The following is a 143,748-nucleotide window of genomic DNA, read 5'->3' on the forward strand; positions in this document are numbered from 1 at the left end:
TGTGTTAAGGTGTATTGAGAACTAGGCTCTGTCTTACTCTGTCTGTGGTTCTTCTTGCGGCAGCTCTGCTTTAACAACCAGCTTTGGTTGGGGAATACCTTAAGCCCAGGTAGTGCTCTAAGAGAAGGGGATCACTGCTTTACTGGAAACACTTGCAGTCTGTCTCTAAAGGGTGTGAGGAAAGAGAGGCAGAACAGAGAAGCGATAGGATATGAACTCACAGGCAAAACAAATTTCTTTCAAGGGCAGTAAGTTCACAGAGGTGATCAACTGCTGGCATGCACACAGAGCGAGCGCAAGGCAGGCTGGATCTTATATAGATCCGGTAGACTAAGGTAGACTAAGGGTCCAGAGGGGAGGACGGTGGGTGGAGCTGAGCTAGTTGGTACAGGTTTTTCTCAAAACTCTATGGGCCTTCCTCTCTGCCCAGACCAGTTGGCTGGAAAAGAATGCAGAGGGTGGGGTAGGGGACAATGCAGGGTGTGGGATTGAGCTGCTTTGAGAAAGAATGCAGGGGCAAAGGAGTCCTGGGAGTGAGGTGGGATGGGTTGTATCTGCTTTCAGACAAGCAGCTAGAATGGCTGAGGCCTATGTCCTTTCTCTGTCAAAGTGGACAAAATAAAGCATTAGCATGGTGCTTCAGTCGCAATGAGCTTCCTGGCGCATTTAGGATAAGCCCTATTGTGCATGGTGTTAGGCTTTAAGATACAGTCCATGACTTCAAAAATCTCTCCACTGGAGTAAAAGAGCAATGTTGAGGTGAGGAAGAAGGAAAGGAAAGAAAAATGTAGGCCAACATACACGCAAAACTGTAATAAGACTTTGTAGTGTAGGTATGCCTCTATATGAAATGTAAGTAAATCTAACTACAGTTAAATGAAATGGTATGGGACCCAAAAGAAGAAATATTTGAAAGTCAATCAAGTGGTAGCAACAGCAAATATATTTTCTTGTTCCAAGGAACAGCACTTGGACCAGTGGCTAGAAGGTACAGTAAAGCAGATTTGTTCCCAGTACACAGGGATTGTTTGCTAACAGCTACAGTTGCCCAAAAATGGATTAAATTAGCTGTTTGGGAAAAGCACCACACTCTGAATCACAGATGTTTATACAGGGATTGTGTAAGGTGATCTGTCAGGAGTCTAATAATGAAAATATGAAAAAACGATGACTTTAAAGGTCCCTTCCCTGTTAAAACTTTACTCTGTACTTCACCTGGCTACTGCTGTGGAGCGAGGTCTGATATGCATAGAAGCCAATACTGCAGCACCAGCTTTTGAACAAAGAATGGCTTTTTAGTGGGGTCAGCTAGCAAAGAAGCTGGAATTGGGCTCAAATCAGTCTCCCCTTTCTCATGTCTGGGCGGGTGGTATGGGGAAGACAAGCAGGTATGCGGAAGCACTGGCTAGGCAATCTTTAATTGGGGGTGGAGGGTTTTGAACCAGGCCATTTATGGTAAGGCATAAGTGAGATGGAGCTCTGCACAGTATCTTCCAGGTCAAATGAGCCCTTAATCCCGAAAGGTTTCTGGCGTTCAGGTTCCGGTCATGCTCCCTTCTTATGTGGGAAGGAAATACTGGTTCCAAGATGTTCCTTAAGACTAAAGGCTTCCTCCCCTGCGCATACCCAGGTTACCTGCCCTGCGATTTGGGCTCTGTTGTATTTGAAAGGTGGCTTGGTATCCTGTTATTGATGGTTTAAACTGGTTCTGCTGTTACGGTGCCACTCAGTTACAGTTTTGGACTTTCTCTCTAGGCTTCCATACCCTGGACAGAAACAAAATCTATCATCTACTCTTTAAAGAGTGACTCACAGCCTCATCAAATCTAGCCTATTCCTGGAGGTTTGTGGAATGTGGAGCAGACTTCTATTGTGGTATTAAGCAAGGTGGCTGAGAGAGAAAAAAAGATGAAGCTGTTATGGGTCAGTTTAATTTTTGGAACTGGCTTTGAAGAGAGAAATTTAGGTAAACATAATGTTTACAATTGTATTTTTGACTACTCTGACTTTCATGGTCCTTGCTTACAGTATTGTTATTAAGGTGAGTGAATCAAGATTTGCTTGGGGGAGGGGAAGCATTGTTCGGCTAATGACACTTGCCTCCCAGATCAGAGTGCTGGCTGCTTCCAATCCAGGTTCCTGCTAATGCTTCCTAGAGGCAGCAGATTATGGCTCAAGTGCTTGGCCCCCTGCCACCTACAGGGAAGATCCCATGGAGTTCCAGGCTCCTGTCTTTGGCTTGGCCCCACCCTAGTTGTGTGGGTGTGAACCAGTGGATGGAAAATATCTCATCTCTTTCTCTCTCTGTCTCTCTCTGTCACTCTGCTTTTCAAGTAGTTGAAAACAAGTAACAGGCTAATCCTCTGCCTAGCGGCGCCGGCACACCGGCTTCTAGTCCAGGTCGGGGCGCTGGATTCTGTCCCGGTTGCCCCTCTTCCAGGCCAGCTCTCTGCTGTGGCCCGGGAGTGCAGTGGAGGATGGCCCAAGTGCTTGGGCCCTGCACCCCATGGGAGACCAGGAGAAGCACCTGGCTCCTGCCTTCAGATCAGCACAGTGCACCTGCCGCAGCGCGCCAGCTGTGGCGGCCATTGGAGGGTGAACCAATGGCAAAGGAAGACCTTTCTCTCTGTCTCTCTCTCTCTCACTGTCCACTCTGCCTGTCAAAAAATAAATAAATAAATAAAATAAAAAAGAAAATAAGTAAGTTAACATTCGAAAAAAGGTTTGCTTTACAGAGGCCAAGATGATAAACATAGAATAATAGTTATGTTAACTGAGTAATTTACATGTACTATCTCTTTCCAGTATTTCCATTATAGGTTAAGGCAGCAAGATTCCACAGCTTCTAAATGATTAAGTCACAATTCAAATCCAGGCAATTTGTACTTGCCACTCATGTTCTTAATTATGTTAAAGAAAGAGCTGGACAGTAAAATGGTAAAAACAGATTTTATTCAGGAGCTATTGCAATAGGGGAAGGAGACCTTAAGGAGATTGTCTTTGCCAAAGCTTCCGGACTGAATGGAAATTGCTAATCTATGCCCTCTTCTCTGAGCTGAAGGTCATTTTGCAATTCACATGAATTATTTTTCCAACATGAACAAAAGGATAGATTATTACTAGCTGGTGCATCTCTGGGGAAAATGGTTTCAATCCAATATCAAGTATCTTCATGCCTTTTACAGAAGCTCCACCTTAGAGCAGTGGTGAATAAGTATATTTTAACTGTAAATATTAAGGTGAAAAATTTTATGGCGACGTGGCAAGCCTACAACATGCCAAAGTTTAAAAGGGAAAAATTTAATGTGACCATAATTTTCCCTATAAGTTAAAGACGAAATGAAAGTGAATATTTTCTCTTCAGTGAGGGGATTTGGCATGTAGCTTTGTTCAGAGTGTTTGTAGGGAACCTAAACTCTACATACATTTTAAAAATATTATATTTTTGTATCATCTTTGATTCTGGTGATAAATATAAGTTCACATACTTTTTCTTTTCTATATTTTTACTTATTTGAGAGGCAGAGAGAGCTCTTATCCACTGCTTCACTCTTCAAAGGCCTGCAACAGTGTGGGAAGTGGAGAGGGCTAGGTCAGGCTGAAGCTGGGAACTCAATCTAGGTCTCCCAAGTGAGTGGCAGGAACACAACTATTTGAGCCACTGCCTTCCAGGGTTAGAATTAGCAAGAAGTTGGAATGGGGACTGCAACTCAGGTACTACAGTAGGGGACACAGACAGTTTAACTTTTGGGTAAAACACTCACCCCTATGTAAACTTTGTTTTTTTTTCAGATAATATTATATAAATGTTTTAGAGAGGGTCTGTTGCAGTAGCACAGCTGATTAAAGCCATCTCCTGTAGCGCCAGCATCCCATTTGGGCACCAGTTTGCCACTTTGCCAGTTCAAGTCCTGGCTGTTCCACTTTCCATCCAGCTCTCTGCTATGGCCTGGGGAAGCAGCAGAAGATGGCCCAAGTGCTTGGGCCCCTGAACCCAAGTGGGAGAGCTGGATGAAGCTCCTTGCTCCTGACTTTTGCCTGGCCCAGCCCCAATCATTGCTGCCTTTTAGGGAATGCACCTCTTATCAGTGGATAAAAGAATACTCATTTTAAAACTGGGCAGCGGTTTTTGTTTTGAAACGTGTCTCCAAATCAAATCTGAAGGTCTTCTCCTTTCACCCACCTGTCCCCTGCTGAATTCTTCTGTGGTTCTTGGGGTGTAGATGTGAGGAGACTGTGGTCAACCTGGCATAGATCTTCCTGGTGCTCATCTCCTGTCTTATGAGCAGGCAGAAGGCAACACAGGGCAAGCATCTTTTCACCTGAGTTAGCCACAGCATGCAAGGTTTTCCTAGTTGTGTTGTTGAATTATGGGATCTGAGACCTTTCCCAATTAACCCACAAAAGACAGTCACAGATGCAAGGGCAAGAGGATTTATTGTTTTATTGCCAGGAGCTGGGGCTCCCACCACACATACAACATAGGCAGTGGGGGGTGAGAAGCCCCGCCTCTCTCCTTCTCAGCGTTTTTATACGCTTGAGTAAACAAGTACATCCGTCATCACACAAGTATATTAGTTTCTTATTCTTCATATGTTAATTACCTAAATTTGAGTATTTTATTGGTGCATCTCAGCAGTCCAGGACTATATGTCTCAGAAGGAAGTGGTCACACAAGGAAGTAGGAGACCATTAATTTCAGGAAGTATTTACTAAGTTTTGTTTTCTAAGAATTGGGCCTTCCCGTCTTCCTGGAGTTTGTGAAGCCTGTCATGGTGGTACAATTATCACCCCCCCCCCACCCCGCTTTTCTTACTCTGGACATCCGGCACTAAGTCATTGAGCAAGCAGCACAGTACAGAAGCAAAAAGCAATTGATATTCAGCATCCGCTAGTTCTAGATATATATATATATTTTTTTTTCTTCATTTCAACAGTGTGTCACTAACAGTGACCAAACTTTGATATCCTCTGTGTCCACGTGGGTGAGATGTGTTTGGAGGGCTCAATGGCTGACTCTGACATGAGGTGTCAGTCTAATTGGAACTTGTTCCTTGAGGATAACTCTTTGTTCTAGCCCCATTTGCTGAATAGACAATGATCCTTTCCCACTGATGGGTATTACTGCCTCCCACCAACCCAATGGAAATTCCCCGTGGAAATTTAGATTGCTGCCTCTCTTGTCTAGTTATTTTTTAAAAATTAATTTATTTGAAAGGCAGAGTTAGAGAGAGACAGAGATCTTCCATCAGCTTGTTCACTTCCCAGATGGCCACGATGTCTGGGGCTGAGACTTGGGCAAACTGAAGCTGGGAGCCCGGAGCTTCATCTGAGTCTCCCATGTGGGTAGCAGGGGCCCAAGTACCTGGGCCACCCTCCCCTGCCTTTCCCAGGCCGTTAGCAGGGAGCTGGATTGGAAGTGAAGCAGCTGGGACTCCAAGTGGCACCCATATGGGATGCCGGTGTCACAGGCAGCAGCTTAACCCGCTATGCCACAGTGCCAGCTCCTCTTGTTTCTTTTTTCTCCCTGATTTAACGGCCAGGAGGAAGCCAGAAAGGCTGCCAGAGTAGACACTCAATTGAGTACAGCATGCAGGGCTTCCTTTCTTTCAGATACTCTCATCTTTTATGAGTGACCACCTTAGATTCTCTTATTCTTTTCTTTACCAGGATGGAGAGCAAAGGGAGGGAATTGTTCCTCTTCCTGTAAGGCCCAGGATCCCTTCCATTCTCAGTCCTTTTCCTTGTGGGGGTGGGGAGGAAGTGGGTGGTCAGCTCAGTTCTGGTCTGATGATCTCAGTAAACCCTGAGGGGAAGTGGCCATTCCCAGCTGCTAATGGCAACTTGATCTTATTCCATAGGTAAGTAGCATGCTTTGTCATTGGGTTAGGGCTTATCAGAAATCCCAGAAGGATTGGAAAAATCCCTGTTAGATTTCCATCACTGTAAAGAACTACTAGAGGCAGGGTACTTTCTAAAGGAAAGAAGCTTATTGTAGCTCACATTTCTGGAGGTGCCAGGTTTGGGAGCCTCGTCTGGCAGTGGCCTTCTTGTTAAGAGTCTTGAGGCAGTGCAAAACAAATCACATGGCAAGAGACAGGGAGGTGAGTGCATCTGTCTGTCTTGTATTCTCTCTCTCACTCCCCCTCTCTCCTTATAAAGCCACCAAGAGTCAATTCTGATCTAATCTAAGTCAAATTTCCACCCTCTTGGTCTCATTAACTTTAGACTTTGGGGACTAAACTCCTGAGTTTGGGGGAGGGACAGATATTAAAACCATAGCAATTTCTCTTACATTAGGTTACATTTCATTGCTATCCTTTATTGTATTAAAGTTTAAAAATTACTTGAATATAGATTTTATCAGTCTCCTCATGGCTTGTCCTTTTACATATTCAATATTGGCCTTTTTCTTTAAAATTATTTAATCCAATTGGCTCTCTTTTTTGGTACATGGTGTGAGGTTGACATCTAATTTTAACTTTCCCATAAGGTTAGCCCATTGTTCGAGCTTTATTTGTTGAATAGCTTCTCCCCCCCACCCCTGATTTATATTACTAACTTTCAAACTGGTTTAACTACTATGCATAGCTTTGTATTTTCTTTCTAAAGGAATCTGTCTTCACTGTCCCCTTTATTTGATGAGATCTCTGCTGTGTTTACCCATCATAATGAATTGTCTGTGCAGATAAGAAATTTCACTGATCTAGGGACTGCATTCAGTGCTGTGTCCCTGGCAGCTAATACAGTCCCTGACATGGGATTGGCTCTCAGTAAATATTTGCTGAATGAGTGAATGAGTCCAGTTTAAGAGCCACCCATCTGTGAATCTGTCTTGAGGTCCAGATTCCACACAACTCAACAGGTTTTATGGTTTAACTAGTAAAATGCACTTTTCCTACTCAATAGGGGTCTCTCCTGTTGTTATTTTCTAAAACAGATTTTGAATCATCCTATATTCTTCTATTTCACTTGTCCTTGGCATCTAGTGGGACAACTAAGGTTATAATTTCTACTTCCTTAAAACTAAGGTGTATATTCTGTTCTTACTGTACTTGATTTCTCATTCTGGCCCTTTCTCCCTTTCCTTTATTATATTTTAAATGTGATATTTGATACATGCACAAGAATGTATGGTACACGTAATAAACTATGAAGCATGAGCAGATGCACACCTATGAAACCACCACTTTACCTGACAAAGATAACATTGCTCATTGCTGTTTTCTACTTACATGTTATGCTCTGTCCCATCCTTGTGCCTTCACTGAAGAGGAAATCACTGTCCTGAAGTGGGGATTTCTTATCTTCTTGTTACGGCATTCTTTTCAAATATGTTTATTTTATAAGTAGATAATCCTAAAAATGTATCACACAGATGTATTTGTCGTTGAGCTTCATAAGAATAGTGTCATACTCCATGCAGTCTTCTGCAACTGGAATTTTTCAATCAGCATGGTGCTTCTAAGGCTCATCCACACTGTGTCTGTGGCTGTGGTTCATTAATTTTGTTAATGAACAAATGACATTACACTGTGTGCTCTACTACAATTTTTGGTCTATTCTTGTGTTGGTGTGTGTTTAGATTGCTTCCAGTTTTTGCTCTTTGGAATAGGGTTGCTGTAAGTATCACTGTTATGTTTCTGGGTTTATGTGTGCAAAGCTTCTCTAGGTTCTATACCAAAGGATGGGCTTTTTGAAGAAAGGGTTTGCATATGTTCAACTTGAAAAGATAATAACAAATTATATTCAAAGTGATCGGTCTACTTATACTCATGCCAGTGAAATATGAACATTCTCATTGATTCATATACTCTCCAACACTTGGCATTATCAAATTTATTTTCCCTTTATGAGAGGCAAATTTTTATCTGCTTTTAGTCATAATTTGTATTTCCACAAGCAAAAAGCTTCCTAAACTTATTGAGCATTCACATTTTTGCTTCAGGGAAATGACTCTTTTGTCCATTTTAAAATTTGGTTCAGGTCTTGTCATTCAAGTAAAGTTCTTTATATATTTGGATCCAAATTATTTGTCAGTTATAATTATTTACAGCATTTTCTTACAGTTTGTAGCTTGCCTTGTTACTTCCTTTATGGTATTTTAAAAATTTGATTGAAATTGAATTTATTAGTATTTTCTATTATGATTAAAATTTATTTATTTATTTTTTAAATCTAGCTTTACCTTGAAATATATTCCCTTATATTTCCTTTTAAAGGATTCAGAAACTTTGTCTTACATACTTAAAAGGCATGAGGAACTAATTTTTTATTCATGGTATATGAGATAGGGTTCCAGTTTAATTTTTTCCATATGTATAAATAATTTTCTGTAGGATAATTCTCCTGTCAGAGCATTTATTTAGATTGAAAAATAGTCACTCTCTATATAAGGCTGTGAGAGATAAGCATGCAATATAACAGAACATATAATACTCTAAAAACATATCATATTGGTATTTATGCAGAACTTAAAGATACTAGAAAGATATACACACAAAAAAGTTAATATCTTTAGATAGATATTGTAGTTATCAATGACTATTCCTTTTGTTCTCTATATCTCCAAATTCTCTGTATTCGTATATGCTTTTAAATAGAAAACAATAAGGCAGGTTGTGTGCATAGGTCATAATGTAGGATCAGTGTGCCTTAAAGAGAAACCATTAGTTGAAAGAGAAACTGTAAGTTGAAATTTTCCAGCTTAACTTTGTTTTGAAAGCTTCTATTCCTGGGGTGGGGAGAAGAGGCTGTTTGTGGATTATGCAATGTCTCAGCAGGTGAAAAAGATTAAGTTTTAAATCCTGGGTAATTCTCCTGTAAATAGTGACATACAATTGTTCTCCCCTAAGTTGTTTGCTTTACAGGTATTTAAGGTTCTTTGGAGAATGAGATTCAGGGTCCTTATGTGTATCATTGGTGATATGACCATCTCTTTTTGCCCAACAGCAGATAATGAAAAGACTTTTAAAACGATATGTTTTGAAAGCACAAGTAGACAAAGAAAATGATGAAGTTAATGAAGGTAAGCATCTCCAAGATGAGAAATGTCCTTTAGTAATGAACTTAATGATCTTGGAAAACATCATATTGAAGCATACTTTAAAAACTCAATCTTTTGGTTGGAGCCAGCATTGTGGCCTACCAGGTTAGGCTGCCACCCGCAATACCGGCATTCCATATGGGTGCTGGTTCAAATCCCTTCTGCTCCATTTCCAATCCAGCTCCCTGCTTTTGGCCTGGTAAAAGCAGCAGAAGATGGCCCAAGTACTTGGGCCCCTGCCACCTACTTGGGGAGACCTGGATGTAGCTCCTAGCTCCTGGCCCAGACCTGACCATTGTGGCCATTTGCGGAATGAATCAGAGGATGGAAGATCTCTCTCTCTCTCTCCCTCTCTCTGTGTAACTCTGCTTTTCAAATAAATAAATAAGTTTTTTTTTTGACAGGCAGAGTGGATAGTGAGAGAGAGACAGAGAGAAAGGTCTTCCTTTTGCCGTTGGTTCACTGTCCAATGGCTGCTGCGGCCAGCGCGCTGTGGCCGGCACGCCGCGCTGATCCGAAGGCAGGAGCCAGGTGCTTCTCCTGGTCTCCCATGGGGTGCAGGGCCCAAGTACTTGGGCCATCCTCCACTGCCTTCCTGGGCCATAGCAGAGAGCTGGCCTGGAAGAGGGGCAACCAGGACAGAATCTGGTGCCCTGACCGGGACTAGAACCCGGTGTGCCGGCGCCGCTAGCCTATTGAGGATTAGCCTATTGAGCTGTGGCGCCAGCCAATAAATAAGTTCTTAAAAAAAAAAAAAAAAACACCCAATCTCAGTTTGCCATTAGGGTTCCTAAGATTGACAGCAGAATATTATGGTACATTTTGAAAATTCCATCTTTCTAAAGAAACAGTTATTAAAAATGTTGATCAGAGGAAATTTATCTTAGAGTTCTCCAACTGATGCTTAGAATATAAAGGCTGCCATGTTTTTAGGGTTTTTAAATCCTTACATAGGTAGTCAGTAGTAATCAGTTTTTTTAGTGACTTTGTGTTAGTGTGAACATCTTTCCAGTGACATAGGTAAAAGAGCACTTGATTCAGAATTCACAGTCTCCAGAAGACCCTCTGCTTGGTGTCCAGATACAAATACTCAACCTGTTTTTGAATGTGACTCTTCTCCATGGCTCGTCATCCAAGCATGCCTATTATTCAAGGCAGATCCGAGGCAGGGCATCTATGTGGACTACAAAAGTTTTTTCATCGAAGACTGAAGGGTAGAGCCAAAGTTCAGTCCCAGAGTTGGAAAGAAATCAACTTGGGAGCAATACGTTGTCCTAAAAATGGAAACTGTTCTAATGAGATGCCATCAGATCTGTCTGACTGGCGAGAGAAGGGCTAAATTTTTGCGGTAAAATTGTTGATGAGCTTTTTTTCTTTTTAAGATTTATTTATTTATTTGACAGCCAGAGTGACTGAGAGAGAGACTGAGACAGAGAGAAAGAAACCTTCCATTTGCTGGTTCACTCCCCAAATAGCAACCATGGCCCAGCCTGCCCCAGGCTGGGCCAGGCTGAAGGCAGGAGCTTGGAACTCCATCTGGGTCTCTCACATGTGTGGCAGGAGTCCAAGCACTTAAGCCATCTTCCACTGTTTTCCCAGGCTCATTAACAGGGAGCTGGATCAGAAGTGGAGCACCCCCCCCAAAAAAAAAAAAAAAAAGTGAAGCAGCTAGGACTTGAACCAGCACTCCTACAGGATGCTGGCATTGCAGGTGGTGGCCTAACCTGCTGCACCACAATGCTGGCCCTTATGTGTATTCTTGAGGAATACTTAAAATTACTTAAAATTGAAAGGTTCTGCTTTCTATATAGTAGAACAAAGAAATTATACTTTAATGCATCATAAAGATACAGGAAATATCCTCAAAGATGCCTTTTGCATTCTATTATACTATGAAAAGCTAAGTCAAAGTACCAATGAGTTAAAGAATAATTTCTGAGATTTAAGATAATTTCCTGCCCAACTTTATTTTCAAGGTCATTAGCTTATCTGCATTACAGTCCCTCACAAGAGAATCCAGTTTTAATTGCAATCTAACTATGCTCAAAATACTGCCAGACTGAATTATGGGTGCATTTGTGTTTCAATAGGCAAAGCTCCCCTGTTCTCTCCAGAGAGTATGGAGTGTGTGCATGGCCAGAAGGTTCACATACACACCCCCTAGTGTCACTGTTGTGTGTTATTTCCTTATGCACCGATTCTCTGTGTCACACAAACCATGTGTTCCTTGACCCCATATTCATTATTATTGCCTTCTTAATAAACACCCCTAATCTTTCTCCTTTCCTTTCCTCTCTTCAATATTTACTTCCTCTGTGTGGGTAGTGCCTGTAAAATAGACTGATTTGATTTTTGATGTAGTTTAGTTTTGCTGGGATTCCCTTTGAGCCTAGTAACAGGGGGAGCTCAATGAAGGTGTCAAACCCTATGCTTGAAGGAGACAAGGGTACTCCTTATAGACAGAAAGGAGATATCTTGGTTGTAGAGCAGTTATCAGAGACTCATGCTGTGTGAACAGTTGAGTGAGCCAAACGATACTACTTAGTGCTGAATTTTACTATTAAAAATATAGTTGGACTATATCTAAAACATTTTAAAGGAAAGAAATTGAAAATGTTAACTTGGAGACTTTATGAAATAAATGTATTCATATATATGAATTTCACTGTTTTCTAAGTCCAAAGAGCAAATTATCAACTAAATATGTTTATTTTTAATACAAATACTCTAGGTGAATTGAAAGAAATCAAGCAAGATATCTCCAGCCTGCGTTATGAACTTTTGGAAGACAAGAGTCAAGCAACTGAGGAATTAGCCATTCTCATTCATAAACTCAGTGAGAAACTGAATCCCAGCATGCTGAGATATGAATGATACACTCACCTGGAATCATGGCTTTGACTATAGCACAAATGTTGGCAATAATATTTCTAAGTATGAAATACTTGAAAAACGATGGTGTAAAGTTTTAGCGTTAACTACCTTTATCATGTGAATCTTTAAAAGTTAGGTCTTAATGATTTTCTTGTTTTATCACATGAAAATGCATTTAATTGTCTGCCTTGACATTGCAAACAATGCCATACCATTGTATTTAAAAGCCCAATATTGCCTACATCTCTGATGTTTTTGTTCATTTTAGATATCATGTAATTCTTTGCACTATCTGTTTGCCTCCAAGAGACTATAAAGTCCTTGGGACAGGGACCATGTCTTATTCATCTTTGTGTCTCCAGCATCTAGGACAGTGCCTGGTACATAGTAGGTGCTCAATAAATGTTGTTGAAACCAACTGAACTGCCAATAAAATATAAATAAAAATAAAGAGTCATCACTATGTAGCCTATCTTCCCTTGTCCAAGTGCTGAAAGATTTTTTTTTAATATAGAAACTGAAGAAATTTTACAACCAGCCACAACTAGGTGAGATTTTCTTGGAATTTTAGCATCAATGATAATCCTAGAACCAATGAGCCAAGTGAAGAATTTAACAAGAAATGAATTAGAAAATATAATGACATATTTAAGTTTCATAGAATTATTCAAAACAACACATTAAAATTTTTTCTAAAATATATACTGTTTGCTTTCTGTGTTAGACTTCCATTTGTTGTTTTTGAGTAATGTAAATTTTGTCAGTGGGTGGTGAGGTTTTGTTTTTTGTTTTTGTTTTTGTTTTGACAGGCAGGAGTGGACAGTAAGAGAGAGAGACAGAGAGAAAGGTCTTCCTTTGCCGTTGGTTCACCCTCCAATGGCCACCGCGGCCAGCGCGCTGCAACCAGCGCACCGCGCCGATCCGATGGCAGGAGCCAGGTACTTCTCCTAGTCTCCCATGGGGTGCTGGGCCCAAGTACTTGGGCCATCCTCCACTGCACTCCCTGGCCACAGCAGAGAGGTGGCCTGGAAGAAGGGCAACCAGGACAGAATCCGGCGCCCCGACCAGGACTAGAACCCGGTGTGCCAGCGCCGCAAGGTGGAGGATTAGCCTAGTGAGCCGCGGCGCCGGCCCGGTGAGGTTTTTTTTTAAGTTGGGTGTTATGCAAAGTTGTGTTCTGTAATAACCTCCTAACATCTGCCTCTGATATTTCAATAAACAAAATAAGAGAAAAGATTGACTTCATATCTTGCCCATTAGTTTTGGGCAAGAGTTTTGAGGATTTGCTCATGGGAAGAAGTAGAAAAGAGCAGTGACTGTCTAGAAAGACATGGCCAGGCAACACCAGGTCTGTTCTGCTTCCTTTTGAGGCCTCTCTCGCCATCATCAAAGATAATTACTGACATCTTTTTTCTAATAAAAGGGTTCCAATTCTACTTTCTGCACAGAGTGGTCTGTACTGTGTCTGAATTTGACTGACTACATGACTGAACTGAATACTGGTAATCTACAACACCTCATGATGTTAATAAGAAAGGACTTTAACACTGTAAAGAGCTTTAGCAGTCTTAAAAACCATGATACTTCAAAATAGTTAGGTTCACACCAGGAAGGCTTTCCAGATATTTCAAAGGTAAAATTGAATGTTAAATGGAACTACATAAAATTCTTTAAAAATTACTTCTGAATCTCTAATTTTTTGAGAGTCAAAACAAATTTAAAACTTTATACATCTTGTTCTACCATTATAAAATATTTCATTAGCTTTTGTGCTATGCTAATACTATTTGAAACACTTTTCAAATTTTATGTATTTCATGTTATGCCTCTGAACTGAATAAAATATTGAATTTTTCCATTGTTATGTTACTATACTTTCTATTAAAATGGTGAAGATATGAAGTTTCTGTAATAGATGATACTTTGAGTTTTGTAGTATAGTTTAGGATTCCATGTGTGGGAGTTTTTGCTTGTAGCTAGGGAACAGAATAAGTAATTTTCATATTTGAGGTTGGAAAAAATGCTCAGTGAAAAAGTGGCAGATTTGAGTGGGGACAATTAGCCAGAGATCCTTGGAATTTGGAGATCAGAGAGGTATGAAGATGAAATTTATGGCATCCACACCATGGGTGTACATAGGTGGCTTTTTTTTTTTTTGGTCCATGCCTCCCACAACTGTAGCACTGTTAACACAGGGGTTTTATTTACTAAACTATATGCAGCTGATATATTTGAGATATTTCACCTTTCTTCTTCTCCATGGTTTCCAGATAATAGGAAGAAAGATATAACAAAGTGTAGTAGGTGCCGTTGATGATACTGATGGTCTGCCCAGCTCCCTTCTACTGGGCCAATGCACCTGTTGTCTCCCAGCTACTCCTCAACAGTTCCCAGCTAATCACTTCCCCAGGGAGTTGCCCTCAACTGAAAGGAAAAGAAGCAAACTTGTCTTGGGTTCTACACCTCCTGCTCCCCAGAACCAGTCAGACTGGGGTAGGGCATAAAAAACTGCCATCCTCCCCCTTCTTTTTTAAGATTATTTATTTGAAAGACAGAGTTAGAGAGAGGGAGGAAGAGAGAGACTTTCCAGCTGCTGGTCCAGCCCCATGTGGCAACAATGGTGAGGGCTGGGCCAAGCTGAAGCCAGGAGCTTCTTCCAGATCTCCCACGTGGTTGCCAGGGCCCACACACTTGGGCCATCCTCCACTGCTTTCCCAGATACATTAGCAGGGAACTGGATAGGAAGTATAGCAGGTGGGGCTCGAACCTGCACTCCTATGGAATGCTGACATCACTGGTGGTGGCTTAACACTCCGTGCTGCAATCCCAGCCCAAAGCTGGTTCCCTTGACTCAAGGTTGAGCCAACCTTTCCATGTAATTCCTGCTTTAGAGCCCATGAAAGCATTAGGCTGAAGCCAGATTCAAGCTGAAATGGTATCTCTGTTGCTTCATTCCCCACCTTTTCCTGCTCTCCTCTTTTTCCTGAGGGCATTCCTTCAATGAATCACTGCATTCAAATCTCCTTAGTTGTTGTTAAGTGGTAAGGCATTAATGTGGCACCATAGGGCAAGGTGAGGCTTAATACTTTTAAGATTAAAGATAGCTCAGGGTCAGCAAGTCCTTGCTTTACTCATTGTAACAGGTCTGTCAGGAAAGCAGAGCTCAGAGAAGGTGGGACAGCATGGAGAAGGGAGCATTTTAACAGGACCAAAGCACCTTACCTAGAAAAGGATGTCAAGGTGCTTCCAGTTAATTAGAAGATTGTCAAAGCCCTGTGATTTTTCTTGTACAGAGATGTACTTTTTGGCTGTTTGCTATTCTCACTTCTTTTCTCTGTTACAGATAAGGTAAAGGAACAAGTTTGGCACTTTATAAAGTGCCTGCTGCATTACACTTACTGAGTACTCTTGCTTTTATGTAATTCATGGTTTGTTGAAAAGCTTGGATTCATAGACTCGAAGTAAAAGTGGGTACTGTGAAAAGTGGTATCCAGTGTCTTCAAAGAGTTCTGTGCACTCTAAGAACTTAGAAATGGCCTAAGTATGTTGTGGTTATTACAAGAAAACTAGTCCAATTTAGGATAACTGAATTGTCCAACCATCGCCAATATTTTTATATTCCAAATGTGTCAGTCAAATAAAAGCAGTTTTTATAAACAGGAAGGTAAATTGCCTGATGGACAATTGCTACAGAGAACTGAAGCTATAGTAATGAATTGTGGCCTGGGACAATTCTCTTCACTTCTCCTGTCTTCCTAACTAGTTAAGTCCAACACGTTGGGAACCCTACATGCAGAGTTCCTGGTTTCTGGGTCAGGGGTGGGAGGTCATAGAGGTGGTTCAGGGAGTTGATACCATCATCCAAGATGGTAATGATCGGCATTACTGTCTATTTAAAAAAAACAAAAACAAAAACAAAACAGATCAACCAGCTGGCGCCACGGCTCAATAGGCTAATCCTCCGCCTGCGGCACCAGCACCCTGGGTTCTAGTTCCGGTCTGGGCACCGGTTGCTCCTCTTCCAGTCCAGCTCTCTGCTGTGGCCCGGGAGTGCAGTGGAGGATGCCCCAAGTCCTTGGGGCCTGCACCCACATGGTAGACCAGGAGAAGCACCTGGTTCCTGGCTTCGGATCAGTGTGGTGCAGTGGCCACAGTGGCCATTGGGGGGTGGGTGAACCAGCGGAAAAAAGGAAGACCTTTCTCTCTGTCTCTCTCTCTCACTGTGCACTCTGCCTATCAAAAAAAAAAAAAAAAAAAAAAAAAAAAGATTCACCTTATATGGGCTTCTATAAATTATTTCCTTTAAAACAAGAGTTTCAGAGTTTCCAAATTTGTTCTATGTGTTAATGAAAACTAGTGTGTATGCTTATGACTCAGACACTCAGCAGATCACCACTAACTGTGTTGATAGTTTTGACTTAAATACAATTTAAATTGCTTTTTTTTTTAAGAGATATTTTGTTTTTATTTATTTGAAAGGCAGAGTTACAGAGAGAGGTAGAGAAAGAGAGAGAGAGAGAGAGAGAGAGAGAGGTCTTCCATCCATTGGTTCATTTCCCAAATGGCTTCAGTGACTGGCACTGAGTCAGGTCAAAGCCAGGAGCCAGGAGTTTCCTCTGTCTCCTACGTGGGTGCAGAGGACAAAGCGCTTAGGCTGTCCTCCACTGCTTTCCAAGGCCATTAGTAGGGAAGTGGAACAGGTGGGACTCAAATCGGCGCCCATATGGGATGCTGGCACTGCAAGGGTTTAACCCGTTGTACCACAGTGCTAGCCCCTTAAATTGCTTGTATTTTTAATCATTTTAATTTTTTACTCATATTCATGGCTTTAATACCACAACACAAGGCTATAGATTAATGAGGTGCATACCAAATTCTGCAACTTTATCTCAAGGTGATCTTTATCATGGCCAAGAAGAAATCATCTGTTGGTTTTCAGGTAAAACACCAAGTTGTCTCTAGGACCTTAAAGTATGTTTACTAAGAAAAAATACAGTGGCCATTTTGTATAACTTGGCATTCCTGTATTATGAATGAAAACTTCCCACCTGCTGATTTTTTGAGACATGCTTAACATTAGTAGTTTGAAACCTTTGCTGATCTTTTAGAACCAAAACAGAACATACAGAATAAAGTACTTGCTTTTTTATATGAAAAATGACAAAATTTCAAATATCATTTTGCAAACTCTTTTCATCTATTTTTGAGGCAATGTCATGGCCTTATTTTAGTGTTTCAAAATAATGTGATTTCAAAATAAATTCTTTTGCACAATTAATTTAAACAGTGGGCATCACTTGTTAAATAGAAACTAAGAATTGCCAATATTTGTCTTTATTACAAACATTGTAAAGATCACATAAAGATGAATTTTATAATACTATCTTAAATACTATAGCAATTTAAAGTAAAACAGCTTTTCTTTAAAAATTACCTTTCAATCATATAAAATGAAAAATGAGACAATTATTAAAATCCCTAAGGACTTCTAAAGATTATATAGTACTTGGAAATATTATACAGTGGCATGAAGGGCTGTTGTTGTGGCATAGTGGGTAAGGCTGTCACCTTTGACTCTGGAGTCACATATGGGCACCAGTTTGTGTTCTGGCTCTCCACTTTTGATCCAGCTCCCTGTGAATGCACCCGGGAAAATGCCGAAGATGGCCCACGTGCTTGAGCCACAGCACCTATGTGAAAGACCTGGATGAAGTTCCTGGCCCAGCCCTGGCCATGGCAGCTATCTGGGGAGTGAACCAGTGGATGGAAGATCCCTCTCTCTGTCTCTCCCTCTCTCTTTGTGACTTACAAATAAATAAGTAAATCTTAAAAAAGAAAAAATAAAGTGCCATGAAAGGGGTTTGTGAATCCAAGTGGGAAAACATTGACGGTTCCTAAAAATCTGATCCAGCCGTAGAATACGCTTCATATTCCCCTCAAAAGGTTGTTTTCTAAAAAATAATTTCCACTTAATCCAGCTTTTATTATTTTGATTGTTTGTTAAAATGAAAATAAAAAAGTAGTAAAAATGATATCCATAGCACTTTCCCTAAGTTGTTAGCATGCATTGTCAGGGCCTGAGAAGGGACACAGAAAAATCATCCATGGGAGGAGCTGGTGCCCGCTGACTTAGCCCAGCCTTTATCAGTACCTTGCAATCCGAAGCCAGGAGCCAGGAGCCAGGAGCCTCTTCCAGGTCTCCCACGAAAGGGCAGGGACCCAAGGATTCAGCCATCTTCTACTGCTTTCCCAGGCCATAGCAGAGAGCTGGATTGGAAGTGGAACAGCCGGGTCTCGAACCAGCACCCATATGGGATGCTGGTGCTTCAGGCCAGGGCATTAACCCACTGAGCCACAACACCGGCCCCAAACAATTTTTGATGCATTTCTTAATACCCCTTTCACATAATTGTAATCATGTAATCCCCTGCTTTGTGTCCTCTTTTGCTATTTTCTGAATGCTTTCTAAATTGTTATATAGCCTTCATTATATTCCCTTTCAATGGCTATGTAATAGTCCACAAAGTGGATGGATCCACCATTTCCTATTTTTGGACAGTTAGGTCCCTATTTTAAATAATGCTTCAAATGACCTCTTACCTACTTTATCTTGTTTCCATAGACTGAGTATTCCCATCGGGACTACAGGGTGAAAATATAGCCACACATTCATAGGTATGGATACATATGGCTAAGCTGCTTTTGAAAAGCATCTTATGGTTTAAAATATCACAGCTGAGCACAAGTTTCCTTTACACAATATTGTGTCATCATTTACATTTTTTCTAATTTGAAAGGCAAAATGAAAAGTATTACGCTTTAATATTACTGATTACAAGGTAATAGATTTCAATGATTATTCAATATCTATTTTCTTTATGAATTATGTATGTTTTGTATTTGTTGTTGGAATTACTGTATTTCTTTTAATCATTAATTTCTATAAAATTTTCAAAGGTTAATTCTTTGCACATATTTTTCCCCTTTTGGCTTATCTTTAGATATCTTTGTGACACATCAGAATGTGTAATCTTCCTTTTTATGTCTCTTCTTTCCTCTTTAATTTCTTCTGACCTTTTGAGATCAGATGGTTCCTTTCTGCTGTGGGCTGAACTGTGTGACCCAGCACAGATGCTGAAGTTCTAACCTGGAGTATCTCAGATGTAGCTGGAGACAGTCTCTAAAGAGGTAAAGGATTTAAAATGAAGTCATTAGATTGGGCCCCAATCCAATATGACTGATGTCCACATAAAAAGAGGAGGAGATGAGACACAGATACAGGCAGAAGACCATGTGAGGATGCAGGGAGAATTTGACAACTTTCCACAACTAAGATTTTTCTGAAGAGATCTATTAACAAATGGGATTGTGTGTGTGTGTGTGTGTGTGTGTCTGTGTTTATGTTATACAGGGAAGTTACATTCTGATTTGCAATTAACTATTCAAAAAGTACCACTTGTTGAGTTCAGAAGAAATTTTATTCATGCACTTAATCGAAAACAACACATCTGAATAGATTGAATATGGAAGCAGATCTGAGACTCCTGCTGTCTACTACCAAGTTGCAAGGATTTGCACCCAAAACTGGTGCGTTTATTTATTTATTTTTTTAGCTTCTCATATAGGAAAAGCAACTAATTCTACATTACTCGTTTATTTTTTTTATTTGGAAAATATAGTTATGAAAACACTTATGTAATGGCTTTTTTATAAAATGTTTTCAGTTCTAATGTCTAAACCAGTGAATAGCGATAGATTATTCACATAACCAAAAGGTCTCTGAGGTCCTCAATAGATTTTTTTTTAAAGATTTACTTATGGGGTCGGCGCCGCGGCTCACTAGTCTAATCCTCTGCCTAGCGGCGCCGGCACACGGGGTTCTAGTCCCGGTTGGGGCGCCGGATTCTGTCCCGGTTGCCCCTCTTCCAGGCCAGGTCTCTGCTGTGGCCAGGGAGTGCAGTGGAGGATGGCCCAGGTGCTTGGGCCCTGCACCCCATGGGAGACCAGGAAAAGCACCTGGCTCCTGGCTCCTGCCATCAGATCAGCGCGGTGCGCCGGCCGCGGCGGCCATTGGAGGGTGAACCAACGGCAAAGAAAGACCTTTCTCTCTGTCTCTCTCTCTCTCACTGTCCACTCTGCCTGTCAAAAAATAAAAAAAAATAAAAAAAATAAAAAAAGATTTACTTATGTATTTGAAAGTCAGAGTTACAGATAGGCAGAGGTAGAGAGAGGTCTTCCCTCCTGGTTCACTCCCCAAACGGCCTCAACAGCTGGAGCTGCGCTGATCCGAAGCCAGGAGTCAGGAGTTTCCTCCAGGTCTTCCCATGAAAGTGCAGTGGTCCTAGGACTTGAGCCATCTTGTTCCGCTTTCCCAGGCCAGAGAGCTGGATCAGAAATGGAGCAGCCGGTTTCGAACCGCCGCGTGTAAGGGATGCTGGCACTGCAGGCGGGGGCTTTACTCGCTACCCCACAGCGCTGGACTCCTGAAAAGATTTTTTTTAAGCATTTGTAGAACTGCAGATGTCAGCTAACGCTTCATACGGTACAATCTAACTCCTGCGGGACGCCTTGCAGCGTCAAAGTGAACTAGGTCGCTAAAGCGAACTAGGTCAGCATCTGCCCGGGTTCCACATTAATGCTTCTCCTCAGACGGCTTAGCTCGGCGCAGCGGTGAGGGCGGAGCCAAGACTGCATCTCCGGTCTCTCTGGAAACCGCCCTTCCCCATCCACTGCATCTTGGTCTCCATTCCTTTCCGCCTCTGATTGGAGCGGGCTGTAAGTGGGCGGCCCTTCGGGTGAGGGGCGGGACTTCATTTTGTCTCGGGGCCAATCGCGTGAGCGTGCTTACGTCATGCCAGGCGCCGCTGCCCAGCCTCCCGGCCGGAGCTTTGTCTACAGAGGCCGTAGTAGCTGTTGTTGTCCTTTGGGCGGGACAAGGGCGGGTGCCTGGTTGCTGGCAGCCGGTGTCCCTCCTGTTTCTGTGTGGCGCTGTCCCATGAGTCCGTGTCACCGTCATGGATCTGGTTTTAAATCGTGCGGATTACGTACAGGTATAGACGAGCCCGCTCCCACAGGATTTTGTTCCTTTCACTGACGTCGTGGAGGGGTTGCCGGGAGCGGGTGCTGCCCACCGCCGTTCATATTCACAGGCAGCTCGGAGTGGTCTGGGAGGGTCTGCCGGGGCGTGGGAAGGGGCGGCATACCTCCCCGCGGGGCTGTCGCCTGCCTGGCCCTGACGCGATCGCATCCCAGTTTTCTTCCCGTGGCTCTTCTGCTCCCCGGCTGCCGCTGCCCGCGGTCCCCGAGTCTGCTGTCTCCCATCTCTACGCAGTCTCCTTTCCCAGGCTCCAGAGACTTGTTTCTTACTGTGAGCTGACCGCATCAGCCAGATCGTAATAAAAACCACAACCATTTTATTGAGCATCTGATCAATAGCTTAGCATATATAAATATTTAATCATCATAGTACATGCCAACATATGTAATATTATATATATATTTATATAAAGTCAACGTCAATTTATTGTTAAAGTCATGCCAAAAATGCTTAGCGGGTGCCGATGGTCACCTGCCACACTCGCACCAGGTTGTCTGTGTAGCCAGCAAACAGGGTCTGGCCATCAGCAGACCAGGCCAAAGAGGTACACTGGGGTGGCTCTGCCTTGCTGCTGGTACTAACTTACTGTTTCAGTTCATGTACGATGATCTTGTCTGCTAAGTCCTAGATCTTGATGCTAGGGCCTGTGGCAGCACATAGGTAATATTGTAAATGCCTACCCAGGGGCTCAGAGAAGGGAAATAATTCTTAACATTTATGGAGTTGCTGTTTGAATCAAAGGCTTGGAGTGCAGAACTGGTGGCTTTTCTGTTATCCACAGTGCCTTTTACGATTTCTTTCGGCCTTAGAACTGTCTATCCCAATTCCCTATCTCCTCCATTTTCAGCCATCCTATTTTAGCTAATGGTGGAAAAGTTTACCCAGTCTCCCTGGGAGTTATGCTAGGTACTTCTCACCTTAATATCTCCTATATCCAACCAGTCACTACACTGTGTTGCTTTCATCTCTCTAAGGTCTCTTCAGTCTTTCCTATTTTTCCCCATCTCTGTTACCCTCAGTTTGGTCTCTGGTCTTCTCTTACTTGGATAATTGATATAGCTTCCCAATTGAGTTCAAGGCTTCCAGCTTCACCTCCATCTTTCATGTCATTTGATAAATTGATATTTTAAAATACAAGTCTAAGCAGATTAAACTTTAATACTGGCTGAAGTACAGAGTAAAATCATATTCACATTTTTTCACACTGTGTTGTTTTCTCCATCTTCTCTCCCTTTAGTCTCATCCTCCTCCTCTAACTGTAGACCACTAAGTGACTTTTTTGTGCTGAACAAAGCATGCTGTTTCCATCCTGTGATTCTTTTGTAAAAATGTTCATTGTCAGTTAGATTAGATGTCATTGCCAAGAGCATGCTTGATACTTTGGCCCAAGTTTCTTTGTTACATTTTCAGTAAGTATAATTTGTTTCTAAAGATTTTAATCACTTTACAAAAAAATCGTCAACAACTGTGTGAAGTTGGAAAAGAAGGCTTCTAAAAATATTTTTTTCATGAAGCACTTTACCAATGTGTCATAAATTATTTTTGGCTTGAAACATTATGGTATAAACTTTACTATTTTGGGTGGTTCCATATGTTCTGTCTTGTGACATATTTTATTAAAAAGTCACTTCAATAAAAAAAAAGGCTCCCTATTATCTGAATCTAGGGTTCACCCATTCTCTTCTATGGTAGTTTCAAATTATAGTTTATCAGAAGACTTTCACTAGCTGACTGGTGTGTTTCTTTAGGTGGGAGTGACCTCTCAGAAGACTATGAAACTACTTCCTGCCTCAAGACATAGAGCAACACAAAAGGTACAGTGTAGATACTGCTTTCTTCACTTCTCCCTATCTCCCATAAAAGAGGGGCTCCTATTCTTTACTGGTAAATTATTCTTTTAAAAATGTTAGTGTTGGCTGGCGCCACGGCTTACTTGGCTAATCCTCTGCCTGCGGCACTGGCACCCTGAGTTCTAGTCCTGGTTAGGGTGCCGGATTCTGTCCTGGTTGTTCCTCTTCCAGTCCAGCTCTCTGCTGTGGCCCGGGAGGGCAGTGGAGGATGGCCCAAGTGCTTGGGTCCTGCACCCACATGGGAGACCAGGAAGAAACACCTGGCTCGTGGCTTCTGATCAGCACAGTGCGCCGGTTGTAGCGGCCATTTGGGGAGTGAACCAATGGAAGGAAGACCTTTGTCTGTCTTTCTATCACCGTCTATAACTCTGTCAAATAAAATTAAAAAAAAAATAATTAAAAGAGTAATTTGAACAGAAGACCAACTACCAAGGGACTTTTATAGACTGTCCTTTTCTTGGATATTAAAAATTATTATGTATGATTAGTAAATAATGTAAGTGACCTTGTTAAAAAATATTTACCAGAGAAGGAACATTAGACTAGTATTTAAGACACCCCACATTGGACTGTCTGGGTATGATTTCCAGCTCTGATTCCTGATTACAGCTTCTTGCTGATGAAGATCCAGCGAGGCAAAGTTGATGGTTTAAGTAATTGGGTTCCTGCCACCCAGGTGGAAAACATGTATTGTGTTCCTGAAACGTGTATTGTGTTCCTTGCTCCTGGCTGTGGTTCAGCTCAGCCATTGTTGCATCTTGGGAGTGAATAATAAATAGGAACTCCGTCTGTCTCTTTCTCTCTACCTCCCAAATAAATAAATAAAAACTGAAAAATAAAATCCTTACATCATTTTTATTCTTTTGTGTGTACCAGATTGTGTATTTGGAGAAAGAAATATAAAATAGGAATAGAGAAAATGCTTACTTTAAACTTTGTAATACTTTTTAAGAGTCATTAATTATTTTGATACCAAACTTTGTATTTAACAGTATTGATTATTTTTATTGAACTATTGGTCCCATGATTTCCATAAAACAATTATAATTTCTTGGTAGATTAGTTGGATATTTTAATAACTGTAAGATAAATACATTATCCTGATATATTAATATTTTATCATGATAAATTACAGATTTCTGATCATCACAGTCTACTCAAGCAATACTTTTCAAACTGTTTGGTCTTAAGACCCCTTTATACACTTAAATTATTGAGGACACCAAAGAATTTTTGTTTGTAGAGGTTACATCAACATTTGCTGTTTTAAAATTACAACTCTTAAATGTGTAAGATTTTCTTTTGGGGCTGTGTTGTGGTGGAATGGGTAAAGCTGCCACCTGCAATGCCGGCATCCTATGTGGGCTCTTGTGGAATCCTGGCTGCTCCACTTCCACTCCAACTCCCTGCTAATGTGTTTGCAAAAGCAGTGAAGGATGGCCCAAGTACTTGGACCCTTGCACTTATATGAGACACCCAGAAGAAGCTTCTGGCTGCTGCCTTCAGACTGTCCTAGCTCTGGCTGTTGCGACCATTTCGGGGGTGAACCAGTGGATGGAAGATCTCTCTGTCTCTCCCTCTCTATCTGTAACTCTGCCTTTCAAATAAATAAATAAATCTTAAAAAAAAAAAAAGATTGAGGCTAGCACTGTGGCTCAGGGGTTAACGCCCTGGCCTGCAGTGCCAGCATGCCACATGGGCGCCGGTTTGAGTCCTGGCTGCTCCACTTCCGATCCAGCTCTGCTGTGGCCTGGGAAAGCAGTAGAGGATGGCCCAAGACCTTGAACCCCTGCACCTGTGTGGGAGACCCGGAAGAAGCTCCTGGCTCCTGGCTTCGGATTGGCACAGCTCCAGCCATTGCAGCCAACTGGGGAGTGAACCATTGGATGGAAGACCTCTCTCTCTCTCTGCCTCTCCTCTCTCTGTGTAACTCTGTCAAATAAATAAATCAATCTTTAAAAAAAAAGATTTTATTTTGAAGATAATAATCCTATTTCATGTTGCATTTTTATGAAAAACAGCTATTTTTTAAAGCGAAGATTTTGATGTTTTATTTTTGAGAATTTTTTAATGTGTGGCATATACAAAGAAAGGTAGATGGTCATATCTGATTTCTGCATTCAATCTGTCAGGATATGTTGTTTTGGTTATAGTATATGAAGAAAATCCAACCTCAACAGATACATAGTTGAAAATAGGCATATTTAAATAGCTTTTCTAGTTAATTATGACTCTTCCTATTTGATATTACATGTAAACTTGATATATAGTAGTTGCACCATGGACTCTAAACCATATTGGTGAACTTTTCATACTTTGATACATTAAAATCATTGATTTTTTTCATGCATAATTTTATAGCATCTAGTAATACTTAAGATTGTTGGTTCATTGTTACATGTATCTTCTAATGTTGATATATTTTAGGATACAATTATAGAATATCAAATTTGTTAATATCCCTACTGATATCGTCAGAAAAGTTAAGAATTTTGAAGCTGTCAAATTCATAGTAGCAATACAAGTCTTCATTTTAAAGCTCATTTTTTGTTGTTGTTAAGATTTCTTTGTTTTATTTGAAAAGCAGAACTAGAAAGGGAGAGACAGAAATCCTCTATTGGCTGGTTCACTCCCCAGATGGCTGCAACGGCCGGTGCTGGGCCAGGCTAAAGCCGTAAGCCAGGAACTTCATCCAGTTCTCCCACTTGAGTGCAAAGGCCCAAGCACTTGGGACATCTTCCGCTGCTTTCCCAGGCACATTAGCAGATAGCTGGATCAGAAGTGGAACAACTGGGATTCAAACTTGCACCCATGTGGGAATGCCAGCATTGCAGGTGACAGCTTAAATGGCTGTGCCACAATGCTGGTCCCATAAAGTTCAAATTTTATCGTTGATGACAAATAATGTCAGCTGTTTTCCTTTGAAATGACAGACTTACTTTGGGTTTTAAAAAAATGTCTACCAAATACCAGATGTTAATAACAATAGTTTTTAGTCATTCTTTATTTCTCAAAAATTTGTTTCTTGAAAAATGCAGATAGTTTATCTCATTACTGAAACAATTAAAAAAAAACATAATTACACAATTGCTTTTCCTTAAAACTGCTTCAGTATTTAGAAGTGCTTTATATAACCAACGGCAAAAGGAAGACCTTTCTCTCTGTCTCTCTCTCTCTCTCACTGTCCACTCTGCCTGTCAAAATAAAATAAAATAAAATAAAACAATAAAAAAAAGAAGTGCTTTATGCATATTTCCTATTTTGTTACACTGAGTATTAAAAGGATATATAATCAGGCTGGCACCGCGGCTCAGTAGGCTAATCCTCCGCCTTGCAGCGCCAGCACACCCGGTTCTAGTCCCGGTTGCCCCTCTTCCAGGCCAGCTCTCTGCTATGGCCCGGGAGTGCAGTGGAGGATGGCCCAGGTCCTTGGCTCCTCCTGGCTTTGGATCAGTGCGATGCGCCGGCCACGGCAGCCATTGGAGTGTGAACCAATGGCAAAAAGGAAGACCTTTCTCTCTGTCTCTCTCTCTCTCACTATCCACTCTGCCTGTCCAAAAAAAAAAAAAAAAAAAAAAAAAAAAAGGATATATAATCAAGGGTTAAGATTTAATAAAATTAATAATTTTTATTGTTTCATTAAGGACATTCTTATGAGAAGCTGTATTTTTTTTCTGCTATCAAATAATAATGATGATTATTAGTGACCACTTTATACTCTGATGTTATTGCTGATTCTTGTCAGACACTGCCATTTTTACCCATTGTTTTTGCACCTTCATCACAAATATCAACCAAAAGGAAAAGGAAAATGAAGATTTATTATTATTTTTTAAAATAGTTTTTTTAAAATAGTTTTAACCTGTGACACCGTAGATTAAAGCCACGGCCTGCAGCGCCAGCATCCCCTACGGGCATCGGTTCGAGTCCTGACTGCTTCACTTCCCATCCAGCTCTCTACTTTGGCCTGGGAAAGCAGTGGAAGATGGTCCAAGACCTTGGGTCCCTGCACCCACATGGGAGACCTGTAAGAAGCTCATGGTCCTGGCTTCGGATCAGCTCAGCTCTGGCCATTGCAGTCATTTGGGGAGTGAACCAGCAGATGGAAGACCTCTCTCTCTCTCTGGCTCTACCTCTCTCTGTAACTCTGTCTTTCAAATAAATAAAATAAATCTTTAAAAAAAATAATTTTGACTTGTTAGCTCTCCTAAAACATTCTCATTTACCCCCAGAATTCCAGGGATCACACTTTGAGGATTCCTATTAATCAGCTACAATTTTATAAGTTCTTGGGATAGTATATTGTCAAAAAATTCAAATCTTAACTAGTCTTACTTATTTTTGTCTGAAAATAAATCTCTGACAATAACAAATATCTGTAAATCCCCTGAAAATGTGTGTCTAATTTTTTTATGAATGTTCCTTGTTCTTGGGAGATAGTACACAGCTGGTATCACACCAAGGGGTTTTTGTTCCCCAAGAAAGTTAAGAATTAGTGGCCCAAGAACATGTTCTGTGTATTGCCAGCCTTTTGATTTTTGAAATTGATTTTATACCCTAACATATATCAATTTTCTAATATTTTGTATGATTGAAAAGAATATGAATATTCTGATTCTTGAAATGAGTGATTTATTTATATAGGAACACAGTTCCCATTAAATACATGAGGAGACTTCAAAAAGTTAAAGGAGGGGCTGGTGCTGTGGCATAGTGAGTAAGGCTGCAGCCTATGGCACCCAGCTCCCCTGTTGCAGCCATTTGGGGAGTGAACCAGTGAATGGAAGATATCTCTGTCTGCCTCTTCATCTCTCTAACTCTGCCTTTCAAATAAATTAAAAAAATCTTAAAAAACAGTTAACAGGGGCTGGCGCTGTGGTGTAGCAGGTAAAGCTGCCGCCTGCCATGCCTTATATGGCATCCCATATGGATGCCAGTTCAAATTCCTGCTGCTCCACTTCTGATCCAGGTCTCTGCTTGTGGCCTGGGAAAGCAGTGGAAGATGGCCCAAGTGCTTGGGCCCCTGCACCAGCATGGGAGACCCGGAAGAAGTTCCTGGCTCCTGGCTTCGAAATGGTACAGCTCCGGTCATTGTGGCCAATTGGGGAGTGAACCAGCAGATGGAAGACCTCTCTCTCTCTCTGCCTCTCCTTCTCTCTGTGTGTAACTCGGACTTTCAAATTAAATAAATAAATCTTAAAAAAAAAAAAAACAGTTAACAGAAAACAGAATTAAAAGGTAAAAATATAACCTGTAGTTCTCAACATAAGCTCCATCAAGTTCAAGCTACTTTTGTAAGCAATATTACAGCCATTTAGTTCAACCTGAAAGAATGGAGGGTCCTGGAAATTTAATCATGTCAAAGCAGTCTTTTTTATTACTATTATTAACTGAAGGAAATGGGTACCCTTTAAAGATTTATTTTAAAGATATATTTTAAAGATTTATTTACTTATTTGAAAGAGTTACATAGAATGTGAGGCGGAGGCAGAGGCAGAGAGAGAAAAAAAAGAGAAAGGGAGAGAGAGCTTCCATCCACTGGTTTACTCTCCAAATGGCCACAGTGGCTGGGGCTGGATCAGGCTGAAGCCAGAAGCCAGGAGCTTCATCCAGGTCTTCTGTGTGTGTGCAGGAGCCTAAGGATTTGGGCCATCTTCTGCTTTCCCAGATACATTAGCAGGGAGCTGGATCAGAAGTGGAGCAGCTGGGACCTGAACTGGCACCCATATGGGATGCTGGTCCTGCAGGTAGCAACTTTACTGGCTACACCATAGTGCCAGTATCTCTCTCTCTCTCTCTTTCTCTCTCTCTCTCTCTCTCTCTCTCTCTCTCTATATATATATATATTTGTATATGTATATATATTTAGATTAGGAAATAAAAAGAAGTCAAAAGGATCCAAGTCAAGAATGTGAGGTTGATTCCTAATTATTTCCCATTAACAACTCAGAAAAATTGTTTGATGAAAGGAATAAGTAGGAGCATTGTTCTGGTAGATTTCTCTGGTGAAGCTTTTCTGAGCTAAACAAAAAAAAGTTTATGCTAACCTTTGGTTAGCTTTATCAGAACACTCTGTTAATAAGTATTCATTTTTTGGTCTTCCAAGAAGCCAACAAACAAAATTCCTTGAGCTTCCCAACAAATTGTTCCCATGATTTTGCTCATCACCAGTCCACTTTTGCTGTTATTGGACTACTTTCACCTCATCCTGGTAGCCATTGCTTTGATTTTGCTTTGTCTTCAGGATTGTACTGGTAAAACAATGTTTCAATTCTTGGTCTAGTTCTTTGAATAAATCTTTTATTTTAAAAGTTCTGCTCTTGACTGCAGCTGATCTAGATATAACAGTTTGGCCACTTGTTCACCAGAATGTTTGCTGCAGTTTAATTTTTAGCCAGGACTCAATAAGCTGAACCAGTTGAGGATCTATTATGTTGGCTATAATTTCTGATGTTAATTGTTAATCTTCAATTTGGGCACCAACAAGATTAATTTTTTGTCCCATATTGAATGGTCTGCTAGGTGCTTCATATTCAGTGTTATCTGGTCCCTTCTTAAATTATCCATTTGCAGATTGTTGATTTCTTTGTGGCATTGTTCCCATACATTTTTGTAAAACAACAACGATTTCACCATTCTTCCACATGAGCGTCATCATAAATTTGATGTTTTTGCTTTAGTTTAGCAGAATTCATTTTTCTGTGATAGAGGATCCTTTTTTTTTTTTTTAATTTGACAGAGTTAGACAGTGAGAGAGAGACAGAGAGAAAGGTCTTCCTTCCATTGGTTCACTCCCCAAATTCACTCCCTAAATGGCCTCCGTGGCCGGCACTGTGCTGAAGAGGATCCTTTCTAACTGGATCCTGTTCAGACAATTTATAAAAGGTTTATTTTGAAGCAAAATGTGAAATCCATGCATAATGTTTTTGTAACATGCATTTTCCATGAACTTTTTGAGGGTTCCTCAACTGTACATGCACACATAGAAACAGACACATGTATATTAGGTAAAAGGTAATTGTTTCTGTAATATCTTTTGTCTGCTTGATTATCTGTCTCTGAGAAAAAAGTGCTAAAATTTCGCTCTATGTTTATTTCAAAATAATCCACTGGCCATGTGTTAGTAATTGTTGAATGATGTTTTGTGTACTTATTCATTTGCTCAACATTTCCCATTAAAAAGGTTTTAGAGATTATTAAGCAGTTTGATCACAACCTTATTTGATAGTCTGCTATGAAAGTTAATTTAACTTTTGCTTTAGTTAAGAAAAAATTATTTTTGCCATTTTGGGCCATATGTTCTTAAATTAACCTTCTAAGAACAAAATAGGAGGGTAAGTTCATGGAAAAATGGAAATTAAAAGTTAATTTTGGAGGCCGGCGCCGTGGCTCACTTGGCTAATCCTCCTCCTGTGGCGCCGGCATCCAATATGGGCACCAGGTTCTAGTCCCAGTTGCTCCTCTTGCAGTCCAGCTCTCTGCCGTGGCCCGGGAAGGCAGTGGAGGAATGGCCCAGGTCCTTGGGCCCTGCACCCACATGGGAGACCAGGAGGAAGCACCTAGCTCCTGGCTTTGGATCGGCGTAGCGCCGGCCATAGTGGCCATTTGGGGGGTAAACCAATGGAAGGAAGACCTTTCTATCTCTCTCTCTCACTGTCTATAACTCTACCTGTCAAATAATAAATAAATACATTTAAGAAAAGTTAATTTTGGTGCAGAAGTTTTGAAATCCATGCATAATTTTCTCATAATATACATTTTTCATGAACTTTTTGGATACCTCTCATATGCATAAATTTCAAAAAAAATTTGCACTGAAATAAACGTTATTTTCTAATTCTATTTTCCGTGAATTTGAAGTTGCCAATAACTTTCATATTGATTCTTCATAGTTTCTCTTTTAGCCCTTTCTTACTCTTCAGAGGAATAAAGACTTTTTTTAAATTATTTTTATTTGAGAGGTAGAGTTACAGACAGAGAGGGAGAGACAGAGAGGTCTTTCACCTGCTGGTTCACTCCCCACATGGCTGCGATGGCTGTAGTTGAGCTGATCTGAAGCCAGGAGCCAGGAACTTCATTCTGGATCTTCCATGTGGGTGCAGGGCCCAAGCACTTGAGCCGTCTTCCACTGCTTTGCCAGGACACAAGCAGAGAGCTGGATCATAAAGAAGAGCATCTGGGACATGAAGCAGTGCCCATATGGGATGCTGGTGCTGCAGACAGAGGCTTAACCTACTATGCCACAGCTCTGGCTCCACGGAGGATTAGTTTTTGTGGGAGTTGTTTTCATAGATATTCTTACCTCTCTACTTTTTTTTTTTTTTTAAGATTTATTTATTTATTTGAAAGGCAAAGTTACAGAGAGGCAGAGGCAGAGAGACAGGTCTTCCATCCGCTAGGGCCCAAGGACTCGGACCCTCTTCCACCACTTTTCCAGGCCATGGCAGAGAGCTAGATGGAAAGTAGAGTAGCCAAGGGACTGGTGCTGTGGTGTAGTGGGTAAGGTTGCTGTTTACAGTGCCAGCATCCCATATGGGTGCCAGTTCAAGTCCTGGCTACTCTACATCCGATACAGCTCTCTGCTATGGCCTGGGAAAGCAGTAGAAGATGGCCCAAATCCTTGGGCCCCTGCACCCATGTGGGAGACCCGGAAGAAGCTCCTGGCTCCTGGTTTTGGATTGGTGCAGCTCCGGCCATTGCAGCCAAATGGGGAGTGAACCAGTGGATGGAAGACCTCTCTCTCTCTCTCTCTCTCTCTCTCTCTCTCTCTGCCTCTCCTTCTCTCTCTGTTTAACTCTGACTTTCAAATAGATAAATAAATCTATAAAAAAAAATAAAAAAAGGAAGTCAAGCAGCCGAGACTCAAACTGATAGTGCCCATATGGGATGCTGGCATTGCAGGTAGCGGCTTTACCCACTATAACAGAGCACCAGCTTCTGATCTATTTTTAAAGTCATAATTTATTTATTGAGAATCTTGCTTTTCTCATAAAGGACATAGTTATAATAATTTTGGATTCTCTTCAATCTATTACAGGTGGTTATTGGAGACAATGATGGGGTAGTTATGTGCTTTGGCATGAAGAAAGGAGAAACAGTGGTAAGTATAGCTTCAATGCAAGTGAGAAAAGCTTTTCTTTCTCTTCTTTTTACATTTATTTTACTGGGGGCCAGTGCTGTGGCATAGCGGGTAAAGCATCCGTTATGGGCACTGGTTCAAGTCCCAACTGCTCTATATTTGATCCAGCTCTCTGCTATGGCCTGGGAAAGCAGTAGAAGACTTGGGCCCCTGGATCCACATTGGTGGCCTGGAAGAAGCTCCTGGCTCCTGGCTTCAGATTGGCGCAGCTCTGGCCGTTGCAACCATCTGGGGAGTGGACCAGCGTGTGAAAGTCCTCTCTCTACCTCTCTGTAACTCTGCCTTTCAAATAAATAAATAAATCTTTAAAAATATTTACTTATTGAAAGGCAGTTATAGAGAGAGGGAGAGATATCTTCCATCTGTTGATTTACTCGCCAAGTGGCTGCAATGGCTCTGGATGGGCCAGCCTGAAGCCAGGAGCCAGAAGCTTCATCTGGTTTTCCTACATGGGTTCAGGGACCCAGGGACTTGGGCTGTCTTCTGCTGCTTTCCCAGGTGCATAATCAGGGTGCTGGGTCAGAAGTAGAGGGACTGGCACTCAAACTGGTGCCCTCAGGAAACATTGGTGTTCCAGGAGGCAACTTAACCTGCTACGCCATAAGACTAGCCCCCAACAAACTTTTCTAAATGAAATGTACTACTTGTTGAATACTCCTAGGTTAAAAATTTTTCTAAAATACAGACAAGGGAGAAGGGGTTGTGAAGGCCCACATGGGTGCAAGGGCCCAAGGACTTAGGCCATCTTCTACTGCTTTCTCAGGCCATAGCACAGAGCAGGATTGGAAGTGGAGCAGCTGGGACTCAAACCGGTACCCATGTGGGATGCTGGCACTGCAGGGGCAGTTTTACCTGTTTCACCACAGCACCTGCCCCAAGAGATTAATTTCAAAGAGATGATTAGGGACCAGCCTTGTGGTGTAGCAGGTAAAGCTGCCCCCTGTGATGTTGGCATCTCATAATGGTGCCTGTTTGAGTCCCAGCTGCTCTACTTCTGCTATCCAGCTCCCTGCTAATGTGCCTGGGAAAGCAGCAGAAGATGGCCCACCCATATGGGAGACCCAGAAGAAGCTCCTGGTTCCTGCCATCTGTCTGGTCCAGCCCTGGCTGTTGTGGCCATCTGGGGAGTGAACCAGTGGATGAAAGATTTCTCTCTGTGTCTTTCCCCTCTCTTTCCCTGTGACTGTGCCTTTCAAATAAGGAAAAATCTTTTTTTAAATAAAGATGATTAGGCCGGTGCTGTGGCTCAATAGTCTAATCCTCTGCCTTGCGGCACCGGCACACCGGGTTCTAGTCCCAGTCGGGGCACCGGATTCTGTCCCGGTTGCCCCTCTTCCAGGCCAGCTCTCTGCTGTGGCCCGGGAGTGCAGTGGAGGATGGCCCAGGTGCTTGGGCCCTGCATCCCATGGGAGACCAGGGGAAGCACCTGGCTCCTGCCTTCAGATCAGCGTGGTGCGCCGGCCGCAGCGGCCATTGGAGGGTGAACCAATGGCAAAAAGGAAGATCTTTCTCTCTGTCTCTCTCTCACTGTTCACCCTGTCTGTCAAAAATGAAAAAAAAAAAAAATGATTAAAATGTGAAAATGGTATCTGGTGGACCTAATTAAAGATTTTGATACTTAGGCTTTCCTGTGGATAAGAATATTGCTTAAAACAGTGCTTCTCAAACTTTAATGTGTATAGGACCCAGCTGGGAAATCTTGTTAAAATGCTGATTCCCATTTGGTAGATCTGGTGTTGGACCTGAGATTCTGTATTTTCATAAATTTAGTGATGTTGGGGCTGGTGCTGTGGTGCAGCAGGTTGAAGCCCTGGACTGCAGCGCCAGCATCCCATGTGGACATGGGTTCAAATCCCAGCTGTTTTACCTCCAATCCACCACTCTGCTGTGGCCTGGGAAAGCAATAGAAGATGGCCCAAGTCCTTGGGCCCCTGCACCCACATGGGAGACCCAGAAGAAACTCCTGGCTCCTGGCTTCAGATCAGCTAAGCTCTGGCTGTTGCAGTTATTTGGGGAGTGAACGGGTAATGGAGGACTTTCTCCCTCTCTCTGGCTCTACCCCTCTCTGTAACTCTGTCTTTCAAAGAATAAAATAAATCTTAAAAAATTTAGTGCTGTTAACAGTGATGATTAGTGAACCCTACTTAGAAATATAAGAGTATAGACTTCAATTAGGTCATTATTATGTATGTAGAAATATTTTCCAAAACAACCCCCTGAAGACCTGAATAGATTTTTACTTTTTTCTTTTTTTAAAAGATTTTATTTATTTATTTGAGGGGTAGAGTTACAGACAGTGAGAGGGAGAGACAGAAAGGTTTTCCATCTGCTGGTTCACCCCCCAAAATGTCCGCAACATTCAGAGCGGAGCTGATCCAAAGCCAGGAGCCAGGAGCTTCTTCTGGATCTCCACATGGGGGCAGGGCCCAAGCACTTGGGCCATCTTCTACTGCTTTCCCAGGCCAAAGCAAAGAGCTAGATCGGAAGTGGTGCAGCTGGGACTCAAACCAGCACCCATATGGGATGCTGGCACTGCAGGCAGAGGATTAACATGCACCACAGCATTGGCCCCCTGAATAGGTTCTTATCTGTGGTTGTTTCTATGTATTAGAACTCTAATATTTTATAAATTTAAAATCATAGTGTATTTTATGGTAAAGGAAAATGCTTACAATAAAGAAACTTGTGTCTTACCATTTGTTCCATGAATGATGTTTGCAGACTGTGTTCAAGACTTTACCAGGCCTGAAGATCGAGAGGCTGGAACTAGGAGGGGTTCTGAACACACCTCAGGAGAAGATTTTTGTTGCTGCTGGATCTGAGATTAGAGGCTTCACAAAGAGAGGAAAGCAGTTCCTCTCTTTTGAAACAAACCTCACTGAAAGCATTAAAGCCATGTATGTTTATTATTCTCTTTTTTATTTTTACCTATGTATTGATAATATTTTAGATGTAGAGCAACTTATTAACTAACATATCTTAAGTTTTCTGGAAAATAAAATTGACTAAAGTATTTTATTAATCAGAAACTAAGTTTAACCTAGACTCAACACAGAATTGATTGGCTGCTAAAGTGTTGTTTTCTTTTAAAACTTTATAGTATTTATAACTTGCTTCAGTTGTGATTCTTGATCAGGCAATAGAGAAAACATCCTCAGGATATTTAGGTTCATATTCTTTAATTGTCTTTGGTAGCTCTGGGTTTTAGGGAGCAACATTATATTAAAAGGCTGACCTTCAAAGTTTGTGACTACCAGAAGGGTATAATTTCAGGTAAATCTTGTAAGACTCACAGAAAAATAACTCCTTTAGTGGTCTCCTGATATGTGAAATTTTTTTTTTTTTGAAAAATTTTAGCTTTTGAATCATTTGATGGGGGACAGGGCAGTTAGAAAGGGCTTTAAATTTAGTTAATCTGATTTGCAGTTTCTTACACATGCTACTTAGGAGAATCCCTTGGGAAGCTTGGGATTACTTTTCCTATCTCATACTTGCTGAATCAGAATAATCAAGATTGGTTTTTTTTTTTTTTTTTAGAAAACAGTGCGTTATTTGAATCTGATACAACTAATTTGTACAAACAACCAGACTCCTAGATTTGGAAACTGAAATTTGTATAATTCCATATAATGCACAGCATATCTCCTGATATTTGGGCTACAAAACTGTGTCTTGAAAAGATTAGATCAAAATTTAACGACAGATGGAAGTAATTTCAAGTGTTTTAACAATGTAACACTTTTGATACACTCTTGTACACAGACATGGCCAAAAATAATGGTGAAACAGTGAAATCAAAGTAATTTATTAACTAGAATATCCCTATGTTCAGAGAGGTTATATATACAGGTAAGAGGAAAATAAGGAGTTTCCCATTAATACTCATATTTTCTTTACTTTCTTAAATATTTTTGCTGGAATGGCAGAGGTGGAATTTTAAGGTATTTTATTTAGGTTTTGAAAATTTATTATTTATTATCTTTTTCTTTAAAAGATTTATTTATTTATTTGAAAGGCAGAGTTACAGAGAGGTAAAAGCAGAGAGAGAGAGAGAGGGGGAGGGAGAGAGAGAGGTTCATACCCCAAATTGCTGCAGCGGGCATCACCGAGCACTTCCTAAGCCAGGAGCCAGGAGTTTCCTCAAGGTCTCCCTTGTGGGCACAGGGGCCAAGCACTTGGGCCATCTTCCACTGCTTTTCCAGGTCATTAACAGGGAGCTGGATCAGAAGAGGAACAGCTGGGACTTGAACTAGTGCCCATATGGGATGCTGGCGCTGCAGGTGGCAGCTTTACCTGCCATGCCACAACGCTGGCCCCCAAAATGTATTATCTTAATCTGAACATTTATAATGTTTCATAGGAAAATAAAAGTTAAAACTTCAAAATATTTGGTAAGGAAACTGATCACTTAAAAAATGTTTATCTCATACATCCTTCCCTGCTCAATGCTTTCATCTATTCCTCACTCTTGTCAACAACAGTGATTGCTAAATAGTGCTTTGGCTATTATAATGCATATTGACTTCAAAATGGACTTGCAGAGCTTGAAAAAGATATAGAATTTTATAAAGTTGATAAGAATGATATTAAATGTGTGTGTATATAGGGTGTGTGCAGTGAGGTGAGGAGCAGGCATTTGGCACAGAAGTTAAGACACTGGTTGAGATACCTGTGTACTGTATTGGAGTGTCTGGTTTGAGCCCCAGTTCCTTTGTTTCTAATTCAGCTTTCTGGTCATGTTCAACCTGGAAGGCAGCAGATGATGGCTTCTGCCAACCACACGGGAGACCTGGATTGAGCTGCTCTGTGTTCCTGTCTTTGGTCTCACCCAGTCTTTTTGTTGTAGCATTTTGGGAGTGGATCAGCAGATGGGAGATTTCTCTCTGTTTCTCTGCCTTTCAAATAAAATGAAAATAAATAAAAATTTTAAAAGTAGCCCAACTGTGGCGTAGTAGGTTAATCTTCCACCTGAAGCACTGGCATCCCATATGGGCACCAGTTCTAGTCCTGGCTGCTCCTTTCAATCCAGCTCTCTGCTATGGCCTAGGAAGGCAGTGGAGGATGGCCCAAGTGCTTGGGCCCCTGTACCCACGTGGGAGACTGGAAAGAAGCTCCTGGCTCCTGGCTCCTGGCTTCGTATTGGCACAGCTCTGACCCTTGTGGCCATTTGGCGAGTGATCCAACAGAAGGAACACCTTTCTCTCTATCTCTCTCTCTCTCACTGTCTGTAATTTTGTCATATAAATAAATAAAATCTAAAAAAAGAAAAATTGTTTTTTGATATAGTAATTATCTTCAGATAATCACATTTTCATTATTTTTATTTTTGGATTTTCTGAGCTCAGTCTATTGAATGGCCCAAGGATTTAAGATCCTCATTTTCAGTTTTCAGTCTTATGCCCAAAAGCCAGAAAATTGAGTGGGGGAAATGAAAGAAAATCATGTTCAATATGGTAAAATTGTAGTGAACTGTTTATTTTTTTGTTTTCATTCTTTCTTCTTTTTTTTGAAGACTTATTTATTTATTTGAAAGGTAGAGTTAGAGGGGAAGGTGGGATAGGGAGAGAGATTGATTTTTCCATCTTCTGGTTCACTCCAAAAATGGCTGCAGCAGCCAAGGCTGAGCAAAGCTGATGTTACGAGCCAAGAAATCCATCCAGATCTCCCATATTTGCTGCTTTCCCAGGTGCATTAGCATGGAGCTGTATCATAACTGGTGCTCATTTGAGATGCTGGTGTTAACAAGTGGTGGCTTAACCTGCTGCTGCTGCGTCACAACACTGGCACCTAGTTTTATTTTCCTCTGAAAAAAAGTCAGGAGTGACCTATGCTTATTTTTTAAATGTGGCTGTGTTAAATTGTTATTTTAATGTTCTCAGGCACATATCTGGCTCAGACCTCTTTCTCAGTGCAAATTACATCTATAACCATTATTGTGACTGCAAAGACCAACATTACTACCTTTCTGGGGACAAAATCAATGATGTCATCTGCCTTCCAGTGGAAAGAGTACCACGTATTACACCAGTATTGGCCTGCCAGGACCGAGTGCTCAGAGTTTTACAGGTTACCATTATTAGTATTTTTTTAACTTTGTGTAATTTACATAAGTGAATATTGATGAATGTTGTGCACTTGAGATAAACTGTTTCAGTGATTACTATTTAAGTGTTCTATATAAAATTTTTCTGGAAAAACATTTTAATAATTGGTAAATTGATTTATTTTTACTTGAGGCAAGTGTGTTGAGATTTTTTACAAGTTTTTAGGAGCAATATGTGGAAGAAAAACGTTGCTTTTCCCATCTCCAAACACAATTTCTGAATTAGTACAATCAGAATTGGATATTCCTAATACAGAGAACCCTCCTGAGCTTTTTGGCTTTACAATTCGTTAGCTTCTTATTTCACCCTCACTTCCCTCCAAAAAATCAAATTACAGGAAAAAATTGGATTGGGGAGCCGGTGCCGTGGCTCAATAGGCTAATCCTCCACCTAGCGGTGCCAGCACTCCGGGTTCTAGTCCCGGTTGGGGCGCCGGATTCTGTCCCGGTTGCCCCTCTTCCAGGCCAGCTCTCTACTGTGGCCCAGGAGTGCAGTGGAGGATGGCCCAAGTCCTTGGGCCCTGCACCCGCATGGGAGACCAGGAGAAGCGCGTGGCTCCTGGCTTCGGATCAGAGTAGTGCTCCGGCTGCAGCGGCCATTGGAGGGTGAACCAACGGAAAAAGGAAGACATTTTTCTCTGTCTCTCTCTCACTGTCCACTCTGCCTGTTGAAAAAAAAAAAAAGGAGAATGTTTTAGTATTTTCTCCTTGATTTTTACATTTTATACATATATTATTTTCAAAAATGTTAATATATATAAAATTACTAACAAATACAAGTTGATATTTATGACCTAATTTTTTCAGCAGTTTTATTCTAGGTGTTAATAAGAGTACTGTATTTGAATATTGATGTTATTTATATTATTTTAAATTTGTAAACCGTTTGGATTTTTAAATACTTATTCTCCTTTTAGGGATCTGATGTAATGTATGAAATTGAAATTCCTGGCCCACCAACCGTCTTAGAACTATACAATGGAAATGGCGGTAATCAAAATCTCATTTTACTCAATCATCTATATATTATTAAAACATTAAGTGAAACAGGAAATTGTGTATTGAACATGAACTAGAACTGCAACACTTTTTTTTATAATAACTTGTCGGTAATGAACAATAATGGGTTACTGAATTTTGATTTTCAGTTTCTTCATCTAAAATTAGATGATGGCAAAGGGTTTTAACTTGTAGAGTTAAAAATATGTAAGTGTTCTTCCAAAGTTTTCTTATAATATTTAAAAAATTAGATTTTTTATGTGAAAACACTTTTAAGTTTAAAGAGAGATTATGAATTATGGGATAAATGTAGTATGTTTGATTTCAATTGTAAACAGGTAACTCTGGAGAGGACATTTTGTTTGGAACATCAGATGGAAAACTTGGGCTTATTCAGATCACTGCATCTAAACCAATACACAAGTGGGAAATTCGAAATGAGAAGAAGAGGGGAGGTATGCTTTTGTTGTAGTTCATATTCTGAAATTTCAATGATTATGAAACAAAATAGATTATAGATTATATAACTTTTATTGGCCGGCGCCGCGGCTCACTAGGCTAATCCTCCGCCTTGCGGCGCCGGCACACCGGGTTCTAGTCCCGGTCGGGGCTCCGGATTCTGTCCCGGTTGCCCCTCTTCCAGGCCAGCCCTCTGCTGTGGCCCGGGAGTGCAGTGGAGGATGGCCCAGGTGCTTGGGCCCTGCACCCCATGGGAGACCAGGAAAAGCACCTGGCTCCTGGCTCCTGCCATCGGATCAGCGCGGTGCACCGGCCGCAGCGCACCAGCCGCGGCGGCCATTGGAGGGTGAACCAACGGCAAAGGAAGACCTTTCTCTCTGTCTCTCTCTCACTGTCCACTCTGCCTGTCAAAAAAAAAAAAAAAAAAGATTATATAACTTTTATTTATTCACATTATATAGCAGATTTAGCAACTCATAGAGCCAATTCTGAATTTATCTGCTATTTGTTTGTTATCACATCTGTCATACTATTGGAATACTAAGTGAGAAATGTTGATAGTAATTTGGGATAGACAGGATTTTAAAGGCTAATGTGCATCATTCTTTGCTAAAATCCATTTTTCATGGTCTGAAATAGAGAATTAGTTGGAATCTAGGAGTACTTATAATGAGGCAAAGAAAAAATACAGTCTGTGGGTCAGGGAATATTCATATTTCCTAGGGAATTTTTTTTTGTGTTTACTTACTTTAATAACAATATGTAGATCATGCTATCACCATGGAATGTAAGTTCAGGTTAGACAAGAGATTTCACAACTGCAATAATGTATCCTGTAGTATATCAAAGTTTGTGTATAATGTCTGACCAACCAGCTTGCTCATAAACTATTGATCACTTCCACTATAGGTAATTTAACATTTATGAGTCTTACACAGAAAATTAAAAAACACTGCACACATTTTAAAAGTGTTAATTTACCTTTGTATTAGCAGTTAAAATACATGTTTCTATTTCAAGGTGACATTTAGAAATTATGCTAGTATAACAGCAGCAAAAATATAATTCTGCAGTTTTTACAAAAGAGCTAACCTGGAATCCATAATTAAATTAGTCTCACATCTACAAGTATGATTCTGAAATAAATACTACTATGCAGCTGTCTTAAAAGCTTGCTACCTTTTGTTTGTGTACACACACAAGTACACACACACACACATTCAGGTGTGGGAGGCTTTACAAATTATATTCCATGAACTTTTTGAAAAAGAGTTCTTTAAGAGATAACCAATCCCAAAAACTGAAATATTCATCCAGTCTATGAGGCAGGCAGAAAAAAGTGAATTAACTGGGTAAACAGGACTCCTTTCCAACACACGAAGCATGTGACACTCTGCAGCAAACTGGGAGTAACTTCAGCATTGGCCTGCTGTGATCTTTAGGACTAATTTCATCACAAGGGTTGGGGTGGAGGGAGAACATTTTAACACCAGGTGTAAAATGTGACATTGTGTTAACCTGACTCCCCGAGGGACCTATTAGTGAACTAGTCACTAATAATTTGGTCACGAGGAGGTCCATATTCAAAATACCATGTATTATTGTCTAAACCCACTCAAATTATTTATTTTCGATATAACACATAACCTCAATATGAGATGTCTAACTAAAGGAAACATCTCCAACAAGGCCAAGCCAGCATCTCTTCTAAGGTTTAGGTTTCACCCAGAATTCCCGATACATGGAATAGCCCATACCAAGAGTCATTGCTCCTACAACAAAGCCTTGAGCCGCCACACGCATGTGAATGAGGTGAAGGGACATTTTCGTATTTCCCCTGCTCTTCAGTTTGTACAGTCCATATGCAACAATCGCTGCAAACCCCGCCATTCCAATGGGGACAAATGGTGCCTCTTTAGCTTTTTGGATAAGTTTGGATCCCTGATCTTCATCATATGAAGAAAGAGAAACATCTGTATTGGTTGACATATTGGTTGTTTGAAGACTCTTCTGACTGCAACAACCCCAAAAACCCTCCAACCGGTTTTCCTAGGGAATTTATCTGGGAGAATTTATTCCCGAATTTGTAGGTGCTAAGTTTTTTATTGATATATTCATTTATTGTTTCAACAAATGCTTGTTAGGGGAGGCAGAGTGAATACATAGGTAGCTTCACCTAGTTACCTCCAGAAGATACAAGGGATAGTGCATTAGTGAATGATTGTGGGAAGAGGAAGGCACTTTTAGATTGAGTGGTTAAAGAATGCCTCCTAGAAGAGGTGGAAATTTGAGCTGTGATTGATAAGAAAATGTGTTAGAAATTTGAGGATTTGAGGAAAAGAATGTTCCAAGAAAAGGAAAAAAATCAATGGAAAAAACTTGAGCAGAAGTTAGCCTAGTCTAGGCTAATGGTAGCTGGAAGAAGAAAGAAGGAGATAATTTCAGTAAATATCACAGAGGGAGAGTATATAATTTGCTAGTGGATCTGATATGGGGAGTTGAGAAAAAGAAAGGAAACAAGATGTAGCCTCAATTTTTGGCGTGTACAACTGAGTGATGTAATTTACTGAGCTGGAGAGAGACTGAGAAAGAAGTAATCCTAAAGGCATGTGGTGAAGAGAGAAATCACAAATTTTGTTTGGGGCATGGAATGTTTGAGATACAGGTGTGTGTGCAAAGATGCCAATTGGATATATGAGAATAGAGCTCTGGGGCGGAGCCAGAGCTGGAGGGAGCTGTAAACTTGATGTCAGTGCCACATATAATGCCCTGGAAAGAGGATGGAAAGAGAAGGGCACTGAATTATGCTCAGAGTCATTTTTTATACCCATTCTGAGTTGGTATATTCTTGACTACAACCATTAGTTTTTTTTTTAATAACTATTGTGTATCTTTTTTAAAGGTGTTTTGTGTATTGACAGCTTTGATATTGTGGGTGATGGTGTTAAAGATTTACTTGTTGGGAGAGATGATGGAATAGTGGAAGTGTATAGTTTTGATAATGCAAATGAGCCTGTTCTACGATATGATCAGGTGAGTTCGTTAGAAGAATACTATATATGCTTATTATTCAACAAATTATTATAGAGATGATTAATAGCTTGAATTTGAAGTGAAAATATATTAAAATCTTGTGCTTGGTTTAAAATATCATTATTTTGATTTTATCAAAATCTTTAAAACTACTCAAGTGTGTGAGTAATAGACTATTGTCTTTGAGCTGAAAAATAAATTATTCTTTCATTATACTTTAGAAATTATTATAAATTTTAAAAGCATTAAATGTTTTAGTTTCTATAATATATAACAATACATTATGGGAATAACATTTGTATTTTTTGGTAACATAAGTGAGGCTTTTTTTTTAAGATTTATTTATTTATTTTGAAGGCAAGTTACAGAGGCAGAGAGAGAGAGAGGTCTTCCATCTGCTTGTTCACTCCCCAAATGGCTACAATGGTTGGAGATGGGCCTGACTGAAGCCAGGAGCTAGGAACTTCTTCCGGGTCTCCCAATCGGGTGCAGGGGCCCAAGCACTTGGGCCATCTTCTGTGCTTTCCCAGACTGTAGCAGAGAGCTGGATTGGAAGTGGAACAGCTGGGTCTTGAACCGGCGCCCATATGGGATGCCAGCACTGCAGGTGGCAGCTTTACCTGCTAAGCCACAGCACTGGCCCTGAGACTGTTGTTTTAAAACAAAGTTTAGGAATGAACTTCCTATCATTAGGATAGTGTCAGAAGTATCCTTAAAGTGTGAAAAGTAGCAGTTTACTTACAGGTACTCAAAGGCTAGCTGTATGAGAAAAAATACTAGAGATAAGTTTGCAGACTTTAATGTGATTCCGTTTATTTATGCTGAATTTTTATTTATATAGAGAAGCATGCTAGTGTAAATTTAATCTTTCATTTTCATAAACAGGTGTTCTCCAACCCAGGGCTTCCACATCTTGCTTCATGCAGGATCCTTTGAGACTTGTTTTTAGGAAAAAGGAAAAAAAAAAAGAGAGAAAGAAAAAAGTCAGGGACAGGTAATGGATTTAACAGTCAAGATGCTGCTTGGGATGCCTGCTCCCATAATGTAGTGTCTGTGTCTGAGTTTGAGTTGTGGCTCCATTTCTGGTTCCAGCTCTCTGCTGATTTGCACCTGGGAGGTAGTAGTGATGTCTCAAGATAATTGGTTCCTGCCATCATGTGGAAGACCCAAATTGAGTTCTGGGCTCCTGGCTTCAGCCTGGCCCAGCCCTGGCTTATGTGGGATTTTGGGGAGTGAAACAGCAGGTGGAAGATTCTCTCTGTGTGTCAGCATCTCATTGCAATAATCAGGGCTGTTATTATGATTAATAATTGTTTACTTAAGCTTGTATATTTGTCTTAATTATTTATGTAATGCTAATTATAATTATAGAAATTGCTTATGCATACAGCTTTATGATCACAGAAGATAATTTAAATTTATTTTTTTTGGTTATAGAGAAATATGAAGAAATATAAAAGAATTTTATATTAGTACATTGTATAAACATAAGAGCACATGGGAAAAGTGCAGTGAAAATAAAAGTTCAAGGAGAAAAAAATAGCAATGTAAAATTTCAGGTTTTAAAGAAGGATATATTTCTCCAGTTTTTAAGTCAATGACTGTATATGTAAATTTGTACTGCTAATTAGATTCACTGAATATGATTAAAAGATGTTACAGTTTTATTTTAAAATATTGCTTACAACTTACAGGAACTTCATTTCTTGTAATTGTTTAAAGTTGTGATGAAGAATACAGATGTTTAAAATATGTAGGACAGTACATAGTTTTGTTCATAATTACTTTAGTGGGAACATGAACAAAAAAATTTTTGAAGACTTCCAGTATATGTTAAGTAAACCAGGACACTTGTCAAAAATGCGCCTTTTTTATTGTAAAGTAAATTAGGTATCCCACTCTAAAAAAATGAAACTTTTTGTAAATTATAATAAAACTTTTGTTACTTGAGTCTCAGGTAAGTAGCCTCAAGAATAACCAAGATAGCTTTGCAGAACAGAGTAGGTAAAGAGAGCTAGATAGAGTAGGTAGACAGTAGGTAAAGAGAGCCAGCTTTTTGTTTAGTTTAATACAAGTTTATGTTCCTTCTACCACCTGCTTTAAAATATTGGTTCTCAGCCATGCCTGACAGGAATTACCTCTCAGAGTTTTTCCAGACTACTAGTCAAAGCCTGTTAGTAGGTTGCTAATGTAGTTTTAAAAATTTTAATAGAATAGATTAGAATTCTATTAGAATATATCAGAATATAACACTGCCTTGTAAGTTTATTGTTGTGTGTGTTCATGTGTGAATACATACCAGCTTGCAATATAAATTTTATTGCTTGCTTCCCAAAAAAGTTGAAAGTTGGTGGCCTAGAATGCTTGTTAAAAAGACATATTATGGAGCCAGTGCTGTGGTGTTCTGAGGTGCCAGCATTCCATATGGGCATGAGTTTGAGTCCTGGCTCCTCCACTTCCAATCTGGCTCCTGCTAATGTGCCTGAGAGGGCAGCAGAAGATGGCCCAAGAACTTGGGCCCCTGTGTCCACGTGGGAGACTTGGGGAAAGTTCCTGGCCCCTGGCTTTGGATTGGCCCAGCTATGGTCATTGTGACCTTTTGGGGAGTGAACCAGTGGATGAAAGAGTTCTCTCTGTCTCTCCCCCTCTCTCTCTGTAGGTCTGCCTTTCAAAAAAATAAATGAATCTCAAAAAAAAAAAAAAAAAGACATACTGGTTGACTCATCTAAGACATGCTTGGGAGGGAACTATTGCTTGGAAGATGATACTATAAACCTTGAACCATCTGAAAACTTGATTTTTCTCAAAGTAGCAGATTCATATAGGCTTCTTTTAGGCTGTCTTTATTATTCACCTGAAAGATTCAGAGAAAATGCATCAGATTATGGAATTCAGATGGTAGACCAAACTTACTGGCAGTGTTGCTTATAATTTTTTTTATAAAAACTTCTTTATAGAAATAAAACTGTTTTTGCTTATTAGATGATTTTTTTAATTTTTAATTTTTATTTATTTATTTTTTTTTGACAGGCAGAATTAGACAGTGAGAGAGAGAGAGAGAGAGACAGAGAGAAAGGTCTTCCTTCTGTTGGTTCACCCCCGAAATGGCCGCAGCGGCCAGCACGCTGCACTGATCCAAAGCCAAGAGCCAGGTGCCTCCTCTTCCCATTCGAGTGCAGAGCCCAAGCACTTGGGCCATCCTCCACTGCCCTCCCTGGCCACAGCAGAGAGCTGGACTGGAAAAGATGCAACTGGGACTGGAACCCAGTGCCCATATGGGATGCTGGCGCAGCAGGCGGAGGATTAACCAAGTGAGCCACGGCGCCAGCCCCACTAATTAGATGATGCTTTAAAAGAGATTTATTTTATTCCTTTGTAAGGCAGAGTTACACACAGAGAGGGAGAGACAGAGATTTTCCATGCTCTGGTTCACTCCCCAAATGGCCAAAACGACCAGGGCTGGACCAGGCCCAATCCAGGAGCCAGGAACTTCTTCTGCGTCTCCCACATGGGTGCAGGGGCCCAAGCACTTCCACCCAAGCGCTTCATCTTCTGATGCTTTCCCAGGCACATTAGCAGGGAGCTGGATAGGAAGTGGAGCAGCTAGGACCCTTATGGGATGCTGGTATCATAGGTGGTGGCTTTACCTGCTGTGTCACAACTCCAGCCCCTTAGGTGATTAAACTGGATAGTACACACAAATATACTAGTCATTTTGAATATTCTTTCTCAGATTTAAAAACACTGGAAATTTCTGGCATTTGTTTAAGATATTTGTCTTTTTAATCTCAGTATCTACATATAATTAATATTAAGTATATGTTGAATGTCAGGAGGCACGTAAATAATTTTTGTGGCTTTAAAGTGAAACATTTAGGTATTAATGACGTTGTTGGGCTTGGATTTATTTCAGGTGTTGTCTGAAAGTGTCACATCTATCCAAGGAGGTTGTGTAGGGAAAGATGGCTATGATGAAATCGTGGTGGCTACATATTCAGGTAAAGTAAGTGATAATAGATAGTTCAAGAAAGAATCAATAACAAAAAATAACTAATTTGATAAATTGCTTTTGATGATTACTTTTTAAAAATCTATTTATTTGAAAGGCAGAGTTAGAGGGGGAGAGAGAGAGACAGAGAGACGGAGAGAGACAGAAAGTTCTTGTACTAGTTCACTCCCTGAATGTCTGCAATGGCCGGAGCTGGGCCAGTCTGAAGCCAGGAGCCAGGAGCTTCTTCTGGGTCTCCCACATAGGTTCAGGGGCCCAAAAGCTGAGCCAACTTACTCTACTTTCCTGGGCGCTTTAGCAGGGAGCTGGATCAGAGTGGAGCAGTTCGGGGCTTAAACTGACTCCCATATGGAATGCCGGCACTGCAGGTGTAGGCTTAACCTTCCATGCCACAGTATCAGCTCCTGAATAAGAGTATGTATCCTGTTTCAGTACCTTTGAAAATTAAGTGATTTTTGGGAGAAGGAGGGTTTAAAAAGAAGAATTTACTGAAATTAATAATAATTAAAACTTGATTATTTATGAGTAGCTAATTTTTGCAGTTCACAGTAGGTTTGTGAGAGCTTATATTTCCATGAAAGTAATTTTCAAAAGACTTTTTTTTTTTCTTTTTTGTGAGAGACAGAGTCCCGCAGCTTCCCCAAATGCCAACAGCATCCGTATTGTGCTGAGATTGGACTCAGGAGCAGGCATCATAATCCAGATCTCTTATGAGATTGGCAGGGACTCAATTGCTTGAATCATCACCCTGCTGCCTCCCAGGGCTTGCTTTGGCTGAAAGGTGGAGTTAGGAGCCAAAGCCAGAAATCGAATCTAGGCGCTCTGTTATAGAATGTGGTCATCTTAACCAATATGCTAGACACCTACTCCTAGCAATTCTTATTTATTAACGATTTTATTTATTTATTTATTTATTTTTATTTTTTGACAGGCAGAGTGGACAGTGAGAGAGAGAGAGACAGAGAGAAAGGTCTTCCTTTGCCGTTGGTTCACCCTCCAATGGCTGCCGCGGCCGGCGCACCGCACTGATCCTATGGCAGGAGCCAGGTACTTATCCTGGTCTCCCATGGGGTGCAGGGCCCAAGTACTTGGGCCATCCTCCACTGCGTTCCCTGGCCACAGCAGAGAGCTGGCCTGGAAGAGGGGCAACCGGGACAGAATCCGGCGCCCTGACCGGGACTAGAACCTGGTGTGCCAGCGCCGCAAGGCAGAGGATTAGCCTAGTGAGCCGCGGCACCGGCCTTATTAGCTATTTTTGAATTTGCTGGACTATGTTGACTTTTTTTTTTTTTTTTACATTTCAAAGGTTTTGGATCTTTATTACAATTACAAAAAGCCAATAATATAGTTTATTATTCTCCTATTTCAAGTCTTTGACTTTTTTTTTTTAACTTTTATTTAATGAATATAAATTTCCAAAGTATGGCTTATGGATTACAATGGCTTCCCCCCAATAATGTCCCTCTCACCCGCAACCCTCCCCTTTCCCTCTCCCTCTCCCCTTCCATTCACATCAAGATTCATTTTCGATTCTCTTTATATACAGAAGATCAGTTTAGTATACATTAAGTAAAGATTTCAACAGTTTGCTCCCACACAGAAGCTTAAAGTGAAAAATAATAGATGATTTTTTAAATGATGATGAAATCAGATCAGACCTATTGTCATGTTTAATCCCGACGATGTTGACTTTTGCCAACCTTGAAAAACAATTTGAAATTGTCAAAAACTAAAAGATTCCTTTAATCATAGTATTACAATATTTCAGGCAAAGAAGGAATAGTAGAACAAAAAAACCCAAGTAATTTCTTTATGGTTTGGATGTTTTTCAGCTTTGATTTTGTTTTCTGAAGAAGTCCTAGGGCTAAATTAGTTTGTTGGTGGTGGACAAAGGGGCATATATATTGGCGTTTCTGCTATATAATGTGTAATATAACTTTTTTAACACTAGAAACACTAAATGATGCAGGATTGTGATTCATCTCTACAGGCTGGGTTACAGGTCTGACAACAGAGCCCATTCATAAGGAAAGTGGACCAGGAGAAGAAGTAAAAATTAATCAGGAGATGCAGAATAAAATTTCTTCTTTACGGTAACTTTGAATTTTTTGTTTACTTTTTAAAATTTCATCTCATGGAATGTGTAGTTATTGCTTTTTATTATTTATAGATGTACCATATTTTATTAGAAGAAATGATACAATAATCACCTTCTAAAGTGAATGTTTGGGGCTGGCTTTGTGGTTCAGTGGGTTAAGCTACCACCTGGGACACTAGCATTGAATATAGGTGTGAGTTTGAGTCCCGGTTGCTCCACTTCTGATCCAGCTTCCTGCTAACACGTGTGGGAAAGCAGTGGAAGGTGGCCTAAGTCCTTGGGCCCTTGTACCCAAGTGGGAAACTCAGAATTCCAGGTTCTTGACTTTGGCCTGGCCCAGCCCTGGCCATTGTGGCCATTTGGGGAGTAAACCAGCAGATGGGAGATATCTCTGTCTTTGTCTGTCCCTCTCTTACTCTACTTTGCCTTTCAAATAAATACATAAATAATTAAATTAAAGTGAATGTTTATGGATTTGAAAAAAATAAGAATTGTGTAATGTTTTGAATACTTTTTCTAGAAGTGCATTTTCTGTATTGACTTTCTTAGATCAAGAATTGTATTTTTAATTGTTTATCTGTATATGGTTTTGTTGTTTTTCACAAACATTAGAAAGGAAGCAAGACAGATGACTATTTTTTATGAACTCTTGTTCAGTGTTCCTGTGGACCCTTTTGAATCTGTAACTGTGGCTTATTTGTTGTCTTACTGGAAGTGAGTAATGTTGGCTCCTTAGATGCAGGGATTGCTTTCATGGCCTGCTCAACCTGACATGTCCTACAAAAAAGGACCCAAGACTCATGTAAAGTTGCTTCATACAATGATGTGACAGTTGCTGAAACTTTTTTTTTAAGTATTTATTTGAAAGTTAGAGTTAAACAGAGAGAGAAGGAGAAGCAGAGAGAGAAAGAGGTCTTCCATCCACTGGTTCACTCCCCAGGTGGCTGCAATGGCCAGAGCTGGGCCGATCTGAAGCCAGGAGCCAGGAGCTTCTTCCGGGTCTCCCACGTGGGTGCAGGGGCCCAAGGCGTTTGGCCATCTTCTGCTGCTTTCCCAGGCCATAGCAGAGAGCTGGATTGGAAGTGGAGCAGCTGTGATTTGAACTGGCACCCACATGGGATGCTGGCACTGCAGGTGGCATCTTTACCTGCTATGCCACAGTGTCAGCCCCAGTTGCTGAAACTTTTAATGGCTGCTCTTCCAACTTCACTCCTTGCTGAACCTCTTAGGTGAGTGAGGGCTGATTTTTTATATGTGTGTGTGATAATTGAAGGTTACAAAAATTTTTTAAGGCAGTAAAAATCACAAGTACTAGTAGCCCAAGTCATTTCACCAAAGCCACTGGGAAAGAAAACTCTAAATGTTCATGCAAATAAGTGCACCAGATTCTTTCAGGATATCCAAGTTCATGCAACAAGGATATTAGGTCAAATTAATGATTACTGTCTCACATCCTCAATGTAATTCCTTTTATTTATAACCAAATTACCCCCTCATGATTCCACTGGAATGTAAACTCTATGAGAAACTTATTTCTGTTCTATTTGCTCAGCACCTGGAACAGTGCTAGATACATATGAATAAATATGTAATATTTGGCAGTAAGTATTTCTTCAGTAACTTAATCTTCTTTGCTTATTGCACAAATCCCTCCTAAGCTTCTTCCCATTATTTTCCCCCTGGGTTGGGGCCAGCTTAGCTAAGTCTCATGTTATTCTATCTCAGTTACTGTTTACTTCATTTGCATGTGGATTTCCCCTTTAACTGGAACTACACTAAGCAATGTGTGTGCAGTTCAGTCTCAACACTTTGTAGAACTTGAGCTATGCCATTCACTGACTCATGATCCTTGTTATGGTCCCCAAATTGTTAATATTCTGCAGCTTCTTCATTCTGCCTTTCCCTCTTACTGTCCTTCATGTTGACTGGCTTCACGTTTTGTTTCTTCTCATACGGTCTTCTGCCATATTAGTTTCTCTTCTAATTAGTGCAGTTTCGCTTTTATAGCCAGATTTGTGTGTTAGAATTAATTATTAGCATCCTACCTTGATACTTACAGCTCTATTTGTTTTGTCGGCATGGGAATGAGTAGATGCTTTGATTTTTGGATTAGAAATAAATAATGTGTAATCATTTGGTCAGTGATAGAAACAAAAATCTTTTTCCTATTGGTGTGATAGTATTAGCCTAGCCAGTAAAAACATATTTTGCCAAACATAAGTATCTCAAATTTTTGTAAACATTATAAGGACATCATATTTTTGTATTTATAGGTGACAGTGTTGCATTTGCTTTCTTCCAGGAGTGAGTTGGAACATCTACAATGTAAGGTATTGCAGGAAAGAGAGAACTATCAAAAGTCTTCTCAATCAAGCAAAGCAAAATCAGCAGTACCTTCATTTAGTATAAATGACAAATTTACATTAAATAAGGATGATGCCAGCTACAGCCTTGTTTTAGAGGTACAGACTGCGATTGATAATGTCTTAATACAGGTAAACACAATATCTGATTTCTTGGTTTTATGATTAGAGCTGTTTTGTAAACCAGTAATGCACTAATTACTATTGAGTATTTTAAGTTTTAGACCGTAATTTTATGGCTTCTTAATCTTCCATTGGGTAATCGGTTTGCACACAGATTATTTGAATTTTACCGTTACTTAAAAAAACTTATCCTATATTTAACAAACAAACAAAAGATGGATGGAATTAACTTTTGGGAAGAGATCCGTAGGAGGATAGAGAATTTCTTCTTTGGCTACCCTCTGGGAGAATCTTACAGATATGTAGCTTAGAAAACTCCAATATTTAATATCTTTATTGGAACTTTAAAGAATTCTCCTAATACTAAAATGATAGCTGACAGTACAGCTTGCTCATTAACTCAATAATTTCTAAGTAGGCTAGTAGGCAAAGTATATAATCCCAAAGGGTGAAATTTAAGATAATCATGTATAACTCCATTCATCAATTTATATATGAATATAAATTGGCATATATTTTTTTTTTTACTTTTTTTTTTTTGACAGGCAGAGTGGACAGTGAGAGAGAGAGACAGAGAGAAAGGTCTTCCCTTGCCGTTGGTTCACTCTCCAATGGCCGCTGCGGCCGGCGCGCTGCGGCTGGCGCACCGCGCTGATCCGATGGCAGAAAGGAGCCAGGTGCTTTTCCTGGTCTCCCATGGGGTGCAGGGCCCAAGCACTTGGGCCATCCTCCACTGCACTCCCGGGCCACAGCAGAGAGTTGGCCTGGAAGGGGGGCAACCGGGACAGAATCCGGTGCCCCGACCGGGACTAGAACCCGGTGTGCCGGCGTCGCTAGGCGGAAGATTAGCCTAGTGAGCCGCGGCGCCGGCCCTAAATTGGCATATATTGAGAAGTAGAAAAGGATGGTAGTAGGATGAATAGAAAACAAGTATAAGATGGAAAACCCATCAGAAAATGAGGAAATAATAACTTGGAGGAAGAAGACAGATTTAAAAACAATGTGGTCGAGAGATCAGATTGTTAATTAAAACTTAAAGGCACAAAACTTTCTCATGTAATGTTAGCTCATGGACTGCTGCATTGAACAACTCTAGGAGCACCTTTCACACAGAACACTATGCATTAACTTTCTCCTAGAAACTACCTCCTAAAAGGGCACCAAAGATTATTTTCATTCTGTGTTACTGGTGAAATTAAAATTGATAAAAAGGAATTGATATCATAGCCATATGATTATCTATAGTCAATGGTAAATTTTTAATTACTGACAAAAATAGGAAGATTATGCTTTTAAGGGGGTGGTAAGAGATGATATTCTATGACTTGATAATCCCATTTACAAAAAATAGATGATTATAAAGTAATATTTATTCTTTGTTAAATTTATTTGCTGGAAGTATATACTATTAAATTTAAGAGAATTCATACTCTCAAATTTAAAGATGAACATAAAGGTAGAACTAAGGAGAACCCTTAGAGAAAAAACATTTTATGAACACTTTTAGGTTTCCTATGTGAACTTTTTTTTTTTTAATATTGACTATAGAGTGATGTTCCAATAGATTTACTTGATGTGGATAAAAATTCTGCTGTTGTGAGCTTTAGCAGCTGTGATTCTGAGGTGAGTAAAAAATATAGAGTCCTTCTCATGCTTTTATTTCTATTATACCATTTTTTTAAAAGATTTTATTTATTTGAGAGACAGTGAGAGGGAGAGATAGAAAGGTCTTCCATCTGCTGGTTCTCTCCCCAAATGGTCACAATGGCTGGAGCTGGGCCTATCCTAAGTCAGCAGCCAGGAGCTTCTTCTGGGTCTCCAGCCATCTTCTGCTTTCTCAGGCCATAGCAGAGAGCTGGATTTTTTTTTTTTTAAGATTTATTTTATTTATTTATTTGAAAGAGTTACACAGAGAGAGGAGAGGCAGAGAGAGAGGTCTTCCATCTGCTGGTTCACTCCCTAATTGGCTGCAATGGCTGGAGTTGTGCCAATCTGAAGCCTGGAGCCAGGAGCTTCTTCCGGGTCTCCCAGGCTAGTGCAAGGGCCCAAGGACTTGGGCTATCTTCTACTGCTTTACCAGGCCATAACAGAGAGCTGGATTGGAAGTAGAGCTGCCGGGCCTCAAATTGGCGCCCCTATGGGATGCTAGCGCTTCAGGCCAGGGCATTAACCTGCAGCGCCACAGTACTGGCCCCGAGAGCTGGATTTAAAAATGATTTGAAATTAAAATGTTTGAGTTTTCTTCTTGAGATTAGCATCTTTGTTATTTTGTCAGTTATTCATTAAATACAAAGTTCCTGCAAATATGGAATTGGAAGATAATTGTTTCTGGGGTGGGGACAAAAATTACGCAAACCGTGCCTATGAGGGATCTTTAAGAAGTTTGTGGAAATGCATATGAGGGAACATTCCCTAACCCCTCAGAGCCTCAGTTTCTTCATCTATTGAAACTTAGTAAAAATATAGTGCATAGTGTAGGAGTAAATGGGAATATATTTTAAGAGCACTTAACACAGATGATATGTTAATCAAGTAAATGATAATCATTATTGGTGATTTTTTGTGGATATAAACATGAGTTCATCTTTGTTTCAACTTTGAATTCTTCCTAGTCAAATGACAACTTTGTTCTTGCCACTTATCGGTGCCAGGCAAATACCACAAGACTGGAACTCAAGGTAAATAATGTTTGAAATTACCCTCACTTGAATGTTTGAACATTATTTTTTCCCTTGATATATCCTACAATATCATATAATTTATCTGCAGTGGATTTCTCCTTGAAATGAATAATTTTGGAGCATGACTTTACAGTGGTCAGTTAGGTGTTAATTTAGTAGAAATCACTATCTCTGCTGTGCATTATTTGAGAGAGAGAGTTACAGACAGTGTGAAGGAGAAACAGAGAGAAAGGTCTTCCTTCCATTGGTTCACTTCCCAAATGGCTGCAATGGCCAATCCGAAGCCAGGAGCCAATCTCCTGGTCTCCCATGTGGGTACAGGGGTCCAAGGAATTGGGCCATCTTCCATTGCCTTCCCAGGCCACAGCAGAGAGCTGGATTGGAAGAGGAGCAGCCGGGACTAGAACCGGCGTCCATATGGGATACCAGCGCCACAGGCAGAGGATTAACCCACTGCACCACGGCGCTGGCCCCAGCTAGCTGCTTTACTAGCTGCTTTACTTCTAATCCAGCTTCCTGAGAAGGCAGCAGAAGATGACCCAGGGGCCAGCGCTGTGGCGCAGCGGGTTAAAGCCCCAGCCTGCAGCGCTGGCATCCCATATGGGCACCAAGTGGAGTCCTGGCTACTCCTCTTCCGATCCAGCTCTCTGATATGGCCTGGTAAAGCAGTAGAAGATGGACCAAGTTCTTGGGCCCCTGCACTGGCCTGGGAGACCCGGAAGAAGCTCCTGGCTCCAGGTTTCAGATCAGCTCAGCTCTGGCCATTGCAGTCATTTGGGGAGTGCAGAATGGAAGACTTCTCTCCCTGGCTCTTTCTCTCTCTCTATAATTCTGTCTTTTAGGCCGGCGCCATGGCTCACTAGGCTAATTCTCCACCTGTGGCACCGGTACCCCAGGTTCTAGTCCTGGTTGGGGTGCCGGATTCTGTCCCGGTTGCCCCTCTTCCAGTCCAGCTCTCTGCTGTGACCTGGGAAGGCAGTGGAGGATGGCCCAAGTGCTTGGGCCCTGCACCCCATGGGAGACCAGGAGGAAGTACTTGGCTCCTGGCTTCGGATCAGCGCAGTGCAGCGCGACGGCCATAGCGGCCATTTGGGGGATGAACCAACAGAAGGAAGACCTTTCTCTCTCTGTCTCTCTCTCTCACTGTCTAACTCTGCCTGTCAAAAAAATAAAAAAAAAAAAATTCTGTCTTTCAAATAAATAAAGTAAATCTTTAAAAAAAGAAGAGAAGATGGCTGAAGTACTTGGGCCCCTGCATCCACATGGGACGTCTGGAAGAAGCTTCTGGCTCCTGGCTTCAGATCGGCCCAGCTCTGGACATTTGAGCCATCTGGGGAGTGAACCAATGGATGCAAGATTCTGTCTCTCTCTCTCTCTATTTCTGCCTCTCAAATAAATAAATAATTTGTTTTTTTAATAAAGAACAACATTACTATGTGGTAGAGATGAGGCAAAGTACTCTGTGTCATAGCTGATGAAAACATTATTTATAGCCATTTAAGGGAAACTATTTAACAGCAATAAAATTACAGTAATATATACGCAGATGTTGTATATAGTTAGTTACAGCATTTCTTGTACAGGCAGAAAAGTAGAATCAAACTAAATACTAATGATTATATGGTTAAATAAATATCTATTTATCTGTATAATGAAATAGTATACTACTAGTATAAAGAATGAGTTGATCTTTACCCATTACCATGGAAGGAATTCCAAGAAACAAAAGTGCAAATAGAATCTCTATGTGTTTAGATATGTTTTGTATCTGTAATGATACAAATATCAAGAAAGGTGTAAAACAGTCTGCTGTACCCATATGATGTAATAGGTTATATAATATAGGGAAGGCATAAATCAGATGGGAATAAGAGATAATGGTAATAGAAGAGGCAAAGATATGGGAGAACATATGAATATTAGAAATGAAAGATGTCTGTGATATATATAGAACTTATTTATGTGAAATTATGTAGTATTTGGTTTTTATACAAATGCACAGACATGTGAAAGGATAAATACCATAATAATAATAATGATCATCTCTAGGTGGTAGGGTTTTAGGTGATTTGTATGTTTTTTGTTGTTGTTGTTTTTAAGATTTACCTATTTATTTGAAAGGTAGAGATACAGAGAGATAGGGGGAGACAGAGAAAAATAGAGAAAGAGATTTTTCCATTCACTGATTCACTTCCCAAATGGCTTCAATGGCTTGGGGCTGGGCCATGCTGAGGCCAGGATCTTGGAACTTCATCCAGTTCTCCCACTTGGGCCATCTTTGCTGCTTTCCCAGGCACATTAGTAGGAAGTTGGATTATAAGTGGAACAGTTGGACTTGAACCTGCACCCATATGGGATGCCAGCATCATAGATGGTGGCTTAACCTGCTGTGCCACAACTGTGGTTCTGTGGCACAGATGGCTCCTGTGGTTTGTGTGTTTGTCCTAATATTTATTATTTGAATTTTAAAACAATGAGTATGAATTGTTATATTAATTCCTAAGAAAAAATTTTTCATATAAAATTGTTACATTCATTATTACAGTTTTTTGTTGTGAGAAAAATTCTGCTGCGAGTGTAAGTTTATACTTTTAAAATAAACCCTACAATGTAGGTTTATCAGATGTATTTTTTTTCTTTCTGTGTTTTTATTCATTCTCTCTTTTTAAGTTATTTATTTATTTATTTGAGAGGCAGAGTACAAGCAGAGAGAGAGAGAGAGTGACAGTGAAGTCTTCCATCTACTGGTCACTCCCCCAATGGCTGCAATGGACAAAGCTAGACCAGGCCAAAGCCAGAAGCCAGAAGCTTCTTCTGGATCTCCCACATGGGTGCTGGGGCCCAAGGACTTGGTTCATCTTCCACTGTTTTCCCAGGCCATCAGCAGAAAGCTGGATAGGAAGAGAAGCAGCCGGACTCAAACCAGTGCCCGTGTGGGATGCCAGCACTGTGGGCGGCGGCTTTACCCGCTACACCACATTGCTGGCCCCTCATTATCTTTTTTATTTTTTTAAGGTTTGTTTATTTATTTGAAAGGCAGAGTTACAGAGAGAAAGAGGGAGAGACAGAGAGAGAGAGAGAGAGAGATCTTCCATCAGCTGTTTCATTCCCCGAAATGGCCGGAGTTAGGCTGGTCTGAAGCCAGGAACCAGGAGCTTCTTGCAGGTCTCCCAAGTGAGTGCAGGGGCCCAAGCACATGGCCTGTCTTCTGCTGCTTTTTCAGGTTCATTGGGCAGGAGCAGGAGTGGAAGTGGAGCAGCCAGGACCTGAATTGTTGCCCATATGGATGCTGGCACTGCAGATAGCAGTTTAACCTCCTATGCCACAGTGCTAGCCCCTGTTAATTTTTTTATATTTGCTTTCTTTCTAGTCAGAGCAGTATTTGCAACACTTTAATCTTACATTAAAATTTTATTGACCTTTCTCATTTAGGTAAAACATTGATTTATTTTCCTCCCCTATGCCATGAAAGGTGTGAGTTAAAACATCAGATTACAGAAGTTACCTTTACGGAAACTACCACTCCATGCATTGCGATGGAGAGGAGCTAAAAGTTGGGCAGGAGGGAGAAGCTGGACAGCTTTCCCATTCCTTTTAAACTAACTTTTTACAATTTAGTGAATTATTGTTTTCTGTTAATTGTTGTGAATTCTCAGGTTATCCAACCAGCAATAGTCAAAAGAATTCTCCAGTATGTATATGCCATAATGAGATGATGGACATGCTTCTCTGTTTTCGTTGAAAGTCAGTTAATTTCTTGGAAACATATATTGTTCTATCAGACTCTTTAAACAATGGTAATGTGTTATACAGTACCCTCATTTCTGAAAAATGGCTTAGTTATTTTGACAGTTCACTTATCTTTTCAACAAAAATATCTTGATTCTAATCATTTTTCATATGACTCTAATAAAATATATAATAAACTTGTGTTTTTAGCTAAGGTAGAATATGAGAATGAATGTCTTAGAATGGCAAATGAAAATATGTGGTAAGTATAACATATACACTGGTTTTGCTACTAATTCCAAATCTCTCTCTCTCTCTCTCTCTCTCTTTTCTAAAGATTTATTTATTTATTTGAAAGTCAGTGTTACACAGAGAAAGACAGAGAGGCAGGAGAGAGAGAGAGAGAGAGAGAGAGAGAGAGAATCTTCCCATCTGCTGGTTCATGCCCCAGATGGCCAAAACAGCCAGCTCTGGGCCAGGCCGAAGCCAGGAGCTTCTTCTGGTCTCCCACATGGGTGAAAAGACCCAAACATTTGAGCCATCCTCCACTGTTCTTCCCAGGCCATCAGCAGACAGCTTGATTGGAAATGGAGCAGCCAGAGATAGAGAGAGAGATCGTCCATCCGCTGGTTCACTCCCTAATTGGCTACAAAGGCCAGAGCTGCACTGATCCAAAGCCAGGAGCCAGGAGCTTCTTCTGGGTCTCCCATACAGGTGCAGGGACCCAAGGATTTGGGTCATCTTCCACTGCTTTCCCAGGCCATAGCAGAGAGTTGGATTGGAAGTGGAGCAGGTGGGACTTGAACCACGCCCAAATGGGATGCCAGCACTGGAGGTGGTAGCTTTATCCACTACGCCACAGTGCAGCTCCCAAATCTCTAGTTTCCTTTAACTCTAGTGACAAAAGGTAGTTTTTGAATAAAATGTTATTATATCTTTCAGAATAATTTAGAAGAAATCAAGGTATAAAAACCTGATAATTTGTGGTAAAAATTTTAAAGCTATATTGCTGATTTTTCTTATTTTCTTTTCTCTTTTGTGTTGAATAAGATTCGTTCAATTGAAGGCCAGTATGGCACACTTCAAGCATATGTGACTCCAAGAATTCAACCCAAAAGCTGTCAGGTCCGCCAGTACCAGATAAAACCTCTTTCACTCCATCAAAGAACGCACTTTATTGATCATGGCAGGTAGGACAAAGGGAAGAGCAGTTTAATTTTAGGACACTGTACCATTCAGATATTCTTGCCTTTTATTTTTATATTATAAATTATGGTAGTTATTTTACATTTAAAAATTAAATAAATGTGTGCTGTGCCACAGCACCAGCCCCAGGAGAATATTCTTATGAAAGATTTCTGGAAAACATTAAAAAAGAAAAGATTCTTCTCAGGGTGTCTTCCTACTTAAAAGTCAAGATTGGCATAAATGGAAGCAGCATGGTGGGCTAGAAAAAGCAGCAAACTAGAAATCAAGGCACTGGGATTATAGTCTGTTCCTATATAGCTTAGGGGAAATAATTTTTCTGAATTTTGTTTTTTGTCATTTGCAAATGCGAATACTAGCAAGGATGATCTCAAAAGATCCTTCTTGTTTTTTAGATTCCTTAATTCTGTGACTTTAAATTTCCTTCTGAATTTTCATTCTATAAACTGTTTTCTACTCTTTATAATTATCCATTTTTAGTTTAAACCTCTTTATTTTACCATTTTGCAAGATAGAAAGTATTATCCCATATAGATAGTATTATTCTCTGATTTGATGGAGGGTATTATTCTCTAATTTGCCCAGTGGCACACAGCTAGTACACAATGGAACATGGTTTCAAATCCATGCCTATTTTACTTAAAAGCCTGATTCTGTGCCTTCACATTCTGCTCATTCTTTCCAAAAGGAGAGTCTTGTGCATGTTTTGAAGTTTATGTAGTAGAAATGCTAGATGAACTTTTTAAAAAGAAATATCATTGAGTAAACCACATTTTATTTATAAAGCATGTTTCAATTTTAAAAAGCTAGTTATATGACTTAACTGAATACTAAAACATGTCACAAATGCAGCTTTGACAAGCAAATGTTTTCTTATGAAAATGAAGTGTTCATTTATTTGATATGTAAGATTAAACTGAGAAAAATTGGTTCTATTTGTTTAGCTACTATTGCAGAATTCTGCTTCTTAATATGTACATGTACTAGTTCTATGTATTTCCTCACACAAATGTGTACCTCTACTATCAAATTCCAGACCCATGAATACATTGACTCTAACAGGCCAGTTCAGTTTTGCTGAAGTTCACTCCTGGGTGGTTTTTTGTCTGCCCGAAGTTCCCGAAAAACCTCCAGCGGGAGAATGTGTGACATTTTACTTTCAAAACACCTTCCTGGATACACAACTTGAAAGTGTTTACAGGTAAATCGAACTTTTTACTGGTCTACAAGTGTTATTTTATTTAAATGGAGCTTCTAGGTTTTCATTTAACAGGAATAATTTGAAAATAACAGGATTGAAAACCTATACTATTCAAGACAGTCTATTGAAAAACAAATAGAATTAATTAGAATTTAATATAATTAATTAATTAGAAAAGTAATTGAGAGGCCAGCATTGTGTTATAAAGGGTAAAGCCTCTGCCTGTGATGCCAGCATTCCAATAGTTGCTGGTTCCAGTCCTGGCTGCTGCACTTCCTATCCGGCTCCCCACTTATGGCCTGGGAAAGCAACAGAAGATGGCCCAAGTCCCTGGGCCCTTACACCCATGCAGGAGACCTGGAAGAAGCTCCTGGCTTCAGACCAGCTCAGCCCCAGCCATTGCAGCCATTTGGGTAGTGAACCAGTAGATGGAAGATCTCTCTCTTTCTCTCTCTTTGTCTCTTTCTCAATAAATAAATATTAAGAAAGAAAGAAAAATGATTGAGTAGGGGCTGGCACTGTGGCATAGTGCGTAAGGCCACTGCCTGCAGTGCTGGCATCCCATCTGGGTGCTGGTTCAAGTCCCAGCTGTTCCACTTCTGATCCAGCTCTCTGCTATGGCCTGGGAAGGCAGTGGAAGATAGCCCAAGTCCTTGGACCCCTGCACCCACATGGGAGACCCTGAAGAAGCTCCCGGCTCCTGGCTTCAGATTGGTGCAGCTCCAGCCGTTGCAGCCAATTGGGGAGTTGAACTGGTAGATAGACTTCTCTCTCTCTCTCTGCCTCTCCTTCTCTCTCTGTGTAACCTTGACTTTCAAGTCAATAAATACATTTAAAAAAAAAAAAAAAGATTGAGTAAAGATGAATATGCAAAGATCAGTACCTTTCCTTAATTGTTAACAATTAGTGAGAAAATAAATTGTTTAAAAAAAGTTTTCTGGAGTAGCAACAATAGTAACAAAAATCTCACAGAAAACCTGTAGGAATATTCTTAATTTTATATATATATATATTTATATTTATATATATACACACACACACACAGAACTTACATGAAAACTGTAATCTTTTCTCTCAGTTTCTTAATAGTAGAGGCTAAACTATTTCCTCTCCTTTTTACCTATTGCTGAATGTAAAATAGGCTAGTTCTTTGTACACCTGCTCTTTGAGATTGGACCCTGTTGTTCTTCAAGGTATTTCCATTCTTTTTTTCTTATATCTATGGGTTTTTTTTTTTTTCAGTCTATTTTGCTTTGTTTTTTTGAGGGGGAGGAGGCAAGCTTATCCTTTTTCTGCCTCTGCCTCTTAAAGATTATTTCTTTAAGTAAATTGTTGAGGATTTCTGCTTCCTAGTTGAGACTTTACCATGCTGAGTTCTAGAAACAGCAGTGAATATGTAATTTTACCATAGAATTCAGTCTTTTGGGACAAAGAACTCTTAATAAATCTAACTGAATTTAGTATCAGTAATACGGGCTTGTTTCATTGTGCCATCTTAGGAGTGTCCAAACCTAAATAATTACTCATGTTGTGAAGTGCCACAGTGAATCTGCCACAGTGTCATAGCAAACAATTTAACGTGGTCCTAGCATCTAACATATTTTTATAATAGCATGTCTTTGCTCTTTACCATTCTGTATCTTTTTAAACTGTTGTTAATTTTTATTTCTTTATTTGAAAGTCAGAGAAAGAGCTCACATCTGCAGATCTATTCCCCCAGTGCCTGCAATGGCCAGGACTGAAGGCACGAGCTGGAATGTGATTCAGGTCTCCCATGTGGGTAGCAGGAACCCAATTACATGCTGTCTCCCAGGGGGCACACTGGCAGGAAGCTGGAGACAGAAACTATAGTTAGGATCTGGAGCTAGGAATTGAACCTAGGCACTCCAGTGTGGGATTGCTAAATACCTACTTCCCATTCTGTTCCTTTAACTTCTTTTAAATAGTCTTTGATTTTAAAGATTTATTTGTTATTTATTTATTTGAAAGGTAGAATAACATGGCCTTAATAAGTAGGACTCGGTCAAGCTGAAGCCAGGATTTAGGAATTCCATGCACATCTCTCACTTGGGTGGCAAGGACTCAAGTACTTGAGCCATCATCTGTTGCTTCCCAGATTTATTAGCAGGGAGCTGGATCATATGTGATATGGCCAGGACTCAAACTGGCATTCTTTTTTTTTTTTTTTTTTTTTTTTTTGACAGAGTGGACAGTGAGAGAGAGAGACAGAGAGAAAGGTCTTCCTTTGCCGTTGGTTCACCCTCCAATGGCCGCCACGGCCGGCGCACCGCGCTGATCCGAAGGCAGGAGCCAGGTGCTTCTCCTGGTCTCCCATGAGGTGCAGGGCCCAAGCACTTGGGTCATCCTCCACTGCACTCCCTGGCCACAGCAGAGAGCTGGCCTGGAAGAGGGGCAACCGGGACAGAATCCGGCGCCCCAACCGGGACTAGAACCCGGTGTGCCGGCGCCACAAGGCGGAGGATTAGCCTAGTGAGCCGTGGCGCCGGCCTCAAACTGGCATTCTGATAAGGGATGTGGGTGCCCCAAGCAGCTGCTTAATCCTCTGTGCCACAGCACCTCTCCCTAAATGCCCTTTTCTTAACACTCAGAACTCACTTATTCTTCAAGGCCTAACTTAATAGCTATATTTTTGAAAACTTCTTTGATTCTTTTTTCTGTACACATAACATTTTATTCCTACCTGTCTTTGGTATTATTTGAAGTATATAATAATAATTTTTTGTGTGTTTCTCTCTCTAAGATCATATCCTAATGGAGAGAGTCTATTTTTAATTATCTTTTTATGTATCCTCAAGTACTTTATACATGATTTTGCATACAACATGTACTCAATAAATACTTTTCAGGTACCTGACTAAAAATACATGTATAGGAAAGTGTAGTATGCCTTGGAGGCAAACATACTTAAGTTTGAATCTTGGCTCTGTGACTTACCATCTATGTGACCTTAGCTAGTTACTTAATGCTCTTATTTGCAAGTTTCTTTTCTGAGGAATGGAAATAATGGATTATTGTGATGATCAAAAAAAGATAAACCATGTGAGTCATTCCACAGTGCCTGGCAGCCTGTGTTCATTAAATAGCATCTGTTAAGATTAAATAGTGGTGAAATTTTCACAATTTCTAAAATGTAATTGGGATCAAAATAGTAAGGGTTTATTATTCATCTTTCTGTAACAAAGAGCATTTGCCTGCAGCTAGTTGATATAAATGATTTGTGGTAAATATTAATTAGGAAACTTTTGTTCATCATAAAAAGAAATCAAATATTAGCAGCCTTAACCAAATAAAAGGAATTTATCAGCTCACATCACTTAAAAAGTATAAACAGTGATTTGGCTTAGGCACAACTGGATCACTGGCTTAACTGAGATTTCATCAAGACTTATTCTGGGGCTAATGTTGTGGTACATTGGGTTAAGCTGCTGCTTATAATGCTGCATCCAGTGCTGGAGCGCTGGTTTGAAGTCCTTCTGATTCAGCTTCCTGCTGATGCTCCTGAGGAGGCATGGGAAGGTGACCCAAGTACATGGGGCCCTCTCACCCTTGTGAGAGACCCCAGTGGAGTTCCTGGCTCCTGACTTCATCCTGGCCAAGCCTTGACTGTTGCAGTCATTTGTGTGGTCTTTCTCACTCTCTCACTCTACCTTTTGAATGAATGGATAAATAAATGAACTTAATAAATAAATATTTTTTAAAAAAGACTTTTATTCCTTTCCATTGCTTGGTTCTGTTTTTGTCTTTTTTGTTTGTTTTACCAATAGAGTGGCTTGGTGGCCACCAGCAGCTCTGGAATCCAACCTTAAATCTTCTCAGCTTCCATAGCAGCTTTTTCTTATTATTTCCTGTAAAAGTCCCAGGATTGAGAGTCTTTTTTTTTTTTTTTTTTTGACAAGGCAGAGGAGTTACACAGTGAGAGAGACAGACAGAGAGAAAGGTCTTCCTTCCATTGGTTCACCCCCCAAATGGCCACTACGGCCGATGTGCTGCGCCGATCCAAAACCAGGAGCCAGGTGCTTCCTCCTGGTCTCCCATGTGGGTTCAGGGCCCAAGCACTTGGGCCATCCTCCACTGCACTCCAGGGCCACAGCAGAGAGCTGGACTGGAAGAGGGGCAACTGGGACAGAACCAGTGCCCCAACCAGGACTAGAACCCAGGGTGCTGGCGCCGCAGGCGGAGGATTAGGCAAGTGAGCCACGGCACTGGCCAAGATTCAGTGTCTTTGTTAAGCCATGAACCACTCTGGTCAGGGCTATGGAAAGTATTGCTAAATGCTTCCTCCTGACATTGCAGAAATGAATTGAGACCAGTGCAGTGAAACTATATGACCTGAGAAGGGTCAGGGGAGAAAAAGAAGGCATGGCTTGTTGAAGAAAAATAGAATACTGTGATTGCAAACAGTAGCAACAGATGCTAGGCATGGAAAAACAGATAAAACAGATATCATTCTTTTAGGTTTGATAGAAGATTTCTTTTCAAGATGGAGCTTATAGTCATAATGTAATTTGAGTAATTGCACCAAAGAAAGACCAGTATATATTCTTATATACCAGTAAGCAGTTCTAAATGTTTTTTTTTTTTTTTTTTGACAGGCAGAGTGACAGTGAGAGAGAGAGACAGAGAGAAAGTTCTTCCTTTTGCCATTGGTTCACCCTCCAATGGCCGCCGCGGCCGGCGTGCTGCGGCCAGCGCACCGCGCTGATCCGATGGCAGGAGCCAGGAGCCAGGTGCTTTTCCTGGTCTCCCATGGGGTGCAGGGCCCAAGCACCTGGGCCATCCTCCACTGCACTCCCTGGCCACAGCAGAGAGCTGGCCTGGAAGAGGGGCAACCGGGACAGAATCCGGCGCCCCAACCGGGACTAGAACCCGGTGTGCCGGCGCTGCTAGGCGGAAGATTAGCCTAGTGAGCCGCGGCGCTGGCCTAAATGTGTTTTATATATAAGAGGTTAGCTATTGGAAATATGAGTGAAGATGAAAAAGTTATCTTAAATCAATTATATAAATTGTCATGTCTTTAGGAGGCATACGTCTAACATCTTCAATTTCATGAATATGTAGTAAAGGGTTTTTTTTTTTAAAGACTTATTTATTTATTTATTTGAAAGGTAGAGATATAGCGAAAAGGAGAGACAGGCAGATCTTTAATCCTCTGGTTCACTCCCAAAATGGCCACAATGGCCAGGGAAGGGCCAGGCCAAAGCCAGGAGCCAGGAGCTTCTTCCAGGTCTCCCATGTGGGTGCATGGGTCCAAGGACTTGGGCAATTTTGTACTGCTTTCCCAGGCCAGTAGCAGGGAGCTGGATCAGAAGTGGAACAGCTGGGACTCCAACCAGCGCCCATATGGGATGCCAACACTATAGGCAGAGGCTCAACAGTCTATGCCACAGCCCTGGCCCCAGGATTATATTTTTAAGTATGCTTTATATTAATGAGATAAACACACAAAGAAATAAAAAAAATCAAGTGAAACATAAATACTGAGGACTAATCATAAAATATGTATTTATTGGGCCACTTCTATAGCTCTTTTTTTAAAAAACAAATTAATTTTTATAGAAAAGGAGAAGGAGTTTTTAAATCTGACAACATTTCTACTATATCCATCCTGAAAGATGTGCTCTCTAAAGAAGCTACAAAAAGGAAAATTAACCTCAACATATCATACGGTAAAAAAAATTAGTAATTCTTTCTGATTTTTTGTTGTTATAATAATGATGTTTCTGATCAGTATGACTTACCTAATTATACTTGGCCCAACTCCTTCTAGAGATAAATGAAGTGTCAGTCAAACACACTTTAAAGCTAATCCATCCAAAGTTGGAGTACCAGTTGCTTTTGGCCAAGAAAGTACAATTAATTGATGCTTTAAAAGTAAGTATAAGTGTCATAAATTCATGATCATTACTATGAGTATTGATATTTCTATAAATCAATAATGCTACACTGGACTTAATTTTGAACTTCTTTTTTTAATTTAAAATAAGGAATTGCAGGTTCATGAAGGAAATACAAACTTTCTGATACCAGAATATCGCTGTATTCTTGAAGAGGCTGATCACCTACAGGAAGAATATAAAAAGCAACCTGCACATCTTGAACGACTTTATGGTTAGTAGACCATTCTGGAGTAGTCTTGCTATATTTCTTTTCAACTGGCCCTTTGCCAAGGATCGTGTGTGAAAAACTGGGAAAAATGAGACAAGTAATTTACAATGCATTAGAGTTTAGACTCTATTTCACACAAATATTGTTCAGGTGTTATTGCTATTGTGAAATACAAAAATGCTGCATTTAAATATTTTTAGACAAAATTTAATGAAGGATATATATATACATATATATATATATGCTATGTCAATTTACACTTCAAAACTCATTTTGGTAGTGAAAAGTTGGGTGTTTCACAAGTTGTGCTGATAAAGAGAAAGAATAAAGGAGATAAGGGAAATGAGAAAGGAAGGCAGGCAGGGAGGCAGGAATAGCTTAAGAAACAATTTTGTGGCCGGCGCCGTGGCTCAATAGGCTAATCCTCCACCTTGCGGCGCCGGCACACCGGGTTCTAGTCCCGGTCGGGGCGCCGGATTCTGTCCCGGTTACCCCTCTTCCAGGCCAGCTCTCTGCTATGGCCAGGGAGTGCAGTGGAGGATGGCCCAGGTGCTTGGGCCCTGCACCCCATGGGAGACCAGGAAAAGCACCTGGCTCCTGGCTCCTGCCATCGGATCAGCGCGGTACGCCGGCTGCAGCGGCGGCCATTGGAGGGTGAACCAACGGCAAAGGAAGACCTTTCTCTCTCTGTCTCTCTCTCTCACTGTCCACTCTGCCTGTCAAAAAATAAAAAAAAAAAAAAAAAAAAAAAGAAACAATTTTGTTAGTAGTATTTATGTAAGACCTGTTGTGCTTAACACTATTTAAACCATCTTCATAATCAGATGGAATATCCTTACAAGGTTGATGGTGTTATTTTCATTTTTTATGTTCTTTACCTAAAATCTGAGACTAAACAATTTGGCTGCAACTGCCACTGTTGAGCCAAACAGAAGCCAGGGCTCTGGAACTCCATCTGTGTTTCCCATGTGGGTAGCAGGAATTCAAGTACTTGTGCTGTGTTCCACTGCTTCCCATGTGCATAAGGAGGGAACTGGGTCACAAGCAGAGTAGCTGGGACTTAAACTGGCATTCTGATATGGGATGCCAGCCTTGTAAGTGGTTGTTATGCAACAATGTGGGCCCTTAAAAATGTTTTTAAAATATCAGCACTTTTAGGTTTATGTGATGGGATTACCGTGCTTAGAAGAAGATTATCAGGGTGCCAGGGAGTTATAGTGTAGTGAGTTAAGCCACCACTTGTAATGCCAGCATCTCATAAAGAAGTGCTGGTTCGTGTCTCAGCTGCTCCACTTCTGATCCAGCTCCCTGCTGATGCTCCTGGGAAAATAGCAGAAGATGGCCCAAGTCCTTGGGACCCTGGCACCCGTGCGGGAGACCTGGATGAAGCCCCTGGCTCCTGGCTTTGGCCTGGTAGCCCTGGCTGTTGTGGCCATCTGGGGAGCAAACTAGCAAATTGAAGATCTCTCAGTCTCTCCCTGGAACTCTTTCAAATAAAAATAAATAAATAAATAAATAAATAAATTCATTCTTTAAAAATACTATTAAAAATTGATTACCAAGCAGTTACTTACTCAGTTTCCTTAATAGTGTGTCGTTAAATACAACTAATCAATGACAGGAAATTTTCATTTTTCTTTGTAGGCATGATCACTGATCTTTTCATCGATAAGTTTAAGTTCAAAGGCACCAATGTAAAAACCAAGGTACCTCTGCTACTGGAGATTCTGGATAGTTATGACCAAAATGCATTGATTGCTTTCTTTGACGCAGCATGACATATCAGCAAGGTAAAGTTCCCAAGAAGTGGTCTATTGAAACAAAAATGTTCAAACACAGTTAGAGGCTAACTGTACATGCTTTTTGTTTCAAATGCTTCTTGCTATCACCTAATTTATCAATGTATTTAATATCTAAAAATTTGAGACATAGTGACTTTTTTAGTAATATTTCTTTTGACACATGAAGCTTTTTAAAAACAGATTTTTATTTTAAAACTCAAGGGGAATGATTACAAGGGATTTTTTAAAAAGTAAGTTTTACAAAGTGTGGATATTTTAATTTTTAAATTGAGAAATAATATATGGAAAATGAAAATGTATTCCGATTTTCTGCAAAGTACATACATACACACCTAAGTGAAAACTGCTTTATAGGTTTCAGTGCATACTTTTATATATTACTTTATTTAATCTTCACAGCTGCTCTGTACATTTGTGAAATCATATAAGAAAATTGATTCTCAGTAAAACTGCACACTAGGAGGATATGCTGAAATTTTATAAAGCTGGATCCAGAACCTATGTTTTGATACCTGGCTTGTGTCTTGATTACTATATATATATCATCAACCAGTGGAAATAACCTACCAACGGTTTTTCCTAGGAGTTGGGATTGGTCTGCCACTGATTTTTCTCTTACTTGGTTTTATCACTGCTGCAGTGTGTGAAATGCTTAACTTGGTTCAGTGCTGTACATTATTGCCAGGGAAATAAGCAGAGCTCAGAGAGTGGGGTGATCTTAACTTGATGTTCTGTAAGCAGTTGAGCTGTAAAGAGTACAACAGGAAAAGAGTGTAGAAAAAGTAATGCCTTCTTAGATTTTCCTGTACTAGTGTCCATGATTTCCTTTTTTATTTTAATTGAAGGAAAATGTTTTGTTCATTAATCCTGATTCGTATTTATTCATGTCAGATGACTATTTGTTTAAAACTTTTTAAATGGCATAAAGATCATGGAAAATAAGCTGGTCTTCATGTTTTCAGGAAGGGCAGGCTCATGAATTTTTCAGAAAACGATGTTTATTTATATGCCATTATATTATTTATGTGCAAACCTTTTCTATTAAATGTAAAAATGTGTTAAAGGCAATATCGTTAATAGTTTTGTTTTAATAAGGTCATATTGTTTTTACTATATTTAAACAACCTTCCTTTTAAATGGAACATATAATTTTATCTAGGTCACTAGAATTTCACTGTGTCCTTTTTGTTGGCTGCCAAGGCTTGGAAAAAATAGATAAAGATTAATGACTGATGTCCATTTCAATTTTTGTAATACATTTCTGTTCACCTATTATCAACAATAGTTCAAAGTGGCATCCTAAGTTACTTGCATCTTAATTAAGAAAATTAAAAAGTGTAAGAATTCCGCCCTCCTTCCTAAATGGTAAAATGACATTGTAGTCTTTTAAGTATTTTCATGTAAACTGCGTGTTTAATGGCAGATGCCCTTTAGTTCATCCTTACAACGCTATGTCGTGTAGTTACTACTTCCAATTAATCGACAAAGAACTGGAGCTACTGAGGCCACGACCAGTTAAGTGGCCCAGATTTCAGGCTCTGGTAAATAAGTCACTCGAGCTAATAAGCGGTTCCAAAGCTGAAGGCTCAGCGGCCCACTAACAGTTGCTAAAATTTTAATCCCGTCTGTCCTAAGAGGCACACCCAGCCCTGCCCCACTAGTGGCGCTTAAAGCCCCGGGGCGGGCCCGGCGTCCCCTAAGCCTCCGCCCCGCGCAGGCGTTTTTCCTCCCGCCGCAGTTCGACGTTGCTCCGCCCCGCCCTTGCTGGGTTCCCTCTGCCTCCGCTCTCACTCTCCTGCGACCTTGTCGCCTCGAGTGACGTAACGGGCTCCGGCTGTTTTCATTGGCCCATTTCAATAGTCGCGGGATACTTGAACTGCATGAACAGCCGCCGCACCGGCGGGCTGCTCGCTACATCGCTGGGGTGTTTTTTGCCCTCCGCGCCCGGCAGCGTTTGCCTGCGCCTCTCGCAACCTCCTCGATCCTGCGCGGTCCGGAGACAGGGGAGCGAGCGGGAGGGCTGGCAGACTGGCCCGGGCTGCGGCGGGGGGCTACGGCTGGAGCGTTCCTCGGCGGGATCGGCGCCGCTGGTCGACTGGGCGGAGTGTGCACGCTGCTTGGCTCGGCAGACTGATCCCGCCGCCCGCCCCCTGGAGCAACGATGTTGGGCCACAACGTGCCGAAGCCCGCGGCCCGCGAGGCGGGCTCGGCGCTCCTAGAGGACCAGGAGAACATCAACCCCGAGAAGGCGGTGCACGCCCAGCAGCCGCGGGCCCAGGCTGCTCTGGCGGTACTGAAGGCTGGGAACTCCCGGGGTCCAGTTCCACAACAGAGGCCCAAGACGCGACGGGTAAAGGGATAGGGGATGTCGGGAGGAGGTTGGGCCGAGCGGGAGTCAAGCATGGGCTTAGCGGGCGGAGGAGAGTGAGAAGGAAGCGTTTTCTGGGCTTTGTAGGGGGAGCCGGGGTCGGGATTCCACTGGGGCCCTGGTTTTCTGATGTGTGTGTGGGGTGCCACTGTCGTAGCTGCTCCCTTTCCTAATTAGCATTACATCCTTCTCAACTCTGCGTGTGCGGCCTGTCTGCCCTTGGGGGCGTCTTCCTGTAGATAATGGGGTCAAAGCGAGTCCAACAACGTGAGTGCAGTCTTTGCCCAGCTCCGCACCTTTCTTCCACTTTTAAACCCCAGGCACGGCTCTAGGGCCCTGGCCCCCTTACCCCTCACGATCTGGTTAAGACTCCCTCTATTTTTAGAAAAGGATGTGAAAAAATACCTGTAGCTTTTGGCAAATTCCGCCATTTTGGCCGAATTTGCTCTGTTGCTCCACCCTGGGGCGAAAGTGGTGAACCTATTCCTTTTTTTGGTGCCATCTCTCCTCAACTTGTCAGTTCTGCCACCCTAGCCTTAATGTGGCTTTGATTAGTTTTGTATAAATCTGCTCAGTTCTGACTTTTTGTGTAACTTTCACAGGAATGTCCGTGACAAACAAACATTCCTTCTGCCTTTGAGTGCTCAACTATTCCTTGCCTAGAAGTTACTTTCGAAAGTTTAATTTTCCTGTTGCGAGTATTGGATCTCATAAGGGGAAGAAGGCAAAACTCATTTAATAGGCTCAAAGCCAGTGATTAATTTCCTTTTAGGTTGCACCTCTTAAGGATCTTCCTATAAATGATGAGCAGGTCTCTGTTCCTCCTTGGAAAGCAAACAGTAAACAGCCTGCATTCACCATTCATGTGGATGAAGCAGAAGAAGAGCCTCCCAAGAGGCCCACGGAATCTAAAAAAGACAAGCCTGAAGATGTCCTGGCTTTTAATTCAGCCATCACTTTACCTGGACAAAGAAAACCACTGGTACCTCTTGATTATCCAATGGATGGTAGTTTCGGTAAGTTTTAAAGAAAATATGTGTTATACTAAGGGCATTATAACTATTGGATTGGATTGGATTAGTGAGATTTTGTGTCTTGTCATTGTCTTACCTGACGATTATGACACAGTGATTTAAGTTTCATGGAATAGGCTTAAATAGGAGGTGACCTACATTGCACAGCTAACACCTGACCTAGTGACCTACAAAAGGACCTGTGTCCTAATCCGGTACTCTTTTGGGTGTTCATGTGCCTATCACATCAATTTATTTAGCTCTTGAATGCTTATTTTAATGTGACCCCATGAATGTTTGCTTGGTTGAGAAGAGTAAATTTCAGTTGTATGTAAACAGTTACTAGTACAGAAGGCTGTTTGAGGATGTGTTCTTAGAATCCTGTGATGTCTAACATCTCCTCAGCTGGAAAATTTTGGTTCTATAAAATCAGTTTGAGTGGTCATCTGATAACAAAGTGAGAATGTCCTCCCGCGAGTGAGCCATTCCATCACAGCTGTTTGTCCTTACCCACAAAGAGAGCAGCTACTGTAGACAGCCATGCCTGTGGGTTGTACGCTGTATTTACCGCAGGCTATTGAATCACTGATAGCGCACTAGATCCAATCTGATTTTAGTTTTAGTTCTATTGATCAGGAGTTGACAGAATAAAAGGGAAAAAGGTCTTTGGAAATAATTTGGTTTTATTTCAGTTTTGCAACGAATTTTTAACCTTAAGGTGATCTTTGAAGTGAAATAATAATAGGTATTATTTGAAGATAAAATTATAAAAAGAATCTTATTACAGTATTCATCTGTTTGAACTTGTCCAGAATAAACTTATGTTCATTCTTAACACTTGGTGGAAACCATTTAACTCTGATTATAGCTACTACCTAACTGTTCCTTGAATATATCAGACTATTGGGTCTGCAGGGCAAATCTTAAAAATGTCAAAACTTGGATTTTAATTGCTCTGTCCCAACAGAACCACTGTGCCATCTTCCTCTGTCTCATAGGAAATGAATGATGCTTTAAGATAATACTCAGTCCTCATTTTCCTGTTACTGGCCTATCAGTTTCTTTTTTCTTCATTAATTGAAATCATTCCAAACAGTTAAGATATTCTGCGTACTTCGTCATAAGTTAATGCTTTGATAGTGAGATTCCTTATAAGAGCAGTAATTTCTAGCTGTTAAACAGAAAATTTTAACAATTAACTTGATCATCTTTTGAATTGTCTCAGAGTCACCACATACTATGGACATGTCAATTGTATTAGAAGATGAAAAGCCAGTGAGTGTTAATGAAGTCCCAGACTACCATGAGGATATTCACACATATCTTAGGGAAATGGAGGTAAAGACCGAGTCCATTTTGTAAATGTGACTAAGTGAAATTGAGAGGATAATGTTTCATCTTTTAAACCTAGTGCTTTATCCTAAATGCTTTACTCGAGTTTATAGCATGGGGAATCTTTGTGAATAGTAAAATAATCCAATTGCAACTTTAACATGACTAAATAACTTTTCTCAACAGGTTAAATGTAAACCTAAAGTGGGTTACATGAAGAAACAGCCTGACATCACTAACAGTATGAGGGCTATCCTCGTGGACTGGTTAGTTGAAGTAGGAGAGGAATATAAACTACAGAATGAGACTCTGCATTTGGCGGTGAACTACATCGATAGGTTTCTTTCTTCAATGTCTGTGTTGAGAGGAAAGCTTCAGCTTGTGGGCACTGCTGCTATGCTGCTAGCCTCGTAAGTCCAACTTGGTTTGCTTAATTAAAAGTGATCACTACCTTTTCGTGTAGGGAAGAAATTACATTTTAAAAAAAGATTTATATATTTATTTGAAAAATTACAAAGAGAGAGCAAGCGAGTGAGCCTCCATCCATTGGTTCACTCCAAATGGCTACAACAGCCAGGCTGAAGCTAGAAGCCACGAGTTTCTTTCACGTCTCCATTTTCTAATCTAGAACATTAATCTTCCCAGATTTAGGTTTCAGGGTATCTTGAATAAACAGGCTGGCTATGTTTTTATACACCTAAGACCAGATTACAAAGTTTTGAAATCGTGGCTCCTTCAATAATAAAGTACTTTCTTGCATACAAGCAGTGTTTTTCTTTTTATTGGCATGAAAATAAATTGAAAAGCACAAAGTTTGTTTTCCTAAGACTTGTATTTCCTAAATTTTCAGCTACTTGGAGAATTCAATCAGTTCTCTTTTTGGGGAATATCTCACTTATTAGTAGTGGGAGAAATGCCTTACGAGTGCTTTCAATTTGAAACTTATTTTTTAAAAAGATTAGTATTAGAAAGGCAGAGTTACAGCAAGAGAGAGAGAGGCGGTGGGGGGGGGGGGCGTGACACAGAGCTCTTTCATCCACTGGTTCACTCCCCAAATGTCTGCAATGGCCAGGACTATGCCAGGCCGAAGCTAGGAGCAACGAGCCTGAAACTTCTTCCAAGTGTCCCTTGTAGGGTGTGAGCCAACTTCTACTGCTTTCCCAGGTGCATTAGTAGGGGGCTGGATCAGAAGTAGAGCAGCTGGGACTTGAACTGACACTCATGTGGGATGCTGGCACCACAGGCCAAGGCATAACCCGCTATGTCACAGTGCCAGCCCCTGATTTGGACCTTTAAATTGGTAATCATCTACACACTGCTAGAAATAATGCTCAAGAATTGATGGAAATACAGTTGGTGGAGTGTAGGTTTGGATTTATTCTGGATGTTCTGCTAATGACTTCAGAATTAGGATAAGGATGCATGCTTCACTTTTCCAAAGAGTGATCACTTAAAACTTCTTTCATTGTAGAAAATTTGAAGAAATATACCCACCAGAAGTAGCAGAGTTTGTATACATTACAGATGATACCTATACAAAGAAACAAGTTCTGAGAATGGAGCATCTAGTTTTGAAAGTCCTTGCTTTTGACTTAGCTGCACCAACGGTAAATCAGTTTCTTACCCAATACTTTCTACATCAGCAGCCTGCAAACTGCAAAGTCGAAAGTTTAGCAATGGTAAGTGGTTTTCATTTTTGTTGGATGGAGTTTTAGGTAACAATCAGAGGCAGGTCCTAATTTAATTGTACCGCTTTGGTCAAGAGTTTAGTATTTTAGGGACAGATTAATATTGCAGAATGGAAGAAAACCTGCCAAAGAATATATTGGGAAAGCACTGGGGTAGTGGTATGCTGATTCTTGGGGCATCGCAGTCAGAAGAGTTGTCTCTAAGAAGTTGTTAGGGAAAATACAGGTCAAGAATGGAGCAGAACATTTAAAGACAGTATGTGAGATGAGGTTGTGGCATGTTTCTAGGGTTGCTACAGAGCAAAGTATCAGACACAGGAAAAATTAGGTCAGAAAATGAGAATTTGAAGTTTGACTTGTAAAGCTTTTGTGGTCACAAGGTATTTTTCATTTCAGTTTTTGGGAGAATTAAGTTTGATAGATGCTGACCCATACCTAAAGTATCTGCCATCAGTTATTGCTGGAGCAGCATTTCATTTAGCACTCTACACAGTCACGGGACAAAGCTGGGTATGTATGATGTGGCCTTCACACATCTACCTTATGACAGAAATGCTTATGTCAATTAAATAATGATCCTGTAGAACTGATGGTAATCTAAATGGTCTGTCTTGGAAAAAACTTAATTTATATTCTCTTTAAAGCATCTTATCTGTTGAATAGCATCTATTTGTGAGGTTGAAAACTCTGTTGTAACTTGGATTTGAAATGCAGGCTTTAAGAATTCAGACCATATAACCTGCTATTGGCAGGCAAAATAGTAAAAATGGCTTAAAGTCAGCAGGGCCCAAGAAACTAATAGATTTGTTAATTGGTGTTAAAAGATTAGTACTGAAATTTAACATAACTGAAGTTTAATGCCAACTATTGGGTTTACTGCCCACTGTTGAAAATGAAACTCAGTGGTTCTCTATTGTCTTCCCCATAGCCTGAATCATTAGTACGAAAGACTGGATACACTCTGGAGACTCTTAAGCCTTGTCTCATGGACCTTCACCAGACCTACCTCAAAGCACCACAGCATGCACAACAATCAATAAGAGAAAAGTACAAAAATTCAAAGTAAGAGTTAATTTGCATATTAAAGAAATCTTTCACATTTTAATTTTATTAAAGAATCTACCATTCTGTCACAGCCCCTGTAAGAAGCTGGTCTCATAACTGGTTGTATGCTTGGAGGCAGTTGTAGTTAATGTTGCCTGCTGTACATCTGGGGAGGGGAGGAGGGAGTGGAGGAAGGGGACATGCATTTACATTTTGGGGATCAGACAGGATTCTAAAATCACCATTCAATCCAAGAGAAATAGCAGTCTTTAGTTCCCAGTACATGCATTCCATGATTTCCTTCACCCAGTGAACGTTTACTAAAACTGGATCTTTTTCTATTTACAGGTATCATGGTGTTTCCCTCCTCAACCCACCAGAGACACTAAATGTCTAACAGTGAAAGACTGCATTTGTTTCTAAGATGTAAATCACTCAAAGTATATTGTGTACAGTTTTTATCTTGGGTTTTGAATGTTACAATCATTTCTGAATACAGAAGTTATGGACAAGAACAAATTATGGTATCTATTACTTTTTAAATGGTTTTAATTTGTATATCTTTTGTACATGTATCTATCAGATATTTGGCTAATTTTAAGTGGTTTTGTTAAAAGTATTAATGATGCCAGCTGTCAGGATATTAAGAATTAATAAATTGATTTGGAAAATTTTATAAGTCAAATTTAATTTGAGATAAAAACCTGACTTCAAGATTTCTTAGAAAAGTTACCTGGCTTATACAGTACAGTGGGGAGTGGAAAGCCACTCTCTAAAAAGTTGACTTTAGGAAAACAGACCCTCAATGTTCTAATATCCATTTTCCTAAGCAACTGGATCAGTCTGCCGATTTCTGCACAATAAATCTGTGCTTATTTACCAGTACGATGAAAATCATTCTTCTTTGTACACACACAGCAGCCTATCAGATTATTTTATTCCTCATCAATTTTTACACTTTACACATACACAGGTTGGTGAATAAGGCTTTGAGATGACAAAATTTTCAGAGAAAAAGCTCTAGAACATTCACTTTAATGTTAAAAAAATAAAACTTAGGGATTTGTGAATAAATGATACCCAGGTTGTTAGCACTGAATAAATACATCTAATAGTTATATATACAAATATACAACTATGTTAGCTTTAATTAGCAGCTCTCTTCTTTTTTCTCTTTTTCATTGGCTTTTTACTTGGTGCTTTTTCTTGTTTCCCAATGGTGGTCTGTGTTCTGCGGATAAAGTAAAATAAATTAACAGTTCACTTAATTATGCTTAAGTTTTGGATCACTGAAATAGGAGGTCTTTTATTTTTTTGCACTAGGGTACAAAATGTGACAGCAGGAAAAGTAAATACAGTAACCCTGAAAGGTATCCAAAAATAGTTTAATAGAGAGTTAGGTGCTAATTTTTATTAATTACAGGGTGAAAAAAAACACATAACAGCTGATGAAAAAGGGATGTCTGTGTATAACAGTTCTGTAAGATGAGAGTCAAACCAGAGAGCAAGCCTCAAACTCTTAAGTTACATGTACATGTTTGAAATAAACCAAAAACTTGTTACCTTATTTTCTTTGTTTTCTTGTCTGGTTCTAAAATGACCATTTCTTCTTCTTCACTGTCTGAGAGTACTATAGGGGCATCTTTAAGAAAATGATAAGAAAACAATGTTGGTAAGTAATCTGGGAAACTCCACATGGACTTGTATCAGAGGTTCTAAAATGTTCATTTCTACATTAATAGTTTCAGCTACTCTTACTGTGGGGAGCAACTGGGAGCAACTCGGACTAGACTAAGTTACTGGAATTAAGACTTATTCTATGCATCTGCTCTCCCACAATATGGTGCTGGGAGAGGAGGAAACAGCTTCTATACAGCTGCCTCCAGTTCAACCAATAAGCAGCAGGAGCTGACTCTGATTGGAGGAGAGCAGCGTACTCGGCGTGTGGGTAGCAGAGTTGGGACTGGTGGAAGAGGACTATAAAGGAGGAGAGAGACAACATGCACGGGGAACATCTATCTGAAGGAACACCTGTGCAGCCCCCGAGAGAGCCGGCCGGCGGTGTGCCGCTCCCCTGCGGAAGTGGGGAAAGTGGCAGGGGGAAACCGCCCTTCCACGGAGGTGGAAGGACGGTAGCCAACCCGGGAAGAACCAGCAGCAAACCCGGGGAGGGCAGAGCAGACAAAAGAACAGCGCAGGGTCCTGTGTCGTTCCTCCACGAAGAGGGGGAGCGACATCTTACTGATAAACTTTGTTTTCTAGCCTGTAGCTCCTTAGGGCTCTAAACAGCTCTTCTGTAAAAATGCTTCTGTTTAGGTAAACTCTTTCATTCTTAATATACTGTAATAATAAGAAAGTTTGGAAGAACCAACTTGGTATTTATTTTTTCTCTATTAACACCGGAAGGGAAATTCCAGGAAGCATAATTGCTTGGTTAAAAGGCACATTCATTCTAAAAAATATTTTTGCCAAATGCTTTCAGAAATGTTCATGCTGAAAGAAGTAAACAACCATTTTCATATACCCTTTTCAATGCTGGTATTTTTAATAATGCTCAATGCTATAGTAAAAAAATCCTGTCATTTACCATGGTTAACTATGAGAACAGCTCCTATCTTTTGCCTACTTTTCTCCTGAGCAGCAGCAATTAATGTGAATTAATCCTTTTCTTGTTTGCTTGCACATCAATTCATTTGTAGTTTCTACTTTCATTCATGTTTTAGAAAGGCTTTACTTGTTCTACTCTCCCAGGTAATGTGGTAGCTCTTCACTCACCTCATTCAATATGATGCTGTAATATTTTAACAGTGAAAAATGGAAACTTACTATTACATTTCAATGCTATTGAAAGATTTATTTTGAAAAATATTATTTGAAAGAGAGTTACAGAGAGAGGCAGAGACAGAGAGAAAGGTCTTCCATCCGCTGCTTCACTCCCCAGATGGCTGGTGCTGTGGTACAGCAGGTTAAAGCCTTGGCCTAAAGCACCGGCATCCCATATGGGTGCCAGTTCTAGTCCCAGCTGCTCCTCTTCCTATCCAGCTCTCTGCTATGGCCTGGGAAAGCAGTAGAAGATGGCCCAAGTGCTTGGGCCCCTGCACCCTTGTGGGAGACCCAGAAGAAACTCCTGGCTCCGGATCGGTGCAGCTCTGTCATTGTGGCCATCTGGGGAATGAACCAGTGGATGGAAGACCTCTCTTTCTCTTTGTAACTCCGTCTTTCAAGTAAATCTTAGAAATTGACATCCCATATATTGGAGTGCATGGGTTTGACTTCAGGCCCTGCTCCTGACTCCAGCTTCCTGCTAATGCAGACCTTGGGAGGGGGCAGTGACAGCCCAAGTAATTGGGTTCCTACCACCCATGTGGGAGACCTAGATTCATTTCCTGGCTCCTGGTTTTAGGCTTAGCTGTTGCAGGCTCTTGACTATAAGCCAAAGATGGGAGCTCATGTTTACTGTCTTTCAAATAAATAATAACAAAGCCATCATTTACATGCCAAAATGTACCATCACTTCACAAAGATAAACATACTGTTTTAGAAAAAAACTGGGGGCTAGTGTTGTGGTGGAACAGGCTAAGCCACCACTTGTGATGCTAGCATACCATCAGAATACTGATTCGAGTCCCAGCTGATTTAGCTTCCTGCTAACAGGTCTGGGACTGCAGGAAAATGGCCCAAGTACTTGAGCACCTGCCACCCACATGGGAGACCCAGATGGAGTCCTCGGCTCCTGGCTTCAGCCTTGTTCAGCTGTTGCAGCCATTTGGGGAATAAACAGTGGTGGAAGTTCTCTCTCCCTGTCTCTCTGCCTTTCAAATAAACCAACCTTAGAAAGGAAAAAAAAAAATTGGCATTAGCCTCATTAATTAGTTGAAATTTAAATCACAAATAGCCCCTCCAAAAAAGGAATATACATTTATATCTACATATATTCTCTATACAGATATCATTATCTGTGCATATATCTTTTATATATATGTACAAATACAGTATATTATCTCCATATAATAGACACATATCTACAAAGAAAAGCTATACGGTTTCACTTACCTTGGCTTCCAGTATCAGAAACTTCTATTCCAGTGTCCATTTTCATACTATCAAGAATGACAGCTTCATCACTGCCACCTTCGTCCTCATCTTCCTTCTCAGAGTCTTCAAGATCACCCCAAGAGTTTTCTATTCCCTCTCCAATTTGGGCAGTTCCAGGAGTCCATAGCACAGGTTTAGAAACACTTAATAAGTTAAGAAAACTGAATACTATAAATATTGCTATTTGACAGCTGTTGAAACAGATGAAAATGAAAGTTTTCTTATTTTGGCTGGCGCCGCAGCTCAATAGGCTAATCCTCCGCCTGCGGTGCCGGCACTCCAGGTTCTAGTCCCAGTCGGGGTGCCGGATGCTCTCTGCTGTGGCCAGGGAGTGCAGTGGAGGATGGCCCAAGTGCTTGGGCCCTGCACCCGCATGGGAGACCAGGAGAAGCACCTGGCTCCTGGCTTCGGATCAGCGCGATGCGCCGGCCGCAGCGCGGCAGCCATTGGAGGGTGAACCAACGGCAAAAGGAAGACCTTTCTCTGTTTTTCTGTCTACTCTGCCTCTCAAAAAAAAAAAAAGAGAGAGAAAGTTTTCTTATTTTAAGATTGATTCAAATGTTCCTCAAATGGTTAGGAAAAGAATTTAATATAGCTATACTTGAAAGAAAAATGAAATCCCTACCTAACTCAGGCAAGACTGTATTGACACACTGGTTAGAAACATCAAGAGGGAGTAGGCGGTTAAGCCTAACAGTTAAATTGCCTGCATCCCCACATCGGAGTGCCTGGGCTTGATTCCTGGGTCTGGCTACTGACTCTAGCTTCCTGCCGGTGCACATCCTAGGAAGCAGCAGTGATGGCTCAATTAACTGGGTTTCTGCATTCCATTTGGGAGACCTGGAGCTCCAGCCCAGACTTGGCCACTGCAGACATTTGGGAAGTGGATGGGTTTGCCTTCTCTCACTGTATCTCAAATAAGCAAATACAAAGAAATATCAAGAAGAGAGGCTCTCAACACTTTAGATGTAGTAATGAGGGCACGACTGAATAAACTTCAAGAGCAGTATATAACAATATACAGGTGGGCCTTCAAAATTGTTTTAGAATTTTTTTTTTTTCCATTTTATTTGAAAGGCAGAGAGACAGATCAATCTAACACAAACACCCAACAGTTAAGGGGTGGATCAGCCCAAAGCCAGGATCTTGGAATTCAATCTGAGTTCCTCACATAGGTAGCAGGAACCCAAGTACTTGAGCCATCTGCTGACTCTCAGCATGTGTATCAGCAGGAAACGGTCAGAAGTGGAAGAGCTGAGATTCAAAGCACTCCAGTATGGGATATGCATGTATGTTCCAAGCAGTGACTTAAGCACTGCATCAATGGCACACCAAGAACTTTGGTATTTGCAGATTAAGTTCAAGAACCTTAGATGTTATACCATCAACTTAAACAAATCACTATCTTGTGTCTTAAGTGCTCTCTCTAAAAAAGTAGTTTCCAAAAACAAATTTCTGTATGTACACCTTCCAAACAGCCTTAATAACACCAGAAGTGCTACAAATCAACTTGTTACTGCAAAAACTACCCAATAAAGATACACTTCTGAAGGAGGTTCAGCTTCAGCAATGATTTCTTCTGCTTTCTCCTCCACATCCGAGGTATCAACAGGGGCCTTTTCCATTTTAAATGCTGTGATCCTCTGATTTGGTATAGACTCTGCAAAGCCAAATTTTCCACCTTCTTTCCTGTATAAGGTGTTTTGGGAGTAGGGGGTAGATAGATGGGAGATACTATTTTATTTGGTGGATAATAAACACTTAAATAGTCCAATTAACCTAATCAATACAATTCATTAAAACTATCAAAGGAAAATAACAAAAATTTTAATAACTATCATTTATTAAACCGCATGCCTGCCATGTGCCAGGCACATGTGCCTGAAGTACCTTAAGCTCTCTAGTCCTTAAATTAGTTGTACCAGGTAAGCATTAACCTCCCAAATTACAGTACACTGAAGTGCTGAGTTATATATCTTTATGATCAAACAGAAACAGAGATGGTAATCAATCTCGTTTGTGTTCTTTCCATTAAGCTGAGTTACTCTACTGTTTTTTATTTAAGAAAATGTTAATATTTAAAGAAAAATCTCCTGAGGCTTTATGACACAGGTTGTTTAAATTGGAATAAAGTATAATAAAGAGTTAACTTTCAAAATACCTATTTAGTATATCCAACTGACTTAAGAAAAAGTGATTAAGCGTGAAATCTTATGGTTGTCCTTGTGCAAGCCAACAACCTTAATAGAGAAAGTTGTATAAAAAGACCATATAGTTCTGAAAAAACTTACCTAACTCTCTGGTCATTCTCCAAGGCTTTCTGTATTAGCTCTGTAATTTCTGCTACTTTCACACCAGCTATTTTACTGCATCTCAAAACCTATTTATAAAAGTGAATTCTGTTATTGAAAGGCAACAAACCAAAGGCTTTCACTAATAAAACTAAAACCATGATGCTAATTTTCCTACCTTTACAAGTTAAACCTGACCACCCCCCCCAATATGATCACCCCCCCGCAATATGATAATACAATGTAAACACCATTTAAGCAAGGCGAGAGCTGTTTTAAAATGTCTGAAGAACCATCACATTAAGGGAACAGACTCAAAAACTGCCTACTCAACCATAAAAGCAACCATGGAAGAAACCTCAGACATTCAAAGGGTCTTCCATGAACTTTATAATGTACCTGCACACATACATACACAAGGATGCACTATCTTCTCTGTAAGTAATCCACAGATGGGATCTGGGTAGTATTTACATACTGTCAATAATGACAACGATCATAAAAACATTCACTGCACATTTGCTATATCCTGGACACCACACTATATCTCCTTCAGTTCATCTGTCCTTCCACTCTTCTAAACAACTAAGTATCATAGTAACATCACTCCCTATTACAGATAAGGAAAGAGGTCCAAAGGGATGAAATCTTTCACCTAAGGCCAATTAGTACAAGACAGGGTTAGAACTAATACTGAACTACAATAGCTCGCAAAGCTCTTAACCACATATACTATATGGCATATAGCAGTCCATTTTCTGAAAGCCCTCACGTGAATCCAGTATATAGCTGGATTTGAGAACTACTGCCTGTTACATCCAAATTTTAAAAGTAAAACTAACTTTTCACCTAATTTCTACCTTTTAATGCCTTTTATTTTTTAAAGATATGAATCTCTTTATGGAAAGTTCAGAATCTAGAGGGCCAGAATGGGTACAGCATGGAAAGAAAGATTCCTTAGAGCCCCCAGTCAAAAGGAGAGTGACAGTTCTGAAACCAGATTCTAACATATCCTAGACTCAATCACTGAAAACCACCTTCATTAGATTTAGTTAAAAGAAAAAGTTTTTAAAGAGAACCATTCTTAATCAGATATTAATCAAAGTACTAACTTGATCTTTTAGTAGCATTATCCCACCACTGGACTGGATGGTACAAATCTCTCGATGCTTGTTCATGGCAATCACCAGCAAGCCATCCATTACTCGTTCTTCTCGTTCAGTGGGATCCACCAATAAATACATTCTGAAATAAATGTTACATGAACCTGAACAAATCTAAGGCTGAATCTCTGTCAGGTGTAGTGTGATGGATGCTTTGTATTTTGCTTTTGAGAAGCCCACAGAGTGCAAGCACTTAAGAGTGAGAGTGCACATGAGCATGCTCCCATCTACTAGTTCACTCCCCAAATGCCCACAACAGCAGGAACAGTCTGAGGCTAAAGCTGGTAGCCAAGAACACAATCCAGGTCTCCCACGTGGGTGGAAGGAATCCAATTACTTCAGCTAGCATGGCTCCTTCCCAGGGCTGCATTAGTAGGAAGTTTGAGTCAGGAGTTAAAATAAGGACTTGAACCCAGGCATGTCAATATGAAGTGGACATCTTAACCAAATACCCATTCCCAAAGGCAATGGATTTTTTAAAAAGATGGCATCAATAAAAACACAGTGACAGCCTATGCCTGTACAGATTTGAAAAGTTTGTGTTTTTAGGGGAGGGTTGCGGGTGGGAGGGAAGTTATGGGGGGGAAAAAGCCATTGTAATCCATAAGCTGTACTTTGGAAATTTATATTCATTAAATAAAAGTTAAAAAAAAAAGTTTGTGTTTTTATGAACACCAATGCATGCTAGATGAATATTTCTAGCAATCATAGTAAAATCCCATTAACTTCAGACTGGTTTCATTTAAATAATATATAATCTAAACCGAATGTTATCTCTTTGATTAAATGACTTCTGGCTCATTAAGAAAACGTAAGATAACATTAATTTGGCTAATTTTAAAGTTGCCTTCATGTCCTCTTCTCTGAGGTTCTTCTGATGGCTCAGTAAAAACATGGTCTATTTCTGTACTATCCAATACCTTAGCCAACTGTCACATGTAGTTATTGAGGAATGTGGCTACTACAAACTCAGTAGGTAAAATATTAGATTTCAATGACTTAGTAGAAATAGAAGTACGAAGAACATCTCATGAATTAATTTTTAAGATACTGATTATATATTCTGCATATATTAGGCTAAATACATATTAATTTTACTGTTTATTCATACCCTTTTAATGTGACTATTTAAAAATTGAAGATTATGATATGGTTTACATTTTATTTCTATTGGACAAAGCAGGTCCATTTCATTTTAATGAAATTCTACACTGCGATAACTAAAAATTGAAAGCTTTTCTCTAGTTTTTATGCAAAAATGTATTAAAATGTTTATATCTCTCCTCGTTTCTCGAGATTTAAGGCTTAAGTTTTCATTTCAAAGTACCAATACTTGGACCTAAAAGACTTCAGGTTTACTGCTGTAGGATTTAGCAGTGAGTTGTGAAGAAACTACTGGACAACTAAAGGAAACTAGATTTTTCTCAAAGTTACTAGTCTTCCATTAATTTACAATTTCTATTCCTATTTCCTCAAATGAACGTGTACCACACAACTCTCTTTAATACTTGTACAACTCTATAAAAGATAGTACCATGCCACAGTAAACTTATAAGTACGCCATTAAAAGAAAAACGTTGGGAAGTATCTTCATTATAGCAGAACTTAATAACTGGTATGGTCAGCTCTTTGCCAATTAATGCCCTTACAAAGAAAGAAAATAGCTATAAGGTGTTTTAATATAAGGGGGGGGGGGCGGCACTGTGGTGTAGCGGATAAGCTGCCACCTGCAGTGCTGGCATCCCAGATAGGTGCCAGTTTGAGACCCGGCTGCTCCACTTCCAATCCAGATCTATGCTATGGCCTGGGAAAGCAGCAGAAGATGACCCAAGTTCTTGGGCCTCTGCACCCGCATGGGAGACCCAGAAGAAGCTCCTGGCTTCTGGCTTCAGATCAGTCCAGCTCCAGCCCTTATGGCCATTTGGGGAGTGATCCAGCAGATGGAAGATCTCTCTCTGCCTCTGCCTCTTTATAGCTCCACCTTTCAAATAAATAAAAAATCTTTAAATATATATATCAAAGGAGGAGTTTATTCATTATCCACTTAAATACTTGAGTAGAGCAATGAAGTTCCTAGCTCCATTTGAGACTTCAGCCCACTACAAGGTGAGACTTACCCTTGCTGGAAGAAGGCAAAACTGACACAAATGGGCATGTGGTGGATGCTCAGTGGCACAGGATCACGTTCTTCTGGTGTATACTGTTTCAAAAGAAAAGGCTCAGTCATTGCAGGCATGAAGTTAAAAACATACTTTAAAAAAAGTCATACTAAAATAAAAAATGAAATTTTCATTCTTAGTTCTAAATGACCTCTTTTACAATTACCTGTTTGAGTGCTTTATAGCATGTATCAACAGTTCAGTTCTAAAAGAGTAATACTTCATAGGGGCAGTTTTGTTGCTTAGGAGGTTAAGCCGCATCCTGAAATGCTGGCATCCCAAATAGGTGCCTGTTTGGGTCCTGGCTGCTCTACTTCTGATCCAACTCCCTGCTAATGCACCTAAGAAAGCAGTGGAGGCCGGCGCCGCAGCTCACTAGGCTAATCCTCCACCTAGCGGCATGGGCACACCGGGTTCTAGTCCCGGTCAGGGCGCCGGATTCTGTCCTGGTTGCCCCTCTTCCAGGCCAGCTCTCTGCTATGGCCCGGGAGTGCAGTGGAGGATGGCCCAAGTGCTTGGGCCCTGCACCCCATGGGAGACGAGAAGAAGCACCTGGCTCCCGGCTTCGGATCAGTGCGATGCGCCGGCCACAGCACGCAGGCCGTGGTGGCCATTAGAGAGTGAACCAACGGCAAAGGAAGACCTTTCTGTCTGTCTGTCTGTCTCTCACTGTCCATTCTGCCTGTAAAAAAAAAAAAAAAAAAAAAAAAAAGCAGTGGAGGATTGCCCGCATGCCTGGGCCCCTGTACCCAAGAAGTTCCAGACTTCAGTCTGACCCAGTCCTGACTCTTGTGGCCATTTGGGGAGTGAGACAGCAGATGGAAGATTTCTGTTTCTCCCTCTAACTCTGATTTTTAAATAAATAAAATAAATCGTAAAAAAATAAAGAGTAACAGTTCAGTGCTAAAGAGTATGCTGTTATATAAATATATCACATTTTGTAATCAACTTACAAGGTAATGAATATCTGGGTTATTTTCAGTTTTTGGCTACTACAATTAATGCTGCTATGAACATGTGCATGTAAGTCTCTGGGCAAACAAATGCTCCCATTCCACCTGCAGATTCCTAACCAAGAAATTGCTGGAAATGTTTTTTCCTAGTTCTAAGGCACTGCCAATTCTAATACTACAAGTGTACTAAAAAATATAAAGAGTGTTATGCTTAACTTTAAGATAAACACCCAAATTTCTCCAACATAGCTGTATCATTTTACATTCCCACAAACAGTAACTTTACAGTATTTTTGGATCTTTCAAGTCAAATAATTGCTTCTTACTTTTTTTTTTAAACTTCCTTGTTACAACTCTCTCCTCTAAAGGAAGATTACTGTTAGTAAACCTTTGTCACTTCCCCTAAGTCTTTAAAGAATCTGCTCTAGTTTAATATCTGAAAATACATTATGATTACTTAGAAAATATGGGCATCTGGTGTTCCCTTTTGCAACATCAAGACTCAAACTATAACTACAGTGTACTTTCATTATTTCAGCACATAACTTATATAAACCAAAACTGGCAGACGAAAGAGGAAGACAACATAGATTAGTGAATGGTTTTCAGAATGTGAAATGGTTTTCAGAATGTGGTCTCTGGACAAGCAGCACTTGGGTTCTACTCCTGTTGTACCTCAGCAGTGGAGCCTAGCAGTAAGTTTTAACAAGTTCTACAGGTATTTCTGAGGTCCATCTGCCATTTATTTTGCTTAATGAACAAAAGTCCTGAAGACAGATGTGCATCTGCTGGCAATTCACTGTGCTGAGTCAGGTATTTTTTACACGTGTGATGCCTAAACATAAGCCAACTACTTCATCTAATGTTCGATCCAAAGAAGCAGCCCTCTCATTCTACCTTAGAAAATCAAGCTAAGGTGTGTTTTGTGTGAAAGGCAGAGAAAGACAGACAAGACACATGACAGACATTTCCCATATGCTGGCTCACTCTAAATGCCTGCCACAGCCTGGCTGGGCCAGGGCAAAGCCACGAGCCTGGACCTCAATCTGGGTATCCCATGTAGGTGACTGGGACCCACAAATCTGAGCCATCAACATAGCCTCCAGGGTACACATTAGGAAGAAACCAGAATTGGAAGTAGAGCTGGGACTCAAATCCAGGCAGTCCAGTGTTCTAACTGCTGAACCTAATGCCTACCCCTAGGGTATGTTTTTTCTTTTTTTTAAAAACACTACTGAGTGCAACTTTCTTTCCTTTTCTTTCTTCTTTTTTTTTTTTTTTTTTTTTTTTTTAAGATTTATTTATTCATTTGAAAGTCAGAGTTACACAGAGAGGAGAGCCAGAGAGAGGTCCTCCCTCCACTGGTTCACTCCCCAACTGGCTGCAATGGCTGAAGCTGTGCCAATCTGAAGCCAGGAGCTAAGAGCTGCTGCTGCTGCTTTTTTTTTTTTTTTTTTTTTTTTTTTTTTTGACAGGCAGAGTGGACAGTGAGAGAGAGAGACAGAGAGAAAGGTATTCCTTTTTCCATTGGTATATCCTCCAATGGCCGCTGAGGCCAATGCACCGCACTGATCTGAAGCCAGGAGCCAGCTGCTTCTCCTGGTCTCCCATGCGGGTGCAGGGCCCAAGCACTTGGGCCATCCTCCACTGCACTCCCTGGCCACAGCAGAGAGCTGGCCTGAAAGAGGGGCAACCGGGACAGAATCTGGCGCCCCGACTGGGACTAGAACCCGGTGTGCCGGCGCCGCAGGCGGAGGATTAGCCTATTGAGTCGCGGCGCCGGCCAAGAGCTTCTTCCAGGTCCCCCACGTGGGTGCAGGGCCCCAAGGACTTGGGCCATCTTCCATTGCTTTCCCAGGCCATAGCAGAGAGCTGGATAGGAAGTGGAGCAGCTGGGACTTGAACTGGCACCCAAAAGGGATGCTGGCACTACAGGCAGTGGTTTTGCCCACTATGCCACAGTGCTGGTCGCTAGGGTATGTTCTTAATGACATTTCAATACAGGAAACAGATTTCTAGGGCAATTTGGATTAGACATAGTCTTTGCCTTATCAACAAATTTTAGAACTTACCTACTGGCCATCTATAATGTGACTTTGTTTGTAACAAGTTGCCTGTACATCTAGGATACTCATTCATTCCTGGAAGGATCCTGGCTCACTTCATAGGAACTTACCAGAGTTACTTCATCTCCTTGGACAGACACATCAGGTCTTCGGAAGTGACATAAAGCCACAATTGCAGCAATGCTCGCAGCATCAATAATATTTCCATCATGATTTAATAAATGTAGGTCAACACGTATTTGCCAAACCTGAAAGTGAATTTAGGATAAAAATAAATCCAGACTGATTACAACCGGTGGCCACTTAGAGGAAAAATAACACTGTTAAAAATATATTTCTTGCTTTTAAAACACAGTTACTTCAAGATTTTCAATAAAAATATACGTAGAAAAATTTTACGTTAAAGAAACATTTTTGGGGCTGGCGCTGTGGCATAGCGAGTAAAGCCACTGCCTCCAGTGCCCACATCCCATATAGGAACCGGTTTGAGTCCCAGTTGCTCCACTTCCAATCCAGCTCTCTTCTATGGCCTGGGAGAACAGTAAAGGATGGCAAAGTCCTTGGGCCCCTGCACCCTTGTGGGAGACCCAGAAGAAACTCCTAGCTCCTGGCTTCAGATCGGTGCAGCTCTGGCCATTGTGGCCCATTGGGGAGTGAACCAGCAAATGGAAGACTTCTCTCTCTCTCTCTCTCTGCCTCTCCTCTTTCTGTGTAACTTTGACTTTCAAATAAATAAATAAATCTTTAAAAAAAAACCTTTAATACCAACAGTTTACTTTACTATTTGAGTCACTTAGCAACAATATGAATATCCTAAACAAAACCACTCTACCATCTAAATTTAATATTTTCCTAACTCTAAACCTGAGTATATTTCTATTTTACCTGCTAACTTAAAAACTTCAAATTCTGGGGCCAGCACTGCGGTATAGTAGGTAAAGCTGCTGCCTGCACCACCAGCATCCCATAAGGGCACTGGTTCAAATCTTGGCTGCTCTACTTCTGATCCAGCTCCCTCCTAATGTGCCTAGGAAAGCAGCAGAAGATGGTCCAAGTCCTTGGGCCCCTGTAGCCACGTGGGAGATCTAGAAGAAGCTTCTGGCTCCTGGCTCAGCTCTGACCACTGCGGCTATTTGCAGAGTGAACCAGTAGATGGAAGATTTCTCTTGTCTCTCCCTCAGCCCTGTAAACTCTGCCCTTCAAATAATTTTTTTTAAAAAATCACAGTTGTATTATCCTCATACAGCACAATTTATGGAGACAAAGATTTCCAATGTCAGCCATACCACTGACACTGTGTATATCAATAACCTACCCACATGAAGGATTTGGGTTTGTTTATAAGTTGTTCGTCCCATTGAAAAGGAAAACATTATCAATAGACTTAACGTGAGAAAATAAAAGAGAGATGATATGAAAGAGTCACAAGTTCTTTAAATTAAATGGTTCAACATATATCCAAGTTGCTATTCTTCACCCTTTAAAAAAAACAACAGGGATGGTACAAAGTTCCAAGAATAGTACTCAGAAAGTGAACCAGTATAAATCTAATCAACTAAGTTCTGAAAATCATAGTAATAGAGACCAATAAATCAACAATATTCACCCTAAGATTAATAATTTTGGGTATATGGCCATTGTGGCCATTTGGGGAGCAAATGAGCAGATGGAAGCTCTCTCTCATTCTGACTTTTAAGTAAATAAAGCTTTACCAGAAAAAGAATCTTAGGTATATTTCCCCACCTTTTCACCAGCAACAACACAGAGAGACTCAGTATCCATACACTTCGAATTTCTTAGACATCTTTCCAAGAGTCGATTCAACTTCACCAAAAGATCGGACTGCCTAAGAAAACAGGAATGGGTTGATGTCATGAAATATAATACCATTACATTATACATTATATTCATAAGGCACTAAAACAATAGCTTACTGTTATTAGATTCTCCTATGGTGAAAGCTTAAGAAAAAGATTTAAGTACCTGCCAGGTTCAAAAGCCGGGGCAGCCATCTGAGAGAGCTCAAGGTTACAAAAAAGAATACCTTCTGTTGCTCTATTGAGTTTTGGAGCAACAAGTTCACAGGAAACCTGTCCAAGAACTCTGTAAAGATAAAGGCACAAAGCAGTTTGCTAAATATATTTCCTTTCCAATTAAAAAAAATCTTAGACAACATTGTCTTACTCTACGTAATGCTATACTCAGAACGATATATTCTGAAGCAGAAATTACATATGGAATATATGCAGAGATAAAGGATACACTCTTATAACAAAATTTACTATTTCACAGACTTAGAAGGAAATCAATGACCTTTACTTCTTCCTGAAACGAGTATTTATCAATACAAAATGTCATGGAAACTAGAATTCTTAAGGGTTTTCACATGGCATGGTTTAGCAACATTATCTGACCAAATAGCCTCAAAAGTTTCAAGTGAATATTAAAAACCTAGTTTTCACGTCACTCAGGAAAAAGAGGAATGTGGGACCTATTAGTGCCAAAATGCTCGCAATCTCTACATCCCTCACTCTCTACGGTGAAAGGAGTTCAGGAAACAAATACAAAGTAACCACTGCTGGTCACCTACATGATTTGTAGAGATCAGATACTCATGAAGAAAAGATGTTCAGGATTAAAAACTTAAGGCATGACCACAAAGTACTGTCCCGACTTCTGTGCTAACCACTCCTTGTTGAATCTGTCGTCTAATCTGAACTCTCTTACCTTGTTTTCCCAAGTTCCACAATACAGCACCCATAATCTGTCCCAAACGAGATCCTTATGTTCCTATAATCGTAGGTCTGTCTGCCATCCAGCCGCTGTAAGCACAACATTCATTCTCTTATTCCTTCAACAAGTATTTCTTGAGCAATTACTATGCGTCCGCCCTGGAGCAAAGTGGGATCTTAACCACCCCATCCCGCTAGGAGAGCGGAAGCTAGATGCCCAAGCACTGGAAGTTGCTGGGACGACTCACGCCTCGAAAAGAACCCGTTGGGGTGACATATCGCCTGAGAGGCTGGGGGAACATTCCGGCTGGTTCCCCAGGGCCTCCTGCGGCCCACGCTGGTAAAGTCTGCGAGTTCACCCCGTGTGAGCTGAGCGCCCGCGCGGCGCGCAGTTTCGCGGGGGGGCCGTTTACCTTCTTCTCTTCAATGGCACGGAGTAGGAAGCGGCGCTCGCAGTTTGAGAGTGGCGTTTCCTTCATGGTGTAAGCTCACGGGCCCCACGGGCACCAAAATCCGTGAGGAAACGCGAAGACTCTAGACCCGCGCTCCGCTCGCTCTGCGGCGAAGGAGATTTGCGTCATCAGGGCGCGACGGCTGCGGGTGGGAAAGCTGGGGGCTTGAGCCGTCGCTAGTGCGCAAACTCCAAGCCTGGCTGGGTTCTTCCGAGGGGCACTGGAGCTGCAGAGGCGGCTTAGAGACGGGTGTTTCCGACCTTAAAGTCGGAAGGTTCCTTTAAGGTAAAGTGCCAGGGGCTTAAAAGACGCACACGATAGCCACGTGGTTGACAGACAATAGCATGAGTAGACCACTCTCACACTCTGCCGTTCCTCAGTCCCGGCGCGGGCGAGGCTGCAGGGGTGTTACTGCTGTTTCACTGATGAAGGCGTTGATGCTTGGCCACTAGAAAGCTCCAGAGGAGGGTTTGGAGCAGGTACCGTGGAAAAACACTGGACACAGGGCGCAAAAGAGACAAGCGGGATTGGGAGAAGACAGTCGCGGCGGTGAGCTGGGACGTTCCTGCTGGCTGAGGTGAAACAGATCTAAGAAGCTGACAAGATTCGAGGTCGTTCCTGCGTTGTGTTATCGCCGTGGGCTGAAACTACACTGTCCATAGGCTTATTGTTAGGGGCAGACAGAAGCCTTGTTGTGGCTGTGCTGCCAAGCGCTCAGCTTTTTTGGAGAGAAAGATTGTCAAATAGCAGTAGCTTCCTCCTATGAAAGCGGTGGAAGATAGCTCAGTACTGGGGCTGCTGCCACTCACAGGGAAGACCCGGATGGAGTTCCGGGATCCTGGCTTCCACCTGACCCAGCTCCAGCTTCTGTGGACAAGGGAGTGAACCAGCCAGCGAAGATTCTCATTATCTCGTTTTCTTTCTTTCTCTCCCCCACCCCCACTCTGTTGCTCTGCCTTTCAAATAAATAGAGCTAATAGAGGTTTTAAAAACAAAAACAGGAACTCGAAACTGCCCAGATTCGTATTCACATTGTGCCATCCACTAGGTCTGTGATCCTGGACAAGTTATTTAGCCTAGATGATTCACAGTACTCAGTTGCAAAATAGGGATGATAAGTTATTATGAGGAATAAAACCTAATTAGGACACATAAAATGCTTAGAGCAGTGCTTGGCTAAGCACTATTTGCTTTGTATTTTGTTTCCCTTTGCTTTGCATGTGGTAAGCATCACAACTCCTACATAAAATCGATTCCTCTCTTTTATCTCTTCTCACACTTTGTTTTAGTGAGATTAGATTTTAGTTTCTACCTCTTGCTGTCTAACCTAGGTACTCAATATTTAAAGACGGTTTACTGTGTCCCAAGAATAACTCCAGGGCTAGGTTTAAAAAAAGGGGGGGGGGGGTAGACAAGATCCTTTCTTTCAAGAAATTTGTTTCTTTAGAAGAGACAAAAACTTAACTAAATAGAACAATTTCAGACCCCTATCAGTGCTGAGAATGGGAATCTGGCTGGCTGGCTAGCTCACTAGGCTAATCCTCCACCTAGCGGGGCCGGCACACCGGGTTCTAGTCCCTATTGCCCCCCTTCCAGGCAGCTCTCTGCTGTGGCCCGAAAAGGCAGTGGAGGATGGCCCAAGTGCCTGGGCCCTGCACCCGCATGGGAGACCAGGAGAAGCACCTGGCTCCTGCCTTCAAATCAGCGCGGTGCGCCAGCCGTGGCGGCCATTGGAGGGTGAACCAACGGCAAAAAGGAAGACCTTTCTCTCTCTCTCTCTCACTATACACTGTGTGTCAAAAAAAATTTTTTTTTGAAAAGAGAAAGACCCATAGAACTTACATTATAGGGACAAGTGGACAAAAAATGAAGTGACAATCTTGCCTGGCCATGATGAGTGACACAAGGAAAGCTGGCAGAGATGAGTGAAAGTCGCCAGGAGGTTACCGTGCAGGTAGCACAATAAGGACGGAGGCGGAGGACTGTCTGCTGAAGAAGCATTTGTGGAAACCTGAAAATGGAGAATGGATAAATAAATGGACTTTATTTATAAAAATATAAATAAATGGACTCAAAATGAGTAGGCTGTGAAGAAGATTGCTTGAATTAAATAAGGCAGCTGAGTTTTGAGGAGGTCAGGGCCTTCTTTTGAGATTGTCCGGTGAGTACTCAGTGAATCTGGATGTGGTTTCTTTCTTTTTTTTTATATATATTTTATTTTATTTAATGAACATAAATTTCCAAAGTACAGCTTATGGATTACAATAGCTTCCCCCCCCCCATAACTTCCCTCCCACCCACAACACTCCCCTCTCCCACTCCCCTCTCCCACTCCCTCTCCCCTTCCATTCATGGATGTGGTTTCATGAGAAGGAGTTTAATGGAGAAATAGCCCAGGCTTTGGAGCCAAGCTGCCTGGTTTATTTATTTATTTATTTATTTTTGACAGGCAGAGTGGACAGTGAGAGAGAGAGAGAGACAGAGAGAAAAGTACTCCTTTTTGCCGTTGGTTCACCCTCCAATGGCTGCCGCGGCCGGCCCGCTGATCCGATGGCAGGAGCCAGGTACTTATCCTGGTCTCCCATGGGGTGCAGGGCCCAAGGACTTGGGCCATCCTCCACTGCACTCCCTGGCCACAGCAGAGAGCTGGCCTGGAAGAGGGGCAACTGGGACAGAATCCGGCACCCCGACCGGGACTAGAACCGGGTGTGCTGGCGCCGCAAGGCAGAGGATTAGCCTAGTGAGCCACTGTGCCGGCCAAGGGATATGGGTATTTTTTTAAGATTTATTTAATATTTATTTGAGAAGCAGAGTTATAGACAGAGCGAGGGAGAGACACAGAGAGAGAAGTCTTCCATCCATTGGTTTCCGAATAGCCCCAAGGGCCAGAGCTGGGCTGATTGGAAGCCAGGAGTGTCTTCTGGGTCTCCCACATGGGTGCAGATGCCCAAGAACTTAAGGCATCTTCCACTGCTTTCCCAGGCCATAAGCAGAGAAAGCTGTATTGGAAGAGGAGCAGCTGGGACATGAACAGGCTGCCCATATGGGATGCCAGCGCCACAGGTGGAGTCTTACCTCACAGCGCTGGCCCCTGGGATATAGGTATCTTAACCCTGGGCTAGATAGATATCCGTAGATAGGATAGTTTCAAAAGAGATGATGTTTAAGCACAGAGAACAATGCAAGACACAAAGTAAAGCTCAAAACACATTTGTTGAATTATTAAGAAAAGTCAGAGTAAATTATATCATAAAATAGAATGTTAAATACTCTATAGCATAATAAAATATTCTATTATGGCTAAATAATTCAATTATTTTTCATCTTTTTACGTTCTTTTGTGTGTATTATATAGCTTTATAAATCCATTTTTGGAAAATAACCCTATTTTGATAGAACATTAGATTATCTGGCAAAATTTGTACTGAGCCCATGCTGACTCCTAATGGTTACCTCTTACATTTCTAAATGCTCACAAACCATCTGAGAATCAGTTTCAGAATTTGCCTGTAGAGTAGTGCTCTTCATTTCATTTGGTTTACAGTATTTGCCTTCTTTGCACTCTGGAACTTGGAGAAGTTCTGGTTCTCTTTGAGTGGAAAATCTGGCTCACACTACTAGCATATTTTATTAGTGATGAAGACCATTAGAAATTTTCTACATCATCTGAATTTTTTATGAAAGGAATGAAATGACTACATTCTCCTTGAGGAGCATTTGAATTATACAACTAGCAACTGACTTCTATTTCAAACCATAACTCTGTATCAAATCATGGGGCTGATCCAACATGAAATTAGATTACTCATCTGTGAGAGGCAGAGTTCCAACAGGAAAATTTAGGTAGGATGTGAGTCATATGATGTGACATTCTTCTGCCCTGTAAATATATCCTATTTAACTAAACCATATGTTTTAACAGAACTAAGAAAACGAAAATATAAAAATTTTGTATATCTACCCTTTGATCAATTAGATTTTTTATACATTTGAATTTCTCAAAGTTATAATTGGACTTTGGAAATGTCAGTCATTTTCTTTGCAGCAAACCTTTCCAACTGCATGTTTCCTAAATAAATAACTTGTGATCATTTAAATATAGTAAAAGATATTGAGCTGTGCATATATTTACTGTTTTTTATTCCTGTCAGATACCTTTTTGTCATGTGAAAAACTAGATCAACAATAGATACACACATGCAAAATAAGAGTCTTTTAGTGAAGGAGGGCTGCTCATGTCTTCTTGTCAATAGAGGTTTCATGAAACTCCTATTCCTGTAAGATTTTTCCTTAAAATTACTAATGAAAACATTCTGGAAGTTGTTATTTTTGTGTGGGTATGTGTGTGTGTGTGTGTGAGAGAGAGAGAGAGAGAGAGAGAGAGAGAGAGTATTGTCTGATACAAGAGCTCATAGGAAAAGTAATTAGATGTTAAAATGTGTAGTCCATGGTCTCCCTTCTTAAGTTTCCAAGGGTCAGTTGAATTGTTAATGGAAGAGAATTAAACTTCATAATTTTGATTGGATTTGCTAGCATTTCATCTCTACAGTTGACCTTTAAAAGGTTCCACTGGGCAGTTTCAGTTGAACAGCTAGGAAACCTCTGAAACACATTCAGCTTTGGTCACAGGGCTTTTCAAGTTGCATCCCACCTCTGTTCTCTTTCCTCTTTTGCTTTGGAGTGCTGAGGGCTGTTGATGAGTCACAGAGCAAGTACAAAGGATGGGGGCGGTGGGAGGTGAGAAACAGGAGAGCAGGCCTTGATGCATTTTAGAGGGACACTACCCATTACTGGAGAATTTAAAGTTTATGAGTATATTCCTATGGGTTTAAGTGTCTGTGTGAATGTTTATGGAATTCAAGTTGACTTATACCTTCTTGTCACAACTAATGAAAACTGGATCTCTTACTTGATTTTCAGTGTCATTTAATATCATTTGTGTTCTGTAAATAGTTTGTGATTTTAGTGACCTCCTCGAAGTACTTTTTCCTTTTGACTTCAGGGGTTTGTAACTTTCCTGCATTTTTTTTTTTTAACCTCTCTGGACGTTCACGTCAATCCATTTCTGGGATTCTTGCTTGGTTCACCTCTTAAGTGTCAGAGTTTCATGGGTTTCTGTCCTAGAAAATTTCTCCCTGTGTCAGTCTCCCAGGTTTTCTGCTTCCATGGCTTCAAATACCACCAAAATGCTGATTATTCCCAAATTTATTGTGCCAGTCCAGAGCTCTCTTCGGGACTCTGGATGCCTCCAGATGCCCCAGGGACGTTGCGAATTTTCTATGTCCACAACTGTACTCATTTTTTTCATTCTCAAGCACATTCTTCCTTGCATTCCCTCTAGTGAATGGCAACTTCCCAGTACCAGTAGATGAATCAAGGTATCGTTCTTTATTCCTCACTCACTACATCCACTGCTTCTCAGAAATCATGAAGTGTAGTTAGGTCACCTGCCGAATACTTAACCCATATGTTTTCTCCAGTCCTATCACCACTGTATCATTCAAATCACTATCATTTTTGACTTAAATTATTTAATTATTTTATCATTCTCTGATATAGCCTCCCAACCCCCAGTCTTGCCCTCTCACAGTTTTCTTCCTTCCTTCCTTTTTCTTTCTTCCTTTCTTTCTCCCTCCCTTTCCTTCTCTCCCTGCCTCCCTCCCTCTCTTCCTTCCTTCCTAGATTTATTTATTTACCTGAGAGGCAAAGTTACATACACAGAGAGGGAAAAACAGAGAGATGTCTTCCATCTGCTGGTTCACTCCTCAAATGGCCTCAACAGCCAAAGCTGGGCTGATCTGAAGCCAGGAGCCAAGTGCTTCTTCTGGGTCTCCCACATGGGTACGAGGGCTCAAGCACTTAGACCGTCTCCTACTGCTTTACCAAGCCATAGCAAAGAGCTGGATTGGAAGTGAAGCAGCCAGGACTCAAATCGGTGCCCATATGGGATGTCAGCACCAAAGGCAGAGGCTTAACCTACTAAGCCACAGCTCTAGTGCCTCCTTTTCTACATTATGTATGATGCTTTAAAAATATAAATCTAATCATGATCTTTTCCATAGAACTCTTTCATGACTTTCCATTGATTTTAAATTGAATTCCAAAGTGTATTCCATGGTTTACAGTGCCTTTTAAGATCCTGTCCCTGTTTATTTCCCCAGCCCTGCCTGTAACTACCTCTTTGTCTTTTGAATCTTCAGCTTTACTGAATTATTTTCAATTGCTCAAAGGCACCAACTTCTCTCTTACCTCCAGTCATTTGTGTTAGGACTCCTTGCCTGAAACAGTTTCCACCGGATTTCCTGCCTGGCTGACTTTTGACTATTCTTCTGGATCAGCTCAGAGAAAGCAAGAAACCTTTCCTGAATTGCCTCCTTATCCCCCAGCTGGGTTACAACCCCCTCTTTGTGTGCCTCAAGCATATCTCACTTCCTCCACCTTCATATTTATGGCACGGGCCTCAAAGGAACTGCTTGCCTGGCTGTGTCCCAGTGAGCTCCATGAGGAGCATCTGTTATACTCACTTTCCTATCCACAATGTCTGGGTTGGAATATAGAAGGAACTTAGAAGATATCAGATGAGTGAGTGGATAAATGGAATGAATGAGAAAGAGTGGGGAAAGGATGAGGATGAGAACATACTCACCTGGAGCCACAGCATACATTGTGCTACCCAGAGGGGTCACTGGCATTGCCACCTTTGCATTCCTCTGTGTCCCGGGAGCCATTCACAGTAAATTCTATATCATGTTAGATATATCAGGTTAACTTGCCAAAGGTTAGACATCTATTAATCTGGTGCTTTTTCCTTTTTTCCTTGGAGTTGGGAAAGTTTACTAACACATAGATTCTAACAAGTGCTTTTCTAACAAGATGGATTCTGTGGGGCCTGTAGTTGTGGCATATTAAGCCACTTCCTGAAATGCCAGCCTCCTGTAGAGTCACCAGTTTGAATCCCGACTGCTCCACTTCTGATCCAGCTCCCTGCTGATGTGCCTGGGAGGGCAGCAGAGGATGGCCCAAGTACTTGGACCCCTGCACCCACATGGGAGACCTGGATTAAGCTCCTGACTCCTGGCTTTGGCTTGAATCAGTCCTGGCTCTGGTAGCCATTTGGGGAGTGAACCAGTGGATAGAAGATCACTCTTTCTCTTTCCTTCTCCCTCTCCCTCTCTCTGTAATTCTGCCTTTAAAATAAGTAAAGTACATCTTAAAAAAAAAGAGAAGATTCCACATCAGATTTTACATAAAGTGCTAACATGATTATGACAAACTTCAAACTTGAGGCTTTAGTCTTCCTGGGACACATACATAGAAAAAGACATTGCATCTTTTTTTTTTTTTTTAAAGATTTATTTATTTATTTGAAAGTCAGAGTTACACAAAGATAGAGGAGAGGCAGAGAAAGAGAGAGAGAGAGAGAGAGAGAGGTCTTCCATCTGCTGGTTCACTCCCCCAATTGGCCACAATGGCTGGAGCTGCACTGATTTGAAGCCAGGAGCCAGGAACTTCTTCCAGGTCTCTCACGAGGTTGCAGGGGCCCAAGGGATTGGGCCATCTTCTGCTTTCCCAGGCCATGGCAGAGAGCTGGATCAGAAGTGGAGCAGCAGAGACTCAAACCAGTGCCCATATGGGATGCGCACTGTAGGTGGCGGCTTTACCAGCTACGCCACAGCGCCGACCCTGACATTACATCTTTAAATTAGAAAATATCATTTTATTTGAAATAACCATATATATTTATTATTCAAAAAATGTTGAACAAGATTTTCCAAATTTTAGTCAACATAGTAAGTTATGGAACATTTCAATAAAACCACCTGCCTTTATTCAAAACTGCTTCAAAGCCTCCTTGAGAGAGGTGGTGCTTCCATCATCTGCAGTACATGAAGGATGGTGAAGCAGTCAAGGGGAAGCAAAGTCCCAGGTCCTGCAGGGCTGAACTAACAATGTCAGAGGCGTGAAGAAGTGGATTCCAAATTAGGGGACTTTATGGAGTCCAAAATACCCCCACACGTCTAGTCACTCAATATGTATTTCACAAGCTTCTCAGTGCACTTGATTTTTATTCAAGACATTAATCAAGATTTTTGTAATTAGGCTTTTGGAAGGCAATTTAAACTCTACTTTTCACAGAGAAAGTGATCAATGTGTATTTGTCAATGGAGTGATTTAAAATGGCAACATTCTGAGCCTTATCTGGAAGGAAATACATGCTGGTTGATTAATATTCAATTAATTCATAGCAGTAATTGCTGGAAAGAATTATATTTAACTTAAACTAGTGAATATGTTAGAGTAGCGAGATACCTTCTCCCTTCCCCCTTAATTTAGTGCAGATGTTGTATGAGTACATGCTGTAGATATAAATTGGAGTGGATGTTTGGCACAGTGGTTAAGACACTGCTTGGGATGTCTCAACCCATATCAGAGTGCTAGGTTTGGGTTCACTTCTGTTTCCAACTTCCTGCTAATGCACACCCCGGGGTGGGGCAGCAGTTGATGGCCCAAGGACTTGGGCCCCTGCCACTAATATAGGAGACCTGGAGTTCCCAACTCTTGGCTTTGTTTTGACCCAGTCCTGCTTGTTATAGGCATTTGGGAAGTAAACCAGCAGATGGGAAATTTCTCTCTATCTGTCTGCCTCTCTGCCTTTCAAGTTTAAATAAATAAATAAATAAAAATTACAAAGAAATTACAAGAAATTTGAGGTCTGCTTTGCAACTTGTGCTGGGGCAGGCTCAAGCACCTGGTTATGCCAAGGTGAACTAAGTGAGGGCATTCCTGAGGATTCTGAGTAGGCAGATTCACCCAGTGGCCACTCTCATCAGGCTTTGATGTCTATTTTCACTTGAGATTTGTTTTGGCACCAATTAACAAGACCTCATTCTGTACCAAGGCACATATCAAACTGTGATCATTTGATTAATCTATACTCTTTGAAAGCACACAGTCACATGTACATACTGGGGTATGCATATTGAGTGTTTAAGAGCCTCCAGGGCGTCCAGGGCCAGGAAAAGTGATGTTTGTTCCCTGGGACTGAGTCTCCCTCCCAGACTCTCCGTGGGTGTCACCCTGCTCAGAAAGAAATAGGGGAAACAGCTGTGGCAAGGCAGAGACGTTAGCAGCAAAGTGTGGTGTCAGAATCCACGTGGCGAAGAGCACCGGTTGGTAGTTACATCAGGAGTGCCAGGACTGTTTGAGCTGCCAAGAGAGTGACTGTGGGAGGGTGGGTGGGTAGAACAAAGAGGCAAAGGGAACAACGCAAGCCCAATCCAAGGAAGGGCAGAAAATCAGCAATGGAGTAGATGCCCTCAGGCATGTGGCATGTTCCCAGCTGTCCTGGGGGGTGCCACAATAGAGTGAGGTGAACTGCAGATGCAGGCAGGTCAAGGGCTTGCTCAAGGAGCCATGGATAAAGCCACTCAGTGATAAACTTCCCAGGGAGCCAAAGTGGGCTTTGTGAACTTGCTCAGACCCCACGTAGGAGGTTCAGTGAGGACTTCGGGCTCCTCCGTCTCTTCCCCAGCACAGTCTTGGCACAAGAAACAACTCAGTGGAACCCTAGGTGCAGTGTGACCTCTTGCCCAGGAAACAACATCCCAAGCTTCAGGGGAACAAGTTGGTGCTCCCCAGGGATCCGCCAGGCTGTCCAAAACAGGTGAAGTAGTCTAAAATGCCAGGTAGAATCCTTTGCAAGTAGAAAGTCTAAATATAAGTGAGCAGTTAGCTGGTTGGAGCAGTAACACATTAATGTTTACTGCTTTGACCCAATATCTGAGGGCATTGTTTTATCCTTTTGCCTTTTTGTTCTACTCACCACCTACCCATAGTCTTCCTGTCATGGCTGCCAGAAGAAAAGCAAGGACCCAAAAGAAACAGACAGGGCCCAGCTAGAAACTCTTCAAGTTAAGTGTTTATTTCAGTCTTTCCTTGCAAATTCCATCTCATTCTGCTTGTTTGTATCACTTTGGTTCACACAGTAGTAAACCTTACCATGTTTTCCCCTATTTTGCTGTGTAAATTTTATCATTTATTTTATCTGAATTTGGCCTCCTTCTAAACAGAAAATAAAAGTTTCTTAAAGATGAGAATGCATATTAGTCAGGTTGAGCTGCTGCCACAAAATACCATGGACCCCATGCCTTCTACCAAACATTTATTTCTCACTGTGTTGAGAGTGGAACTTTGAAATCAAAATGCTGGCACATTTGGTTCTCAGTGAGCGCCTCTCTCTGGTTGTAAATGACTGTTCTCTCAATGTGTCCTTACGTGGCAGAGAAGGAAAGAGCTCTGTCTTATCCCCTTTTGTTTATTTGCTATTTACTGAGAGAGAGAGAGAAAGGGAAAGCTTGAGTCGATGTTTTACTCCCCAAATACCAGCAATTGGACAGGACTAAGACAAGGTGGAAGCCAGGAGCTCAAATCAAGTCTCGCACGTGGATAACAAGAGGCCAATTACTTAATAGAAATGCCACTTCTGCACATCTCTCAAGAGAAATAAAAACATGTTCACATAAAAACTTGTACATGAATGTTCCCAGAAACATTATTTCTAAGTCAAAAAGGCCATTGGCTGAGAATAAATAGACAAAATATACTATTGTCATACAAAAGAATGCTGTTTAGCAATACAAAGGAATGAAGTACTGATACATGTGACATGTCACAACATGGCTGGACCTCAAAACCACACTAAGTGAAAGTAACCATAAAAGAATGATCCCATTGATATGACAAGTCCAGAGAAGAAGCCTGTCAAGACAGGAAGTGTATTGGTGTTCTAGGGCTAAACGGGGTGATGAGGAGGAAGGGGAGTGGAGAGTGACTCATAATGGGTACAAGGTTTCTTTTAGGGGGAGTGAAAATCTTCAAAAATTAGGCTATTATGATGTTGCAAAAGTCTGTAATATACTAAAACTACTGAACTATATGCTTTAAAGAAGTGTACCTGGCCGGCGCCATGGCTCAATAGGCTAATCCTCTGCTTGCAGCGCCGGCACACCGGGTTCTAGTCCCTGTCGGGGTGCTGGATTCTGTCCTGGTTGCCCCTCTTCCAGTCCAGCTCTCTGCTGTGGCCCGGGGGGCCCAAACCAAGCTTCCATGAGTTACTCTTTAAAAAAAAATTTAAAAAAAAGGAGTGTACCTTATGACATGTAAATTAGATTTTTTTTTCTTATCCTATTCCTGCTTGTATATATCAAAACTCATACTGATCAATGAGTTCTGGGTTGCAAAAGAGGATTCTTTTTTTTAATTCTGGAAATTAAGCCAAATTTCATTTTTAAAAAATTTATTTATTTGAAAGGCTGAGTTATAGAGAGGCAGAGGCAGAGCGTGCGTGCGAGAGGTCTTCCATCCACTGGTTCACTGTCCAAATGGCCTCATCAACCAGAGCTGGGTCAATCCAAAGCCAGGAGCAAGGAGCTTTTTCTAGGTTTCCCATGCTGGAGCAGGGGCCCAAGCATTTGGGCCATCTTGCACTGCTTTCCCAGGCCATTAGCAGGGAGCTGGATCAGAAGTGGAGCAGCTGGTGCTCATATTGGATGCTGGCACAACAGATAGATGCTTAACCTACTATGCCACAGTGCCAGCCTCAGGAAGATATTTTGATGCATATAAAATGTAAATTTGGGGTCCACATTGTGGCCATTGGGGGAGTGAACCAGTGGATAGAAGATCTCTCTTTGTCTTCCCCTTTCTTTCTGTAACTCTGCCTTTCAAATAAATAAATCTTTTAAAAAAATGTAAAGTTGCTGCTTTTCGATTTCAGTATCAAGTAATTTGCATAAAGATCCTCTTAACCATCACACATTCTCTTACACCAATGCTGATCTGCTTTTCCAGCTGCCTTAACCTGTTCAGGCTGCTATAACAAAATACCTTGGACTAGGTAATTTATAAATAAGTGAAATATGTTGCTTACAATGCTGGAGGCTGGGGAGATTAAGATCAAGGTGCCAGCAAATATAGTATCTGGAAAGGACTCATTCTGTACTTCAAAGATGGATAGACATTTGGCCTAGGGGTTGAGATGCTAGCATCTCATATCAGAGTGCCTGGGTTCAAATCCCAGCTCTGGCACCTGGCTTCAGCTCCCTGCTTATGGGCACCCAGGAGGGGAGTGGAGATGGCTCAAGTAGTTGAGACCCTTCTATCCATGTGGGAGGTCTGGCCTGAGTTCCTGGCTTCTGGCTGGTCCCAGCAGTTGCAGACATTAGGTAGTGAGCCAGTGGAAGCTCTTGCTGAGCCGAAGAGTTGAGAGCTTGGTTTTCATATTAATGCAGTCTCTCCTTCCCAATGGGCCACATTATAATGTCATATATCCCAATGTAACCTGCAATTTTTTACAAAGTGATTTAGGAGTTGTAACTGAGGGATGTAGATACTACCCTATTACATTAGATTGACTTTTTTTTTTTTTTGACAGGTAGAGTTAGACAGTGAGAGAGAGAGACAGAGAGAAAGGTCTTCCTTTTTCTGTTGGTTCACCCCCCAAATGGCCACTATGGCTGGCGCGCTGCGCTGATCTGAAGCCAGGAGCCAGGTGCTTCCTCCCGGTCTCCCATGTGGGTGCAGGGCCCAAGCACTTGGGCCATCCTCCACTGCCTTCCCGGGCCACAGCAGAGAGCTGGACTGGAAGAGGAGCAACTGGGACAGAACCGGCACCCCAACTGGGACTAGAACCCGGGGTGCTGGCGCTGCAGGCGGAGGATTAGCCTAGTGAGCCACGGCGCAGGCCCATACTGCCCTATTACAGTACTATAAACCAGTCACTCAGTATTTAGTAGTCACTCTGATCAGAACTTACAGGTGGCCACATGATTATTATTAAGGAGAGTAACAGCCTTTGATTTTGTATTGTTTAAATTTGCAGATGGCTTCTCAGCACAGTGCTACATCTGTATTTTTTAGTAATAATCTCCTTGGATTGTGGGTAGGTATGATTAATATTGAAATATTATTAAAGCTGAGGGGCTGGTGTTGTGGTGCAACGGGTTAAGCTGTTTGAGATGCTGGCATGTAATATGGGCACCAATATGTGTCCCAGCTGCTCCACTTCTGATCCAGCTCCCTGCTGATGGCTTGGGAAAAGCAGCAGAGGACAGCTCAAGTGTTTGTGCCTCTGTCACCCATGTGGGAGACACGGTTGAAGCTCTTAAATCCTGACTTTGATCTTGCCTAGCACTGGTCATTAGGGCCATCTAGGGAGTGAACTAGGGGATGCAAGATCTCTGTTTCTCTCCTCTCTCTCTGAACTCTGACTTTCAAAATAAATAAATAAATAAATAAATGAATGTCTAAAGCATTATTTAATACTACAATGTGTTAATATCTTGACTTGTTAAATAAGAAGAATAGCAGTTAACCTTTATTGAGCATTTGCTATGTTCTGGACAATGTCCTAAGAACTTTACACATATTAAAACATTTCATCTTTACAACAACCCATTGAGGAGGGCATTGTTATACTTCCGTTTTATAGCCAAGGCAACTGAGTCCCACAGAGTTGAGGTCACTTGCTAGTTAGAAGTTAGGTCAAGAGCTTTCATTTAGGCAGTCTGGTTCCACAGCCCATACTGTGCAGTGAAGCAATGTTTAACCCATGGACTTTTACAAAATTTTATTTATTTTTATTTATTTAAAAGGCAGAGCAAGAGAGACAGAAAGAAGTGGGAAGAAGTGGAGAGAGATATATCTTCCATCTGTTGGTTCAATCCCCAAAATGCTCTCAACTTCCAGGGCTGGGCCAGGATGAAACCAGGAGCCAGGAACTCAATTTGAGTCTCCCAAGTTGGAGTAGGGACTCAGGTACTTGAGCCATTAACTGCTGACTCACAGGGTGCACATTAGCAGGAAGATGGATTGAAAGGAGAGCAAGGACTTGAATCCAGGATGCAGGTGTCTTAACTGCTGAGCCAAACAAATCCCCTGCCATGAGCTTTTCAAAAATGATAATCATAGATTAATACATATTAAAATTTGACAAAGTTGCATCTGCAGTGACAACTTTAAGCAACTTGTGTATTATCTTCAGACAACTATAGAGAAATTCCATCTTCATTTAACAGTTCACTGAAAAAACAAAGTATTATTATTTTATCCTTTATATATTTCACTAAATGGAGAATATAATTTTGACATCTTTTCAAGGTTTATTTCACAATTTAATTTCATGGTGTTAAAAAAAATCACAGGGTGCAGAGCAGTTTTATAAACACAATGCCATTATGCATGAATTATTTTACAAATATGATTATCAATAGTTTATCACAGAAGAATGAACAAAGCAATTGTCCTTTACATTAATATTCCACTTGTATTGAAGCTGAGAGCAAATGTTGTGACATTATTCTCTCTTGGCAGAGCAAATCTGCAAATCTCATTAGAAATGCATAAACCAAACAGCATATCAAATATGCTAACTTTCTAATACTGAAATGATTATAACTTTATAATACTGAAATGAAATGATTACTGTAATGTTAAAGGAGGCATCAAATAATGGATTGTCAATTTGCTTTAGAATAAAAAATACTTTGCTAATATTCTTTAGTGTTTGAAAAATAAGCTCATAGAGTGGTGGAGAAGCAGAAAGCTTCAGAATTAAGCCTGCATAAAGCATTTTTATTGAGCCTAATCTGGAAGAGCCTACAAACTGCATGTGATAAGATGAAGCACTGTCCAGAGCAACCTTGCTGGGGTCCGATGCACAGCTATCTTTCTCACTCGCTTTCCTACTTAGAAATGACTTGGCTTTGATCAGAGACATTGTGTAACATTTTAGGGAGAAATACCTTCTTTGATGATTGTGGGAGAAGTCCTTGTGGGCTGAGGCCATTTTATCTGAAAGATAATTTGATAAACCTGCCGGTAGAAACTCTCTCAGGTTAGTGCCCAGGTTGGTTGCATAGTAAAGAAAGCAAAAGTAGGAGAAGTAACCACTTTGTCAGGGAAGGACATGTTAAAAGGAGAGCAGCCACAGGAGCTTTTCACATTGATCAGACATGCCAGTGGAGTGATTTTCTTGTTTAGGGAAATGCCGTGTTGTGCTGATTCCTGCTTCTTGATTTAGTGAGAAAGCGGCTGATCTGGGGAGCAGCCGATATGTAGGTTACGTGTGAGCAACTCCACTTGCTGAAAGTAGAAGCAGTACTGTCAGTGGCTAAGTGTGAGTAGTGGTTAAGGAACCCCATCAGAAACCTCTCCTGGAGTTAATTCCCCTCCTGGAAAAAGGCACTTTGGGCTGCAAGCTTACTGTGTTATCATGGAAGCTGGCAGCAATTCACTTTTTCATCACCCCTGTGTTTGGCAATAAATATAAGCCAGGGGCTGGTGTTGCGGTGTGGCAGGTAAAGCCGCCACCTATGATGACAGCATCCCAAATGGGTGCCAGTTTGAGTCCTGGTTCCTCCACTTCTGATCCAGCTCTCTGCTACTGGCTTGGGAAAAGCAATGGAAAATGGCCCAAGTGCTAGGGCCCCTGACATTCACGTGGGAGACCCAAAAGAAATTCCTGGCTCCTGGCTTCAGCCTGGCCCAGCCTGTCTGTTGTGGCCATTTGGAGAGTGAACCAGTGAATGGAAGGCCTCTCTCTCTCTGTCTCTTCCTCTGTCTATGTAACTCTGACTTTCAAATGAATTAAATTTTTTTTTTTTTTTGACAGGCAGAGTGGACAGTGAGAGAGAGACAGAGAGAAAGGTCTTCCTTTTGCCGTTGATTCACCCTCCAGTGGCCGCCGCGGCCAGCGCGCTGCGGCCGGCACACCGCACTGATCCGAAGGCAGGAGCCAGGTACTTATTCTGGTCTCCCATGGGGTGCAGGGCCCAAGGACTTGGGCCATCCTCCACTGCACTCCCTGGCCACAGCAGAGAGCTGGCCTGGAAGAGGGGCAACCGGGACAGAATCCGGTGCCCCAACCGGGACTAGAACCCTGTGTGCCGGCGCCGCAAGGCGGAGGATTAGCCTAGTGAGCCACGGCGCCAGCCCTCAAATGAATTAATTTTTAAAAAGATAAGCTATTTGAAATTCGGACCTAGAAAGGATATGAGGATAATTATGTTTGATCCCCTAGTTGACAGAACAGAAGCATAGAGAAGTCAAAGAAAAGCCTGTGGTGGCTGGAGATGGTGAGAAACCAGGCCTCTTAGGTTTCCAACCAGTGCTTTTTTCACAACACCAGAAAATCTGAAGAAATTTGGAGTCGGAGGAAACAATGCATGCCGGTAAACAAAACTAAGGCATCAGCAAAATGTTTAAATTGATACATAGCTGTTTTCCTCTTGCAAAAGACTTCTTCATCTGACAAAATATGCAAGATAAAAGAAAATGTGAAGAACTGAAAAATGTGTTGGTAGCAGGTGCTGAGTTTTGTAGAATGAGCTTTGTGTGTTCATCTCTGCCTAGGTGAGAGATGGTTCAACTCCAGCTGGGGTGGGTGGAGAGAAATAATTCTTGGTGATGTGTAGTGAAAATCATGGTCCACTGACTCAGGGAAGGGATCGTGATCATGGGGGGCTGCACACAGGAGCCAGATGTGTGCCCGCTGGCAATTTTCTTCAGCTGCCACCAGGCCTGGTTTTCATTATTGAGTGATTGCTATAATATCATCACTTGTATCTGTGATGGAGCAAAAGACACCTCAGGACACTAGTTTCGTGGACACCCTGAACATCTTTTTACAATGTTTTGCAGGTTATAAAGAAACTGATAAGACTGCCTTTTTATTGTGGACTTTATAACCAACCTTTTTTTAAATTCTTGAATAATTGCTTTAAAGTCTGTGATCTCTATGGTGCTGGCATCTCGGTGTGTGGGTACTCAGATCCACTAAGCTAAAATAAAGCACATATGAGTGAAATGATGAAAGAGCCCTTACATCTCTCCCCCATGCCAGCAGCCTCTGGTCTAGAGTGATGACTTTAGTGAGGGAGGGGTAGAAGTTTCCTTGGATGGATTCACAGTGGCTTCCAGATGGCTGATGCAAAAGCCAAGGGGAGGCGGGTGTGAGCGGTTGTTTGTTGGCTGGTTTATGTGGGGATAGCAAAATGAATATCCAGATAGATTTCCAACTAGAGGCCTGAGGGTGTCGCAGCAGGGGTACTCATAACAACAGGCTTTCTGATGTGACACATACAGAGGCAGTAACACCAAGGCTACAGCTTAACCATTGTTGGGGTTTGCCTCTCTAAATATAGAAAACCCCGTGCTAGAATTGGGATGTGATGTGATCAGCAAGGGCTCATGTATTGAAGGCTTGGTTCTCAGTGTGGGGTTGTGAGAGGTGGTGGGGTCTAGTGGTGGGAGGTCTTTGAGGCCATTGGTAGGTGCTGCCTTCCAAAGGGACTAAGGTAGTCCTCGTGAGAGCCCTTAGTTCTCACAAGAGCCAGTTGTTATTAAACCCGAGCCTGGTCCCTGAATTATGCTTTGGCTTCCCAACTGGTGCTGTGATCCCCTCCTTCTGCACTTGCTCCCACCATTGCAATCCCAGCCACTCTGACACCTTTGCCAGGGCCAAACTGATGCCGACGTCATGTCTTTGAACCTCCGGATCTGGGAGCTAAATAAACATCTTTTCTTCATAAAGTTATCCAGCTTCAGCTTTATTTTGTTATAGTAAGGGAAGATGAGACTTATATACCCTAAGTAGTAATATTGTTCAAGTGAGCAAAACAGCATTGTGGCTTTCTGTATGAAGTGCATTCTTCAGAAGGGACATGTCTATGCTTTCCCATAACCTTTAGTCTAATAGGTTATTTTCATGTTTTAGATCATGTGGGAAAACTGCAATTTTACTCAAAATATATCTACAAGAGAGGTGTATACATTCAATGGGATATTTACTAGGCTTCTTGAAAGAAGCTAGAGAGAGAAAGAGAGAGAGAGAGAGAGAGAGAGAGAGAGAGAGAGAGAAGAAATTGGCTTACATGCTGATGGAGGCTGGGTGGTCCCAGGATGTGCATTTAAGCAAGCTGAAAGCCCAAGAGAGCCAATGGTGTGTCCCGGTCCAAAAGTCAGCTGGCTGGAGACCCACCAGGAAGAGCTGAAGTTTGGGTCTGAGTCTGAAGGCTTGGGAAAACCAGGTACCCCAGCACTCAGCATGAAGGCATGCAGGCAGAATTCCCTTTTACCAGCAGGTGCATCAGTCTTCCTGTGCAGCTGAGGTCTGGAGGGATTAGATTAGGAAGGGCAAGCTACTATAATCTGCCTACTCATTCCAGTGTTCACCTCATCCAGAAACACTCTCACAGACATATGCAAAATTTTTGTATATAAAAATTAAGAAAATTAAGAACACCTTTATCATTGGTTTTACCTCTAATGTGTTAGAGCATAACATAAAATGCTATTATATATGTCATATGATTCTTTATTTTAAAGGCAGAGAGAGTGAGAGCAAGAATTCTTCTATCTGTTGGCCTGCCCCCAAGTGCCCACAACAGCCAGTACTGGGCCAGGCTAAAACCAGGACACTGGGACTAAATCTGGGTCTCCCAGCTGGGTGGCAGGGACCCAAGTTCTTAATGCATCACTGCTGCATCCCGTTAGCTGGAAGATACAATTGGAAGTGGAGCTGGGAGTATCTTCCCATATGGGATGTGGGTGTTTAAGTAGATTTTAACCACTGTGCCAAACACCTGCCCCTGTCATTTGATTCTTGAAACAATCCTTTTTCATTTGTTTTATTGTTACTGTTTATGAAATCAGTGTCAGAGAAGTTAAATAATTTTCCTGAAGACACATAGCTAATGGACAGTGGAATAGACTTAGAACTCTCAACCCTCAAATAAGAGCAAGCTGTCTGTCTGTCTGCCTGCCTGCCTACAAGAAACAGAAGAGAATTATCTGGGTGGAGTATCGATCAGAGGCGTGGTAGGAGACAGGCATGATCAAAAGGCATGATCAGGGTTGGGTGTTGTGGTGCAATAGTTAAGCTCAGGTTGGAATGTCTGCATTCCATATCAGAGTGCCTGCAGTCAAGTCTTGGCTCCACTTCCCGTCCATCTTCCTGCTAATGTGCACCCATGGGAGGCAGCAGGTGATGGGTCAAGTACCTGGGTCTCTGCCACCCACGTGGGAAACCTAGATGGAATTTTGGGCTTCTTGCTTGGGCTTGGCTCAATATCAGTTATGGCAGGCACTTGGGGAATGAAGATTTCTCTCTCTCTCTGACTTTCAAATAAATAATAATTAAAAAATAAAACTTTTTTGTTTTTAAAGAAGGCATGATAAAAGAGATGATGCCTTAATCTCTTTAGACTAGTTTAAGAGAAATACCCTACATGGGTGGCTTTGCATTAATTCTCTGAGTTCTGGAGGCTGGGCAGTACAAGATCAAAGCTCCCTTATTTTAGGTGTGTGGTGAGGGTCTGCTTCCTGTCTCATACATAGCCGTCCTCTCACTGTGTCCTCACATGGGAAAAGGAGTGAGGATATGTTCATGGTTTCTTTTAAGAGTGCACTTGTCCCATTCATGAGGGTTCCACCAGCATGCTCTAATCGCCTCCCAAAGACCTCCATCTTCTGTGTATTGTGGGTTAGGATCTAACACATGAATTTTTTGGGAAGACACAGATTTCACTTTAGTTTGCGTACTGTGAGGACGGAACACCTGAGACTGAGTAATTTAGACAGATAGGCATATAGTTCTTACAGCCTCAGAGAAGGCCGAGATCACAGTGCTGACAGGCTTCCTGCCTGGTGAGGGTAGTATCCTCAGAAGGAATGGGACATGGAGACTTTCCACGGTAGAGGTGGAAGGGCAAGAATGCAAGCAGGCCAAACACTGAGGGAAGCCTTTTTAAGGGGGGCCCTTCATCCCATTCCTGAGGGTGCAGTCCTCATGGCTTACCTCTTAAAGGCTTCACCTCACCTTTCTCATTGGCAACACCTGGATTACAGAGGGCACACACTCAAACCATAGTAGATACTCTATAGCAGGTGGTACTGAAGGGATGATTCCAGACATGAGGATGGGTAAGCAGATAGCAGCTGTGGGAAACTATTTCCACGTGTGATCTTGAAGAGGCCACAGGAGAAGGTGGGTGCTGGAACCTGTTGAGATCAGCACCTATTGGGAGGAGTTCTAGGGGAGGAACTTAGCTATTGCCAACAGGCAGCCTGGCAGAGAGGAGCCGAGGATAAATTCTGAAACCCCTCTCTGCTTCCACCATGTCCTATAGGGAGGCAGGGGCAAGCGATGACTCATCAACTGGAGCCTCTGGGGCTCAGGGCAAGGTGGAGCGTGGCCCTAAAAGGCAAAAGCAGAATGTCTCACTCAGGCCTAAGAGACCAAGCTCCAGATTTCAGATTTTTGAAGTGGATGATTTTTTGCAGAACTTCTAGGTACTGTGGTAGGATGTATTATTTTCATTAAAAATTTTTATTGCTAACATTTTTGATTGACAAATCATAATTGTGCTTTGCTTTCATTTTTGAAGAATCCTTTTATTTGAGGTCTCTCAGATAAAACATTGTGACCTATTATATTTTGAGTTAATGATAGTTTTTTTTTTCCTTTTAGCTTAGTGTGGGTTTTAGCTAGTTCTAACTTGGAGGCAAAATTACTGCTATGAAAACAGTTCTAACTGTGGTAAGACTGTTTTATGTAAAGAGAGGAAATCCCCAGTGTGGTTTGGTGGGATGAACACTGAACCACTAGTCAACTTGAATTGCAGTTTTTGCTTTTGTACTTCCTCTGTGTCTGACTTTGGGTAAGTCACTCATGGTTACTGAATTTCGGTCTTTATCCAAAATACAGAGCTGGACTAGAAGTGTGATTCCCACATTTCAATGATGTCAGCATCATTTGGGAATCCTTTCTCCCTCTCTTCCTTCCTTCCTTCTTGTACCAACCTATTTTACTGGGGTGAATGGTAGCAGATGGGGGTGAACACATGTCATTGTATTCAGACTACTCTGCCATTTTCCATGGTCTGGTTTCCTGATGAGCTGAAGATTGGGCACCTCATTGGTCTTTCTGTTTTGCTAATTTCTCAGCCTGGTTCCTCTCCCCAGCATGCTAGTTCTTTCAGAGCAAGAAGTGGAAGGTAGACTGGATGGATCAGCTCTCCAAGTCATGGTGGTGGTTCTGGGGTTCCTTTGAGGGGGCCCATGGGAGGTGGCAGCTATGTGTAGTTGATGGAGTAAGAATCTCAGGGGACTGGAGATCTGTTTGTGTTCGAGATGGAGGGCTGGCCTGAGCAGATGACTGCATTTTTTATTAAGCTGTTCATATTTTCAAGGCAATACTGTTAGAGATATCATTACCTGCATTAAAAAAAAGGATAATAATAACAACACAAGTCACCTGTTGTGTGTGTACTACATGCCAAGTGCTTTGCATGCATGGTTGCCTTTAGTATAAGAGGACTTCAAAACATTGTAGAAAATGGAATTAAAAGCTAGGTTTATTGTGGTTCAAAAACTTTTGAAATCCATGCATAGATTTTTTGGTAGTACATCATTTCTATGAACTTTTTTGAAGATGTCTCATAGTTACAACATCCTTATTCAAGTACTGGATGCCATTATCATGCTAGTAGCCTTATTTGCCAGTTAAGAAAGCTAAGGCTTTAGAATGAATAGGTAGCATGCTTCCAGAATCAACAACAATCAGACTCAAATGAATTTTACAATAATGACATGTATTTTTCCCCAAAATAGGTGTCCAGGAGGTAGGCAGGGCTTCTGGATTGGTTGATTTGCTGACCCAATAATGTTACCTGAGATGGAAGTCTTTTCTGTTTTGCTATTTACCAAGTCAGCTTCACTTGGTGGCTAGTTCCCCTCTGGAGATAAAATGGTGTCCATCAGAAACTGGGATTCTGTTCCCATTCTCAGTTATTTATATTTGCCATGCAGGAGAGAGAACCCTCGCTCTAGATGTGGATCATGAGTGCATTCTGGCCAGATAGTGTCTTTGGCCTTTCAGCTTCATTCCTGCTGTCTCCACCATCTTGCTGAGAGCCTGTATTCCCTACCACCCAGCTTCCCATCAGGTTCCACCCATGGGAGGCACTGGCAAGCAGTGGGGTGAGCCACTTGGGTTGGTGGAGTGGGGACCAAGGAGGAAGGAGAGCAGAATGTGTCCCCAGTGGGTCCTTTGGTCCTTTGGGTGCTTCTGTGGCCTTCCTGATGCAGTGATTGTGTGTTCTGGGGAACAGCTGCCATGGTTCTGTGTGAAACCTCTTTTGCTCCTCTAGCCAAGAGGGAAGGGGGAGCAGCTATGACCTTGTGGTAATCTTTTTACTACTACCTATTCAACCACCTTGTAACACATTTTGCCAGTCTAAGCAGTATAAAATTTCCTTGCTTTAGATATGGTTAGTAATTTTGTTTTCATTTTTGGATACTGACTAATAGACTTTTGTTAGATTAAGTCAGTTTAGGCCACATACTCCCTCCTGGACCACCCCCTCCAAAACAACAAGAATAACACACACATACGAACACACACACACACACTCCATGAATGAGTTACACACTTCCAGAGCCTATTAGCAAGGAAGAAAGAGGGCTAAGGTACTTGGTGGGCAACAAAATGTATGCAACATTATCCTGCTAGCAAGAGATGTAGTCAGGACACATGTACACATCCACAGGACTCAAGATATCTTTCTGCAACTCACAGCATTATATGGCACAGTACCAAGTGCAGTGGTTGGGGCTGGGGCTGGGGCTAGGGTCCAAGGCTGCTAGTGACCAGCCTGTATCGCAGTGTCGACCTCGTACATCTAAAGGGCACCTTGAGTCATCAGCTGGTGTTTCACTGAGGAACCAAGGGTTACAGACAAAGTCTACTTTTTCCTCATTCCTTTTCCCCTTGGGGCAGTCCAGTTTCAGCTTTGTGTGTGCACTTGTGTGTAGAAGCCACAGCTCCTAAGCAGTATCAGCTCACAGAGAAGCTTGCAGATCTTCCATTAGGGGTGGCTGTCTCACCACTGTCATTGTGGAAAGTTGTGCTGAATGAAGGCTCCATTACTCGGTAAAACTCAGGTTTTTTAATTTGCTGCATGACATAATATTGATCACAGATATTGTCAGCCACAGTTGCATTGACTTTCTCTAATGTTGCTGCTAACTTACTGGCAAGAGTCTAAATTAAAGAAATAGTGTTTGGCCATGATCGCAATCTGTCACTTAATTCTTTTTTTTTTTTTTTTTTTTTGTAATGGATATACTTGTGCTCTTCTGTTGTGTTTAAGGATATTCTAAACCGAGGACAGAATCTAAAGTGTTTCTCATAGAACTATTCTTAGTGTGAGTTCTGCATTTCAAAGGCTACCCACATAGGATGATCTCCCACATACCCCTCAAATACATTTCTTCCTTAGCTTTTCCTCTCTCCCTCCCTCCCCTTCTCCCTCTCTACCTTCTCGCTGGAATTCCGAAATGGTTACATGAGATTTAAGTAGCTTATCACATATATTTTACTTATTTTCTGAGAAGTATCTTGTTTCCTAAGCATTGCATAACTGCTGAAGTCTTTTTATTTTTTTGGAATGGGGTGAGGGGAAAAGTAGCCAAGTAGACAGCAGATCCTGTTGTTGAGATTTTGTTGTTGTTGTTGCTGATTCACTTTGCACAACTCCCTCAGGTAGAAAAATTTGCTTTTTTGATCTCCTAAACAGATTTTCTAATTCTGATCTAAAGGGTTTCAGGGGGTGTTAAGAGTATAAATAAGGAGTCGTTCCAAGGAAACCCAGTTTGTACCTCCTAAAAATGAAGCCAGCGGTGTATCTGCTTATGGGGCAGGAGGGAGGGAGGTGGAGTGTCAGAGAGACATGGATAGTATGTTTGGGAAACTGCTGCTAGGCCATTGTTGGGTCACTAGGATCACTGGGGCTGATCTGGGCTCCGAGGAGCTATAGGTGAGGGTGTCCTAGGGCCTGGAAACTTCCATAGAGCATGGACCTCATTGCCAGAACACAAGGGGTGCTTTCCGGGACATCCTTTTTAAGTGAAGCCACCTATGGGTAACTCAGTTTTTATGACCCACAGTGCCTGGGAAGCTGTGTAGTTACCTAAAACCTCAGTCTTACTGCTTGGGATCCATGACACAGTTGAAGTGCAGAGCATGATACAAAATATGTCTTTCATTTCTTTTGAGTTCATTTTGGGCCAAATTGAGTCAGTCTTACAAAGATGTTTAGAAATCTCTCTTTCTCTCATTTTCTACCCTTAACCTTGCCATCCTTGTAACTGCTTCCCTCCTGCAGGTGCCCCCAGTGGGTAAATCCAGGGAGGTTTCATCCTGGGATTGTGACAGAAGATTTTTATAGCCCTTTCTATGTATCTCTTTAGGCATTTTGACTCTTTAAGGAAACAAATTTACACAATTAATAAACCCTTCCATTGCTACTATTAATAACATCATAAATGCCTGGGATGTGTACCAGAACCTGGGAAGGATGTGGAGGAAACAGGCTGGGGAGAGGATGGTTATTGGGTACAGGGGCCCTGTTGGGAATGAGGAATGTCTGCTAACATTCTACAGCACAGTAGGATAACTATGGTCGGCAACAATTAAACATTTCAAAGAACTGGCAGAGTTGTTTTTTTTTTTTTTTTTTTTTTTTTTTTTTTTTTTGGCCTAGTAGAGATCCTGAATGTATCCAACACAAGGAAACAACAACAGTCTGAGAAAATAGGCCAGTTAACTTGATCATCGATCATCACACATTGCATACACATATTGATATGTCACACTGTACCCCATAAATATGTGCAATTACTGTGTGTCAGTTAAAATAGAAATGGACTTTGATAGAATATAGAACTTTTTCAAACTTGTATGTGTATGTGTATATATATGCACACACTTGTGTATACCTATGATACTTGTTATGATGCAAGTCTCCCTCAATATCAGAAATGAAAGGTAGGGAAGAACAAGGCAGGCAATGGGATGGGGAACCCTGTCTTGCCACATGCCATAGAGGTCCATGGGCCTGAACCCTGGGCAGCCTTGGGGCAGTATCCAGTTGTTTTGAGACCTGTGGGGGCAGAGATAGAGGGGCTGACACGTACAGGAAGTCTATGAGAGGTGCTGAGACCTGCTGTGTGAAGTGGCAGCATGTGTGGGCTCTGCTCTGTGGGCAGGGTATGGGCAGCATCCTCCGTTCTTCATCTTTGTATCATGAGGGCTCCTCTCTAGCTGCTTAGACAAGCTAAACTCTTGTCTTTAGTGGGTGTCCTTTCTGCCTTTTAACATGCTTGGGTTTTCTTTCTGTGGATGGTCATCAGTATGTGTATTAAGGAACAGACCCATTGTGCCTTATTTTCAAAGAGTCATTTATAAACTGTAAACTTGTGAGGAGTATAAATACGACCAGAGGCTAAAATGCTTCAGGACCTTCTAATAAATGTACTATGTTACTTTTCATGGCAGCAATATTATTTTAAATACAAATTCTATGGAGAGTGAATATGAGGATTTATTAGTTAATATCTATAAATCCATTTAAGCTGTTCAGATAAATGGATAATCTAAATAGTTACGGTTAGGAAGATGGAACAAACTTGAAGCTTAGAGACATAAAACCTACATCCTTTGGCTTTTTCCTCAATATTCTGCCAGCAAACACCAGCTCATCTGAAATTTTGACCTTCAAGATTTCAAAGGAAGAAACTGAGATGAATGTGAGCAGGAGGTACACGTCTCTTAAAATTTTTCTTTAACTTAACACCCAAAACACACACAAAAAATATGGCCATTTACTTGATGGCCATGCAAAGAAGTGTGTACTTTTCCTTAGGAGGTGGGATGCTGGGGTTGGGAGTGAAGGTTCTGCAGCCAGATTCCCTGTTTTGGTATTCCGGTTCTGCCACTTGCCAGCGGTGGGGGGTGGGTAGCGGGGGTGAGGTCTTCAGCGGGTCACTTAACCTCTCTGTGCTTTGTTTCCATCCTTTAGTGGCTTGGGAATCTGTATGGCAATGTGCCAAACAGCATGCATATTTTATACCAACCATGTTGTTGATTATGAGTGCATAACGTGCAAAGTGTGGAAGCAGGGCATTTTTTTTTAAATCAAAATTCTTATCTGCAAACCAGCCTCAACCACTCTGCCTGGTCTCCATATCATTCTCTAGGAAACCAGCAGCTGCTTCCAGAATGGAAAGGAGGTTGGAGCTTGCCCAGCTTGGGAAAGGGGCCTGAGTTGGGGATGCTGTGGAAGCAGGCAGCAGGGGCTAGGCCCAGGTCACTTTCTCCCACCAGGGAACTATTCTGGTCCTCACCATTGCCTGCAACTGGGATGCACTTGACCCCTGCAAACATTCCCTTCTATTCTGTCAGCTCCCAAGCCCCAGAGTCTTGCAGTCAAGGACTTTTCTGGCATAGTTCTTCCTGCTTTCCTCTCCACATTGTATCAGGGTGGGTACAAATGTATCTTACCCCCTAGGTTTCCATAACAGGAGGTGGCAATGGAATGCAGGTACTGGGATCTGTCCTGTTGCCACAATTACCTAAAATGGAGAGTTCTACCAGTAGGAGATTGTGATGCTCAGCATGGAGATGTGTGGACTTTGGACAGTCCAACAACGACGACGACGACGACGACGACGAAGAAGAAGAAGAAGAAAAGAATCACAAATCTCTGCTGAACTTGAAGACTTCAAATTTTCCTCAATAGCCTTTCCTGCAGCAGTGGAGCACTGGTCAGTGCTTAGCAATTAGCTCTCTGGTCCTGAGTTGTAACAGTTGTCCATTTGCTCTGGCAAACACTTGTCCCTGGCCAATTTCCAGCTCACACCAGTACATCACTGAAGCCAGTAGGGAAGAGCTGTGCAGCAACATGCCATTAGATAACATTGCCACTACCCAGGACAGCAGGCCTATATGAACTCAAGGGTGAAGATACAGAGAAATATAGGAAAACAATTGGGACATGATAGGTGTTGAGTATGTATTACCTTTGTTGTTCACATTATTTTATTGTACATTTGTAGAATTTAATTTTAAATAACAACTGTACTTTAACAACCACCTTGCAAAATTTGACAATCAGCTCTTTGAGTTAGGATGAGCCAATTCCAGCAAAACCACTGCCAGTGGATCAATATGTTAGAGAGAGACAGAAGTATTCCCTTTCTATAAAGATTTATTTATTTATTTGAAAGGCAGAGTTACAGAGACAGAGAAGGGGAAAGAGAGAGAAATAGAGAGAAAGTGAGAGCATGATTTTTCTACCTGCTGGTTCACTTCTCAAATGGCTCAATGGCCAAGGCTGTGCCAGCAGAAGCCAGGAGCCAGGAGTTTCTTCTGGGTCTCCCACGTGGGTGCAGTGGCTCATCTTCCTCTGGTCTCCCAGGCACATTAGCAGGGAGCTAAATGGGAAATGGAGCAGCTGGGACTTGAATTGGTGCCCATATGGGATGCTGGCACAGCAGGTGGAGGCTTAACTTTCTATACCACAGTGCCAGCCCTTGAGAAGTATTCCTTATACAGTGAAGATGTGTGGTGGCTGTAATATTAGGGACCCTTAGTGATAGAATAAAAAATATTATCTCACATTTATGTACAAAAACACATTCTTATTCTGACTCATGTTTGGTCCTTCCAACAAATCCAGGGGAAGGATAAATGAGGCATGTTACAGGTGAGGGGACACTCACCGAGAAAAAGTGACTATGGCAGGTGGAGCTGAGACTAGAACTGAGTCCTCGCACCTTGCAGCTCCCCACTTTTCTCATGCCCTCCTGTCTCTTTGGGCTCCCTGCCTCACGGGCACTACCACTTAGAGCAGGCAGCCCATTACATTATCTGGGATGTGTTTTTCAGGCATCATCCCCAAATTCAGCCCAGGACGCTCTCATGTATCTTCACACACAGAGTGACATCTAGCCAGAGGCTCACAACCCGGACAACAACAACCTCTCTCTGGCTCTACCTCTCTCTATAACTGTGTCTTTCAAATAAATAAAGTAAATCTTAACAAAAAGAGAGGGAGAGAGATGGTATGTGACTTCTGAAGTTAGTTGGAAAGGGCACTGCCGTATCTGCCAGGTGCTCTTGAAACTCTTCCTAAGGGAAGCCAGCTGCTGTGTTGTGAGCACCCAAGTGGCCCTGTGGAAAGCTCCCACCAAAAAGAACCGAGGCCTCCTACTGACAACCAGCACTACTAACCAGTGTGAGTATTCCTTCTTAGAGGCGGACCCTCCAGGAGCTGGCGTTCACCCCAGCGGTTAGGTGCTGAGCGTGATGTCTGCCTGCCATGCTGGAATGCCTGGGTCAGAGTCCCTGGATCCACTCTGAATTCCAGCTTCCTGCTAATGTGCACCTCTGGGAGGCAGAAAGTGATGTCTCAAGTACTCGGATTCCTGCCACCCACATGGGAGACTTGGTTTGTGTTCTTAGCTCCTGGCTTCAGCCTGGAATTTGGGGAGGGAACTGCCAGATGAGAAGTCACTCCGTTGCCAACTTTCAGGGAAGAGAAAAAAAAAAAAAAAAAAAACAGAGAAAGTAGAAACAAGCGGCTTCTTCAGTACCAGACAAACCTGCAGAGACTGTGTCCCGGCTGACATCTGACCTACCCTCTTGAGAAATATCACGCAACAAGAACCCAGCGAAGTGCCCCCAAATTCTCGACTCACATACACTTCAAGAAATAATGTTCATGCTGGGTTCAGCCACTGAGTTTTGGGAAAATTTGTTCCACAGCAATCCATAACTGCATGTCTTTCCAAGCTGCGCCATATGGGCTATGGGTGATGTCAATACAATAAAGAATGTTAGGGGCTTCAAGGAACAGGTTGAGTGGATTTTGTTTTCTTTTCATCAAGGAAATTGAATTTCAAGCCAGCGTTGGAAAACTTTGTACAATATAACTTTTGAAATGCCTTTTCGTCTTAATGCTTTTCTTACTGACCTGTGGCCCCAGCGCCTCTGCAGCTTGAACTGGAGTACAGGCACCAATCAGTCACCGCAGGCACAGCCCTTCAGGCCCCGTAGTCAGGGTCATCTTTAATTCTTTCGGATCTCTAGGTCACTGTGTCACCTGCTCTTTCAGAAAGCCGGGGCAAGGGAGAAATAACAAAAGAAACTAATCAGGAAGGGAGGGAGTTAGGGACCTTACTGGAGGTTGGGAGTAGAAACCTGAAGATCATTTGAAGCCCCCTGGGAGCCTGTCCGGATACCTTTCTCCGATGTCCCCGCCCGCTGAAGTTCCCTGCTAGAAAAACCCTCTCGCGCCCGCCCAGTGCAGGAGAGGATCTCGGTGAAGCGGCGGCTCTCGTGTCTGCTCCGGGAGTTGGAGCCAGCACCGCACCAGCTCTTAGGCGTGCTTCCTCCGAGCCGGGGAGGCAAAGCGCTGACCCGGAGTCGACGCCCAAAGCGCGACGCCCTCACGCGGGGCCGTGGGGGAGAGGGAAGGGGGCGGGCGGGCGGCGCCCTTGGCCGGCGCCTCCAGCATGGAGTGGGAGCTCAACTTGCTGCTCTACCTGGCGCTCTTCTTCTTCCTGCTCTTCCTACTTTTTCTCCTTCTCTTCGTGGTCATCAAGCAGCTGAAGAATTCCGTGGCCAGCACCGCCGGGGCGCTCCAGCCCGGGCGCCTCTCGCTACACCGCGAGCCTTGGGGCTTCTCTCACGAGCAAGCGGTGTGACCCGCCGCTCGAGCACCAGTCCCGGCCTTGATTCTCCCTCCGTGCGGCCGTCCAGGTGCAGGGCTTGGCGGCGCTGGCAGGTGGGTTCGGATGAGAGGCACCCGCGGAGGGACCAGGGTCTGCACGCCTACCAGAGGCTCGGGGCTTGTGCACGCTCGGTGAGGGCGGGGGAGAGGGAAGGGGTGGTCAGGGACCGCATGGACACCGGCTCTGGGCTGGCTGTGTGCCCCACAGTTGACCCCGAGTTTCTCTGGGGGCGGGGAGGGACATGGATGCAGAAAAGAGAGCTCAGCCCTTGGAACTAGAGTGGCTTTGGGCTTCCACGCCCCAAAGCTCTCCTTCGCGTCCAGCTGCATGTTAGCTTGCATATTTTGGGTGGAAAACCGATGTATTCGGATAATGCAATCCAGCCACCTCCAAAAACATTGATGTCAGCCTAAATATATAAGTGATTGGACAGAGTGTGGGCTTCGGGATGCATAGCAGAAGAAACAGGGCACACTTGAAGTATTAAAAAGTTCGCAGAGAGTGACATTAAAATCTACAGTTTTTTCATGTTGTACATTTCCATGAACTTTTTGAAGACCCTTTTAATGCAAGGATTTTAAGGTTTTTTTTTTTTTTTTTTTTTTTTTTTTTTTTGTACCCAAATAAACATCTTTTAATTCCATTTCCACGAACTTTTTGAAGTACCTTCAGCTTGCTTTAGATGTCTTTGGGCTTTGGGAGATGTAAACAGAGTCCAACTAGCTGTGCTGGGGGAGACCAGTGGCCCATTTTGGGGGGAAATCTCTTCTTCCCTTTGATCCAGTTGTGGTCACCATCCCTGATCGTGCCTGTGGGGGTACTGTGGTGGGTGGGTTTAACATCTTTAGAGTGAGTCATTTGGAAAATGCTTATAGACTGGCTAGCTGTGACCTTCTGGGTGATGACATGAAGGGCTGGAGGAAAGGAGTGTTGATGCAAAGTGTAGGAAAAAGGGGGAGGTGTTTTCAGATTGAATGATTAGAGCTTCTGCAGGAAGATTGATGGGCATGAGTACACTCACCCGTGGGCTCTCAGCATCCTCCCAGCAGTGTTCCTTTGGGAGATAACAAGTGCATCCTCTAGATGCTTTCTCCTAGGCTTCTGCTGTCTGGAGCCCAGCTGCTACGCTTGGCTGCTGCGCCTAGGACCCTGGCTGCAGTCACAGCCCGCGGATGCTGCAAGAAGGCCACGACAGTGGGAGATGCGAGCTTCTGACCAAGGGTAAATTGAGGTCACTCCTAGTTTCATGTTGCTCTCATTATGGCTAAATTTCTGAAAGTGAAGGGTCAGGGTGGGGGCAACCAGTACAATGAAGCAGAGGCTCTCTCCCACTTAGAACCAGCGTCCTTCTACTGGAACCAAAAAGCCAAACTGATTCCTAACTTATTTCAAGAATCAGTGTCCAGGCAGAAGACTCTGGAAATGAAGGTGAGATATAAACAGTGTTTGCACTTTTAGTCATAATTCTGCTCTTTTGAAAGATAGTCCAGGGGTTCTTGAAATGCAATCAATAGTGATACCCAAATCATTGTCTTCAATAAGAGTTTAGTCTTGTTAGGGTGGAATTAGTTGCCTGTGCCATAACTGTGGTATAGGAAATACTAATTTTAGACACAACAAAAATCACGGCGGCTAAAAAGGAAAATATATCATTTTGCCTAGTTGATAATGTAAAAAGTTAAGTGGAAGACAATTGTTTTGATAATTCAAAGGAAGGAAAAATTATTCTCAGGTGAATAATTATGGAGAAAGTGTTTGGCTTGTGGTAGATAATTTCCCACATTTTCTATTTCATTTTATCAAAACAGACCTATTTTTACTGGAGTAAGTAGTTTAATTATTTTATCATGAACAAATTCTCACCTCTTTCTCACTTCTTATAAGAGCTATAGTAAGATTGGATTTGAATTCCCAGAATCCACTGCCTTGGTTTTTATGGCTGTGAACAATAGTCCTCTAATTGGTTGGTATCTTTGCAGTGGCATTCTGCTGTAGGATTGTATGGCTAATAAGGACATTGAAAAGGAATGTGGGAGTAATTAAGTATTATAGCTATTTATAAGGATGAGAAATAGCCATTTCAGCTGTTTCATATTTTGTGAACAATCAGAATGTGCATTATTTTAACCACCTACTTGGCTTCTTGATTTGCAATTTTTTAACCTTCCTAGCAGTGCCCCTGGGGTACATCCAGAAGTTTAGTCCTTTGTAGATAAGAACTATAGACAACTCATGGTGAGCAGTTTATTGCCATCTCAGTACTATGCTGGTCTTTCTGGTTCTACAGACTCAGGATCCTAAGAAAGGAGTTCCTACCTGCCCTTTCTATCTTGTGTCCAGGGACATTTTGTAACCTCTTTGTAAACTAACTCATTAATTGCTAGGTTCCCATTTATCTAGAGAAAAATAAGAGAATATTTATTCTTATTACTCAGTCTCTGCTTGGAACTTGGCTCTACACTCTGGGAACCAAGACTCCTCACATTTGTTCTCAGAACAATCTGCTGGTGGTCTCCCACCTTGCCTTTGCATGTCAGAGACTCTGCTTTTGACACCTGTACATGAGCTTTCTTTTTCTGTTCATTTATGTAGTCATCATTTTTTTTCAAGACCCAGCATAGATTGACCTTCCAAATCAGAACTTCTTTTGAATTCACATTTTTGGCTACCCATATAAATTCTTGGCTTAGATCTAATCCACCCACAATGCTCTAATTTCCAGGCTTCTACATATTGGTCACTCCATCCACTGATCATAGACAACCACTACATCAAGTCTGTTTTTACAGATGAGATAAATAAGTTGAATTAGACGTTAAAGCATTGGAAAAGTCAGGAACATTTAAAATAACTGCTTTTTGTATAAGTTTAAGTTAATTATAGAAGATTCCCGTGTTTTATTTTTAATAAAGCACTTTCAGTGATTCTTCAGTAATGTTTGAAGCCAAATTGAATTTCTTTGCTATAAGGAAATGAGCCATAATTCTCTAATGTAATGTGAATATTTTATTCCAAATGTTCCTATTTTATTATTGTTTCTAAATTTCAGCTGTTATAAGTGACTTCAAATATTATTAGAACAATCTTGACTGACTGATTGCCTAACTTATCAGTGCAACACAGTTCTAGTTGGCATGATAATCATCTTCAGTTGGATGAGAATGGTGTCACATGCACACCTGCAAAGTTTAAAGTGTCTAATAAAGTGGATTCCTGTGTCTGAACTTCGATTTTAGGGCACAGCTGTAGAGGCAGGACTGATGCCATCTGGTGTGATTCTACAGAAAAGAGATAAAATTTACCCACAATGTGCCATGCACTGGCTTTTCTGGGAATGACAGGGTGCCAGGATGTTTTTGGTTCACTTGCAGGGGTGGAGACTTGGATCTAGGTGAGTAAAATATACATAATACCCCATTTTTAGTTTGACATTCCATGTTTCCAATTTTGCCTATAGTCTCAAAGTACAATAGAGTTAAATTTTAAATGGCCCAAATTTTAGACCTGGTTATTGGTTAAACCATCGAAGATAGTGGGAAAAGGTTTCTTTTTTCCCCTAAATCACACTTACCAATCTAGAGCCTTTTAGAATAATAATAACGAAGTACAAGAAAAGTATCTTCAGACTCCTGTACTTTCTTTTTAAGTTTTATAGCCACTGTGAAATATTTATGCTTATTTAAGCTAAATCCACAATTAAAACTCTAGTATCATTAAGATATCACTGTCAGGTGCCTGCTCCATAAAAGGGAAAGTTAAGAATAGAGTTATAGCACTTTGATGTAGATACTTTTGTTTGAATCAAAAAATAAATTTATTAATTCTCCATTTCCTATTTTGGCTACACAAATTAGAGTTATAGATTAAATAATGTTTGAATTAATTATCTAAGTTGTGAGCATCTTACAATACAGGGAGTGAGTTGGGTAATTAGGAAAGGCAAACCTGTGTTTAGAACAGTAATCAGGACATAATAAGCACTCAGAAAAAACTTCCTGATGAATTAAGCTAAAAAAAGCCTCTATTTTCCCTAATAGCAGCTACTTTATATAATGAGCCCAATCATTTATGCCATTTCTGGTCTGTATAAAGGGATTCTGAAAGCATGGGTGGATTCAAGTTAAAAATCTTTATACTCAATCTTTGTTTTACCTCTATGGCTGTATGAATTCAGTTGAATTTATTGAATAGGTACAGGTTCTTCAGACAAGATCTTTTTTTTTTTCCTTTCAGATGGAAATCTCAGTTTCCAGTTGGGAATCAAAATGGATTGCTATCTTGATAACAGAGTAGGAAGTTACTGGACTGAACAGCGGCTTAAGCAAATTAGAGGTTTTGTTCTTTTCTCATCAAACAGGGAGGTGGACATAACAACTGCTGGGGTTGGCCTAGCTGTTCACAGATGTCAGACTCTGAGTGTCTGGAAGCTCCCCTTGGCTTTTTCCTCTAGATTCCAGGGTGGTCCTTGAAGCTCCCTACCAGAAGGAAGAAGCCCAAAGGGAAAACAAGACATGCCAGTGTGATTATGCTTCCTTTCCAAGAGTGTTCTCAGCAGCCCAACAGCCTTTGCTTAGATCTCATTGGCCAGAATACTGTCATTGACTACTGCCATCTGCAAGATTGTCTGCGAAATGTGGTTTATGTAGCAGGACATACAACTGCCTTTGACCAAAATCCAAGTGCTCATGATAAGGAGGAAGATGGTGGTGGATTTTGGGTGGATGAACAGCAGTTTGCGTCCTGGTTAGAAAATACAGTGATAGTATCATGAAACAGATCGGCTTTGTAGCTCTTTCTCCACTGGCAAAACTCCAATCAGTGCTGCTCAGTGAAACACGTACCAGATTTTCTCGTGAAACACTTGACAGATCTGACATCTCTCTCTATCAGTCTATGCACCCTACAACAAGATTTCCTACAGGAGGCCCTGGGAACCTGCATACCTTCTTGTTGGACATCATCTCTTTATGGAGGTTTGGTGTAGGGTAAACGTTGTTCCACTTTGTTGCTTCATTTGTCTTCTCCTTAACCTTCTTGACAATTCAATTTTGGTGGAATCTAGGTTTGGATATTTGATTCTTGTAAAAGACCAGCCCTTTCCTATAGAGGAAGGTAATCTATGCAAAGAAAGGCTATGTTACTGCCTTCTGTGACTCCACCACCAACCCAGGAATATCCTGGGAGGAGAATTGCCTCTCAAAGCTGCTTCCACAAGCAGCCTACATCCTGGCTAAGCAAAGGCAGAAGAAACACTTCCCACATCTAGAGCTATCCAAAAGAAATTTCTGTGATGGTAGAAATTTTCTTTATCTGCAGTATGCAATACAGTAGCTACTAGTCACATGTGACTAGTGAACCCTTGAAATGTAGCTAGTGTGGAAGTGAAACTTGAGTTTTATTTAATTTTAACTCATTTGAGTTTAAGTAGCCACATGAGGCAAGTGGCTATTGTATCAGAAAGTACAGTACTACAGTATGCGTCCTTCTCCTTCTTGGGTTTTAGAACCATTAGGAGAGATATGGACAAGTCACGTGCTTAATTTCCTATGGTCTTTGCTAGTCTACCTTATTATTGAACTTACCTCTTAGACAAACGGGAACATTGATATCCAAGGTGTTAGCTTGATATCTATCCATATATACATAACACTTTGCACATATTGCTGTAATAAATGGAATAGTCTCCTGGGTATAAGTTTTGTGATTGATTTTAGTGATACACGTGCTCCTGTATGTCATAAAGGGTAATATCTGGATAAACTCACAGTAAGTTGAAAATATCATTAGTTACAAATACATTTTCTGCACTTACCTACTATACATCATAGCACAGCAACACAGTACAACCGGAGTACATGATACAACCGGGGTTGTATACCTTATTGATGGTGTGGTTGACTGTGCACAGGGCTACCTGGTGTCATGAGAAAGCATCATATCAACACATTGCCAGCCAGGGGTAAGATCAAAATTTGAAATTCAAAGTATGGTTTTTACTGAATGTGAAGCACTTTTGCACCCTCGTGAAATGAAAAAAATCATACATTGAATCATAAGTTGAAAGCTGCCTGTAGTTGATAATGGAAAAGTGGAGTGCTGGTTCATGTCACCTTCCTATGTCCATTATGTGTTCCCATTCAGAGTGATTTGGCATGGATGCTTTCATTCTGTTGTGTGATTGGTTCATCCTGTATTATTGTATTTTTGTAAGACTGTGGCTGCTAAATAATAACTGTGAGTATGTTTTTCAAAATATTTAGTGATTTATATTTTTGAAAGGCTATGAAATAAAAAGCAGTTATATGTAACTCAGGTGTGTGTGTGTGTGCTTTGGTGAACTATTATTACTCAAACTTTGGTAAGAGTTAGTGAAGATAAGATTAATGTATAGGAGGAAATATTTATTTTTATATCATACTTCATTTTTAATGGGAAAATCTATGTGCCAATTAGCAGTATCTTTTAAAGTCTATTAAATGATTCTTCCATTAGATTCAGAATTGGGGTAAAGTGTGAGGGTGTTAGTGGTATTGGATTAGCTCTCCTCTCAGGTAACTGGGTTTTCCACTCTGAGCGTCATGTGAGCTTTGTTTCTATACAAATTCTCTTTTTTTCTTTTAAAGTTTTATTTTATTTACATGAGAGACAGTGACAAAGAGGGAGACAGAGAGAGAAAAGATCTTGCATTCACTGATTCAATCCCCAAATGGCTACAATGGCAAGGACCGGGTCAGGCTGAAGCCAGGAGCCTGGAACTCCATTTGGGTCTTGACCGTGGGTAGCAGGGGCCCAAGATTTGGGCCATCTCCTGATGCCTTCCCAGATGCATTAGCAGGGAACTGGGTTGGAAACCAAGCAGCTAGGACTTGAACTTGAGCTCTGATATGGAATGCTGGTGTGGCAGATTGTGACTTAACCCACTGTGCCATGACTTCAGTCCTGAATTCCCTGTTCTGAGTTATTTGTCTTTTATTATGGAGTTGTAGGAATTCTGGCTATCCCCTAGATACCATTTCTTTCTCAGATATATACTTTGCAAGTATTTTCTCCCAGTGTGTGGATAGTTCATTCATTTTCTTAACAATGTCTTTACCTTTGAAGCTTGATTTATCAACTTCTTTATTTCGTGTTCATGGTTTTCTGTATCCTCAGTAAGAGGTTTTTACTTCCCATAGGTCATCAAAAATATTCTGCTGTGCTTTCTTCTAAACTAGCAGCTTTATGGTTAACTTTTACTAGATCTGTTATACATCTTGAATTAAATTTTATGTACCACCTGGAATAAAGATAGAAGGTTTTATGTAATTTTTCCCCATTTGTTGAGAAGACTTTCCGTTGGATCACTTTGGCATTTCTGTCAAAGTCAAATGACTTTACAAGTGTGGATCAATTTCTAAGTTCTCTATTCTGTTCCAGAGGGATAGAGGGCGTCTTTATGCCATTCCCACACTGTCCTGGTGAGTGTAGTTTTATATCAAGTCTTATAAGATGCTATGAATCGAAACTTTTATAATAAACTATTTTTTTGACAGGCAGAATTAGAGAGAGAGAGAGAAACAGAGAGAAAGGTCTTTCTTCTGTTAGTTCACCCCCCCAAATGGCCGCTATGGCCAGCATGCTGCGCCAATCCAAAGCCAAGAGCCAGACGCTTCCTCCTGGTCTCCTATGCGGGTTCAGGGCCCAAGGACTTGGGCCGTCCTCCACTGCCTTCCTGGGCCACAGCAGAGAGCTGGACTGGAAGAAGGGCAACCGGGACTGGTACCTGGCACCCCAACCAGGACTAGAACCCAGCGTGCCGGCACCGCAGGTGGAGGATTAGCCAAGTGAGCCATGGCGCCAGCCCCATAGTAAACTCTTCAAAGACTGAGTCCACACTCACTGAGAATTTTGGTAATTTCAGCTGGAAATGATTAAATTCAACAAGAAAATCTCATTTCACAAGATATCTCTTTTATTAGTGCTCTGTCCATAGTCTGTGTCCAGATTTGGGATATAATAGCATTTGGTCAGGAGGGACTATTTCATGTTCCTCCATGACAAGGAGGAAATGTCCTTTTCTGTTACTAAAGTTGGAGGAAATCTCTACTTTTTAAAAGGGACATGTTACTAGAAAGCTGAAGTGATACAAAACAAAACAAAAACTGCATGAGGCCCACTAATCTCAGACTCTTTACCAGTGTGAGTCTAGCTACAGATTGGACTGCCTGGCTCCAAGACTGGACATTTTGACTATTCCCCTTCATCTCACTTGAGTGGATGGATACTGGATCACGTTTTTCAGAAGTGTATCTGAAAGTGGTTTGATTGTCACCAAATCATGTCTTGAGCCTCATTTTTACTTGCATGCAGCTTCCTAAACATACTGATTCTTATCCTTTACACATCTTAGCTTGGAACTCAAGTCTTGTCCCATAGTGGAAAAGTTAGGGGTCTCCTCCATCACCCACTCTTGTAACCTCATTTTGTCCTCAGAGTTAACTGCTGCAGCAGTTTGGTAGATATCTTCTGATGGGAGGTTCTGTGCATTTACCATGCCTAGTTGCATAGTCTCATTTATTTGAATTTGCAAGTACATATGCAAATTATTTTTTTCTTTTTAATATGGATGCCACTGAGCTATAATTGTTATACAGCTTTCTTCTCTAATACGTTGTTTTATTTTACAAAAGATGTCCACAGCAATATCTCCCATATTACATGCTCTTGCAGTGTGACCTTGACATTTTGACAATTAGAAGTGAGGTCTCCATCTTCTCCCCTTGCATCTGGACAGGCTCACAATAGAATGAGGCACCAGTGACAATGTATGACATATGAGGCTGCATCAGGAAAGGGAATGCGTTTCTTCACGGTTGGGTGGAATACTCATCATGGAAGACTGTTAAGATCCTGAGGCTGTTTTCATTCCTCTGAGGAAGTCTAGGCAGAGGAAAAGGCCTCATGGAGGTACTCAGCTAGGAGCCCCAGTGGAGGCCAGAGCTGGCAGAGCCCACCTCCAGCTGAGGAGTTGTCCTAGACCCAGGTCCAGACATAGTGAAGCCATGAAGCTAGTCTCACTTTGGCCTCTCTGAATCCAGGTTTTTGTTTTGTCACTAAATTTGAGATTGTTTGTTATAACAATAGTAACTGGAGTATATGTCCCTAAAAGTAATGATAAAAGAATCATTTTTATTAAACTATTGTAAAGTGCCCTCAGGCATTTATTTAACAAGTGTATATTCTTGATGGGCACTAAGTTTATTGTCTTTTTTTACGAGTTGTATTCATAGAAGTATTATTGCTGGTTTAGAAAGCTCAAGAACTGGTAGATGCCAACAATCTTTTTCCTAAATGACTATGTTAGTATTTATCCATCTGTCAGTATATAACCATCCTCTTCCCTGCACCTAAGTTTTGGAAATTATGAAGAAAGCTGCTGTAAACCTTCTCATGCAGGTTTTTGTACAGATAGAATTGTTTGACTCATTTGGGTAAAAAACAAGAGTATGATTGCTGAATCATATGGTAAGAGGATGTTTAGTTTTTTTTCAATGTATTCTTTCTCACACTTAAAGTGATTATTAATTTAAAAAAAAACTTTAATTTTATTTTTGAAACACAGACACACACAGACACACAGACAGACACACACACACACACCGAGAGAGAGAGAGAGAGAGAGAGAGATCTTCTGTCTATTGATTCACTCTCAAAATTCCCACAACAAAAAGGTTGGGCCAGGCCAAAACCAGGAGCACAGAACTCAATCTGCGTCTGCCATGTGGATGGCCAAGACCCAAGCAACTGACCCCTCATTTGCTACCTCCCAAGGTATATACTAGCAGGAAACTGGATTGGAAGCAGAGGAACTGGGACTTAGATGAAGCATTCTAATATAGGATCTGGCCTTTTCAAAATGGGATTTGGCCACTGCACCAAATATCCCCTGTATGTTTTGTTTTATAAGAAACTGCTAAGCTGTTTTCCAGAGTGGCTGGACAATCTGCATTCACATCAGTAATGAATGAGAGTTCCTATTGCCCTGCCTTTTCTCACCAGCATTTGGTGTTCTCAGTATTTCTAGTAGATGTGTGGTTGTACCTCATTGTTTTTATTCATAATTCTCTAAGGACGTACGATGTTGCATCCTTTCATATACCTATTTGCCATGTGTGTATCTTTGTTGGTGAGGTGTCTCTTTAGACCTTTTGCCCATTTTAAAATTGAGTTGTTTGCTTTCTTATTATGTTTTTTTTTTTTTTTTTTAATTTTTGACAGGCAGAGTAGACAGTGAGAGAGAGAGAGAGAGAAAGGTCTTCCTTTTGCCGTTGGTTCACTCTCCAATGGCCGCCGCGGCCGCCGCGCTGCGGCTGGCACATCGCGCTGATCCGAAGCCAGGAGCCAGTGCTTCTCCTGGTCTCTCATGTGGGTGCAGGGCCCAAGGACTTGGGCCATCCTCCACTGCACTCCCGGATCATAGCAGAGAGCTGGCCTGGAAGAGGGGCAACCGGGACAGAATCAGGCGCCCTGACCGGGACTAGAACCTGGTGTGCCAGTGCCGCAAGGCAGAGGATTAGCCTATTGGGCCACGGCGCCGGCCTCTTATTATGAGTTTTAAGAGTTCATTGTGTATTTTGGATATTAGTCCTTTATCATGGGTGTTTTGTAGATATTCTGAGTTTGTGAGTTGTCTTTTTACTTTCATAACAATGTAATTTTAAAGAAATTCAGTTATACCAATATTTTTCTTCTCGTGGATCTTGACTTTGGGGTTGTATCTAAATTATTACATAACCCAAGGTACATAAATTTTCTCATAAGGTATCTTTTAGGGGTTTTTACAGTTTTGAATTCCTCATTTAGGTCTGTTATTTATTTTGAATTAATTTTTGTGGAAAGTGAAATTTTATTTATAAGTTCATTGTTTTCTGCATGTAGATATTCAGTTTTTCCAATATCATTTGTTGCAAAGACTCCCTGAATTTTAATACTAAAATACAATATGTCATCAGAAGCTTGTGAAAGACAAATTACACTTCAGTTTAGTGATGTTAATTGGCTTTATTTTCAATTCTAGAATGGCATAACATTTCAATTCATAAAATAGAATAAGTTTCCAATGGGCCCAGTGGAAGAGATTTGTTTTGTAGACAGAGAAAGCATGGAAAGAACGGAGACAAAGACAAACATTGGATTGGTCATTTCAAAGTTACTTTCATTGTAATGTGGAATCAGAGAGATGGAACAATAGAAAAATAACTGGTTAACAGCAGCTTTCTTCTGGTTACCTTTCTGGAAAGGAGTAAGACAGACCAATTCAAACTGGTCTGTTTGGGAATCTGGCTGTTAGCTGGTTCATCCTGTGTTTTCAGAAGTTCATACAAGCACCTTAGTTTCAGTGTGGTGACATTAAAATTTGGCATGAGTGACTCATTGATAACTTTTAGTGTGATCTGTTGGTGGTTTAAACAAAGACCTCTTGTAATTTTTATTTAACAGGGTGAACTCTGTTGTCATCTGTTCATACTTCAGTGTCCTGCTTATTAAATAGTCTTGTCTGTTTTTAGTTTCTTTGCTCAATAAAAATGATCGGCATATTCTGAGCCTAATAAATTTTAAAGCCCTTACTGACTTAGGCTACTGGTCCTTTTTACTTCTCTATTATTTTTGATTGCAAACAAGAGAAATTCAAACTCAAACATGGCATAAGCAAACAAAAAGAATTTATTGACTTACTAACTGAATGGCCCAGGTATAGATTTAGGAGAGGTACACAGAGATAGAGATTCAAAAAATATCATCGAAACATCAAAAATCCATTTTTTAAATCTTTTAGCTAAATTTTTAGATATTTAACATTCAATCATAGTTGTTAATCATCCACTTTGTCCTAGCACTGTGTTAATTGCTGGGGAAACAGTGGAAATAAGACAGGTAAGGTTAGCTTTATTGCTCATTCATCCCAACAAAAGTCTTTGAGATTCACTATGATTGGGCTGGTTCAGTCACTTGTTTGCCCTTGAACCAGTCACTTGGCTGGCAGGATGCAATGTGTTGATTGGTTTAGGTCTGGGTCATGAGCTCCATCCCTAGGACAGGGGATTGGCTTCCCTCTGGACCATCTGGACTACCTGTCCAAGTGAAAATATGGGCTGTTGTTGAGAAAAGACAGGGTGGCTGCTGGGAGACAAATGAGATATGTTCTCATCAGTTAATTTCTTTGCATTGAATGATTCAGAAAATTCTCCAAGAAACCATTTCTTTAACAATAATTTACAAGGGTTGGGATGTGTTAAGATTACCTGACAAGCTCTTACAACATACACATACCCTCGGCCTTTATGCAACAAACTTAATGTTATCCAGAATGGCACATCTGAGACACTACTTTTCCTATATGCCCTGGCCAATAAACTGAACACTGAAGCTACCAGACAGGACCTCTGGGAAGACTAATTAAAAGGCAAATGTGCCCATACCACTTTAAGTTATCTATAAATTCAATGCAATTACTACCAAAATAGTGTCATTCCTCCCAGAAAAATGAAAACGCACTCCTAAAATTTGTATGGAACCACGAAGGACCTTGTCTAGCCAAAGCAAACTTGCACAAGAAGAACAACACTGGAGACAATGTAATACCTGACTCTAAAATATACTACAAATCTATAGCAACCAAAGCAGCTCGGTACTGGCATAAAGACAGATGGATGGAAACCAGAAATAATCCATGTTTTTACAGCCAACTGATTTTCAACAAAGACAGCAAGAATATATACGAAAGAGAAAGGACAGTTTCTTCAATAATTGCTGGTGGAGAAACTGGATATCCGTATAGAGAAGAATGAAACTAGACCCCTATCTCTCACTATATACAAACAATCAACTTGAAGTGAGCCAAAGAGTTAAATGTGAGAGCTAAAAATCGTTTTTTAAAGATTTATTTATTATTTGAAAGTCAGTTACACAGAGAGAGGATAGGCAGAGAGAGAGAGAGAGAGAGAGAGACAGACAGACAGAGGTTTTCCATCTGATGGTTCACTCCCCAGTTGGCTGCCAATGGCCAGAGCTGTGCTGATCCAAAGCCAGGAGCTAGGAGCTTCTTCCGGGTCCCCAGCATGGGTGCAGGGGCTCAAGAACTGGGGCCATCTTGTACTGCTTTCCCAGGCCATAGCAGAGAGCTGGGTCAAAAGTGGAGCAGCTGGGTCTTGAACTGGTGCCATATGAGATGCCAGTGCTTCAGGCCAGGACATTAACCTGCTGTGCCACAGTGCTGGCCCAAAGAGCTAAAAATCTTACAGATCATTTCATGACATTGGTCTGAGCAAAGATTTTTTTTTGGATATTATCCCAAAAGCTCAGCAACAAAGGCAAAAGTTGACAAATTGGATTATATCAAACTAAAAAGCTTCTATAAAGCAAATGAAACATCAATAGAGTAAAGAGACAGTCTACAGAATGGGAGAAAATATTTGCAAACTATTCATCTGGCAAGGAATTAATAGCTAGAATATATAAGGAGTTCAAACAAATCAACAACAAAAACAAGCCAATTAAAAATGGGAAATGATCTTGCATTAATCAGCTTTTTATTACTTTAACTAAAACTTGAGAGAAGCATCTGAGGAAGTTTTATTCTGGCTCATGGTATGGAGGTTCACAGTCCAAGATTAGGTGGCCCCATTTGGCATCTAATGGAGACTGGCAGTGGCAGACTGTATGTAAAGGAACAGTCCCATGGTGAGTCAGGAAGCAGAGAGACACAGGGAGTGCACTCTTCATCTACCTTCTGTATGGTCTCTCTTTATAGCCATCTGTGATTCAATCACAGGCTCTACCATAGCAGCTTGATCCAACCCACTAACTTCCCAAAGGCTCCGCCTTCAGAGACTATAATTGATTCAAGCCTCCTTCCTACTCCATCAACCATTAATCCATTAATCTTTTTAGAAAAGTTTTATTTATTTATTTGAAAGAGTTACACAGAGAGAGGAGAGGGAGAGAAAGAGAGAGAAAGAAAGGTCTTCCATCTGATGGTTCACTCCCCAAATGGCCGCAATGACTGGAGCTGGGCTGATCCAAAGCCAGGAGCCAGGAGCTTCCTACACGTCTCCCACGTAGGTGCAGGGGCCCAAGGACTTGGGTCATCTTCTACTGCTTTCCCAGGTTATAGCAGAGAGCTGAATCGGAAGTGGAGCAGCCGGGTCTCAAACCAGCACCCATATGGGATGTTGGCACTTCAGGCCAAGGCATTAACCCTCTGCGCCATAGCGCCGGCCCCAATCCATTAATCTTTTTTTTTTAAAGATTTATTTATTTGAAAGACAGAGTTACAGAGAGAAGTAGAAACACAGAGAGAAGTCTTCCATCTGCCAGTTCACTCCCCAGATGACCACAACAGCCAGAGCTACACTGATCCGAAGCCAGGAGCCAGGAGCTTTCTACACATCTCCTACATGGGTGCAGGGGCCCAAGAACTTGGGCCATCTTCTACTGCTTTCCCAGGCAATAGCAGAGGGCTGGATCGGAAGAGGAGCAGCCAGGACTAGAACCAGCGCCCATACGGGATGCCGGCACTTCAGGATAGGGTTTAAACCCGCTGTGCCATAGCGCCAGCCCTCAATCCATTAATCTTCAACAAAAGACTTTGGGGATGAAATTTCTGCATGGGTTTGTGGACCCAAATTCTGTTCAAGATGTAACATATCCAAAGAGACATTTCTCAAAAGAAGAAATACAAATGACTAACAAGCATATGAAAAAACGCTATCATTCAAGGAAATGCAAATGAAAGCTATGTGAGGTATCATTTCATCCCATTTAGAATGTATATTATCTAAAAGACAAAATAACAAATGCTGACAAAGATGTGGAGAAAAAGGATCTCTCCTACATTGTTGGTGAAAATGTAATTAACACAGACATCATGGAAAACAGTATGGAGTTTCTTTAAAAAAAAACTGATAACACAGCACTCTCATTAGTGGTTTTATATATATATATATATATATATATATATATATATATATATATCAAAAGGAAGTAAAATCAGTATGTAGAAGAGACATCTGCAATCAAATGTCCATTGCAATGCAATTCATGATAGCCAAGATTTGGAGTCAATCTAGAAATCCATCAATGGAAGAATGGATAAAGAAAATGTGTTCAACCATAGTGAAAATCAGTCATTTGCAGCAAGATGGTTGGAACTGGAAGATGCTGTGTTAAGTGAAATAAGTTAGGCACAGAAAGACAAATGCTGCATGCTCTCACTTATATCTAGAAGTTAAAAAAGTTGATCTTGGGGCCAGTGCTGTGGCACAGTGGGTAAAGCTGCCACCTACAGTGCTGGCATCCCATATGGGCACTGCTTTGAGACCTGGCTGCTCCACTTCCAATCCAGCTCTCTGCTATAACCTGGGAAAGCAGTAGAAGATGCCCAAGTCCTTGGGCCTGGTACCCACGTGGGAGACCCAGAAGAAGCTCCTGGCTTTTGACTGGCCCAGCTCCAGCTGTTGCGGCCATTTGGGGAGTGAACCAGTGGATGGAAGCTTCTCTCTCTACCTCTGCCTCTCTGTAACTCTAACTTTCAAATAAATAAATAAATCTTTTAAAAAAAGTTGATCTCATAGAAGTAGAAAATAGGATAGTGGTTAGCAGGATCTAAAAAGGGTATAATGGAGGTGGGATGGAGAGACAATGGTTAATGGGTTATAGGGGTGCTGTTGGATAGGTGGAATAACTGCTAATACTTTACAGCACAGTAGGATAACCATGGTTCATAACAATTATTTTATATATTTCAAAATATCTAGTAGAGAAGATTCTGAATGTTGCCTAAGCAAAGAAATAATAAATGTCTGGGATGATGGGTATGCTAATTGTCTGATCTGCTCATTATACAAGGTATACATGTGTTAAACTGTCAGTCTGTACCCCATAAATATATACAATTACTATGTCAACTGAAAATTGTGAAAAATATTCTTAAAAAAGGCAAAGAGGTTTTCTGTTTTTCCTTTCTACTGCCTGAAATGACATGGCCGTGATGGCTTCAGCTCCATCAGCCTCCTTGGTACTCTGGTGCTGTGGACTCATGCTGAGAAGGGCAGCCAGAGAGAGGTGAGACTGCTCTCTGAATACCTGGGTGCAGCCCCAGCTGCTCTGGGCCACTTTTCTCTGAACCCCCTTGGCTGAATTTCACTTCCATGTTGTAAATAGTTGAGTTTAGTCCTCCCTGCTTCATCTCTTCACCTGTATATTCTGTTATGTTTGAGGATGAGAGTGGACAGTAGAACTTATTGAAAATGCTTCCTGGATGAGATGTGGTCTTGGCCTAGTTGTTTGAGGACCACCATCCTAATATCTATAATTTTGGCTTTACAGATCAATGGGATCAATAGGATTATTAATAGAGGAGCAGAATCATTTGATCATGTGCTTTTTTTCTTATAATGTACCAGGATGTGCCTCTTCAGGATATAAAGCATCTCTCTGTGGCCCCAGCTGCCTTTGATTGAGTTTGTGAAGAATATGGCTTGTTTTCTCTCTCCCTCCTTCCCTTCCTTCCTTCTTTCCTTCATTCCTTCCTTCCTTCCCAACTCTACAAAGGTAACAGTTATTTGCTTCACTGTTATGAAATATAGGAAAAGAATCCTTTGCTGGCTGAACTGTGTACCCTAAAATTCATATGTTAAATTCCTAACCCCCAGTACTTCAGAATGTGACTGTACTTGGAGAAAGGATGTTTAAAGAGGGAAATAATCTGTTATGTATGGTAGCCTTGTAGGAGGAGGAGGTTAGGACACAGACATGCACAGAGGACAGACTGTGAAGACAAAGAAAGGGTATGTTTTTAACAGGGCTTGCTGGAGAAAACAAAATCATGTATGTGCACATATAGGAGAGTACTTCAAAAGTTCATGGAAAAGTAGAACTAAAAATGCATATTTGCCACATGACTCACATGAATCCAGAGGCCAAAAAGTCCTGTGACTGCAGGCCAGAGACCCAATGTAGTGGATGGTGGAATTCCGTCCAATCCAGAGGTCTGAGGTATAGGAGACACAGGGCACAAGTCCTAGTCTGAGAGCACTGAGGAGATGGGATAAGACGCCTCAACTCCATCAGTGGGTCAGAAACAAAGGCATGACTTCCTCCTTTTTCCACTTTTTGTTCTATTCAGGCCCCCATGAGTCCCTCCCACCTTGGGAAGAGTCAGTTGTTCTACTCATTTCGCCAAATCAAATGCTGATCTCTTCCAGAAGCACCCTCATAGTCACACACAGACATAATATTACCTGGGCAACCTGCAACTCAGTCAAGTTGCACATGAAATTGGCTATCACAATAGCTACCTGGAAGCCAAGGACAGTCCTCAGTAGAAATCAACACTACTGGCACTTTGCTCTCAGACTGCCAGCCCTCAGAATGGTGAGGAAATAGACTTTAATTCTGTAAGTACCCAGTCCATGGTGCTCTGTCTTGGCAGTCCCAGCAAGCGGATACAAGAGCCCAATTGCTTTGTAGACTCAGCTCTTCTGACATACAGAAGACTGTTTTAGAATAAACAGAAAACAGGACTTTAGTTACTGTGACCAGTGTCAGAAGGCCTGTGTATATGGAGTGCCCATAAGCTGGATGTGAGAAGTGTTTCTCATGTCCACTCTTGTGGGTCTAACTTGTGGGCAAAGTCTCTTCACTTCTGATATCTCAGGTAACAAATGCTTAAATTAGTCAACATATTTGTTTCTCCTATGTATGACTATATATAGGCATTTCTGAGTGCTTACTAATTCAAGATTTGGAAAAGATGAACTTTTAATCAAAAGGATGCTGATTGGGTACCCATTTATGCTAAGATTATATTACCATAGTGCTCATTTTTATATAAAGCATAATGGGAAAGTAGGCTTTTTAAATAAATCACTCATAATTATCCATAAAACCATACTAAACTTTGGGTTTTGATAAGAATTGTCTAAATTCACATATCATAATATCCTTAAGTGGTTTTCTTAGTCATTATATTTACTGAATTCCAAATGCTGCATGGTAAACATAATTAGGATCTGGACAACTCAAGGACCTCTTTATGTCCTTAAGTTTCTGGGAAATGTATCAGTTCCTCAAGGGTAAAAACTTTGACATCATCCCAGAAGAATAAGGAATTAAATGATCAGTGAGGTGAAATCCTTTAGGATTAGCCAATAACTGCAAAAGGTTTCTGGGAATACAAAAGGACAATAGAATGAAATCTCCTTTTAAAAATGTATTTCCTTTGATGTTTCACCATGAGCTTTAAAATATATTATTTGATTATATCATCATTTCCATTTTGCTAGCCTTATACATTATTTGAACTGCTCATTTCTTTTCTAGAGCCTCATCACAGATGTGAAAACATTTAAAAGTTAAAATTATCCTCACAAATCTACATTATTGATGTCATAACTATATTGTTATCCTGCTGTTTTTTTTAAATCTGAGGTAATATCAGAAGGGCATAATTTTCAAAGCTACATGAAGAAAATATGAATTTGACATACCCCAAATATGTATATTTAATTATATGTGAGTTAATTGAATAATCCCTGCAATCACCCCTCTTCTGCTGCAGAATACATTAGCTCCTCAGCTTACTAATTTTGTGTGAACAATAGATTTTCGTTGGCTGCTTCCTAGTTTTTTAACAGCTCTATCATGGCCTTTCTGGTTGAAATTCTAACAAAAGGGACACAAACTCAGATACCATCAAAGGCCAGGCAGGTAAAAGAAAGGCATAATGATGTGTGTGTGTGTGTGTTGTAGTTGTGTGTATGCATGTGTGCATGTTTGTGTGTGTTGATGTGTCTATATATGTGTGTGTTTGTAAATGTTGTATTTGTGTGTAGTTGTGTGTGTTTATTTTGGTGTGTGTGAGGGTGCAGGTACACACTCATGCACAGGAGGTGGTACCTGCTCAACCTTTAGGTGTTCTTTTCCACAAATTTATGGAATATCATAAGAGGAGAAATTCATCAAGTCTTTGTATATTCTCTACACTTTATTGCAGGCCTTATAGAAATATTTAATAACTATTTAACAAGTTCATTCCAGCAATTGAGGAATGATTAAGTAAATTATGTTGTATACTTAATGTAATAATATAAAGTCATTTAAAAATGTGACAAAAGAGGTTGGTGTTGTGGTGCGGTGCTGCTGCTTATGATGTTGGCATTCCATATCTAAGTGCTAGTTGGAGTCTTGGCTGTTCTGCTTCCTATCCAGCTTCCTGCTAATGCATCTGGGAAAGCAACAAGTAATGGACCAAGTACTTGGGCCCCTACCACCCACATGGGAGACCCAAATGGAGTTCCTGGCTCCTGTCCATTGTAGCCATTTGGGGAGTGACCCAGCAGACAGAAGATCTTTCTTTCTGTGTCTCTCCCTCTGTCTGTTACTCTTTCAAGTAAGCAAAAAAAAATTTTAAAAATAAAAGTGGTACATAAGAGTTTTGTATATCAGCAAGAACAATGTACCAATATTCTGCAAAAAAAAAAAAAAAAATCCGACCATAGCATTTTATATTCACCATGGTTTTAGCCACATAACACACACACACACACCTGTAAACAATACATAAAATGAGAATGATTGTGTTATAAGAGTGGGAAATGAGACTCTCACATCTATTTTCTAGACTTTTAAAAATGTTTTGGGGACCCATGTTGTGGTATAGTGGGTAAAGCCACCACCTACAACACCGTATCCCATATGGGTGTTGGTTCCAGTCCTGGCTGCTCCACTTCATATCCAGCTCCCTGCTAATGTGCCTGGGAAAGCAGTGGAAGACCCAGAAGAGGCTCTTGGCTCCTAATTCCTGGCTTCAGTATGGCCTAGCCATGGCTGATGTGGCCGTTTAGGGAATGAACTACCATATGGAAGATCTCTCTCTCTCTGCCTGTTTTGCTCTCTGTCTCTGTAACTCTACCATTCAAATAAATAAATCCTTAAAAATTAAATAAAAATGTTTTACTGCAAGTTTAATTGAAAAGTAAATTTATTAAGATTTAGGAAAGTCACATTGTGCATTGTCTTTGTACTTAATATCCCCGCCTCTGTGATGTTTCGTGGGATGAGGCCTTACCAGCTTGGTGCAGGTGCAATGCTCAAGGGAAGAACTTGCCTGGCCACCTGCCTGACTGGGTCTCAGTGACTCTTGAGATAGAGCCCAATCTAAGACTTTGCACTTCCTTTTCTGAAAGATATTTCAAATAGTTCACTTTTCTGAAAATAAAAGCGATGCATACTTGATATAAATATTCATCGTGGGGCTGGCATTGTGGCACAGCTGGTTAAGCTGTCACCTGTGATGCTGACATCTCATATGGACACCAGTTCAAGTCCCAGCTGTTCTACTTCTGATCCAGCTCCCTGTTGATATGCCTGGGGAAGCATCTAAAGATGGATCAAGTGCCTGGACCGCCATGTGGGAAACTCGGATGGAGCCCAGGCTCCTGGATTTGGCCTGGCCAGTTGCAGCCATTACAGCCATTTGGGGAGTGAACCATCAGATGAAAGATCTATTTCTCTCTGTCTGTCTATCCATCTCTCTCTCTCTGCCTGTCAAATAAATCTTTAAAAAATTCATTGTCTTTACTCCTTAATATATTCTTGTATTTCCTCATACGCATATTAACAGGTAATTTTTTAGAGACATGTATTTATTTTTAGAGAACCTACTCTATGTGCTCCATTTTCACATAGCAATGGGTCTTTAATTTTTTAAAAAGATCTATTTACTTACTTGAAAGGCAGAATTTCAGAGAGGAAGAGGCACAGAGAGAGAGAGAGAAAGAGAGAGAGAGGTCTTCCATCCGCTGGTTCACTCCCCAGATGGCCACAACGGCCGGAGCTGCGCCGATCTGAAGGCTGGAGTCAGGAGCTTCTTTTGGGTCTTCCTCGTGGGTGCAGGGGCCCAAGGACTTGGGTCATCCACTGCTGCTTTCCCAGGCCATAGCAGAGAGCTGGATTGAAAGTGGAGCCGCTGGGACTAGAACTAGCACCCATATAGAATGCCGGCACTGCAGGCTGCAGTCTTACCCGCTACACTATAGAGTCGGCCCCAGTGTGTCTTTAATTTTTTTTAAACATTTTAAATTTGTTTTTAACAGATTCAATATGGTTTGTAGTTATAATTCTAAGAACATAATGATATTCCCTTCCTTTTTCCCTCCTTCCCTCCGCTTTTTCTCTCTCCTATCTTTGATGGTTTTTATTCCTATTACTTTTATTATTATTTGAGAGTCACAAAGAGACAGACAGAGATCTTCTATTTATCAGTTCACTCTAAATGTCCACAATGGCCAGATCTGGGCTGAGACGAAGCCAGAAGCAGGAAACACAATCCACATCTCCAGTGTGTGTGGCAGGAATCCAAATACTTGAGCCCTGACTGCTCTCTCCCAGGGTCTGTAATAGCAGAAGCAGAAGTGAGGAACCAGAGCCAGGTATTGAACCCAGACATTCTGATATGGGAACCCAAGTACTCTGATATGAGACACAGGCATCTTAACTGTTAGGCCAAATGCCTGCCCCCACATTCCTGTTTAATTTGAGTCATTTTGATTGTGATCACATCAAACTTTTCTTGAAAAGAACTTAATGAAGGCCTCTCTTGGAGAAATAGCAGGAAAGGTTAAGATACTAGTTGTCCAATACGGCTGTTCCTCTACCATTTCACTCTGATTCAGAAATTATAACTAATGTCATTTTAGCCATGGCAGTTAATGTCATGGCTTTTTATCAACTTGAAGATTCCTTGTAGAACAATAACATTAAATGTTCTCTACTGGAACACACTTGGTTGTAAATTCATTCTGCCTTGATCTTCACCTTTACTTCTATCAGCTGCTTTTATTGTCTTACTATAACCTTGACTGAAGTCAGTAAGTTGCTGCCAGAAGCTAACACTGACTGGAAGAGACAATTTTGAAAGGTTTTCACCAAGACTCATAGTAGAAATGCGTTTTGCCTTGTGATCCAGTACACAGATGTGTTTGTATATCCAAAAAGAAAGGAAATACAGATTTCTTTACATGGTACACTTATGGGAAATATATTCTGATATTTTCTGTTTTACTATAATTCAATTCTAATCTATTTTGTGCCACAAAAAAATACTGCTTGCTCCTTCCCACATAATCCACTAAATTGATTTCAGGACCCATTCATGGGCCTTGATCTACCTTTTATAAAACAAATTTGGGAGAAAACTTCAGTCTTGGAGCTAGAGGAAATCCCCACGACCTGTGAAAACAAAACCCATTGCTGCTTAGAGATTGTTCTAGGGACCAGCATTGTGGCTTAATGAGTTGAGCCTCCATCTGCAGCACCGGCATCCCACATGGGCGCTGGTTTGAGTCCTGGCTGCTCCACTTCTGATCCAACTCCCTGCTATTGGGCCTGGGAAAGCAGTGGAAGATGACCCACATGGCTGGGCCCCTGCACCCATGTGGGAGACCTAGTTGAAGCTCCTAGGCTCTGGGCTTTGGCATGGCCCAGCTCTGGCCATTACAGCCATTTAGGGAATGAACCAGCGGATGGAAGAGCTCTCTCTCTTTCTCTATCTTCCTCTCTCTTTGTAATTTTGACTTTCAGATAAATAAATAAAACTTTTTAAAAAAAGAAATTGTTCTAGATAGCATCTAAATTAATATGCACAAGCTCATCCGAATATGATATTACATAGTTAGAAAATTTTTATTGACATTTAAGATAACATGTACCACAACATGTATTTTTTAAAGGATTTATTTATTTACTTGAAATTCAGAGATAGAAAGAGAGCAGAGAGACAG

At 41.2% G+C, this 143,748-nt stretch overlaps 5 protein-coding genes and 2 pseudogenes across 10 annotated transcripts; 4 read left to right on the forward strand and 3 right to left on the reverse strand.

Annotated features, from left to right (window-relative positions):
* The first annotated feature begins 5,947 nt into the window (after positions 1–5,947).
* Positions 5,948–13,774, forward strand: LOC149125053 (short transient receptor potential channel 3-like). The gene is made up of 3 exons (XM_089302570.1): positions 5,948–6,104; positions 8,953–9,028; positions 11,778–13,774. The coding sequence occupies exons 1-3, from the start codon at positions 6,087–6,089 to the stop codon at positions 11,918–11,920; spliced, it is 237 nt and encodes a 78-aa protein (XP_089158696.1). The 5' UTR covers positions 5,948–6,086; the 3' UTR covers positions 11,921–13,774.
* A 6,987-nt stretch (positions 13,775–20,761) lies between these two features.
* BBS7 (Bardet-Biedl syndrome 7) lies at positions 20,762–69,006 on the forward strand. 5 transcript variants are annotated; one of them, XM_008267915.5, is made up of 20 exons: positions 20,762–20,970; positions 22,766–22,831; positions 31,905–31,967; positions 34,728–34,903; positions 37,886–38,072; positions 39,027–39,099; positions 39,447–39,563; positions 42,470–42,600; positions 46,514–46,598; positions 48,600–48,702; positions 51,010–51,202; positions 52,742–52,816; positions 53,806–53,871; positions 58,654–58,793; positions 59,846–60,010; positions 65,588–65,697; positions 65,799–65,902; positions 66,016–66,139; positions 67,781–67,926; positions 68,338–69,006. In XM_008267915.5, exons 1-19 carry the CDS (start codon positions 20,935–20,937, stop codon positions 67,912–67,914), a joined length of 2,148 nt encoding a protein of 715 aa, XP_008266137.2. In that variant the 5' UTR covers positions 20,762–20,934; the 3' UTR covers positions 67,915–67,926; positions 68,338–69,006. The 5 variants fall into 5 exon arrangements, 3 of the variants coding, with proteins under 3 accessions (XP_008266137.2, XP_089158694.1, XP_008266138.2); XM_089302568.1 differs by lacking the exon at positions 53,806–53,871; XR_016212019.1 differs by lacking the exons at positions 58,654–58,793; positions 59,846–60,010.
* Positions 40,529–41,923, reverse strand: LOC100356386 (HIG1 domain family member 1A, mitochondrial pseudogene; annotated as a pseudogene). The gene has a single exon (XR_016212021.1). The product of XR_016212021.1 is annotated as an HIG1 domain family member 1A, mitochondrial pseudogene (transcript).
* A 1,093-nt stretch (positions 69,007–70,099) lies between the features above and the next one.
* On the forward strand, positions 70,100–75,780 carry CCNA2 (cyclin A2). The gene is given in 8 exon segments (NM_001257364.1): positions 70,100–70,288; positions 71,079–71,322; positions 72,545–72,657; positions 72,838–73,061; positions 74,123–74,330; positions 74,736–74,849; positions 75,268–75,401; positions 75,732–75,780. Coding segments are annotated over 8 exon segments (1,275 nt in total).
* A 523-nt stretch (positions 75,781–76,303) lies between these two features.
* EXOSC9 (exosome component 9) lies at positions 76,304–91,458 on the reverse strand. The gene is made up of 12 exons (XM_002717231.6): positions 91,256–91,458; positions 90,838–90,932; positions 90,094–90,213; positions 89,854–89,956; positions 88,221–88,358; positions 85,050–85,132; positions 82,882–83,014; positions 81,770–81,858; positions 81,021–81,167; positions 79,437–79,621; positions 76,947–77,025; positions 76,304–76,614 (listed from the first exon to the last, which is right to left on the reverse strand). The coding sequence occupies exons 1-12, from the start codon at positions 91,319–91,321 to the stop codon at positions 76,530–76,532; spliced, it is 1,323 nt and encodes a 440-aa protein (XP_002717277.3). The 5' UTR covers positions 91,322–91,458; the 3' UTR covers positions 76,304–76,529.
* An 11,019-nt stretch (positions 91,459–102,477) lies between these two features.
* LOC127483349 (small nucleolar RNA SNORA40) lies at positions 102,478–102,567 on the reverse strand (annotated as a pseudogene).
* A 17,197-nt stretch (positions 102,568–119,764) lies between these two features.
* On the forward strand, positions 119,765–127,236 carry SMIM43 (small integral membrane protein 43). Its single transcript, XM_051819821.3, has 3 exons — positions 119,765–120,981; positions 122,026–122,149; positions 125,162–127,236. Exon 1 carries the CDS (start codon positions 120,710–120,712, stop codon positions 120,899–120,901), a length of 192 nt encoding a protein of 63 aa, XP_051675781.1. The 5' UTR covers positions 119,765–120,709; the 3' UTR covers positions 120,902–120,981; positions 122,026–122,149; positions 125,162–127,236.
* The last annotated feature ends 16,512 nt before the right edge of the window (positions 127,237–143,748 follow it).

This window comes from Oryctolagus cuniculus, chromosome 8, assembly GCF_051225735.1.
Source record: "Oryctolagus cuniculus isolate XC-2025 breed Fujian yellow rabbit chromosome 8, ASM5122573v1, whole genome shotgun sequence".
NCBI lineage: Eukaryota > Metazoa > Chordata > Mammalia > Lagomorpha > Leporidae > Oryctolagus > Oryctolagus cuniculus.

Excerpts from the sequence above, each read along its gene's own strand:
- SMIM43 (XM_051819821.3), top strand. The coding sequence starts at position 120,710 with ATGGAGTGGGAGCTCAACTTGCTGCTCTACCTGGCGCTCTTCTTCTTC.
- LOC149125053 (XM_089302570.1), top strand. Across the intron at positions 9,029-11,777 it reads AAATGATGAAGTTAATGAAG|GTGAATTGAAAGAAATCAAG; the intron begins GTAAGCATCTCC and ends CAAATACTCTAG.
- EXOSC9 (XM_002717231.6), bottom strand. The coding sequence starts at position 91,321 with ATGAAGGAAACGCCACTCTCAAACTGCGAGCGCCGCTTCCTACTCCGT. Across the intron at positions 88,359-89,853 it reads GTGTTGTTGCTGGTGAAAAG|GTTTGGCAAATACGTGTTGA; the intron begins GTGGGGAAATAT and ends ATTCACTTTCAG. Across the intron at positions 81,168-81,769 it reads GAGAATGACCAGAGAGTTAG|GAAAGAAGGTGGAAAATTTG; the intron begins GTAAGTTTTTTC and ends CACCTTATACAG.
- BBS7 (XM_008267915.5), top strand. The coding sequence starts at position 20,935 with ATGGATCTGGTTTTAAATCGTGCGGATTACGTACAG. Across the intron at positions 51,203-52,741 it reads TTGATAATGTCTTAATACAG|AGTGATGTTCCAATAGATTT; the intron begins GTAAACACAATA and ends TATTGACTATAG. Across the intron at positions 53,872-58,653 it reads CCACAAGACTGGAACTCAAG|ATTCGTTCAATTGAAGGCCA; the intron begins GTAAATAATGTT and ends GTGTTGAATAAG.